The sequence below is a fragment of the Erpetoichthys calabaricus genome, chromosome 9 (assembly GCF_900747795.2).
Source record: "Erpetoichthys calabaricus chromosome 9, fErpCal1.3, whole genome shotgun sequence".
Classification (NCBI taxonomy): domain Eukaryota; kingdom Metazoa; phylum Chordata; class Cladistia; order Polypteriformes; family Polypteridae; genus Erpetoichthys; species Erpetoichthys calabaricus.
This window is the reverse complement of record NC_041402.2, coordinates 99028600-99172778: the sequence shown is the minus strand read 5'-3', so window position 1 is coordinate 99172778 and position 144179 is coordinate 99028600. Positions and strand designations below refer to the sequence as shown.

The 144179-nt window shown below is 38.6% G+C and overlaps 1 protein-coding gene across 2 annotated transcripts; it reads right to left on the bottom strand.

The window, feature by feature from the left end:
- Nucleotides 1-31271: 31271 nt before the first annotated feature.
- Nucleotides 31272-137805, bottom strand: cd4-1 (CD4-1 molecule). 2 transcript variants are annotated; one of them, XM_028810018.2, is made up of 10 exons: nt 137653-137805; nt 90505-90597; nt 81049-81222; nt 73109-73276; nt 72724-72990; nt 69379-69711; nt 58702-58956; nt 54964-55070; nt 51311-51360; nt 31272-32737 (listed from the first exon to the last, which is right to left on the bottom strand). In XM_028810018.2, exons 2-10 carry the CDS (start codon nt 90551-90553, stop codon nt 32707-32709), a joined length of 1434 nt encoding a protein of 477 aa, XP_028665851.1. In that variant the 5' UTR covers nt 90554-90597; nt 137653-137805; the 3' UTR covers nt 31272-32706. The 2 variants fall into 2 exon arrangements, with proteins under 2 accessions (XP_028665851.1, XP_028665852.1); XM_028810019.2 differs by having other exon boundaries at nt 31273-32737; nt 51311-51357.
- Between the last annotated feature and the right edge of the window lie 6374 nt (nt 137806-144179).

Below are 144179 nucleotides of genomic sequence, written 5' to 3'. Positions count from 1 at the left end.
CACTTTGAATGAGAAGCTACATCAGTGAACGCAGTATGATTATATGGTTAGATTGCATAGGTCAGAAACTTTAACCAGTGTCAGAAAAACGACCAAAAGACATCAAGAAGGTTTGGGGCAGCCACCCATATAATTGTTTACGGCTGCAAAACTGATCAAATAGAAGAAACATGCTCATTCAACAGAGTCCAAAACAGAACTGATTTCCATGAAGCAAGATGGCAGCTTTAAAGGCAAGTAGCGGAAGTGATGTCATTAATACCGGAACCAGAAGTGACGTCAGTGGCTGCCCAAGAGCCGGGCGGGATTTCCCTAGAATGGTCTACAAAACATCAAGAGGGAAAATTAGTGCACTTCGCCACCCCCTGGTCTGGCGTGGAATCACATGTATTTAAGCCCTTTAGCTGTCTCCTAAACACATGTGTGTGACAGGGCCCCCCCCCCCCCCCCTTAGCCCAGACCCGTCGGGTCGGGCGTTCTGCACCGAGAGGTCGTGAACGTGGGAGAGAGCATTGGCATTGGCGTGTAGAGAACCCTTCCGATGAATGAGCGAAAACTTATAATGTTGCAGATCGAGGAACCACCTCGTGACTCGTGGGTTAGACTCCTTGTGCAGGGCCATCCACTGTAAAGGTGCATGGTCCGTGACTAGTGTAAACTCCCAACCCAAGAGGTAGTACCTCAACTGTGTAATCGCCCACTTAATCGCAATTGCCTCCCTCTCCACTGTCGCATATCTGGCCTCCCGATCCAACAGTTTCCGGCTCAGGAACATGACGGGGTGTTCAACACCATCGACACTTTGGCTCAGCACTGCCCCTAGGCCCCGAAGCGTCCGTCTGGAGGATAAAAGGCCGTGAAAAGTCAGGCGCCTTTAAAACGGGTGCTGATGTCAGGGCCCTTTTTAAGTCACTGAAGGCTGCCTCAGTCATATCAGTCCATACCACAGTGTTAGGAGCCCTCTTCTTTGTTAAATTAGTCAAGGGCACGGCTCTCTCCGAAAAACGCAGTACAAACCGGCGATAGTACCCCGCCAATCCGAGGAATGCCTGGACCTGCCGCTTGGTTCGCGGACGGGGCCATGTCAAAATCGCTTCTATTTTAGAGCACTGCGGCTTCACCGTACCACGACCCACCAAGTAGCCCAAATACTTGGCTTCCTCCAATCCAAAGAAACAATTCTTTGGATTGATTCGAAGACCGGCTTCACCCAGCATCTGCAATACCGCTCAGACGTTCTGTAGGTGTTCCTTCCAGGTGCTGGAATAGATAACGACGTCATCCAGGTAGGCAGCACTATACATGTTATGGGGGCGGAGCACTTTGTCCACCAGACGCTGGAAAGTTGCAGGAGCCCCATGTAACCCGAATGGAAGGACACGATACTGCCAGTGCCCACTAAGGGTGCTAAACACGGTTTTACCCTTTGCGGAGTCCGTTAAAGGAACCTGCCAGTACCCTTTGGTCATGTCAAATGTGGTCAGGTATTGTGCCTGTCCAAGCCTTTCAAGGAGGTCGTCCACTCGAGGCATTGGATAAGCATCAAATTGTGAGACCTGATTAAGCCGATGGAAGTCATTGCAAAACCTCCAGCTCCCGTCAGGCTTAGGAACCAAGACAATGGGGCTGGACCAGGGACCATGACTCTCCTCTATGACTCCTAGGTCCAGCATGCGCTTGATTTCCAGTTCCACTTCTGCTTTCTTTGCCTCGGGAAGTCGATAGGGTCGTTCTCGGACTATGACCCCAGGTTCAGTCACAATATCATGGGCAACCAGAGAGATCCTTCCTGGGATTTCATCCACCACCTCCGGGACGGACGAGATAACTGCTTCTAGCTCTCACCTCTGTCTGTTATTCAAATTAGACCCGAAGTTAAGGGTGTTACTTTGAGCAAAGAAGGAGCGGGGCTGGCCGGAGGTGGGATCAGGGTCCCTTTCCTTCCACGGTTTCAGTAGATTCACGTGATATATCTGCTCACTCGGTCGATGATTGGGTTGTTTCACCAAATAGTCGACGAGTCCCTTTCTCTCTTTAACTTCATATGGCCCTTGCCAGTGGGCAAGTAGTTTAGAGTGGGAGGTGGGAACCAATACCATGACTCGATCCCCTGGCTGGAACTCCCGAAGTGTCGTGCCACGATCATAATAGTGGGCCTGTGCTGCTTGCGCCTCTTTCATGTGACTTTTTAATATGGGCTGAATTTTCTCAAATCTATCGTGTAACTGCGCGATATATTCCAAAATATTAGTCGAGGGAAGAGCCTCTCCTTCCCAACCTTCTTTTAAAATGTCCAATATGCCCCGGGGTTGTCGTCCATATAATAATTCAAAGGGTGAGAACCCCGTTGAGGCTTGAGGGACTTCCCGGTAGGCAAAGAGCACGAGGGGGAGGAGTTGATCCCAATTCCTCCCATCCCCGCTGACCACCTTGCGAAGCATCTGTTTGAGAGTCTGATTAAATCTCTCTACTATACCATCGGTTTCAGAATGATATACCGCGGTTCTCAAGTGCTTTATTTTCAGTAACTTGGCCATTTCCTTGAACGTCTCCGAGGTAAACGGCGTCCCTTGGTCCGTAAGGACTTCTTTAGGGACCCCAACTCACGCAAAGACTCCCATTAGTTCCCGTGCGATGGCTTTAGAATTAGCTGAGCACAACGGAACAGCTTCTGGATATCAGGTCGCATAATCTACGAGAACTAATATATATTTATGTCCTCGGGCCGAGGGTTCCAGGGGTCCTACTATGTCGACCCCTATCCTTTCAAAGGGAACATCAGTTAAGGGAAGGGGAACGAGAGGAGCACGGTCCCTCCTAGGAATTTGCCGCAGCTGACATTCCGGGCACGAAATCCAGAAGCGCCGAACCTCCTCATTAATTCCCGGCCAATAGAAGCGGAGCTTAATAAAAGTTTTTTCGGTGCCCAATTGGCCTCCTAGGAGATGGGCGTGTGCTAAGTCACAAACTTGCAGCCAGAAATTTTGTGGGATCAGCAACAACTTCCCGCACCCCCCCTCGTGCTCACTGACCCAATATAATAAGTCATTTTCTATCACAAAATGGGATCCTTGTGGCATGGGCTGAATGGTGCGTTGGCCGTTGACGAGGACTACTACATTTTTAGCAAACTTAAGGGAATCGTCATTCCATTGTTCCCTTTTAAATGATGCCGGTGTTTGTCTGAATTGAAAGCTCAGATCTGAGAGAGGGTCTGGTTTAACCTCAAGGGGCGGAGAATCCTCCTGCTCTGGCGAGGTGCGGACTGATGACGTATTAGTCCGCGACGGCCCAGGAAGTTCGCCATACTCCTCGTGGTTTTCCATACCTCTCTCCACTGGCTGCGTACAAGGTGTGGAGACAACCTGAGACGGTGGATTCCCGTCTGTTACTAGGCCCAATTTCGAATAAGGCGAGATCAGTACTTCACCGCTTTTAATGTTAGACCAGTCCCGCCCGAGAATCACAGCACACGGTGGATTTGGAAGGACCGCTACAGTGAGTTTTTTGAGTGATCCTCCGTGGCAGATGAAACATCAGGCGGAGTTATAGGAGCGGACATCTCCGTGTACAAAGGTAATTCTGGTCTTTGTTTTTAACCACTGTCGCGGTAGTATGTATCGGCAATCAACAATAGAAATGTTGCTGCCCGAATCAAATAAGGCTTCTACCTTGTAACCATTTAGAATGACCTCTCCCTTATGAGCCATTAACAAGGGGTTTGAAAGTGCACACAATCCATCCCTCTCTCTCCATTTACATTCCGCCTCGCCTCCGAGCGAGGACTGCGCCTGCGGAATCAAGGACTCTGGTGCAAACTCCAGTTTATGTCGAGAGGGCAGTTTAAGAGGGACGTAATCTCTATGGCTTCCACTTAAGGACCGTTCCGCTCTCCCAAATTGTGAGGCTGCCCTAGTCGTTTCAATGAGCTCGTTTACGTTTGAAAATTCTCCCCAGACCGGCTGGGTGAAATGCTCTGGCAGGCTATTTATGAATAAAAAACAGGCCACTTTTTTCACTAATTGGAAGGTGGTGCATTCAGCGGGCCTTAACCAGCCTGCCACCTCTTCCCAGAGAACGTCAAGTTGTTCTTGGGTAGACCGTTCAGGGTCAAACCTCCAGTTTTGTATTTTTCTCACCTGCTGGTCTGGGGAATGTCCACTTTCCTCTGGGACCTTAGCCCCGGTGGGAAGTGTAGTAATAGGACTACTATTCCCATGATGCTTTGCGGTAGGCCCAGGATGTTGAAGGGTTGGGAACTGCATGCTGGTTGTTGAATAAACGTTTTCTAAGGTTGCGACTCCGTGTCCCGCGTCCTCATTATACATGGTGTCAGAAGCTACGAACTGTAAGTCTCCAGTCTGTTTTAAAAGTTCGGAAGATGTTGTTATTACCGTCGCAGGACAGATGAGAGGGTGTGCGCACGGCTGTGTCAGGAAGAGTCAGCTGGTGTGAGTGAAAGTCGCTGCGAGGCACATGCAGGCGGAGGGAGACGAGCAGCAGGTGGACGCATCTGAAAGTTTGGATCCTGAACGCGAGGAGAACAGGGATTTACCAACCAGGATGGCGACAACTGTGCAAATAACTCCCCCAGAGCCGTTCAACTTTACCTGTCCCACAGACTGGCCGAAGTGGATCAGACGATTCGAAAGGTTCAGAATTGCAACAGCTCTCAATGAAAAAACGGAGGAATATCAGGTGAATTCGCTCTTATATGCCATGGGAGATGCAGCTGATGATGTTTTGGCGGTTTTACCTCTGTCTGATGCAGATAAAAAGAAATATGACTCTGTTAAATCAGCATTTGAACAGCATTATGTGGGAAAACACAATGTTATTTTTGAAAATGCACAGTTTAACTCAAGACGGCAACAAGAAGGGGAGAGTGCAGAGTCCTTCATCACAGCTGTACATAAGTTGTCAGAGAACTGTGGTTTTGGAGTGCTTAAGGAGGAACTTATAAGAGATAGAATTGTGGTTGGCATTAAAGACAAAAAGTTGTCAGAACAGCTACAACTGGACTCAGATTTAACACTTTCTAAAGCCATACTTAAGGTCAGACAGAGCGAAACTGTGAGGAAACAACAAACAATATTGCTCAGCAGTGTACAAGAGGAAAAAACTTCCAACATGGACGCCATACGGACAAACATGAAGAAAGCAAAGCCACAAACGTGGCAACAGACAAAGAAAAGACAAGGACCAGACAAGCTGTGTGTTAAAGAGTGTGGCCGCTGTGGGCGTAAAAATACACACTCATGGAAAGACTGTCCCGCTAGAGACGTTGAATGTTGTAAGTGTCATAAAAAGGGACATTTTGCCGTAGTTTGTCGCAATAGTGAAGCTGCAGGCTTACGTGAGGTTGTAGAATGTCAAGATAACAGCCGAAGATTTTGTGTTTTTGGGAGAAGTAGGGACTGAGAGATCCAAACCATGGGTAGAAAAAGTCCTAATGAATGGGGAAAATGTTGAGTTTAAGTTAGACACTGGGGCAGACGTAACGTCCATTCCTGAGAAGTGGTACATACCAGAATGAGATGGAACACTGCAGAAACCCCAAAAGACTCTTTTAGGGCCTGGTGGATACCCACTTAACGTGAAGTGCTGCTATAAAGCAAAAATAATAGCAAAAGGCCGCAGTACATCAGAGGATATTTACCTGGTTTCAGGGCTAGTTCAGCCACTATTAAGCAGACCAGCATGTGAAGCTTTGGGCTTGGTGTACAGAGTACACACAGTTATGAAGTCTGATGTAGATTTCAGAGCTGCTTATCCAGAGGTTTTTCAGGGTTTAGGCAAGCTACAAGAGTCTTACCACATTCAGCTAGAACAGGGAGCTACACCGGTGGCTCTGTCTGTCCCCAGAAGGGTCCCCCTGCCCCTCAGAGATGCAGTGCGTGCAGAGCTACACAGAATGGAAGGAATGGGAGTTATTTCTAAGGTTACTGAGCCAACAGCATGGTGTTCAGGCATGGTAGTCATCCCCAAAGTAGGTGGGAAGCCACCTAGGATATGTGTAGATCTCACACCTTTAAACGCAGTAGTAAAAAGAGAACGTCATATCCTTCCAGCAGTAGACCAAACACTAGCGATGTTGAAAGATGCTAGGGTGTTTACAAAACTGGACGCTCGATCTGGATTTTGGCAAATCCCTCTTACTCCACAGTCAAGGCCCCTCACAACTTTCATCACTCCTTTTGGGAGATATCACTTCAACCGCCTCCCATTTGGAATATCATCGGCGCCAGAACATTTTCAGAGGAGGATGTCTCAAATGCTCGAGGGCTTTGAGGGAGTCATCTGCCATGCCGATGATGTGCTTGTCTATGGCAGGGACAAACAAGAACATGACCAAAGACTTCACCGTGTGCTCCAAAAGTTTCAAAAAGAAGGACTCACTTTAAATGAAAAATGTGAGTTTGCCAAGACTGAAATCATGTTTGTGGGTCACAAGGTTTCCGCAAACGGCATTGAGCCCGACCCAAACAAAGTCAAGGCGATACAACAGCTGCCGCAACCCACATGTGTGGCAGATGTGCGACGTCTCATGGGCATGGCCAACTACCTTGCAAAGTTTGTGCCACAGCTCGCCACGATAACAATGCCATTAAAGGATCTGCAAAAGGAGAGAAATGAATGGAGTTGGGCAGAACCCCAAGAAACAGCTTTTCAAGGACTGAAAGGGATACTAAGCTCTCCAGAAGTACTTGCTCAGTACTCTAACATGGCAGACACAAGAGTGGCAGTGGATGCATCGTCATATGGGATTGGAGCTGTTCTTACACAAAAGCAGCAAGATGGTTCATGGCGACCCATTACATACATTTCAAGAGGACTAACAGACACCGAGAGGCGCTACGCCCAAATTGAAAAGGAGGCGTTAGCTGTCACATGGGCATGTGAAAGACTGTCATCATACTTAATGGGTCTACATTTCACTTTAATGACAGACCATAAACCTCTGGTCCCTCTGCTCAGCACTAGGGGCTTGGATGATCTTCCCCCGAGGGTCTTGAGGTTTCGTTTAAGACTGCTACGCTTTACCTTTAACATCATTCATGTGCCAGGAAAGAACCTCGTCACAGCTGATGCCCTGTCTAGAGCACCGCTACCTGGTCCGCCCTCTGCAGGTGAGCTGCAGTTTGAAAAAGAGGTGGAAGTTTTTGTTGACAGTCTGGTGATCTGTCTCCCAGCCTCAGACAGGAAGTTGGAGACTGTAAAGACGGCACAAAAAGAAGATTATGTGTGTAGAAAAGTGATTGAGCACTGTTCCACTGGATGGCCAGAGAAATGCCAGCTAGACCCAGACATTAAGCCCTTTTGGCAGCATAGAATGGACTTTCATCTTGCAAACGATCTTCTGATGAAAGGACAGAGATTGGTAATACCACATATCCTCAGAACAAACATTCTAGAGCGTCTGCATGAAGGCCATCAGGGGATTTCCAAGTGCAGAGCCAGAGCTCGAGAGTCTGTTTGGTGGCCAGGCATCTCCACAGAGATTGGTCGCATGGTGGATAGCTGCGAGATATGTCAAAAACACAGGGTACAGTCTCACGAACCACTGATACCAACTCAGGTCCCAGACCGCCCATGGCAAAAGGTCGGTATGGATCTTTTTGAATGGTCCAAGAGACAATACCTTCTCTTAATAGACTTTTTCTCAAGATATATTGAGGTAGTTGAGCTTAAGTGCACTTCGGCTGAAGTCACCGTTAAAGCTATCAAGGAGATCTTTGCAAGACATGGAACTGCAGAGACTGTTGTTTCTGATAACGGGCCACAGTGTTCCTCAGATCTATTCAAAATGTTTGCAGAGGAGTATCAGTTCATTCATGTCACCAGCAGCCCACGTTATCCCCAAGCCAACGGGGAGGCCGAACGTGCAGTGCGGACTATAAAGGACTTGTGGAAGAAGGATCCTGATCATAGCCGAGCACTACTGGCATACAAAGCCACTCCACTGGAACATGGGTTCTCACCAGCACAACTGCTAATGGGGAGAAACCTGCGTATGTCCCTACCCCAACCAACAGCTAAAATGGATCCTCAGTGGCCGGACCTGCTTGCTTTTCGAAAGAAGGATGAAGAAGGACGGCGTCAGCAGGCAAAATATTACAACAGGAGACACAGGTCCAGACCTCTGTCACAACTCACACCTGGACAGAAGGTTTGGATCACTACAGAAGGAACTAGTGGTGCAGTTGTCAGGTCTGCCAGTACTCCCAGATCATATGTGGTAGAAACAGATAGGGGTACTTTCAGGCGAAATAGAAGCCATCTTCGACCCACAGGAACTATTACTAGGTCTGGTCGAATGGTGAAAGCGCCTGACAGAATGGATTTGTGAACTATCAGAGAAAATAACATCGCACAAGTGTTCTAAATCTAAGTGGTTGCATATGTTTTGCTGTGTAAAAGAAAAAAAAAGTGTTCATTATGTGTTGTTGGGAAAGAAAGAGAGAGGGAAAAAGGAAAAGACGAATAAAGCTAAAAGGAGGAGGTGTAGTAATAGGACTACTATTCCCATGATGCTTTGCGGTAGGCCCAGGATGTTGAAGGGTTGGGAACTGCATGCTGGTTGTTGAATAAACGTTTTCTAAGGTTGCGACTCCGTGTCCCGCGTCCTCATTATACAGGAAGGACAGCTCTCTCCTCCGAGAGAGCATAATAAGTCCCCATCGTTTCCCCCATAGAGACCAGCCCACGTCTGTGTGTCCAATTGACACTCTCTCTATTCAATTTAGGTGACCCAGAGATAGACAAAGGGAGCGGAGTCTGCACCGGTTCTTTCCGAAATCCGAGACGCACTCCCCACCCGAAAGCTTGGCCCAGGTACTCTCCCACCTGGACATGATTCAGGTCCGGTCCTGTTCTCTTCAGGGTTTTCTCGATCCTGCCGACTACGCCACTGTCAGAAAAAGACATCGAGAAGGTTTGGGGCAGCCACCCATATAATTGTTTACGGCTGCAAAACTGATCAAATAGAAGAGACATGCTCATTCAACATAGTCCAAAACAGAACTGATTTCCATGAAGCAAGATGGCAGCTTTAAAGGCCAGTAGCAGAAGTGATTTCATTAATACCAGAACCAGAAGTGACGTCAGTGGCTGCCCCACTGACCCTAGAATGGTCTGCAAAAGATCGAGAGGAAAAATTAGTGCACTATGCCACCCCCTGGTCCGGCGTGGAATCACATGTATTTAAGCCCTTTAGCTGTCTCCTAAACACACGTGTGTGACACCAGGTACAATCATGAACTCAACAGTATATGAGTAACTATTGAGCAGCTTCATGACCTGAGGATAAAAACTCTCCCTGAATCTTGTAGTGCAAGTGCTAATGGTTGTGTGTCATTTTGGCAGAAGAGAGGATGGAGAAAAAAGCCTATGCATGATGGCTAAGTTCTTTAATACTATTTTGTATGCAGCATGTGATATGAACTGTATGTCCAAAACCCAATAAAGCTGTGCTCCAATAATATTATGTGCTGATCTCACTAAACTCTGTATTCCTGAGCTAAACACGTGCCCTTGCAGAGTGTTATCCAGCCAATCAGGATGAATTCCCTAGTGTACAATTTGTTAGGCATAAATGAAGACACCTGAGTTTTCTTTAAATCTTTGAAAAAGTTAATGCGTTGGTGAGCCTCCTGGATGATAGCTTAGATGTCTGTGATCTCTTTAGTCTTTCATACCATTTCAACATGAATATTGACAGGAGCATGGCTTGCCTTTTGTTTCCTGATGTTTACATTATAGCAGAACATAAGAGCAATATTAGGACTAAATCTTTGAAACATCCTGTGTCTAGGCACTTTGTTACTAATAATCACAAATTTTCAGACCTCAGATTCACCATCCATGAAGTAGTAAAACCTCACCCCCATTGGGGTAACTTTGATAACATTTTGTTATGTAGGGAAGCACAATGGATTTTGCATTTGAAAACTTTACATCCCATTGGTCTTAAGGAATCACTTGATTGGGTGTGTTTTCTGTGATATACCCCTTAATGTCTGCTATTTCCTGCTTTCATTTCTGTTTAGACAGTTGCTGACTGCTTTCCGCATTTTGATTGTGTGAGGTAAATTGTGTTTTCATTAATTTCATTCTACATGTAATTTTTGTTTGTGTATGTTATTAAGCGTGCATTATGTTTGGTTCTTATTCAGCTGGGTACATGCACTTCGGTTGAGATTTTTTCATTATTTACTTATACATCAGTGAGATAAGTTGTTACCTCTGGTTAAATAGTTTTCTTCCTATTGGCCTATACATTTAATTTTATTGATTTATAAATACTGTTTATTTTTTTCATACAACGTTCATTTTCTGGACAGCTAATTGACGGATTTACCTCTGTGAGCTACTGTCCTTATACATTAAATAGTACTCTATTTTTTGATGTGTGGTGTGAGATGTATATGTGAGTAATCAACTCACTGTTTTATTATTTTTTATTTTTATATATATATGAATATATTATATTTTATATATATTTCTGAAGTTAATATTTTGTTGCTGTGCCCTGAAGAAGAGGTTTTCTCCTCGAAACATGTCAGCCAGATATATGCTTCACCACATGTAAAAGGCACATGATTCCTGTGATACTGGTGGACAGGATTCCAGTGACACGTTGTTTGCCTCAATACAATGCCTGAATAGGCTTTCTGATTTATTTTTTACATTTGGCTTCTTTATAATTTAAACCAATTAGTTCATTCTATTTTGCTCACACTGTTTTTTCTGATTAATCTATTTGTTCTGTTTTTTCCCATTGTATTGATTGTCTGAAGATTATGTGGTTATTTTTTTTATCTATATATATATATGTCACACAGATTTTTTTTGGCAATTCTCATACTACTATGTTTTCTTGTTTTGGGGCTGTTTTGTTGGTTACTAGACACATTAGATAATCTAAGAAAAATAAGGGGGTAGTACATCATTTCTTGGTTTTACCTTAAATTCTGTATTTATATATTACATTCATGTATAAATATTGTTCATTATAATTATTTGAGGGTGCCTCTCTCCAGTAGACGAGCCGGACTTGGGAGGAAGAAGACAGAGCTTGGGTGGAGAGGAGTAAAGGCGGTAGAAGTATTGAGAGATTGAAGAGACTGGTTGATTTAGGCATTGTGGTGCTGTTTATTATATAAAATAATAAACCTGTGTGTTTGGGGACATTCAGTGTCTGTCTTTCTCTGCCCGGGGGCTGTCTTTCCACAACATACTCATTATTGTTGAGGATCCGGCCTATTATATGGTTATCATCAATTGGATTAATGTCTGGCTATACAGTAGAAAATGAAGAATGAATACCTTAGTGGGTTCAACACACAACCTGTGTTGAGGATCAGTATGGAGCAATGCTTCAGAATCTATGGATTTATTAATATAAAACATCTTAAGTTGGCAAAAGAAACAGAGGATCACTGGGTTTAATAATCAGGATATACTATCAAAATATCATTTGTGGCTTTTGTCATTTGAAAAATTTCAAGCTACTAATACAATCTGAATAAAGTTTTAATAAATGTGTGCTACACTGTAAATTAGAGCTCAGCATCTGTTTTGTTTTAAACTAAAGGTCATGGAACAGTAGATGCAAAATTGTCATGCAGCTCAATTTTTCTGTATTATTTAAAGTATTTGTTTTGTAACCCAGCCACAGGGGATGAACAAACCAGTGTGTTTCTTCGTGCTGGTACCAAGGCCAGATAAATGTGGAGGCTTAGGAAGGGCATCTGGTGTAAAATTTTTCCAGATCAACATATGGACAACAATACAGATCCGGATCGGTTGAGTCCCGGGTTAACAATGACCGCCACCAGTACTGTTAACCAACAGGTTGCTGGTAGAAATTGGGCTACTGTTGGCCAAAGAAGGAGAAGAAGAGGGGGAGTCGTGACCGTAGGAAAGAGGAGAGGAGGAAGGTAAAGAGAGCTTTGAATGTTGGCATATGAACGGTAAGGGGAGAGAGTTAGCTGATATGATGGAAAGAAGGAAGGCTGATATATTGTGCGTGAAAGTGACTAAATGGAACGGGAGTAAGGCCAGGTGGATCGGAAGTGGATTCAAATTGTTCTATCATGGTGGGGATGGGAATAGAAATTGGGTAGGGGTTATTCTGAAGAAACAGTATGTCAAGAGTGTTTTGTAAGTGAAAAGAGCGTTAGACAGAATAATGATTATGAAGCTGGAAATTGGAGGTGTGATGATGAATGTTGTTAGTGCATATGCCCCACAGGTTGGGTGTGCAATTAATGAGAAAGAAGATTTCTGGAGTGAGTTGGATGAAGTGATGAACATTGTACCCAAGGGACAGAAAGTGGTGATTTTAGCGGATTTTAATGGACATGTTGGTGAAGGGAACAGTGGAGATGAGGAGGTGATGGGTAGGTATGGTGTAAAGGAGAGAAATGAAGAAGGTTAGATGATAGTAGATTTTGCGAAAAGGGTGGACATGGCTGTGGTGAATATGTATTTTAAGAAGAGGGAGGAACATAGGGTGATGTACAAGAGTGGAGGAAGATGCACACAGGTAGTGTATATCCTATGCAGAAGACTCAATTTGAAGGAGATTAAAGAGTGCAAAGTGGTGGCAGGGGAAAGTGTATTTAGACAGCATAGGATGGTGGTCTGTAGGATGACGTTGGAGATCAAGAAGAGGAAGAGAGTGAGAGCAGAGCCAAAGATCAAATGGTTGAAGTTGAAAAAGGAAGACTGCAAGGTTGAGTTTAGGGAGGTGGTAAGACAGACACTGGATGGCAGTGAAGAGTTACCAGACAGCAAGGCAACTGCAGCAGAAGTAGTAAGAGTGACAGCTAGAAGGGTGCCTGGCGTGAGATCTGGACAGAGGAGGGAGGAAAAGGAAACCTGATGGTGGAATAGGGAAGTACAGGAGAGTATACAGAGGAAGAGGATGGCGAAGAAGTGGGATAGTCAGAGAGATGCAGAAAGTAGACAACAGTACAAGGAGATAAAGTGCAAGATGAAGAGAGAGTTGGCGAAGGCTAAATAAAAGGCATATGATGAGTTGTATGCGAGGTTGGACACTAAGGAGGGAGAAAAGGAACTGCACTCATTTTCTAGACAGAAGGATTGAGCTGGGAAAGATCTGCAGTAGGTTAGGGTTGTAAAGGATAAAGATGGAAACATGCTCACAAGCGAGGAGGGTGTGCTGAGAAGATGGAAAGAGTACAGTGATACCTTGAGATACGAGTGCCCCAATGTACGAGTTTTTTGAGGTACAAGCCGTCACTAGGTCGATTTTTTGTCTTGAGGTACAAGCCAAAATTCGAAATATGAGCCATCAAAGAGCTTGTCCCCGAACATTCCGAGGAACTGACGACAGAGGAGTTGACGGAACTACATACACAGCAACATATGGAGGTTCTGCAGGAGATCGGTATCGTGGAGGAGTTTATCTCTTAAAATGAGATAAAGGAAGTGTTTGCAATGTGGGAAAAAGTTTCGAACTTTAAAGAAAAGAAACTCCCTGAAAAATTTACAACTGATCATACAGTGGCGCTATTCAATGACACTTGCCTAACGCCTGACTTTATTGAAAAGAAACTGAACTTGCAGCTCCGCTATTCAATGACACTTGCCTAACGCCTGACTTTATTGAAAAGAAACTAAACTTGCAGCGCCGCTATTCAATGACACTTGCCTAACGCCTGACTTTATTGAAAAGAAACTAAACTTGCAGCGCCGCTATTCAATGACACTTGCCTAACGCCTGAAGCTGCTATTCAATGACACTTGCCTAACGCCTGACTTTATTGAAAAGAAACTAAACTTGCAGCGCCGCTATTCAATGACACTTGCCTAACGCCTGACTTTATTGAAGAGAAATTAAACTTGCAGCGCCGCTATTCAATGACACTTGCCTAACGCCTGACTTTATTGAAAAGAAACTAAACTTTCAGCGCCGCTATTCAATGACACTTGCCTAACGCCTCACTTTATTGAAAAGAAACTGAACTTTCAGCGCCGCTATTCAATGACACTTGCCTAACGCCTGACTTTATTGAAAAGAAACTGAACTTGCAGCGCCGCTATTAAATGACACTTGCCTAACTCATTTCAGAAACATTCTAAAGGGGAGGACTAAACAAAGCTCCTTGGACAGGTTTCTATTGAAACGCCATGCGAATGAAAGTGATAAAAGCGTGGCAAAAAAGAAAAAAACTAGTGAAAAAGAAAATTAAGTTAAGCAAAAGTGAAGTGAAAGAGAAAAAACATTACAATACGCTAATCGGCTTTGCCAACGTCTGTTTATTTCTTTAGATTCTCTTTTATGTATTAGGTTTTATTTTGTTTGTATACAATATTTGTTCATTATAAATACATTTTTCTTATGTTGCAAACATTTAACAAAAAATTGGGGTGGTTTTTTGGGGGCTTGCACGAATGAATCTCATTTCAATTAATTTCAATGGGGAAAATTAATTTGAGATACAAGTATTTTGACTTAAGAGCTCGGTCACGGAACGAATTAAACTTGTATCTCAAGGTATCACTGTACTTTGAAAGGTTGACGAATGAAGAGAATGAGAGAAAGAGAAGATTGGATGATGTGGAGATAGTGAATCAGGAAGTGCAACAGATTAGCATGGAGGAAGTTAGGACAGCTATGAAGAGGATGAAAAATAGAAATGATGTTGGTCCAGATGACATACCTGTGGAAGCATGGAAGTGTTTAGGGGAGATGGCAGTGGAGTTTTAAACCAGATTGTTTAATGGAGGATGCCTGAGGAGTGAAGAAGAAGTGTACTGGTGCTGATATTTAAGAATAAGGGGGATGTGCAGGACTGCAGTAACTACAGGGGAATAAAATTGATGAGCCACAGCATAAAGTTATGGGAAAGAGTAGTGGAAGCTAGATTAAGAAGTGAGGTGATGATTAGTGAGCAGCAGTGTGGTTTCATGCCAAGAAAGAGCACCACAGATGCAATGTTTGCTCTGAGGATGTTGATGGAGAAGTTTAGATAAGGCCAGAAGGAGTTGCATTGCGTCTTTGTGGACCTGGAGAAAGCATATGACAAGGTGCCTTGAGAGGAGCTTTGGTATTGTATGAGGAAGTCGGGAGTGGCAGAGAAGTATGAAAGAGTTGTACAGGATATGTATGAGGGAAGTGTGACAGTGGTGAGGTCTGCGGTAGGAGCAACGGATGCCTTCAATGTGGAGGTGGGATTACATCAGGGATCGGCTCTGAGCGCTTTCTTGTTTGCAATGGTGATGGACAGGTTGATAAACAAGATTAGACAGGAGTCCTCATGGACTATGATGTTTGCTGATGACATTGTGATCTGTAGCGATATTAGGGAGCAGGTTGAGGAGACACTGGAGAGGTGGAGATATGCTCTAGAGAGGAGAGGAATGAAGGTCAGTAGGAACAAGACAGAATACATGTGTGTAAATGAAAGGGAGGTCAGTGGAATATTGAGGATGCCGGGAGTAGAGTTGGTGAAGGTGGATGAGTTTGAATACTTGGGATCAACAGTACAGAGTAATGGGGATTGTGGAAAAGAGGTGAAAAAGAGAATGCAGGCAGGGTGGAATTGGTGGAGAAGTGTGTCAGGAGTAATTTGTGACAGATGGGTATCAGCACAAGTGAAAGGGAAGGTCTACAGGATGGTAGTGAGACCAGCTACTGTATGTTATATGGGTTGGAGACGGTGGAGCTGATCAGAAAGCAGGAGACAGAGCTGGAGGTAGCAGAGTTGCTAAGATTTGCACTGGGTGTGATGAGGATGGATAGGATTAGAAATGAGTACATTACAGGGTCAGCTCAAGTTGGACGGTGGAGAGACAAAGTCAGAGAGGGGAGATTGCATTGGTTTGGACATGTGCAGAGGAGAGATGCTGGGTATATTGGGAGAATGATGCTAAGGATAGAGCTGCCAGGGAAGAGGAAAAGAGGAAGGCCTAAGCGAAGGTTTATGGATGTGGTGAGAGAGGACGTGCAGGTGATGGGTGTAACAGAACAAGATGCAGAGGACAGAAAGATATGGAAGAAGATGATCCGCTGTGGGAACCCCTAACAGGAGCAGACGAAAAAAGAAGAAGTACGAGTAAACTCAATTTTGCTACCAAAGTTAGCAAAAATGTACATCACTTTTATACAAAGTTCGAGTATACAGCACAAAGAAAAGTAAAACTATAGATTTCTATTATGTTTATATTTTATTTCTTTGGTATTTGTTCATCAGTGTTACAGGATTTTATCAAATTTATTCTTTCTTCTGTTTTCGATTAGAGTGCATATGCATAAAGGGTAATAGAAATCATATAAATCAATCTCAACCCCTTGTTTTGCATCAGGGATCTAAAAGGTTTATTGGAGTACTGTAGTATTATATACAGTATGGTTAAATTTGAATCCAAAAGCAAAAAAATGCATCTATTACTCTTGCCTCTTGCATTAATAGGACTCTAAAATGAGTCAATAATATTCAATTGTATTATAAAAACAGACTGTCAAAGAAAACTTACTGAAACTGAGGCTGATAAGGACCAGACCTTTCATTGCATCCAAATGCATGATGTATATTGCTCTTAGAGGTTTGCTTCAGTTATAGGAGACACCTGGGAAAGACAAAAACACTGGAAAATCACTGATAATAAAACAAAATTGAACATTTAAAGTGAAGAGACTCATCACAAACCATGAGTTATGTCATAATAGTGTTGCTAGAACCACAGATAGAAAAATCTAGTGCCATACTGAAATTGTATTTTTAACAAACATGATGTATCCTACAGTCTGCCATGTTAAGATGTATGCTTTGTTTAAGAAGATGATAAACATCAGTTTTCTTTTAGTACAAGCCACAATGTTTACTTTTGTCATATTTGAGCCTTAGAAACATCTACCATTATGGTATGATTGTACTCTTAGCCAAGTTTTTCATTTACTTTTTGCTGGCAGTGGGGTTTTTAACCAGATAGTTTAATGGAATCTTGGAAAGTGAGAGGATGCCTAAGGAGTGGAGAAGAAGTGTACTGGTGCTGATTTTTAAGAATAAGTGGGAAGTGCAGAGCTATAGTAACTATTGGGCGATTAAATTGATGAGCCACATCATGAAGTTATGGGAAAGAGTAGTGGAAACTAGATTAGGAAGGGCGGTGATGATTAGTGAGCAGCAGTATGGTTTCATGCCAAGAAAGAGCACTATAGATGCAATGTTTGCTCTGAGGGTGTTGATAGAGAAGTACAGAGAAGGCCAGAAGGATTTGCATTGTGTCTTTGTGGACCTGGAGAAAGCATATGACAGGGTGCCTTGAGAGGAGTTGTGAGTATTGTATGAGGAAGTCATGATTAGCAGAGAAGTATGCAAGAGTTGTACAGGATATGTATGAAGGAAGTGTGACAGTCTGCGGTAGGGGTGATGGATGCATTCAACATGGAGGTGGGATTACATCAGGGATCGTCTCTGAGCCCTTTCTTATTTGCACTGGTGATGGACAGGTTGACAGATGAGATTAGACTATGATGTTTTCTGATGACATTGTGATCTGAAGCGAGAGTAGGGAGCAGGTTGAAGAGACCCTGGAGAGGTGAAGATATGCTCTAGAAAGGAGAGGAATGAAGGTCAGTAGGAACAAGAAACAATACATGTGAGTGAATGAGAGGAAAGTCAGTGGAATGGTGAGGATGCAGGGAGTAGAGTTGGCAAAGGTGGATGAGTTTTAATACTTGGGATCAACAGTACAGAGTAACAAGGATTTTGGAAGAGAAGTGAAAAAGAGAGTGCAGGCAGAGAGGAATGGGTGGAGAAGAGTGTCAGGAGTGATTTGTGACAGACGGTTTTCAGCATGAGTGAAAGGGAAGGTCTACAGGATGGTAGTGAGACCAGCTTTGTTATATGGGTTGGAGACGGTGGCACTGACCAGAAAGAAGGAGACAGAGCTGGAGGTGGCAGAATTAAAGATGCTAAGATTTGAATTGGGTATGTTAAGGATGGACAGGATTAGAAAAGAGTACATTAGAGGGTCAGTTCAGGTTGGGCGGTTGGGAGACAAAGTCAGAGATGTGAGATTGCGTTGGTTTTGAGATGTGCAGAGGAGAGATGCTGGGTATACTAGGAAAAGGATGCTAAGGATAGAGCTGCCAAGCAAGATGAAAACAGAAGGCCTAAGAGAAGGTTTATGAATGTAATGAGAGAAGACATGCAGGTGATGGGAGTGACAGAGCAAGGTGTAGAGGACAGGGCGATATGGAACAAGATGATCCGCTGTGGCAACCCCTAACAGGAGCAGCTGAAAAAGAAGAAGAGGATTTACAGTATTTGTTTTGTAAAAGAAAACCAAGATGGGAATGTAATTGCAATGACAGTGCCATAGTGCAAGATAGGAATCAGGCTACACGAACCCATCTGGCAAGTTCATTGACAATGTTAGTGAGAATAGGCCACCATCACTAGGGAGTACTGTACCCCAGTATTTTCTTTGACCTCATGTAGAATGCAAGTTTTTGGACACCACTATTTGTCCAGGACACTGGGAATGATGTGAATCATACCTGAAATCCTCCATGCCTGTAGGAGGTAGCAGGAATGCTCATTATCGAATTTATATTGCCCTATTTTCTACTATGATAGTCAGATTTTCAAGGTACTGCCTGGCCCTTTAACATAAAACTGGCATTTAGCATAGCAGAGACACACTGGGCTTTTAGGGTGAGTTCTGATAGGATGGCCCCAGGAATTCTCTAACACTTTACTGGCCTTGGAAATCTTAGCTGGGTCTTGCCCAAGCAGTTCCACTGAAGAACTTATGTTGTAAAAAACCCTCGAGAACAATGATTGGAGACTGAGACATATCGACATCATCCTAGCAATAGGAAGAGGAGAAGTGCTGAGTGTCTGTGTTTCTGTGGTCTGAAAAGTAATTAAAATGCAAATTATACTCCAGAAAACTTTGTTTTTTGGATGCCGCTAAGAAGCAGACATTTTTAAAGCTTTTTTGCTGTTTAAAAGGGTTTGTTTGATTTTTTTCTCTTCCTCACACGAGCAAAAGTAGCTGAATGTTTGTAAAGCATTTTTAAAAAGTTACTTGGATTCAAAACTAGCGTTGGCAAGGAGAATTGAAGTGAGGCAGTAGCTGAAACTGACAATTCTGTAAGTAAATAACTGGCATCGCAAGAACAAATAGTTAAAAGTATCAGGGATTCCTTAGTGGGAAGAAGTTAAGTCATATAAATAGTAATTGGATAGAGCACTATATAGCACTAACAAGCTTAAGTGTTAACACTAGTAGAAAGCACATGTGCTTATAAGTAATAAAGCATTTATCTTTAGTTCAAATAGGCCTGTGACCTGTAACCGGAAAAGAGAGGGTCTCTGCAGTATGTAGACAGGCATCTAGCGAGGTAGAGGTAAACATCATTAGAAACAAAGCGAATAAGTAAATAACTACCAGCCGATATTCAGTAAGTGAGTTTTCATAATGAAAAGGAGTACTGTGTAAAACATTTTACTGGATAAAACAGTTCTTATCAGTTAGGAAATTAGAGCAAACAAGAGGGCCACGGCAGCAGTGTAAGGATTTATTAATAAGGAGTTTAACCTTTGAAAACAGAGAGTCACCGAAGTAAAGTAGTAATAAGAGAAGCAGAAGTTATGAAATACAGACAGGGAAAAGTAAAGTTAAGTTCTAAGAAGGACAAACAGAAGATGGTCGAGGAAGAAAATATTACAGGAGCTTAAAGAGCTAGAAGGAGTAAATAACTTTTAGTTCTTTCATTTATTATTTTATTAGATTAATAATTTAAGTTAACTCATTTAAATTATATAAAAAAAGGGTTGAGCAGCTTTAGTAAACCAAAACCTAATTTTAATAATGAGGCCAGTGCAATGATAGTCCTGTTGTATGTTTGACATTTTAGGGATTGTCTTGGAGGAGCCTGTTTTTTATGAAGGCTACATCTGCAGGACATACTAGCTGATCCAGCAACTCAAGCTCAGGATTGCTGAACTAGAGGAGGAGTTGGCTGACCTGTATTGTTGGAGGACATGACCCACATTTCCTTTAGAGAGATAGTGTATTCCCCTAAGGTGGTGCAAGAGAAGACTCCAGGCCAGACAAGTAGAGTTGCTGTGTCATGGTCACAATGTGCTAGGCAAAGCATGCACACTGTCCGGGAACATCAACCCTAGAATTGCAAGTGTCAAACCATTTTAAGATCCTTGCAGAGCTGGACGGTGTCTCTAAAGATACTGAGGTGGTTGGCAAGCATGAGGCACCCAAACAGGCCACTTCAAATCCAGTACCAAGAAAGACAGAAGTTGTGATAGTGGGGAATTCAATCATTAGGGGGACTGATGTGCAGGTTTGTTGCCAAGACAAAGAGTCTCACACAGTGTGTTGCCTTCTGGGTGCCCAGGTTGGAGACCTCCCCTGAAGGGTTGATAATCTCTTGGCTAGAGCTAGGGTTGGTCCAGTTGTCAATGTCCATATAGGAACAAATTACATACATAAGGGTAGTTTAACAGTTTTGTGATCCAAATTTGAAGTTGCTGTGGAGCAAAACAGAAAAGACAGACTTCTCTGAAGTATTTCCTGTGTTATGCGCCAGTCCAGGTAATACTGTGGAGATTAGAAGGCTTAATATGTGTCTCAAATCATGGTGCAGAAAAGAAGGGTGTACAAGGTTTGTGGGGCATTGGAACTCATTTTGGAGCAAATGGGACCTGTTCCATCCTGAAGGGTTACATTTGTACTGGAGGGGCACCAATGTATTTGGGAAGTGTATGAGTAGGTCAGTTGAGGATTGTTTAAATTATGGATTGGGGGCACAGGGATTTTAGGATAGCCCAGGTTCAGAAGTGTACATGAATGAAAAATGTTGTAAAAATACAGTTAGGTGTTTGGACAGTGACATAATTTTAATAAACGTAGCTCTATAATCCACCATACTGGACTTAAAATGAAGAAATAATTACATAATTTAAGTGTAAGCCTGGGCGGTACGGTGGCGCAGTGGGTAGCGCTGCTGCCTCGCAGTTGGGAGACCTGGGGACCTGGGTTTGCTTCCCGGGTCCTCCCTGCGTGGAGTTTGCATGTTCTCCCCGTGTCTGCGTGGGTTTCCTCCGGGTGCTCCGGTTTCCTCCCACAGTCCAAAGACATGCAGGTTAGGTGGATTGGCGATTCTAAATTGGCCCTAGTGTGTGCTTGGTGTGTGGGTGTGTTTGTGTGTGTCCTGCGGTGGGTTGGCACCCTGCCCGGGATTGGTTCCTGCCTTGTGCCCTGTGTTGGCTGGGATTGGCTCCAGCAGACCCCCGTGTTCAGATTCAGCGGGTTGGAAAATGGATGGATGGATGGATGGAAGTGTAAGCCTATCATTGCCAAAGTCTACAAGGGGCAAACCAGTGGTAATCTTCAAGCATAGGAAGGACAGATTAGACTTTGTCAGAAAATATTTTTAAAAAACCAGCCCAATTTTGGACCAGTTTTCTTTGGACAAATGAAATTAAGATCAGTATGTACCAGAATGATGGACAGAGAAGAATATGGAGAAGAGTAGGAACGGGCTCATGATCTGTAGCATACCTGTGAAACATGGTGGAGGCAGTGTTATGGCATGGGCATGCGTGACTGTCAGTGGAAGTGAGTCACTGGTATTTATTGATGATATGACTGCTGACAAAAGTTGTAGGATGATTTCTGAAGTGTACAGGGCTATACTGTCTGCAAAACTGATAAGACGATCCTACACAATATAGATGAACAATGAGCCAAAGCATACTGTGACAGCAAACCAAGTGCTTTTCAGGGCAAAAAAGTGGAATATTCTTCAATGACCAAGTCAATCAACTGACCTCAACTCAATTGGATATGTATTTCTCATACTGAAGATAAAACTGAAGGCAAAAGTCCAAGAAACAAGCAGCACCTGAAGACAGCTGCAGTAAAGGCCTGGCAAAGCATCAGTACGGTGGTAGCCCAGCACTTGGAGATGGCCATGGGTTCCAGACTTCAAGGAGTCATTGACTGCAAAGGATTTTCAACCATGTATTGAAAATGATTGTCACATTCATGATTATGTTAGTTTCTCCAAATACATTTTGAGCCCCTGAAAATTGGGAGACCATTTGTTAAAATTGCTGTCTTTTCTAAAAGTCTCACAAAATGTTTTTATTAAACGCCTTAAATTAAAAACACAAGTCTACACTTCAATCACATCTTGATTGGTTCATTTCAAATCCAAGTGGTGGTGCACAGAGTCAAAACTCTGAAAATTATATAACTGTCCAAATACTTACAGTATAGACCAAACTGTACAAATGCACAGTAACACAAATTCTAACCTAAAGTTTAAGTGTGAAAGTAAAATAAGTAACACATTAAAAATAGATTGCCTTAATGCTAGAAGTATAAAAAATAAAGCAAGTGAGTTGGAGTTGTATGTAGCTGAGCATAATTATGATATTAAAGCAATAACAGAAACCTAGCTAAATAGCAAGTTATAACATAGTTGATTACACTTATTTTTAATGAAGGATAGGCAGAACAGAAAAGGAGGAGGGGTTGACATTTATGTCAACAGAGTTGAAAAGAATCTCTTCTTCAGTTAGATGATGAGCCACATCTTAGTGAGGACATCTGGATTTGTCTGGAAAGCATTAGACAAAGAGCACTTATTTTAAGTTTGTTTTAGGAATGTGCTATAGATATTCAAATAGTAATTTCAATACACGTCTTTTTAGTAATATTAAAAATGCAATTTTGCATGGGATATCATAGTCATGGGGTACTTTAACTACCAGGGCCCAGTTGTTCAAAAGTAATCCAATGGGATTTGGGATAACAGATTGGACTGAGTCTTGAAAATGGGTTGTTCAATGGGAAAAGAGGGATTCTGAAATCAGATCAGATCACCTAATCCAGTCTCAGTTTTAATCAGGATCAAACAGTCTTTTGTGTTGTTCAAAAGTTTGTGTATGAATTGGAACACATTTGATCCCAAAAATCAGGATAATCCTGATCCCAACACAGAGGTGGATTCAGTGTGGATTTCTGGCACACAATAAAATAAAACTTGAAAATTGATCAAAAAAGCTATGTTTGCAGGTGATGTATACATCTATTTATATTTTGTACAATTGTTGAACTAGGACAGTGACAATGTAAATAAAGTAGGTAATAAGACATGAAGCCTTTTGGTATAGTTAAAGGAAAAAAATCCCTGTGAAATATCAGTACTCAAACAAAAACTCAAAGCTCAAAAAGCTCTACTGTCCATTGTATTTTAATGAAAATGACAATTACTATTACTCAAGTCATCAGTCAGAAGTAATGTGTTACAATTGCATCCCTGATCACACGTCCAGTCTGGCCCACATTTGGAGCGAATATTGGAGGTTGCTCTGGTTGCACTTCATCAGGCTCAGGTCCATCATATATGTCATCAAGAGGAACATTATGCCTGGTGGCAATGTTATGCAAGACAATACAGACTAGTATTATATTGCATGCCACCTTGGGTTCCACCCGCAAGTAGTTAAGGCATGCAAAGCACCTCTTCAGGACTCCATTTAAGCGCTCAATTGCGCATCTTGTTTTGCAATGTGCAGAGTTGAAGCCTGCCTGCTCAGGTGTGTTTGCAACTGGAAAAGGGGTCATCAGCCATGGTAGGAGTGGATAAGCACTGTCTCCCAATATTATGCCATTTGGTCGGTTGGACTGGAGCTTTCTGTATATTGCGCTCTCCCTCAGGATTCGCGCATCATGGACAGACCCTGGCCACTTAGTTAGTGATGGCGAGGTCAGCGTTTGCCACAAGTTGGACATTGATGCTGTGCCTCCCTTTTCGGTTCACATACTGCCACTCCCTTTCATGAGGCGCTTGAATGTGCACATGAGTACAATCAATAACACCAATAGTATTAGGCATGTTCCCCAAAAGAAAGAAACTTCTCTTAGTTTGCGCCATCTGGTCATCCTTGGGAAATGAAACAAATTCATTGACCAGACTGGCCAATTCAACTGATACAGCTTTCACCACATTACTAACAGTTGATTTGTCCACTCCCATATTGTCACCAACAACCTGTTAGAAAGTCCCAGTGCAATTAGGCACTGTTCCTCCACAGGTACAGCATGACTCCTTTTGGTTTTGTGCTGTAACTTTGGCCTGACAAGGTCTGCAATGTACTTGATATCATCCCTCCCAAAGCGAAAACGGGCATACAGTTCCTCTTTAGTATATTGCGCAAGTGGTTTGGCACACTCAGCATACATTCTTTCACAGTATTTTCTCCTTCCCAACCTGTGGTAGAGATGAACAACACCTGCCATGCCAATGCCTCTGTAAACCTATGACCGAGGTGTGTAAGAAATTGGTGATTTTTATTTGGTCACTCACCAATTAAGCAACAACGAGCTGACTGGTTTGTCATGTGTTGAATTACCCCAATCAAGCACAGGGCCTATAAAATCAGTGTTAGCTACACAAAAGAGATGGAACCATGAACTCAAAAGGGCCTAATTTCACAGTGGCAGAAAACCATGCACTGTTGGAGGGTGTTTGGTGCCATTATTCCTCCATAGTAGGACACTTCAGTTCATTAAAGGGGAGAGAAGTGACCAAGAAATGCAAACAGAACATTTGGGAGGACATCACCAAGAATGTGAATGCTATAGGGGCTGGTCAGAAAAGGACCACAAAACAAATCATATTAAGATGGAAGAACCTTAAAGCCAAGGCAACAAAGGACCTTGCTGAGGCCAAAAACCCTACAACGGGTAACAAGCCTTTCAAGAGGGGTGAGTATATTGACATTGTCCTTGACATTATTGGTGGTGACAAATCAGAAGCTCTGCATGGAATTGATTGTGTTGAAGTCGATGGTGAGCCCACAGTTACAGAGGAGGGTGGGCCTGGTCCTCCTAATGAAGAGGAAATATTTGTCCTCAATCTCAGTCAAGTGGTTGAGGAAGAAGGTGGATCCTCACAGATAGAGCCAGCTGTTGTCACAGAACCTTTAAAAAGAAGGCGTAAGCATTCTCCAAACCTGGATGGTGACGCATATGAGGTGCTTCTTACAAAAGAAACTGAAAGAGCAGAAGTGCAGATTCTTCTGGCAAAGGAACGACTCCTCCTTACCCAACTACAACAAACTAAAGTCAGAATGGAAATCTAACTCCTAAAAGCAGAAATTGAAAGAGCTGGTCTCTGTACCAATGAGGAACTGTAAATGTTCCTTATTTTATTGACTATTGGACTTTTTTGTTTTACAATTATATAAAAATAACCATAGTGCATATGTGGGGAAATATTTTATCTTTCAGTCATTCATTCATTTATTCATGTGAGATTGAAATGGAATCTGGCTGTTCATAAATGAAATGGAAAAATATTTGTTTATTGTGGTGTTTTCTGTTTCTTCCAAGTAACACACATGATGGCTATTTGGCTACTGATATTTTTGGTCCACCTGTTGTTCTTTACATAGCCAGTAGGCTACACTGTGGGTTCCATTTAAAGCACTAATAAATCGGATTTGGTAATCCTGAATATTCTGTATCTGGATAACAGTGATCCAATCTAGTGTTGCTTTGAAAAACCAGCATGAAAGTAAAATGAATTACCAGATCCTGGATAGCAAAACAAGGGATTTCAAAATCCAGATCATTTTTATCCCGATTAAATAGTTTGAACAACTGGGCCCTGGATATTAAGTGGGCTAACTTTGCAAATAGTGAAGTACAAGCGTAGGAGTTTTTAGATGTAATTCAATGACTGTGTTTTAACACATTATGCTAAAACACATACGTGGGGAAAGCCTGGCTAGATTTAGTGTTTTGTGATAATCAGGATATAATTGAGGGTCTAAAGGTGATTGAACCACTATGGTCAAGTGACCAAAATATGATACAATTCTCAGTATTTAGGAAGAGCATGAATACAAAGACAAAACTGTTAAGTTTAACTTTTGGTAAGGTCAATTTTGAACAGATATGACTAACTATAGAAGGGATAATCTGAGATAACAATTTAAGTGTGGAGACAGTCAAGAAGCAGTGGAACAGGTCTACAAAAGTTTTGCACATAATGCAGAACAGGTAAATCCATCCATCCATCCATTTTCCAACCCGCTGAATCCGAACACAGGGTCACGGGGGTCTGCCGGAGCCAATCCCAGCCAACACAGGGCACAAGGCAGGGAACCAATCCTGAGCAGGGTGCCAACCCACCGCAGGACACACACAAACACACCCACACACCAAGCACACACTAGGGCCAATTTAGAATCACCAATCCACCTAACCTGCATGTCTTTGGACTGTGGGAGGAAACCCACGCAGACACGGGGAGAACATGCAAACTCCACGCAGGGAGGACCCGGGAAGCAAACCCGGGTCTCCTAACTGCGAGGCAGCAGCGCTACCACTGCGCCACCGTGCCACCCTGACAGGTAAATCCCAAATTTTTAAATTAGTGGAAAAAAAAAAAAAACCCTCTGTGCTTAAATAAGCAGTTGGAAACATATTTGCATAGGGAAAAAAAAAAGGGAGTCGAAGGCGTATAAATCTGATAATGCTAATCATGGGGCATAAGAGAACATGTGGGCAACCACCTACAAGGATATTAGGGAAGCTAAAAGGCATTTATAGAGGAAAATAGTAGATAAGGAAAAAGATGACCCCAAAAGAGTTTTAGAGTATTTTTTTTTGTTCTTTATTTCGCCTTATACAATTTCTTGTATTAGGAATTTGGTAGCTTTTGTATACCCCTTGGGGTCAGAGCATAGGGTCAGCCATTGTACAGCGCCACTGGAGCAATTACAGGTTAAGGGCCTTGCTCAAGGGCCCAGCAGAGCAGTGGCCTTTTTTGGCAGTGACGGGGATTTGAACCGGCAACTTTTGGGATACCAGCACAGATCCTTAGCCTCAGAACCACCACTCCACCCCAGTAGGAAAAGAACAGCCAAGGAGTGGGTGAAGTGTATCACGAATAGTAAAAGGGAACTAAAATATACACAATGAAACAGAAGATGTTCTAAACTTAACTTTTTCCGAAATCTTCACATGTAAGGAAGTGGATAATCTCCCAGTGGTAACGGAGACAACTAAGGAGGTACTGAGGGATTTGGAGATTGTAGAGGGAAAAGTGCTGCTCATATTAAATAGGCTGAAATCAAACAAATGTCCAGGACCATATATTTACCCTCAAATTCTTAAGGAGGTTAGCAAGTACATATATAAACCCTTCATGCATATTTTTAGGAGGTCACACTACACACTGCGGAAATTCTGAAGGACTTTAAAATGGCAGATATTTATTATCCTGTTATATAGAAAGAGTGATCAGGAATATCCAAGTAATTATAGACTAGTAAGCTTAACATATATCAAAATAAAATTAATGAGAGAATTGTTAAGGAAAAGATTGAGCAACACATAGCAAGAAGAGGAGTTTAACTGAACAGGCAGCATGGGTTCAGACAAGGGAGGTCATGTTTTAGTAATATGCTAGAATTCTATGAGGAAGCAACAAAAGGATACAATCAAAGTGTTGCATACCATATTTGACCCCCACAAGATGTAGGATTTCAGGGTGTAGTGTGTAGAGGTCAAAACACAGGAGGCAGAGGGTTATGGTGCGAGGAACCTTATCTGAATTTCGTGATTTGATTAGGAATATAAATACCATGCTAATTAATTTTAGAGATTATACCAAGATAGTTAGATTGGGCAGATTTGTGGCAGATATAATAGTTTACATTTACTGACATTAAATTTCATCTGCCACAAATCTGCCCAGGCCTGTATACTGCCCAAGTCTCTCTGTAATGATTCAGTGGATTCTAGATTATCTACCTATCCACCTAGCTGCAATCTAAAATCAAATATATGAATAATATTCATTACTTAATGAATACATAACATAAAAAAACTTTTACACGGGTGTTAGTCATGTTTAAAGTATATATAGAAAATGTTGTCAGACAACTCCATGAATAGTTTGTGAAGAGCGCAACACCTAAAAACTTCAAATTGCAACTGACTCTTAATACTGTACACATTAAACAGAATGTAATACAGATTAAAAACAAAGCACACATTAATATATGTTCACTACTAGGGGGCTTTGCCCCCTACTCACTTCGCTTGCCAACCTCCCAGCCTGCGCTACGCGCCAGCCACTTCACATCTCTGACGCTCGCGTATGTGGATTTCACTTTCACCAAACTTTCACCAAACTTCACTTTCACCCTATCCAGTCTTGCATTCAACACTTTAGAAATTTTAATCCTGTAGCAGAACAAGAAGTCTTTACTTTTTTCCTGTATCCACTGCCAACAAAACTAGTAAAAGGTGCAATGGATGTTGTTGCAGCAGCTATTCTTATCATTATTAATACAACACTATTTGTTGTACCTGATGCACTAAAAGTGTCAGTCATCAAACCATTACTGAAAAAGTCAGACCTAGACCTACATATACTTAAAATTATAAACACATTACAAATTTACCCTTTCTCTCTAAAATACTTGAAAAAGTAGTTGCAAATCAGCTTCAGTCTCACCTTACACACACAATTCATTTCAGAAATTCCAATCTGACTTCCACACTGGTCATAGTACAGAAACGGCACTAACACGTGGTATAAATGACATTCTGATATCCTCTGATAAAATAAGTTCCACTCTAATTATGTTATTAGATTTAAGTGTAGTGTTTGATACCATTGACCGTTCTGTTTTCCTACACAGCTGGAAAATGACTTTGGGATAACAGGCAATGTCCTTGCCTAGTTTGGTTTGACTTGTTTATCAAGTCAATTCCATTACGTTCAGAAATGTGCTGACAGTGATGGAGTCATCATTATACACAAAAGTGTACTGTTTTTACCTGCTTCCACTGGGATCTATCATTAGAAAACATAACATAAATTTTCACTCATATGCAGATGACACCCACTAATAAATTTCTTTTAGACCAAATGACAATTATACAATTGTTGTCCTTAATTAGATGTGTTAGTGAGTTAAGAGATTGGATGGATGAAAACTACTAGTCTTTGAACACAGAGAAAACAGAAATGTTAATTATTGGATGGAATAGTGCTAAACTAAAAAGCATGTTTTTTAAAGTGTAAATTACAAAACTGTTCAAAGCATGTTTTTTCTATCTTAAAAATATTGGAAAATTTTCTAAATATGCAGGATACTGAGAAATTAATTCATGCATTTATTTTAGTTAGGATTGACTACTGCAGTGTGGTGTTCACTGGCTGTTGAAATTGTTCTTTATATAGCCTTCAGTTAATTCATAATGCTGCTGCAAGAATTATTACAAGAACAAGAAAATACAAACATGTAAATCTAGTTCTTAAATCCTTACACTGGCTCCTGGTTAAGTTAAGGGTTTCAAAATCCTCCTTTTAACATATAAAGCCTTAAATGGCAAAGGTCTTGCTTGCTTATCTGAACTTATTGCTACTTGCAAACCAGAGCGCACATTAAGATCTCAAGATGCCGGTCTGCTTATGATTCCAAGGATTAATAAAATAATAAAGGAAGGCTGAGTTTTTAGTTACAGGGCCCCAAAGTCTGTGGAATGCTCTACCTGCTACTATAAGATGTGCCCCTTCAGTCACAGCTTTCAAATCCCAGCTGAAGACTCACTACTTCAGTTTAGCATACTCTGAGTAGCACTGCTAATTAGCTGTGCATACTGCATCTCAGTGCATTAGTGTTGAAATATAAGTAATATGATATTTATAAACTGTTGCTAATGCTCACTTACTCAATTTCTCTTTTTGGTTCTCACTTGTGGCAGCTGCTGCCACTGCTGTACTGCCAAGTTGTTTGCTTGCCTATGGAAAAATCATCCCTGATTAACTGGACTCATCAGGTAGAAGGGTCCTTTCATCAGATTGGCTGGCCTAGCACTGATTCAGACGTGGAATTGCCAGTAAGGGAGAGGCAGCTGGTTGGCTGAGGTCTCCAGGACTCTGAATGAATCTGTATCCTCATATGTGATATGTGATAGTTCTGTATTTAATGAGTGATATAATCTATTCTTGCATTATGCTTTGTAGGTTGTACTATTTCTATTATTGTATTGTATTCCTGAGGTGGCAATGATAGAATGGCCATCTAGCTCTGTGAAAGAGATTATTTGTGTTCTCTTTTGTGTATTGTATTTACCTCATTATTTGACACCATTTGTACACCCAACCTACCTGGAAAGGGGCCTCTCTCTGAATTGCCTTTCCCAAGTTTCTTCCATTTTCTCTGATGGTTAGGACTTACAAGAACTGTTAAAATATTTAAACACCTATATATTAATTTTTCAACTCAGCTTATAAATGTTCAGCGTTGTGATAGTCAGAGCTTTTCCTGCAAGCATCAGACACAAGGTAGAAACCAAGCAGCCCATAATAAGACACACTAACTAATACACAGCAAGAACCCTGAGAAAAACCTACCCTGGCACAAACAGATTATATAAGGTCAACACAGACATTACCCAGTCCAGGATTTGAACCCAAGACTCTGGAGCTGTGAAGCAGCAGCACAAAATGTTGCACCACCAATATTTCAAAAACTAAAATTACCACAATTATCCATTTGTTTTGGTTGAATTCATTAGGAGCATTTTCACACCAGAAGATTACATGTTTTACCTGGGGCAAACAAATCATAGAGGCACTAAACATTTAGTATTTTTCCCATCTTCCAAATATACTACCATCCCTTTAAACATTCAGCCAAATTATAGCTATCTTTCCATTTTTCAAACCTATATAATTCAATCCTGAGCTGAACATGTGCTAAAATGGCCACATCAGGCACAAGGCAGAAACCTACCCAGCATAAGGAGCCAGTTCATCATGAGGTACGATTCTGGACACAACTACTTATGTTGTGCAATTTGTTGTTGATCAATAAGCAAATCTTACACAACTTTTAAAGAAAAACTATATAAACAAGGAAAACCCTTACACTCACACAGTTCAAACTAGAAAACTAGTGACTTAGCTGATAACTGCATCTAATTACGTGTGACAGTAAGGCAGAAGTGCTAACCACAAAATCATTATATCATCCATTTCACATAACTATACTCTAGGGTAAAAAAAATTTTGTAGGTTGAACGCATGCTATCCTGGCATTGGTCCACATAAGGAGCAAGTTCAACACAGGGTAAACTCATGCACTCACCTCACATTGATATACAATATCAATTTACTGATTTTATTAAGCAAATTTTGTACAACCTTAAACAAAAAACAAGAAAAGCACATAAAGATGAGAGAGACACACACACCCAAATAGTTCAAACTAAACAGGATGACTTAGCTAAAATTTGAATGAAGTTACCAGAGGTGGTAAGGCAGAGGTTCATTGAATCATCAAACTTCATATTTCACTTAACTGCATTCTAGGAAAAATATTTTTGTAGGCTGATAAACAGGTAGTTTTTCATTCATATGAGTAGTAAAAAATGAAGGTATAGCACCCAGCAATTTTTATTATACAAGTCATCCTTTATTAAGAAATACTATACATAATATTCATAACATTTTCAAACCACCTTTATCCAATTCATGGATGCAGGAGGCTGGAGCCTATCCAATCACTATACAGATGATACACTGTCGGGGCAATCACAGCACCCTCTTCACCTTGTGCAATAATGCAGAAAATCACATTAGGAAAAAAAATGTTCCTGGCATTGTGGGTACTTTGCAGTCTTGAAGAATGCCAAGTGTTTCTTAATATTTACATAGACAATGTCAAGTTTATTAAATCTCTTTATTATTGTCTGTGTTCCCTACACAAAAAGGACTGCTAATATTGTTCCAAACCAACTTTAGTGCCATCTTGATTATTGTTTAAAGATAGCGTAATAAAGGACTCCAATGCACCTGATTAAAGTTGTAGCTTTAAAATTGCATTCCAATGAAATTGAAATTTTGAATGTAAGCTGGCAGCAGAGTCTTCCTGCAATTTGTTTACTCTTCGTAAATGTGAATAGTATAGTTTCACTATAAATGACAAAAATGATGCTTTTTGCTTGTCCTGTTAAGCATCTTTCAGATTTAAAAGTCTTAAATCTTGGAATGAATTTACTATCTTCATAGAGGCATTAACATTTTTGGTGCAATACATTTTGTTTATATGAATAAATGCACCTTTAACTGGTATGTTCTTGATGATGAAAACATTCTGTTCTGTTCTTTGGTCTTTTTGAGGGAAAATAATGCACTTGATCCCTATATTATTTTAATCTGTATTTCAATGAAGAGTTTAGAGAACAAGCAGCTCTGCCTCTACTGTGAACAACGAGAGCAAAGCAGGAGCCTAACTGGATGAAATGTGCCAGTGCATTACATGAATAAAACATAAAAAATAAAGATGGTAAAAATAACCACCATCTAACTGTACAACTGAAAAATGTTTGTTACATGTTTGCAGTTCATCTTTTCCTTTTTTATTCAACAAATCCTTAAGAATGTTCATTTAGAATTTTAATTCCAGAGAACTCTGCAGCTGAAATGGAGGACCTGATGAACTCTATAGGCTTATGTGATTTGCCATTCAAGAAGAATAACATGACATGGAAGAATAAAGATCTTCATTACAGTAGTTACGGCATCATAAAAGTTCATAAGCAGACTTTCAGAAGTCAATGCTTCACAAGAAGAATATAGCAGTATATATAGTTAGATCTTCAGACTCTCTGGAATCCTTTTGGTTTGGGGCTGTAAAAAAAAAGAGAAAAACAGTACCATCAGTCTTATAAATGAATTCTTCCAAACTTTACATTTTTTAGGTTAACATTATCAAAGGTGTGCAATATATTAATGTATGCTACTTTAACTTTTACAAAGTCATTCGGTATAAAATTGAACCTTTAGTACATATACACAAAATTTTCTACCACAGCACAGCAGACATTGCAGACAGTACTGCTGTAAACATATAAAACATATTTTTTATTTTATTGTCTAGTTTTTGGGCTTTTAGTTTTTGCACGAACATAAGAACATAAGAAGTAAGTATGAACATAAGTAATGGAGAGAAGCATCAGAATATTGCTACATCATACAATGATACACAACACTATTTGCTGCTTGGAATATGAATACCCAATGTGACATGTGGCCGGCCGTTCATCCCGGCCAATACCCCCAGGCCGCCAGGTGGAGCCCTTTCTGCAGCATGGACGTGCCCCGAATGCCTGCAGGGAAATCTGTACAATGCAGTTTTTATCCCCAACCCTGCTGGATGCCGTGAGGACCGGTAGGGGACGCTGCAGCGAGGAACAAGGATTATTTGCCCTACGCCCAGGAAGTACATTCAAGTCACATGGACAGGAGGAATGACGTGCTTCCGGGGTGAAGAAGAAAGGATTTTTATCTGACCCGGAAGTGTTCCAGGTCACGTGGACAGAGAGGGTGAAACACTTCTGGGTCAAGGACTATAAAAAGGACTGTGAAACACCAGAGCGTGGAGCTGATTTGGGTGGAAGGGTGGCAATGCATCTGGGAGTGTGGAGGATTGTATTGATTGTTTATTATTGATTATTGATTATTATATGAGTATTGTGGAGTGTAGGTGCTTTGTGCACTTTAATATTGTCCGAATAAATAATTATTGGACTTTTACCTGGTGTCTGAAGAGTGGTCAGATGGTTCAAGGAGTCGAGAGGACTGCAAACTGTCACACCAGTGCCAACTTAAGAACATAATAACTTTGACAAATAAGAGGAGATCACAGACTCAATCAAGTTTGTTTGGTTAGGTAATAGCTAAGTTGTCAAAATATCTCATTCAGATGTATTTTAAAACTTGTCAAGGTTTCTGTTTCAACTACACCACTCAGCAGTGTGCTCTGGATTCCTATGATTCACTGTATGAAGAGGTGTTTTCTTGCTTTCATTCTTAAATTCACTTCCCCTTAAATTCTACTGGTGTTCTTGAGTATGTAATTCATATTTCATCGATAGTATTCTGTTGGATTAACTTTACTGGTATCTTTGAGAATTTTGAAGACCTGGAGTTGGTCCCCATGTAATCTTCTCTGATCAAGACTAAAAACATTCAATTCCATCAGCCTCTTAGAGTTGGATATATCCTTTAGTCCTGGGAAACACTTGGCTGTTCTCTTCTGCACAGCTTCTAGTCCTGCTATATCATTTCTGTATTGAGGTGACAAGAATTGTGCTCAGTACTTTAGGAATGGTCTTACTAAATATTACACAGTCTGAACATAATGTCCCATGACAGTTTTTCCAATATAGCTTAACATTTAATTCACATTTTGAATTGCCGAATTGGATATTGTGTCAACATAAACTCCTAATCCTATTTAGGGGTAGCTTTCCTGGAATAAGGTGTTCCCTTTCATATATGCTTCAATGTAGCTGTTTTCTTTTTCTGCATTAAATTGTTTGCCCAATTTTGCTGTCATTTTCAAATCTAAATATTTACTAACTATGCAGGAATTAATGTCATTAATATACTGCAAATTAGAAAAAATAATGATTTAAGGAAAGACCCCTGAGGTAAATCAGGAGGCAGAGCTGAAGTTAAAGATGCTAAGATTTGCATTGGGTGTGACACGCATGGACAAGATTAGAAGGGTCATTAGAGGGTCAGCTCAGGTTGGACAGTTGAGAGACTAAGTCAGAGAGGTGAGATTGCATTGGTTTGGACATGTGCAGAGGAGAGATGCTCGGTATATTGGGAAAAGGATGTTAAAGATAGAGCTGCCAGGTAAGACGAAAAGAGGAAGGCATCAGAGAAGGTTTATGGATATGGTGAGAGAGGACATGCAGGTTAAGGGTGTGACAGAGCAACATGTAGAAGACAGGAAGATATAGAACAAGGTGATCCACTGTGGCATCCCTAACAGGAGCAGTCAAAAGAAGAAGAAGGAAAGACCCCTGAGTTACTCCACTGATGACCCCACCCAACATGAAGCATTCTTCTCTTATCTGGTCTCTTTGTCTCCTCCTGACTCACCAATTTGAAATCCAGGTTTCCAAAGGTTTCTAGTTTCAGAATCAATATTCTATGTGGGTCTGTATCAAAAACTTTTTAAACATCTAAGTAAATTAAACAGTAAGCATATGCTATTAACTGGCAACAAAAAGCTAGTAATTTCACTGTGAAAGGGCATATCAAACACCAAACAGTTTCCTAAGAAACATCCATCCATCCATTATCCAACCCTATAACACTATATCCTAACTACAGGGTCACGGGGGTCTGCTGGAGCCAATCCCAGCCAACACAGGGCGCAAGGCAGGAAACAAACCCTGGGCAGGGCACGCACACACACACACACACACACACACACCCACACACAAAGCACGCAGGCTAAATACTGTGTATGAAAATATGGCTCACCATGTGGTCCTAAAAAAGAAATACCAAGACAATACTTGAAAATCAAGTCTTATATAAGGTCAGTGCATTAAGAAGATAAGCTTTTATACATATCTTGGAATTTATATAGAGCAAAGCCTGACTTGGCATACTCAAATAGTGGGTATGATCCGTCTTTGATCCGTCTTTACTGGCTTAGGTTTTATGGAGAAGATTTTAAGATCATGATTTTCTTAAAGCCATTGTTGCATCAGATCTCTTTTATTTACTTTTTCTAAGTGCTAAAGAATGACTTTGCTTCTCAAAACTTACATAATCAGTTCAGAAAGTTCATGCTATCTATGTGAAGGATGATCTTCTGCAAACAGGCTCTTCTGCCTTTGTGTCAATCAAATAAAGTAGAACTTAGGGCAAGACATAAAAGTACAGTAGTCAACAAGGGCAAAACAAATTTACATTTCTAAAACAAATCTATAACCATTAAGACATGTAAATTTGTTTTGCCCTTCTCGGCCACCGTATAAAAGCCAGAAAGTTTGCATTTTTTTGTGAAATATTTTATTTTTTAACCTATACAATGTTTTCAAATACGTCTTCAAATGTTAAGTCAATGTTGAGCCTTATGTTTTTTCTTTTGCAACCCTATTCTGATACTCCTAGTCAGGTGCCATGGATATCAGATTTTTCACCCCAAACCTATTTCGTATTGATTGCATTGATTGCCCATCTTAATTTATAGTGCTGATTGTAAGTTTTAATACCAAAAAGCATTGTATGGTGCCTTTTATTGAGTGTACAAACAAACAAACCCTAAATGTGAAGTACAATCCACTAAAATATATGGGATAACTGACTCTAATGTTTAGCAACTGTACAATAATGTGCAGATTCTTCACACTTTTTTCTTCCATTAAAAAGATGGAACAGTCTTGCATTAACAAGGCTGTTATTAAAAACGCTGAATGGAATTTTGATTAAAGTGTTTACAGACAGGCAGTACTCTAAACCACATTGTCCTTGCTCTAAGGTTAAACTTACAGAAATGAGGTGAAACCCCCTGATTCAGGTTTTGTGACTTGAAACTTAAAATATTTCAGTATTTATATACTTAAAATATGTTAAAATATTTTAATATTTAAAATATAAGTATTCTTAAACATTGCAGGAGTAATTTAAAGGAGAATGGAACTGTACAAAATATGTATTAAAAACATCAAAATATTAATTTGATAAAAATATTATTAAAGATTATATAAACCTAGATGTTAAACAAGTGCATACACTATAGTACAGTGATTATCATTCTTTCTCATAGATTGGGGGACTAGGATCATTCACAGCACAGTCTCTTTGCTGTGTGTAGTTTACATTTTCTTAATGTTGGTATTTTGGTTTCATTCTGCATACTCTGCCTTTTTTCCAAATGACAAAAGATGTATGTATCAATTTAACTTGATATCACTTTAACTTATATGTCTGAAGTAGCCAGTGTTAAGTGTGTATGACTGTATGTTGTAGGAGGAAATCAGGCATCCCGGCTGGGAAAGAGGATCATTTCGTACTTGGATTGGGAGCCAGAGCGGAAAGTCAGAGGAATTGGCCAGCAGGACAGAAAAATAACTTTGTGCCCGGCCGGTATAATTTAATGGATGAACAAGTTGAAGTCAAGGATCAGGATTGGTTCCATCCCCCATACGCTATGTGGTAGTGGTCCTCGTACAGTAACCCAATAGGGACACCTGCAGGGGTGCTTGGGAGATGGAGTCCGGAGGTACAGCCTTGTTGGGGTCCCTGGTGATCGACAGAGGGCACTGTTGGGGGAGGACTCTGAAAGCTTTCCCAGGTCAGACATAAAAGAAGCCAGGAGGACAGAAAGTTGGAAGAACTGGTTTATTTTTGTGTTATTTTGACTAATCTTTGGAAAAATGAACGTGAAGAGTTCTTTTGTTTAAATAAATATTCTTTATTTGAACTTAAAAGTGTGCTGAGCATTACTGTGTCTAAGGTTTGGGGAGCTGAAGCACCTCCTGGTGGTTACAATATATAAGTGTGACCCATGATAAACTGGTTTCCTGTTCATAACTGGTGCCTGCCTTTTATACATTGGTGTTGGGAATGGCTAAAGCATCCTGTGATTTTGTAATTAGTTTTCTTAAAAAGGATGGCTGGATGGATCCACAAAATATGAATTCAAATTATGAAACCATATGTGCCTTCATTTTACTGTTTCAGTAAAATCTCCCAGCCTATCCCTCAGCTAATGATATGCTTACACAAACATACTTGGTGTTTGTCTCATTTAACCCAGTATAATGAGAAATCCCTTTGAATTAATGAGCTGGTGACACCATCTTACTAAGTAGGTAAAAACAGAGAAATTCCATCTCTGGGGCAGCCGAAAGAAGAAGAAGAAGATGAAGTTTCTGTTATTTCACAATGGCAATGCCTATTCTATTGTCCAGGCAGCATGTTTGTTTTTACTGTGCTAAGTTATCACACATTGTCTGAGATGTCAAAATAATGTTGTTTTTGTTCTCCATGGTTGTGTTGATTTCCTATACTGTACATACTTTGGTTTTCTATGTCCAATGACTACAAGTTAATCAATGCATTAAACCTACATAGAGCAGTGAATGACCTTGAACATGAAAAACTTTATACAAATTGAACCTTTTATTCCCTGTGACTTTACCGTGACTTTGTGTTGAATATGTGGATCAACACAGATAGATGAACAGAACATTTGGCAACATAGACACATTGTTCTAAGCACATATCAAAGATACTTAGCAATTTAAATATTCACCCTTTTACTTAATGAGCTTGCTTAACCCAAGTTAAAGGTTATCCAAGAGCTTTGGGCCGAATATTTAATTTTCCACTAATGGCCTGATCCATAAATGCTTTTCTAACCCTCTCATAATGCATTAGATGATACTTTTTATTTACTTCATGAACTTTCTATATGCTGGACCTTTCCTCTCTTTCTCCTCCTTGTTATGCAAGACTATCCAAAACAACATATATAACAAGGAAATACTGTAGGTCATCCTCTGTTTGGTGGAAACTGTTTCTGGGCAAAATGTTTCTGGAGACTATCTTAAAGGACTGTTATTGTCTCCGCTGTTCACCATGCACATGTAATAGAGGTCACCTCCTGTCTTACAAGTGTTATGTAAGTGCTACATTTCCAGTTACTATAGATAGATAGATAGATAGATAGATAGATAGATAGATAGATAGATAGATAGATAGATAGATAGATAGATAGATAGATAGATAGATAGATAGATAGATAGATAGATAGATAGATAGATAGATACTTTATTAATCCCAATGGGAAATTCACATAGTCACATGGAGTCATAATAATTCCTGTTGACACAGCAGAAAACACCCCAGTTGATACTGCAGGATTCTGAAAAAAAAATTTGGCACATTATACAATATGTTCATATTGTCTGTTAATTGTCTCATGTTATCTGATATGTTATTACTAATTTTTATTATTATTTTATTCACAATATCATTGTGAAATTTTGTGCTTATTTCTCTCATGGGCACTGCTATTTTCTAAGTTGATTTCCATAAATTGGCAATGTTGCTGTTAACAAAACTATCTCTGTTATGATGCAGGTGGTGACATGATGCATGATATCATCACATCAAGGCATTTAAGATGATGGTGTGATGAGGGGAGGGATTGTAGAAAGGCAGAAATAAGAAAAATGACTAGGAAATGTAAAGACTAAAAGAAATAGGCAAAGGTGTAGACAAAAACAGGAAATGGTTTGAATGCAAGAACTGGTCAGAGAATCGCTTGTCAAAGCAAAAACACTAAACCATAATCATAGTCAGAAAGATTAAATAACAGTTATTACTACTGATTCTTTGAGGAAGTGCATTTGGCATTCAAATTAGAGGAAGGGTATTCAATATGTTGAAAAACAAGTTTACACACCCATATCTTTTAAAATATTTGAGTGAAGACATCACATAATACCACTGATCACATGAACATTAATGTGCCACAGATGCTATCCCCAAAATAGAAACTTGCACAACAAAACAATCCAATTTAGTGCTGAAGTGACATTTTTTTCATAATGAAAATAAAAATGTTAACACCATGTAAAAACCAGTCCAAAACAGTAAAACTACACATAAATGAGATCATCATGGGTGAAACTTCAGAAATTCTTTAGTCTTACTGTAGTTGTGGTAAGAATAACTAGTGATTGCTAGGAAGTTGCTTGCCCTCTTTTAAATTTGATCTTCAGATTTAAATTTTGATGTTATTCACTAGGTTTATTGCTTTCTTTGGGTAACTGACCCCCACTAAGTCAACTGAATTAATGTCATGAATGTGTTTGAGAACATACATTTATGATAATTCTTGTCTAATCTCTAAAGTAATTATTTTGTCTTGGTATAGTTCTATATTACTCTACTTTCCCCTTTTGTGTTCTTTATTATATAGCTTTATCAGAATGCCTCAAATCCCATAGACTTACCACTATTTATAAGGTATTGTACTTTATAACATTTCCCCACTTAACCTTCTACATCTATAACATCAGGCAATTAGGTAAAGTAAAAGACAAGCAGGAGTTAAGTTACAACTTTAAACAATGTATTACTGATAATATTCATTCAACAATAACAATAAGCAAAATACAAGTGCATATTGGCAAACATAAAACCTGATAAATGCTAGATGTGTAGTTTCAGGCTGCATACAGACTTGTAGTTACTAAAATGTCTATATTTAAGCTATCATTTCCAGTCAGCTTTCTTCAGGACAGTCCACCTACCTGTCTCAATATGGATGCCAAGTTGTGCTTTTTGCTTAGTTCCTCTTTTCATGGCCGTGGTGTGTGTGTGAGAGAGAGGGAAGAGTAAAGCAACCAAATTTATTGATTTTCTGTCCAAGTCCATACACCAATAGGGTATCGTAGTACAGAATGGCCTCTGATTCAAAACCAATCCCAAACACCTAACTTTAGACCAGTAGAATTCTGTTACAACTCATCCTCCAGTTACTGACTTATAGGTTCTTGGAAGTCCAAACACAGTCACACTTGCCAAGTTGGTCTGATGCTCCTTTCCCCACACTGTAATTTTACACCTGCACCCGAGACCATTTGATAAGCTGAAGCTTGCCAGCTACCCAGTCTGGCTTGCTTCTGGGGGTTGAGAATGTGTCCTGCAGAGAATCATTTGGCAAACCAGTTTGAAGCACTTCAGTCCTAAAGACTCAGGACGACTGGTTAATTAGGAAAGCATTGCTGTTCACGTCAGTAAAATCATGAAACATTAACAATACACCTGCTTTGTCTGACTCACAAATAAAGACATATAAAATATTTACCAACTTATATACAAAATTTCATGCCATGAGAGTAATTATTATTTTTTAACATATATTTATCAAATTTAATGCACCACTGTTTTGATTGTCATTTAATTCATGCTATGTCTATATAAGATTTAGGTGCACAGAAGTTGGCATTCTAGCTTGTGTAGGTGAATGGGGTAATGTAAATGAATTATTATTATTATTATTAAAGGCTTATAGACAAGTAAGGATCTTCTTTGTCAGATCTGTGTTTTAACAAAAAGTTTAGTTTTTTTTTTAACCCTGACTGTTTATAGTGTTTCTTAGAGTTTTGAACTCAGCCTGACAGATTACCCTCCTATTTTCCCCTAAAGAAAACCCTTTCTTTCCTGGTCACATATTTTTACATGCTTCATTATCTTGTCATTTCTTTTTCAACATGTTTATAACACTTACGTTTGTATCTTCCCCAAAAGGCTCTCTGCATAACAATCTCATCTCATTTTCTGAAACTGCATTTCCTGGCGAGGGTCACAGGGGTTGCAAGCCAGGACAGGTCAATCCTGGCTTTTGTTCACAGCTACAAATTCCAGCTCCTCATGGAGAATTCCCAGGTGCTCCCAAAGCCAGCTGAGAGAAATAACGCTTCCAGCATGCCCTAGGTCTGCTGCTGGACATCTGCCCAGTGGGACGTGCCTGGGGCAGCTCTATGGGGCAACTGCCTGGGGGACATCCTTAACCATCTCCACTAGGTCCTCTTAATCTGGAGGAGCAGCAACTCTACTTTGAGGCTCTCCTGAATTACTGAGCTTCTTACCCTTATAGCTCAGCCACCCTACAAAGAAAACTAATTTCTGCAGGTTCTACTCTTGATCTCATTCTTTTAGTCAGTACCCACAGTTCACAATTATAGTTCAACCGGTAAATCGAGGTTTGTCTTTAGACTCAGCTCCCACTTATCCAACATCAACAGAACAGCTGCTGCTCCAATCCACTTGTCAATCAAAGATCCAGAAATCCTTGAACTCTTTTACTAAGAGCAGTTGTGCCCCCCCCCATCCCCCAACCCCACCCACAGAGATGGAGAGAGCAGTCCACTCTTTTCTGAGAAGTAACCATGACCTCAGACTAGGAAAGTGGGAAAGACACAGATGAACTAGCCCCTGGAAATGGAGACTGGCTTTGGGAACTCAGATCATTAAAGGTACCGATCAACTGAATATATTTTCTCATCAGACAGACTTAAAGACATATACTTCATCTGTGCTGTCATATATTAATTACTGTGTGAACAATGTCACTGTCAACAAAAGGATTAAGGTCTACCCAAATGAGAAACCATGGATGAATAGTGAAGTCAAACAGCTGCTCAGGGTAAGGGACAAAGCCTTTAAATTAGGAGACACCTCAGCCTATAGTAAGCTGCCAGAGCCAACCTCAAGAAGGACATCAAGTCTGCTAAACTAATGTACAAACAACGGATTGAGGAGGACTTTCACAGTAACTCAAACTCACAGCGGATGTGGCAAGGATTACAAAAAGAAAAATGACATACAAGACACACTGGCCAATAACAATGCCAACCTAGCAGAGGAACTTAACAGTTTCTTTGCACGGTTTGACAAGGACAATAACCGGCTTCCAGTCAGCTTTGGGCTAAACGGAGACTCACAGCCTTTGGTCGTACACATACATGATGTGCGGCGGGCACTCAAAAACATCAATACAAGGAAGGCAGCAAGTCCTGATAATATGCAAGGACATGTGCTCCAGGCCTGCGCTGACCAATTAGCGTAGGTATTTACACACATATTCAACCTCTCTCTCTCCTCAGGTGTAGTCCCCTTGTGCCTGAAATCCACAACCATTGTACCTGTTCCCAAAAAACCGAGGATAACCTGTCTTAATGACTATCGACCAGTTGCTCTCACCCCTGTCATTGCAAAGTGCTTTGAACGACTGGTAATCACCCACATCAAAGCCTCCATCCCAGCTGATTTAGACCAACACTAGTTTGCCTATCGGTCATTTTAATATTTAAAATATAAGTATACTTAAACATTGCAGGAGTAATTTAAAGGAGAATGGAACTGTACAAAATATGTATTAAAAACATCAAAATATTAATTTGATAAAAATATTATTAAAGATTATATAAACCTAGATGTTAAACAAGTGCATACACTATAGTACAGTGATTATCATTCTTTCTCATAGATTGGGGGACTAGGATCATTCACAGCACAGTCTCTTTGCTGTGTGTAGTTTACATTTTCTTAATGTTGGTATTTTGGTTTCATTCTGCATACTCTGCCTTTTTTCCAAATGACAAAAGATGTATGTATCAATTTAACTTGATATCACTTTAACTTATATGTCTGAAGTAGCCAGTGTTAAGTGTGTATGACTGTATGTTGTAGGAGGAAATCAGGCATCCCGGCTGGGAAAGAGGATCATTTCGTACTTGGATTGGGAGCCAGAGCGGAAAGTCAGAGGAATTGGCCAGCAGGACAGAAAAATAACTTTGTGCCCGGCCGGTATAATTTAATGGATGAACAAGTTGAAGTCAAGGATCAGGATTGGTTCCATCCCCCATACGCTATGTGGTAGTGGTCCTCGTACAGTAACCCAATAGGGACACCTGCAGGGGTGCTTGGGAGATGGAGTCCGGAGGTACAGCCTTGTTGGGGTCCCTGGTGATCGACAGAGGGCACTGTTGGGGGAGGACTCTGAAAGCTTTCCCAGGTCAGACATAAAAGAAGCCAGGAGGACAGAAAGTTGGAAGAACTGGTTTATTTTTGTGTTATTTTGACTAATCTTTGGAAAAATGAACGTGAAGAGTTCTTTTGTTTAAATAAATATTCTTTATTTGAACTTAAAAGTGTGCTGAGCATTACTGTGTCTAAGGTCTGGGGAGCTGAAGCACCTCCTGGTGGTTACAATATATAAGTGTGACCCATGATAAACTGGTTTCCTGTTCATAACTGGTGCCTGCCTTTTATACATTGGTGTTGGGAATGGCTAAAGCATCCTGTGATTTTGTAATTAGTTTTCTTAAAAAGGATGGCTGGATGGATCCACAAAATATGAATTCAAATTATGAAACCATATGTGCCTTCATTTTACTGTTTCAGTAAAATCTCCCAGCCTATCCCTCAGCTAATGATATGCTTACACAAACATACTTGGTGTTTGTCTCATTTAACCCAGTATAATGAGAAATCCCTTTGAATTAATGAGCTGGTGACACCATCTTACTAAGTAGGTAAAAACAGAGAAATTCCATCTCTGGGGCAGCCGAAAGAAGAAGAAGAAGATGAAGTTTCTGTTATTTCACAATGGCAATGCCTATTCTATTGTCCAGGCAGCATGTTTGTTTTTACTGTGCTAAGTTATCACACATTGTCTGAGATGTCAAAATAATGTTGTTTTTGTTCTCCATGGTTGTGTTGATTTCCTATACTGTACTTACTTTGGTTTTCTATGTCCAATCACTACAAGTTAATCAATGCATTAAACCTACATAGATCAGTGAATGACCTTGAACATGAAAAACTTTATACAAATTGAACCTTTTATTCCCTGTGACTTTACCGTGACTTTGTGTTGAATATGTGGATCAACACAGATAGATGAACAGAACATTTGGCAACATAGACACATTGTTCTAAGCACATATCAAAGATACTTAGCAATTTAAATATTCACCCTTTTACTTAATGAGCTTGCTTAACCCAAGTTAAAGGTTATCCAAGAGCTTTGGGCCGAATATTTAATTTTCCACTAATGGCCTGATCCATAAATGCTTTTCTAACCCTCTCATAATGCATTAGATGATACTTTTTATTTACTTCATGAACTTTCTATATGCTGGACCTTTCCTCTCTTTCTCCTCCTTGTTATGCAAGACTATCCAAAACAACATATATAACAAGGAAATACTGTAGGTCATCCTCTGTTTGGTGGAAACTGTTTCTGGGCAAAATGTTTCTGGAGACTATCTTAAAGGACTGTTATTGTCTCCGCTGTTCACCATGCACATGTAATAGAGGTCACCTCCTGTCTTACAAGTGTTATGTAAGTGCTACATTTCCAGTTACTATAGATAGATAGATAGATAGATAGATAGATAGATAGATAGATAGATAGATAGATAGATAGATAGATAGATAGATAGATAGATAGATAGATAGATAGATAGATAGATAGATAGATAGATAGATAGATAGATAGATAGATACTTTATTAATCCCAATGGGAAATTCACATAGTCACATGGAGTCATAATAATTCCTGTTGACACAGCAGAAAACACCCCAGTTGATACTGCAGGATTCTGAAAAAAAAATTTGGCACATTATACAATATGTTCATATTGTCTGTTATTTGTCTCATGTTATCTGATATGTTATTACTAATTTTTATTATTATTTTATTCACAATATCATTGTGAAATTTTGTGTTTATTTCTCTCATGGGCACTGCTATTTTCTAAGTTGATTTCCATAAATTGGCAATGTTGCTGTTAACAAAACTATCTCTGTTATGATGCAGGTGGTGACATGATGCATGATATCATCACATCAAGGCATTTAAGATGATGGTGTGATGAGGGGAGGGATTGTAGAAAGGCAGAAATAAGAAAAATGACTAGGAAATGTAAAGACTAAAAGAAATAGGCAAAGGTGTAGACAAAAACAGGAAATGGTTTGAATGCAAGAACTGGTCAGAGAATCGCTTGTCAAAGCAAAAACACTAAACCATAATCATAGTCAGAAAGATTAAATAACAGTTATTACTACTGATTCTTTGAGGAAGTGCATTTGGCATTCAAATTAGAGGAAGGGTATTCAATATGTTGAAAAACAAGTTTACACACCCATATCTTTTAAAATATTTGAGTGAAGACATCACATAATACCACTGATCACATGAACATTAATGTGCCACAGATGCTATCCCCAAAATAGAAACTTGCACAACAAAACAATCCAATTTAGTGCTGAAGTGACATTTTTTTCATAATGAAAATAAAAATGTTAACACCATGTAAAAACCAGTCCAAAACAGTAAAACTACACATAAATGAGATCATCATGGGTGAAACTTCAGAAATTCTTTAGTCTTACTGTAGTTGTGGTAAGAATAACTAGTGATTGCTAGGAAGTTGCTTGCCCTCTTTTAAATTTGATCTTCAGATTTAAATTTTGATGTTATTCACTAGGTTTATTGCTTTCTTTGGGTAACTGACCCCCACTAAGTCAACTGAATTAATGTCATGAATGTGTTTGAGAACATACATTTATGATAATTCTTGTCTAATCTCTAAAGTAATTATTTTGTCTTGGTATAGTTCTATATTACTCTACTTTCCCCTTTTGTGTTCTTTATTATATAGCTTTATCAGAATGCCTCAAATCCCATAGACTTACCACTATTTATAAGGTATTGTACTTTATAACATTTCCCCACTTAACCTTCTACATCTATAACATCAGGCAATTAGGTAAAGTAAAAGACAAGCAGGAGTTAAGTTACAACTTTAAACAATGTATTACTGATAATATTCATTCAACAATAACAATAAGCAAAATACAAGTGCATATTGGCAAACATAAAACCTGATAAATGCTAGATGTGTAGTTTCAGGCTGCATACAGACTTGTAGTTACTAAAATGTCTATATTTAAGCTATCATTTCCAGTCAGCTTTCTTCAGGACAGTCCACCTACCTGTCTCAATATGGATGCCAAGTTGTGCTTTTTGCTTAGTTCCTCTTTTCATGGCCGTGGTGTGTGTGTGAGAGAGAGGGAAGAGTAAAGCAACCAAATTTATTGATTTTCTGTCCAAGTCCATACACCAATAGGGTATCGTAGTACAGAATGGCCTCTGATTCAAAACCAATCCCAAACACCTAACTTTAGACCAATAGAATTCTGTTACAACTCATCCCCCAGTTACTGACTTATAGGTTCTTGGAAGTCCAAACACAGTCACACTTGCCAAGTTGGTCTGATGCTCCTTTCCCCACACTGTAATTTTACACCTGCACCCGAGACCATTTGATAAGCTGAAGCTTGCCAGCTACCCAGTCTGGCTTGCTTCTGGGGGTTGAGAATGTGTCCTGCAGAGAATCATTTGGCAAACCAGTTTGAAGCACTTCAGTCCTAAAGACTCAGGACGACTGGTTAATTAGGAAAGCATTGCTGTTCACGTCAGTAAAATCATGAAACATTAACAATACACCTGCTTTGTCTGACTCACAAATAAAGACATATAAAATATTTACCAACTTATATACAAAATTTCATGCCATGAGAGTAATTATTATTTTTTAACATATATTTATCAAATTTAATGCACCACTGTTTTGATTGTCATTTAATTCATGCTATGTCTATATAAGATTTAGGTGCACAGAAGTTGGCATTCTAGCTTGTGTAGGTGAATGGGGTAATGTAAATGAATTATTATTATTATTATTAAAGGCTTATAGACAAGTAAGGATCTTCTTTGTCAGATCTGTGTTTTAACAAAAAGTTTAGTTTTTTTTTTAACCCTGACTGTTTATAGTGTTTCTTAGAGTTTTGAACTCAGCCTGACAGATTACCCTCCTATTTTCCCCTAAAGAAAACCCTTTCTTTCCTGGTCACATATTTTTACATGCTTCATTATCTTGTCATTTCTTTTTCAACATGTTTATAACACTTACGTTTGTATCTTCCCCAAAAGGCTCTCTGCATAACAATCTCATCTCATTTTCTGAAACTGCATTTCCTGGCGAGGGTCACAGGGGTTGCAAGCCAGGACAGGTCAATCCTGGCTTTTGTTCACAGCTACAAATTCCAGCTCCTCATGGAGAATTCCCAGGTGCTCCCAAAGCCAGCTGAGAGAAATAACGCTTCCAGCATGCCCTAGGTCTGCTGCTGGACATCTGCCCAGTGGGACGTGCCTGGGGCAGCTCTATGGGGCAACTGCCTGGGGGACATCCTTAACCATCTCCACTAGGTCCTCTTAATCTGGAGGAGCAGCAACTCTACTTTGAGGCTCTCCTGAATTACTGAGCTTCTTACCCTTATAGCTCAGCCACCCTACAAAGAAAACTAATTTCTGCAGGTTCTACTCTTGATCTCATTCTTTTAGTCAGTACCCACAGTTCACAATTATAGTTCAACCGGTAAATCGAGGTTTGTCTTTAGACTCAGCTCCCACTTATCCAACATCAACAGAACAGCTGCTGCTCCAATCCACTTGTCAATCAAAGATCCAGAAATCCTTGAACTCTTTTACTAAGAGCAGTTGTTCCCCCCCCCATCCCCCAACCCCACCCACAGAGATGGAGAGAGCAGTCCACTCTTTTCTGAGAAGTAACCATGACCTCAGACTAGGAAAGTGGGAAAGACACAGATGAACTAGCCCCTGGAAATGGAGACTGGCTTTGGGAACTCAGATCATTAAAGGTACCGATCAACTGAATATATTTTCTCATCAGACAGACTTAAAGACATATACTTCATCTGTGCTGTCATATATTAATTACTGTGTGAACAATGTCACTGTCAACAAAAGGATTAAGGTCTACCCAAATGAGAAACCATGGATGAATAGTGAAGTCAAACAGCTGCTCAGGGTAAGGGACAAAGCCTTTAAATTAGGAGACACCTCAGCCTATAGTAAGCTGCCAGAGCCAACCTCAAGAAGGACATCAAGTCTGCTAAACTAATGTACAAACAACGGATTGAGGAGGACTTTCACAGTAACTCAAACTCACAGCGGATGTGGCAAGGATTACAAAAAGAAAAATGACATACAAGACACACTGGCCAATAACAATGCCAACCTAGCAGAGGAACTTAACAGTTTCTTTGCACGGTTTGACAAGGACAATAACCGGCTTCCAGTCAGCTTTGGGCTAAACGGAGACTCACAGCCTTTGGTCGTACACATACATGATGTGCGGCGGGCACTCAAAAACATCAATACAAGGAAGGCAGCAAGTCCTGATAATATGCAAGGACATGTGCTCCAGGCCTGCGCTGACCAATTAGCGTAGGTATTTACACACATATTCAACCTCTCTCTCTCCTCAGGTGTAGTCCCCTTGTGCCTGAAATCCACAACCATTGTACCTGTTCCCAAAAAACCGAGGATAACCTGTCTTAATGACTATCGACCAGTTGCTCTCACCCCTGTCATTGCAAAGTGCTTTGAACGACTGGTAATCACCCACATCAAAGCCTCCATCCCAGCTGATCTAGACCAACACTAGTTTGCCTATCGGTCAAACAGATCAGATGAAGACGCCATCTGTGTGACTCTACATGCTGCCCTCTCGCACCTGGAAAAGCCCAACGCCTATGTTATGATGCTCTTCATTGACTACAGCTCTGCATTTAATACCATGATACCTAACCAGCTGATCCAAAAACTCTATGCACTAGGACTTGCTCCGTCCATATGCAACTGGTTACTGGATTTTCTCACCAACCTCCCCCAGTCTGTCAGGATGGGCAAACACACATCCTCCACCCTAACCCTGAGCACTGGTGTGCCGCAAGGATGTGTACTAAGTCCCCTTCTCTATGCACTCTTCACCCATGACAGTCAACCCATCCACCAATCAAACACTATTGTTAAATTTTCAGATGATACAACTGTCATCGGGCTTGTAGCAGACAACAGTGAAGCTGCATATAGGTAAGAGGTTCAGAATCTGACAGAATGGTGCAACACCAACAACCTGGTCTTAAATACCAAAAAGACCAAAGAAGTTATTCTGGACTTTAGGACTACTAAAAAGACCAATCACAGTCCGATAACAATCAATGCAGATGCTGTAGAGAGAGTTTCCAGCTTTAAGTTTCTAGGAGTCACCATCTCAGAGGACCTGTCCTGGGCTGACAACAACTTGGCTATAATAGGCAAAGCACAACAACGCCTCTATTTTCTCAGGAAGCTAAGGAGAGCTGACCTCCCCCAGAAGCTGCTGGTTAATTTCTATAGATGCACTATAGAGAGCATTTTAACTAACTGCATGATGACCTGGTACAACAGCTGCACCAAGGCTGCTAAAGAAGCCCTGCAGCGGCTCGTAAAAACAGCAGAGGCCATTATAGGGACTGAACTGCCATCACTCAAACTCTCATATAAGACTCGCTGTGTGAGAAGGGCAAAAAACATTCTCAAGGACAAAACTCACCCTGGAAATTCTTTGTTTGAGCTCCTCCCGTCAGGCAAACGCTTTAGGTCAATCTGTGTACGCACAAACAGACTAAAAAATAGCTTTTTCCCATCTGACATAAACTTTCTGAACTCTGAATCTCTTCAGTCTGAGACCATTTTTAATTGAACATGTGCAATAAACTATATTGGTAATGTGCAATATACTAATGTAATACAAATAGAATATGTAATGTACTATTCATTAACAGGTGCAATAACAATTTATGCTGCTGTACTTTGAGCAATAATAATAATTTGCTCTGGTTACTTGATCACTTAACACTGTATATGACATATTTGGAATTATTTGACTTTTCTTTAAATGTACCTTGGGGCTGTCACAAAAAGTAATTTCGTTGTGTTACACAATGACAATAAAGTGCTTGAACTTGAACTTGAACTCAAAATCATTTCTTTGGCTGGATAACTAGGATACCTACATAAAATGTCACACAAACATTAGAGAATGTAAAGTCTCTACATTAATAGTTAACAAGCTAGGATTTAATTTTGACCTGTGAGACAGAAGCTTTAACTGCTGTGCAACTGTGCTCTATGTGGAATTTAAATGAAGCAAATGTCTAAAGGACTATATTCAAGATCTTGTTGATTATTATATGTATGTATGTATGTGTGTACATATGAATGTTTTTAATTTGGGTGCATGAAGACCACTAGAAGATGACCTGCTGTAAGCTAGCTTGAACATAAGTGACAACTTGGTCAAAAAAATGATGTCAGAATAACTTTCGGTCAGCATGTAATTTTGATAGGGTCCTTTTCAGAAAAGTGTGGTATGGTGGCACAGTGGATAGCCCTGCCACCTCACAGATCCTGTGTCCTGTTTTTTTCCAATGCCCAGTCAATATCTGTGCAAAAGTTACATATTCTTTCTGTGTAGATGTGCACTTTCCTGCTGGTTCCATAGCTTCCCTCTCACATCACCAAAGATATGCTGTATATATTGACTGGAGACTCCATATTGGCCCTGTGTGTGCATATGTGCCTGTGTGTGATTTGGCTCTCTGATAGACTGGTGCTCTGTTCAAGGCTCTTTCCTGCCTTGTGCCCAATACTACCTGGGTAGGAAACTAAATCCCGAGTTCAAATAAGCAGGTTTGTTATGTTATATCATGTTATGTTATGTTAGGTTTGTCATGTTATTTTGTCATGTTTTGTTACTTTTGTATAAGGACCTCTTCTTTATTTCCACTTCTTCTATGAACTTATGGTAACAGAACTGTACAACCATTTAAAGCACTCATATAATGGTCTATATTTTAGTACTAGGCCTCCAGATCTAAGGGACATGCTTTTGCATCAAATTTAAGGAAACATGATCAACAATGTTCTAAAAATTAAATTCATTATTTTTGACCTACTGTTTGCACCTGCAGTATTTCCTCTGCTTCAGTCTTCTCTGAGACATCTGCTTAAAAAATGTTACTCTGTTAGTATCATCAAATATATTGGTAAGGTATTTGCATAGTTTTTATATTAAAATAGATCTTACAGAACACATTACAGTATTACTAATATTCAAAGTAAGCTCTATAATTCATACTATGCAATCTTCAGCAATATATATATATATATTTTACAATTTACAATATTATAATATTTTTCTTTGATCTTTTTTATCACTCCATTATCAATGACATATGCTGGCACTATCAGGTGAAACACACAAATCAGCCCAGGATGGGATATTAATCCATTTTCACTGTTCAGTGACATTTACTTTTGTGTGATTGTACAAGGTTAACACCAGGATGGCATAAGGCAGAGTAATCTTCTTTACACAACCTCCAAGCAACAGAAAAAGTCAAACTGGCAGTATTAAAAGTTGTGCAGTTGCTGATGGGGAAGCACAGGTGCTACTAGGGAGTAGTAATATCTAAATTTGTGTTTAAAGTTCCTCCCAATAATCTCTTGCTAGATATATTTACAGTATATAGTACTCACAACATTTCCAATACTTCCACACATAGGCATATTTTGTCAGGGTGGGCATTGTTACCCAAAGATAAAATACAAGCCAAGCAAAATGACACCTTTTATTGGCTAACTAAAAAGATTACAATATGCAAGCTTTCGAGGCAACTCAGGCCCCTTCTTCAGGCAAGATGTAATACAGAAACTGGAGTTCCCTGTGTTTATATACACACTCTAGGACAAGAAACAACATTGGAAAATCTTTAAATGAGAAATTTTAAATGTAAAAACTTAATAGATTCATTCAGGCTAGGGTTAATTTAACAAGAGAGAGAAGAACAATGTATGGTCAAGATCTATGGATAAGATAACTGTCCAACAAAGTCTTTTGAAGTTTGTAATGAGTTTTTCAAAACAATGTGGATCTGCAGACAGGTTGTCTGTCATTCTGAGAGATGTAAACAATCCTCATATCTGGCCATAAAACTATTGTCTTTATTCAAGCCATGTTGTAATGTATTAAATTTTAGCATGAGTTTAACTTCCCATTCTCTTCTCTCTTGCTGTGTTTTGAAGTTGCCCATAAGCATTGTGACTTTAAAGTCCCTCTCACAGTGTCCATGGCTATTGAAGTGGGCTGCTACAGGAACATCTGTGTTGCCATGTTTAATGTGGAACCTGTGTAAATTCATTCTCTGGCGGAGTGTTTGTCCAGTTTCTCCCAGATAGAGTGCAGTGTCAGAACATTTCATGCAGAGAATTAGGTAGACTACATTAGATTATCTGAAGGAAAATGATCCCTTTATGTGATGTTCAAGTCGGCAGTGTGGTATAACTATATGGTCTGTATCATAAATGTGGGCACATGTTTTGCATCTTTTCTGTAGGCATGGAGATGTGCCATTTTCTGTTGGTTCACTTAGGGAGCTTCGGACAATTAGTTGCTAAAGGTTTGGTGGTTGCCTGTATGCCAGGAGGGGAGGTTCAGGAAATACATTTTTCAGTGTTTGGTCATTGTTTAGTATTGGCTGAAGTTCTTTTATAATTTTTCAAAGTGTTTCAAGATGTGGGTTGTAGGTGACAACAAGGGGGATGCAGTTCTTGTTGTCTTTGTTTTTATAATCTAGAAGGTTGTTTATTTGAGGTGTCTGTTGTTTTGGGGGTGTAACCTTGTCTGATGAAATCTTGTCTGAGCTCCTGCAGTTGTTTATCCCAGTCTGTCGGGTCTGAGCAAATACGATTGTACCGTATTGCTTGGTTGAAAATAATGGAGCGCCTTATATGCTTGGGGTGGAAGCTATCACTTTTCAGGTAGGTCCGTCTGTCTGTCGGTTTGTGAAAAACAGAAGTTACAAGGGTGTTGTCTTTCAGTTGAACGGTGGTGTCAAGGAAGCTGACTTCTGTTTCTGAGTAATTCAGCTTCAGCTTTATGTTGGGGTGAAAACAATTACATTCATTATGAAAATGGAGGAGGTCCTTCTCACTGGCAGTCCAGATTATGAAGATGTCATCTATGTAACGGAGATACAACATTGGTTTTACAATGCACATTGACATGAAATCTTCCACCAATTTTGCCATACATAGGTTTGCATAGTGAGGTGCAAACCGACAGCCCATTGCAGTCCCCATTTGTTGCAAGTAGCAATCTTGTCCAAAAGAGAATAGATTATGTGTCAGAGTGAATTTTAACATTTCTATTACTGACTTTGTGGATAAATCATGTTGTTTGAGGTACATTCCACATGCTAATATGCCATCATCATGGAGGATGGTTTGTGTAAAGTGCCTCAACATCCATTGTGGCCAATAAGGTTCCCTCAGCTAAGGGGCCTAAAGCAGACAGTTTTTTTAAGAAGTCAGTGGTATCCTGGATGTAGCTGGATGTATTACGGGTGAGGGGTTTAAGGATGTGCTCCACCCAACCTGAAATATTTTCTGTAAGGGAGCCAATTCCTGAGATTATAGGCCTTCCTGGGTTTCCTTCTTTGTGGATTTTAGGAAGCATGTAAAAGTAACCCATTTTGGGGTTCTCAGGAATTAAACTGTTTACATGATCCCTGATGTCAAGAGGAAAGCTACTTACTATCTTTTTTAGTTCCTTTTTGTAGAGATCTGTTGGGTCTTCTTGCAGTTTGTAATAATGCATAGTATTGGACAACTGTCTTTGTGCCTCCTGCATATAATCTGATGTGTTCATGATGACTAAAGCACCCCCTTTGTCTGCTGGTTTGATAATGATTTCTGTATTTTCCCTTAGTGAATGTATGGCTCTTTGCTCATCCCCAGTAATGTTGTTTATCCAATTTTTCTGCCTGTTTAAGATTCCTGTTTTCTCTCTCTGTCGGAAGCAGTCTATATAATTATCCAGGGTGGAGTTTCTGCCAGCTTCTGGTGTCCATGTGAATTTATTGGTGGGGTTGTTGAAACTGCTTGTTGTTGGTTCCTGTGTGTTACTGTTTTCTTTCTTGTGGAAAAATTCTTTTAATCTGAGTTTTCTGAAGAATTCTTCCATATCACTGCAGAGTCTGATGTTGTCAATGGGCTTTGCAGGACAATATGAGAGTCACTTTGTAAGTACTGAAATCTCTGCTTCATTTGGTGTGTATGAGGAGAGATTAACAAAGCAGGTCTGTTGCTCTTTGTTTTTTGCTATTGAGTGTCCAGCTTTCTCTCGTAGTCTATGCAGCTTTTTGTTTTTGTTGACAATAAGGAGTTTCTGGAGTCTTTTGTAATAACGATGGAGCTCCTTTACCATCTCCTGCCTTGCGTGTTCTTCTTGATGTTGTAGAAAATTTGGATTAAGTGGTTTCTTATCCTTGTAGATGTCCTAAAACAAAGTTGCTCTGCAAACCGAGTATTATAAGTGTGAATGGTTGGATTCCTTATCATGATGCCTTTCGGGATAAGATTAAGTAAGAGTAAGATGTCAAGGATAAGAGTAAGTAGCAAAAGATTATGCAGGATTGAAGTTTCAGTAATAGAATGATGGATGGATTTATGGACAGATGAGTAAGTAGTCTATGAAAGTATGCTTAGACACAGGATATATTCATTCTGATCTGGAAAAAAAACATACTAAGTAGCTCAAATTACTTACCATTTGACATCTTTTAATTATACAGCAAATGACTGTTATCAAAACAGCAAAAAGGATAATTGATCCACACACCAGGAGAATGAGCCAGACATCAACAGGAGGCTTCACTGTTGGAAAGGAAAATTTGAAAAAATAAATAACTAATAGTTTACTTTGCCTTGAGGTTTGCTATAAGTATCTTATATATAAACATGTATGCGTGGAAGTGTGTGTGTCTCTCTGTCCTGCCCGGAAGTGAGAGGTGAAGTAGGGGTAAGGGCTCCACCTCAGAGAAAACAGAAACTCGATTAGCCGATGATACACAAGTGAGGCGAGCACATCTGCAAAATGGTATCCCTTTTACTTTTCCTCCCACCACTAATACACAAGCGAGGCGAGCACGTCGGCAAAATGAAACCACCTGGGAGAGAGATGCCTAGAGTAGTTCCTTTCAATTACCTGACATCTCTACATTTCAATTTTTTTTCTGACGATTTCAATAGTTTCTAGGACCCTGGGCTTTTTACAGCACGGGCTTGCACAGCTAGCTCATCTACAATATGCATGACATTTATAATAAACATGCTTGCTTTGATCTCCAACATTACTTCTACATTAGTCTTTCTTGTTTTTGTAATGTTATAATCCATGAATTTGTGTATGTGATGCAATAAAGTGAAGAAAACTAGACTTTCTAGAAAGTTTCATAAAGTACTAGAAGTGAACATAGCAGAGGAGCTATCAATGCCTCAACAGAGTCAATAAGAAGAACAGCAGATGTATTTAAGGGGCCTCTTCTCCGACATACTTCTAAATTTAACATAAATTATGTTGATGCATTGATTATGATCTCAGAATACCAGTTTTCTCAATAGCCTAAGGATAAATGAAACTACAATGGAATGTGAAAGTCTTAAACTTGCAAAACTGGAGAACAGCCTTCCCGCTAGTAAAGGAAACCCCATTAGTCTCAGCATGTACCTGTAAATCCTGCCTAAAGACTCGCTAATTTGGTCCAGTGCACCCTTATAGGAGCTAGGATGTTCATTTTGTGTTTCTTAGCTTTCTAAAAAATAAGACTGGCAATCATTATTGACTCTTATTGGCCCTCCCTTATATTCTTTTGATCCTTAGTGCTATTGCAACTTTGTAAAACTGCTACTGATGTTCATGAAATGAAAACATCAGCGTGGCCGTTCAGACACCTTTTTTTCTGTTTGATTTATACAGCTGCAGACTTCAGCATATACTTGTGATATTGTTCAATGCCCAGGAAGAAAATGGGGCAGCGTTTGATTGGTGTCAGCAGAACTTTGACGTTGCTATTTTTAAATACCATGGGCCACCAGCAGAAGTATGTTATTTACAGAAAGGGTGTTAACTGGTGTTTTGTGCTCCTCACCTCCATTGTCATTTGGCCATATCTTATCTCTTATGTTAAGAGGAATTTTAATTAACATGACTTTGTTTATAGTTAGCCTCTAAGATTAATGTCTTTTTAACTGTTTGTATTCCATTTTACAGTATACACCAATGAGCCACAACATTAAAACCACCATTATTGTACAGGTCCCCCTCAAGCTGCCAAAACAGCTCTGATCTGTCGGGCCATTGACTCCTACAAGACCTGTAAAAGGTGTCCTGTGGTATCTTGAACCAGGATATTTGCCGCAGATCCTTTAAGTCCTGTAAGTTGCAAGATGGGGCCTCATTGGATTGGACTTGTTTTTCCAGTATATCTCACAGATACTCAGACTGGAGTTTGGAAGTCAAGTGAACACTGTGAACTCTTTGTCATATTCCTTAAAACATTCCTGAACAATTTTTGCAGTGTGGCAGGGTGCATTATTCTGCTGGAAGAGGCCACTGCCATGATGGGATGCATGTGGTCTGACACAGTCTTTATGTAGGTGGTATTTGTCAAAGTAACATCCACATGAATGCCAGGACCCAAGGTTTCCTAGCAGAACATTGCCCAGAGCATCAGACTGCCTCCATCGGCTTGCCTTCTTCCCATAGTGCATCCTGCCACCATCTCTTCCCCTGTTAAACAATGCACATGCACTTGGCCATCCACATGATCTAAAAGAAAACATGATTCTTCAAACCAGGCCACCTTCTTCCATTGCTCTATGGTCTAGTTCTGATACCCATGCTCATTGTACGTGGTTTCGGTGGTGGACAGGGGTCAGCAAGGGCACTCTGACCGGTCTTCGGCTCCGTAGCCCCATACACAGTAAGCTGTGACTCACTGTGTGTTCTGATGTCTTTCACTCATGGTCAGCATTACATTTTTCAGCAATTTATGCTACAGTAGCTCTTCTGAGGGATTGGACAAGGTGAGTTAACTTTCCTTCCCCATGTTCCTAAGGTAGGTACTACCCACTACATACTGGGAAAATATCACATGGCCTGCTGTTTTCGAGATGCTTTGACTTAGTCATCTAGCAATCACAATTTGTTCCTTGTCAAAGTCATTCAGATCCTTATGTTTGCCCATTTTTCCTGCTTCCAACATATCACCCATAGGAACTGACCACTTGCTCCCTAACATATCTAATCCTTTGACAGGTATTATTGTATTGAGATAATCAATGTTATTCACTTCACCTGTTAGTGATTTTAATGTTGTGGCTGGTTGTTGTATGTGTTGTATGTAATTGTTGTAAGGATATGCTATTTTATCTGTAAAATTCTACAAGTACTGTGAGAATGCACTAAGGAGTCAAATGTCTTGCATTTCAGTAAAGTGCTTTGCACAGACCAATACAGTTGTGTCTTTATTCCTTGCTAGTTGACAAACATTCAAGATATGGCAAGATACTGTACTTTCTAGGCTTTGAAAAACAGATCCTTTTAATCAGGGCACTTCCTGGTCCACATCTAGCAGCCAGAACAGAAAGACAGCTTATCCTTGTCAGCTATATTCCAGCAAAACTCACCACTTATAGCCTGGTCTAACTGTTTTTGAATTTATGATCTTTTAATTAATGGATAATGAAGTCTGAAATCATAAACTCTAACTTCTAATAATTTAAATTAAATAATCTTAATTATAGTAATTATACCTCTTTACCTTCTCCTTGTCAAGCATTTCCCAATTCTGTAAGGAGACATGTCTCTCAGCTTTAAATACTGAACATGCCATCAACTGTAACTCTTGGATGTTTTCTTACTTGGTTGTTTTTATTCTATTACATGAGTCAATTATTTTTATTCAACCACATTAGTGAAAAAAGATGAAGAAGAGCCAAATGCATTTAAAAGATGTCCAAGTTAATTCATTTCAGATATATAATGATTATAAATTTAAATTCATGTAAAGAAGTGCCATTTCAACTATGGAAGAAGAAGGTGCTTTGAATTCTCCTTAGAAAATCACATTAAGATTCCACTCTAAGTTAATGGTGTCTATTCTGAAAGACAATTGATAATTCCAGTTCTGATTACAGTTACAGTAATACTGTTTTGATAAAATTTCAAAATACTGTTTGAATACAAACTGCAACATGTGCAAGCTTCACCAAGGCAAACCCCATCTGTACAATATTTATACTCCAAAATAACTGTAATCTTTGGCCTATGACAGGGGAGCAAATAATTTTGATTAAAATGGAAAAGTAAGAATTTCTAATATTAAGTAAAATTTAGAGCTAACTGTAAATAAAATCATAAAAATGAAAATGGACTTAATAAAGATGAAAGTTAATAGGTTTTTTGCACAATTCATTTTGCAATCTTATATTCATATTGTCCTACCTATTTTTAGCTTGTGCTCAACACTGGTCATCAGTTTTTCTCCTACATACAGACTGCACCTCCACGGTCCAATGTGCTGATTTGTCACTTTGTCAATCTTCAGAATGGCTGTCCCAGAAAAACTGTGTGTTTGAAAATTCAAATATTTCTTTGTATGAGTCCATACAAGTTTAAGGTTTTCAACAACTTTGTCTACTTTACATGTCAAGTTCAACTCATTTCCTTCCATCACTGGGACTGTGGTATCAGGAACCACTAGAATAAAAAAATAGCATACATTAAAATGTAATAAATAACAGTTGCCAAACCAACAGCAATATTGAAAAACATTAATTTGCATTGACTTAACTGAGAGTTTTGCTTATTAATTTCAGTCTATCAAGCTCCAATACATATTTACCCTGAGATGATTTTCAATAGAATAAAAAAGCCAGGCAATGAAATATACAGCAAAAGAGATCTATATTAAATCAAGAAAATGAAAATGAAAAAATTTCAATAAGCATGATCTCTGTTTAGATCTCAGTTGTCTTTAGGAAGTGCTTATATATTCCCAATTGTAGGGAAATGGTTTTACAGCTCTGTACCTGTAATAGCAGAACTGTCAGACCAGCCTGGAGATGAAATTACCTTAGACAGAGACACATCTGTACGGTTTGCATCATTCTATTCTTGCTAGTTTTAACCTTTCACTTCTCATTAAGCCAGCCTTTGCAAGTATATTGCCTGATAATGTGCCCGTAATCCTTACTTCTGTTGGACTCATAATGAATGTCTTGACCTGGAACCAGTATTGCCAGATTAAAGGCTTGATTTTTCCAAAGTCACATAGTAAAATTACAAGCAAAGTTGAGGAGATTGAGGAAGTTTTAGGAGCAAAATAAGAGGATGGCTAAATGAAAGAGCAGACATCAAATGCCAAAACATTTCTTGTGACTAAACCAAAATGAAGACTGAAACACAAAACACAGAAACCCTTGCCAAAAATTCTTCTTCATAGCTTAATGTCTTTTCGCTAAATAAACACTAAATTTTAAGTAGCTTGTTTGTTCATTACTATGCTGATTACATACCAGAAACAGATTTTGTTGTCATAAACAGCACAGCTTTAGTGTGCTTTAGTGAAAACTAGTCCAAAAATATTGGTGCTCATCAGAGAAAATAAACACAAAATGTCACTGTGATTAGGTCACAAAATAACTCTGAAAATCTAATAACATTAAGAAATACCATAGCTATGAAAAAGCAGACAGTATAGAAAAAATGCAATTCCAAAAAAATATTCACAACGGTAAGTTTCTTTGTTAATGTGCTTTTTATATACATAGACACATGATATACATAGATACGTGTCATATGTTAATAAGTGATTAAATGTATATATGGTTAAAAAATAAACCTGACCTTAATTGTTTACACTATAAACTATTTTTTTGTATTTGCTACAGTTTTCTTAATTGTGCGGTCTGGAAAATGCCCTTTGTAGCCCAGATAATTTTTTCACATTTGAACTGTTTTTATGACTTTGTACATTTCTTTATATTGTCACATGTGTGTACATAGAGGACAGGTTAAAAGCTCTGGTGATGGTAATTCCCCACTGTTCCACGGGTTGGCACTTTATACTAACATCTTTTCTTTTCCTCCTTGTCAAAACCAGAAGATTGCCGGTTTAAACACCAATGATGTCACATTCACCTGGACCTGCCTCTTCCTGTTGTAAGTTCTTGTAGACAGAAGAGGCACCATCTTGGGCAGTTAACATTTAGGCTCACATCTGGAAAGATGTTTCTTATTTCAACAGCATTTGTACAATGCATTTTATTTTCATTCAGTTCTACAGGGTCTGCTTTATTTCTTACAAAATATTATAATACAGGTATATGTAGAATCTCTTGATGTGAAGTAAAAATGTTCTTTTTAACTTAAACTTAAAATTCTAAGGTATCACAAAGTATCCTTTAAAACATTGATATTTTACAGATGGCAGATATATGTGTATATATATATATATATATATATATATATATATATATATATATATATATATATATATATATAGTCCTGCGGTGGGTTGGCACCCTGCCCAGGATTGGTTCCTGCCTTGTGCCCTGTATTGGCTGGGATTGGCTCCAGCAGGCCCCCGTGACCCTGTAGTTAGGATTCAGCGGGTTGGAAAATGGATGGATGGATGGATGGAAATATATATATATATATATTAGCTGATTACCCAGTGGCTTCGCACACTGAGTGCAAGGGAAAAAAACTAAAATGTAGTATTTATAAAATAAGTTTCTTAATTACCAATGTTATTTTTGAACAAATAAAGAGCATTTACAATAAATAGAAATTATATTAATATTAATTATTAAGTAGTAATATAGATATAAGAAGCATATAAATTATTAAACAGCCAAACATTAACATTTAAGAAGTAAAGCTACATTGAGTAATACTGCAGTGATTTCGGGCAAACTACCTGCTTGACAACCTTGCACTATGTGCCTGTGATTTAAGCGGAAAAATGTGGACGCTGCCTTTCCGTGCTTAACAGGCAGAAGGTCCAAACAATTCCCAAGTCTAATACTTAACATGAAGAGGTCGGTACATCTTTTTAGATGTAAACCCTCCATTTTCTTAAAAGAATTCATCACAAAAGCAACCTTGAATGTTGGGGGTTTTAGTGACCCGAATTCATCTTAAGGGACAGTAAGTAGCCGTGCACCGCAATTTACCAAGAGAGTCCCGGTTTGATAGCGCTGATTACACTTATTCAGTCAGTTCAGTTCAGCTCATTACTCTCACTGCACCACTCGGAGCAGCAGATTGGAAAGAGAATTATCGGTATACAGCAATAAGCACACACTGCCTCAGCCATGCTTCCTATTTGAACTGCTTCTCACACGGCAAATGCTTCAAACCTTTCCTGTACGGACCTCGCGGTTCAGAAAGAGTTTCATCTCAAGAGCTCTAAACACACTCAATCAGTCCATCAACTGTTCTTTGTAGAACTGTTTGAACTTATGAGTACAATCACCTCACTGTAAACTTGCACTACAGTTATAATATTGCACAACCTGAGCCACTTTATAAAGCACGTATTTACATATGATGACGATATAATTTTTAAGATGAAATGCAGCAAAATATGTTTATTATATTATACAGATAAAAGCACTGTATGCTTCACTGGGACAGGCGTGAACGATAGAATAATTAAACATGCACTACGAAGATATTTCAATGTTCCTTAAAAGTTTTGAAGAATCGGCGTTATAAGCTTACAGATGGTTTAATGTCATTTACAGAACTGATTGTGTGGCGATCGGTTACTTGGAGAAAGAAAAGGAAGGACAGGAATTGGAGGTTAGTACATTTGAAAGAGACAGTACTGCAGGGGCGGTCTTAGGCATGTGCAAACTGTGCACCTGCACAGGGCTGCCAAATCCTAGGGGCCACCATGCCAATATATATTGAATATAAAACAGAAAGAGAAAATAATGACACAGCTGAAAACACTGGGGCAATTTCGGCAAAAGTTAAACACTTGTGTCATGTCATGGGCACGAGGTGGCTATGAAGTGTCCGCAACGGACATGGCCATCCACCGTGTATAAGATGTCATATTGACATTGGCGGGTGAAGGGGCCACCGATTCTTTCTCTGCCCAGGGCCGCCACGAGCCTAGAGCCGCCCCTGAGTACTGCTGCAATAAATTATTTCATCGAAGGTCGCGCACAATCACTGCGCCACTGTGTTCCCATGTATAATAATGTGCTTTAACTCCTATCATCATGAAAATGATATCACGTATACATCTCAGTATTTTAGTTATTCAGAAAGCTGTAATATCACGAATGTAATGGATTCTGTGTCCTGTTGGAGGAATAGAAAGCCAGTTTAAGAAGCACGTAGTGATTCACACACATAGAGCACATAGAAGAACACATACAAAACAAAGCATTTAACATGCTACTTTAGTTACGATGTGATTTGAGAAACTGGTTAATTAAACGATTTTAAGATGAAGTTTATGATGTTCTACTTTAATGACAAAATAAACTATATAATTAAAGTGGAAATTTTGAGATTGAAGTTGACATTTTGTGCTTTTTCCCCACTGTGTGCCTTTTTTTTCTCTGTACCCTAATAAGCTTTCATATGACACTCAGATGGTGGGCTACATCTCGCCTTTTCACGGCGACTTTGATATCTGACAACTTCTTTTTTATTTTGGGCACTGTGTGACTTTGTGAACTTGAGCTTTCGAGTTTCTCCGACACTCTATGTAAGTCGATTAGCTTCCTTTTGTTGTTTATATTACAGTACTATTTAAACCAACGAACAAGTGTCAGTGAGAAAGCCATTCCTTAAAGGACAAAATAGGGCCTTGGAATACCGGCTGTGGACTACTGCAGACTGGAGGAAAGTCTTATGGACCAATGAATCAAAATTTGAAATCTTCAGTTCATCACACAGGGTGTTTGTACACCATCGAGTTGATGAAAGGATGGCTCCTCAGTGTGTGACTATGAAACATGTAATGGTCTGGGGTTCTTTTATTAGAGGCAGACTTGCACAGAGTGACTGGCATCTGAATCAAAAGGGTTACCCCTGTTTGTGATATCAGCAAAAGGTGGCCACATTGATGAATCAAAAATTTGAATAAAATTTTGTAAACTTAATGATTAATTGACTTATTTTTTTAGGTTTCACCAAAACTTAAACACTAAACCCAACTCTAAGGTAATGTCAGAGATTAAGAAAATGTCCAAGAAAAATATATTCCAGCAGGAAACTAATAAACGATAAGAAAATTTACATGCATAAAGTTTACTCTTTTTTTGTAAAGCTGGAAAATGTGAAGCCTCAGAAATCTATCCTTATAGAATTATTATTAAAAATGGTATTCCATGGTAAGTTAATAGGGGTTGGAAAAGTTTGTTGCAAAAAAGCAGCATTTAGATTTTTATATGAGAAAAGGAAATGTGGATGAATTGGAAGGGGAAGGATAGTGTCAAATTTAGAAGAAAAAGAAGGGATGGAAAATTTGACTTCAGTTCTTGAAGTGTCTAGAGTCCTGAATTATCAACAACTCTCAATTCATTAATAAACAGAAGTAACCAAAGAGAGAAGGGGAAGGGGTGTCCACAGCTTTGTTGTGAATAATGTCTATAAATACTAAATGGGAGTGGAACCTAAGTGCCTCTCAACCACAGGGACCTATCTTTGAAACATAAGTAGAGGATAACTGCTGAATTAGAGACTTAAAGAGGTGAATTAGAGAAAGGGGGAAACTAGTCTGTATTCATTGGGAAGCCAAGATGTGGGTTTGACAGGAGACCCAAGCCAACTCTAGATTGGCAAGAGGGCATAGGTCCAATTATATATTTTCAGGTCTGAAATAAACATTACCTTATCAATCCTGTTACTAAGAAGGATAGAATTCTACTGCAAGGTCTCATGATGCTCCAAAGAAAGTGGGGGTGAAAGGATCCGACTTTGGATGAATATTAAGTAGAGGAAAAGAAGGAGCACTGAGCTGACAAAATGTATATGAGGAACAATATTCATGTTAATAATGATCAAATGAGGACCAAAAGATGGAAATATGGAGAATGAAGATCATTTGTGTAAGCACAAAATTATCACTATTTAGGGTAGGGTACTAAGAATTACTAGTTAAGTATTATTAATTAGTTGCATGTTTTTAATTTCAAATAGGGTTCTATTTTGTATAGCCCCAATATACTGTAATGACCCTTTTTGGGAGACACAGGAATGGAATTAATTTAGTTGGTGAGTGGCCTTTAAAATTACTTCTTAAACACCGGAGTCAGAGGCAACCCATATGCACAATATTGACTTTTTGTGAGCTGATTGAAGCTCAGGGTTCAAATCTGAGCCAATGGACTCAAGCAACTGGTAGATGTGTCCAAAGTGTTCTTTGAGTGCCATGTCTGCATCCCCATCAACCCCCGACCTCCATCTGCTACCCACAGTCCAAGATCACCTTATGAGTGTTTTCTTCCCACATTTGGACCCTGAGTTTGCTACAGTGCAAAGTAAAAATGTGCATGATCTTCTATGCTTCATCATAGAGACTGGTCAGAATTCCATCATTCTGTCTATGGACACTAATAAAAAGTGAACTATTAAGGGAATGAATAGTCAACAGATAATAATATTTAAATAATTTCAACACTAGTAATAGTTTTCAGAGCTGTGGAAATGTCCACTTGTGGAACTAAAAAATTACTTGAAATCCTAATGACTTGTGTGAGCAATCCAGTTCTGCTATGGAAAAAATGTGAAGAGACCTGAGTTACTATGGAGGCCATGTCTAGGACACAAGATTTGCTTTTGCTAATTTTAAAAGATTTGAATATTTGTGCATTTTCACCTAGCATTAACAGGTAGAAGTCCAGTATGGTGATACACTGGTTAGCTCTGCTATTTCATACCTCCAGAAGACTCCGAACTCTGGCTCAGTTCCTGTCTGGAGTTTACACATTCATTCATGGCATTTTAAGTTTTACTTTGCTAACCAAACTGATAAAGAAGCTGACAGACCTCGGCGTCCCAACTCCCACCTGCAACTGGATCCTGGACTTCTTGACAGATAGACCACAGGTGGTGAGAATAGGAGGACGGGTGTCTGCTGAGCTCACAGTTAGCACAGGATCCACACAGGGCTGTTGCCTTAACCCCAAACTTTTCTTTCTGTACACTTATGACTGTGTCTTCACCCAGGACAACACCATCGTCATTAAATACACTGATGATACCACCATCTTGGGGCTCATCAAGGGGGGGGGGGGGGGGGGGGGACGAGGTACAGGATCATGGTAAATAACATTCTTGTCTACGGAGAGGAGAATGACCTCATCCTCAACACAGATAAGACCAAAGAAATAATATTGGACTTCAGAAAGAATCCTCCCCCTCTACAGCCTCTTATCATCAAAGGGACTGAGGTGGAGAGGGCAGACAGCCACAGATTCCTGGGATTGCAGGTTACATCAGACCTGAGCTGGACTTTTAACACCACAGCTACAGTGAAAAAAGCCCAGCAAAGGCTATATTTTATTCGGCTGCTCAGGAAAGCCGGCCTGGACCATTGCCCTCTCACCCAGGCCTACAGAGGACTGATAGAGAGCATTCTCACCACAGGCATCACTGTCTGGTATGGGAACACCACACAGGCAGAGAGGAAGGCTTTGCAAAGAGTCATAAAAACTGAGGATCATAGGGACAAAACTTCCTTCCATGGACTTTATGTATGCACATCGTTGTCGGAAAAGAGCAGAGGGAATTATCAGGGACTCACTCCATCCAGCTCACTCTCTGCTCAGACACAAAAACTGTATGTACAATCTGAGACACAGCAGAGCGGATAGCATCATCTCTCACAAAACAAGGTTTTTCGATAGCTTTTTCCCCGCCACAATCAGACTGATGGCAAAACAAAATTTATTGAATATGTGTAATAACCTCATGTTACCTCACTTCACTTATCATGTAAATAACAAGTGAAAAATGTGCAATATTTTAACTGGGCAATACCTACAATATATTGTATTTTTTTGTGTAGATATTACCACCTTTCTGTATAGTGCTGGTATAATCTACATTATTTATTATTTTGTTTTACTGTTTTTTAAATTTTTTAAATGTTTTACTTTGATTCGCACAGAGCTCTGCACAAGAATTCCAATATGCTTTGACTGTTGGTTTTATGCACAAATGGCAAATAAAAGAACCTTGAACCTTGAACCTTGATCTAGTTTTCTTCTGTATTCTATTGTCACATAGTTAACACTTAATTAGGTATTAATGTTGGGTGTGTGTATGGGTTTGTTCTTTAATGGACTGAAATCCCATCCAGTGCTGATGCTTTCTAGTCCATCTCAACATAATTCTTGTTAGCAGGTTGGACATTATGAGTGCCTACTGTTATAAATAATAGTTATTTAGTTTTTGCTTTCTTTTATAAATGTATTTAACCATTATATTTGCAACTTTCATGTATGTAAATGTGCTTGTTGTTGTTGTTGCTTTTCATATAGCCGGAAACTACAGTTTATCATTTCAGTATAATGGAAAAAGTGATTTGGAACACTAACAGAATAATGAAAAATTGATATTGGAATCCGTTAGAGGACTTCTATCTCTAATCTTTCTTTTCAGGTCAGAACAAAACAGAGTATTAATCCTTTCAGCTTATTCAAGATTTCAGTCATCTTATCAGAACATTCCAGTCTGGATTGCAATAGTATTAAATACAGTTTCAAGTGACCTCAGTATGAGGTGCCCCATAAGATTCTAAGGCATTTGCACTGCTGTTCAGTTTGTGCATACAGTACTTCATCTGAGTAACCATATTTGCAAAAATCACCTAATGTTTTACTTTTGCTACTGTATATGTCGATGAAGCAAGATCAATATGAAGATACAGTAAATCTCAATACACATCAATCACTGAAAACCCCATCGCATTTCATAATTAAATCAGTACTAGAATTAAATGACCTTTGCTTGTTTGAATATTTTTAACAATTTTTATTGGGTGAACCTGCTAGGGTGCAATGATTGCTATGTATAATCAAATAACAGGAAAATTAACTATTTCTGAGAATGAGAGTTTTTTTCCAGGTAAGAAATAAGTTTAAATGGATGCGTAGAATGACCAAAACCAGACAAAAGTAACTTATTTTGGGATCTTTCGCTTTAACAAATCTGACTGTTTACTTAAAGTTTATTTCATGCCAGGATGGATGGACTTGATACTTCAGTTGCTGAAAACTTTCCAACAAGGGAGGGAGTACAGATTGGATGAGCATGAAGGTAGAGATTTTCAGAAGCAAATATAAATAGGACCCCAGAAAGCCATTTTTTTGCTTGATTTTGTCTCAGTCATGCTGAAGAGTATGAAGGTGGGCAGCAGAAAGTGACATGTTTTGTTGATATAAAATTGCAGGGGACACTGCTGTACCCCCTGTATTGGAAAGACAAAAAATTGCCACTATCTAGCATATATACTGATAAATATTTGGAATATTGTCTTTATTATTTAATTTGTCTATATACTTTTATTTTAATTTCAATAATTTTAAATTTTTAAGCCACATGCAAATTAAGCCACATGCAATTCCAAAGCAGAAATTGACTGGCTTGCTAGCCTGCGGAATACTGGTGGCCAAGATAAAAAGGACATGAATGGGTAAGCTGCAGGATTGGAAAGGGGCTGAGTCTGCCTGAGCTGAGCCATTGAGAACTACACTAGTATATGAAGTGTATCAAGGAACTTAAAAATTAATAAAGTTAAGGCCTACAAAACAAATTATCTCTAAGCTGTTCCATTTCATGCTGATGGTAAATTGTTTCATGGCATGCATAAAGAAATAAACACTTTAGTGTTCCACACGTGGTGCCTAATTGAAATGTGGCTGTTATCTGTGATGCTTGTCAAAAGTTTAAGGTGTTGTGGCTTTTCCTTGCAGATTTCACATCTACAGCATGTATGATATGATGCATATAGTTAAGATATGCATGTCTCAATTGATTGCATTCTGCATAGCTAATTTTTTATATATTCCATATTACCAGTGTAGAAGTGTTCATTCAGCACTGTAGCACTAACAGGGTGTTTTGCACATTGGGTGTTATTGCTCTAAGACATGTGCTATGTTGCTGCCTTGCCAACGTTTAGTTGGATTATTGCAGTATACTCATACTCAGACCTATAAATACCTGGGAGTGCAGCTGGACTGCCAATACTGATGCTCTGTGCAAGAAAGGACAGAGCCGACTATACTTTCTTAGAAGGCTGGCGTCTTTAAACATCTGCAATAAGATGCTGCAGATGTTCTATCAGATGGTTGTGGCAAGTGCCCTCTTCTACGCAGTGGTGTGCTGGGGAGGCAGCATAAAGAAGAAGGATGCCTCACGCCTGGACAAACTGGTAAGGAAGGTAGGCTCTATTGTAGGCATGGAGCTGGACAGTTTGACATCCGTGGCAGAGTGACGGCTGCTGAGTAGGCTCCTGTCAATCATGGAGAATGCACTGCATCCACTGAACAGTATCATCTCCAGACAGAAGAGCAGTTTCAGCGACAGACTGCTGTCACTGTTCTGCTCCACTGACAGACTGAGGAGATTGTTCCTACCCCACACTATACGACTCTTCAATTCCACCCGGGGGGGTAAACGTTAACATTATACAAAGTTACTGTCTGTTATACCTGCATTTTTATCACTCTTTAATTTAATATTGTTTTTTTTTAGTATGCTGCTGCTGGAGTATGTGAATTTCCCCATGGGGATTAAAAAAGTATCTATCTATCTATCTATCTATCTATCTATCTATCTATCTATCTATCTATCTATCTATCTATCTATCTATCTATCTATCTATCTATCTATCTATCTATCTATCTATCTATCTATCTATCTATCTATCTATCTATCTATCTATCTATCTATCTATCTATCTATCTATCTACTCTTCAATGGTCTTTCTTCCTTATACATAAACAGATAACAAACTTTGAAATGCGTCTGCAGGTCGCACCTTGCAGTTTGATCTATACATTTTAAGAACAGCAATAATGTACATTATGAGAGTATAATGAGATGCCTGAAAAAAACAGAATAGCTTCCAGGGTTTTACATTACCTTGAACAAGATCCAGATCTACAGAAGCAGTTAACGTTCTCCTTTGAAACTGCACTTCACATATATAAGTCCCACGGCTTTCCAGTGAGGTGGTGATGGCAAGTGATTTGTTCAAGCTGTCTGACTGTCCATGATTCCCAATGTTATTACTGACATTCAAATAATATGGTATTGTTTTGTCATTTGTAGAGAACTTCCATGAGGCACCTGTTGGTCCAGATTTATCCAACAAGTCCATTGCAAGAGTCTGCTGGCCAGCATCAATAAAACATGGAAGCAAGATGGGAGTGTGCAGGAGACTGTAAATGACTTTACTTGGAGAACTGTTTAATCCTGTAAGCGAAAAGGTTTACAATACATTAAAATACATATTAGAAGTGTGTTTTTCTGAAAATGTATTAGAATTGTTGCAATTTCCAGTGTAAATACCATATTACATAAAGAAAAATATCAGTAAATATGGGTAATTTAATCAGGCTTGTCATTGGCATCCTGAAACATCAGTCACTTTATTTACATTTTAGATTTAAGATTTCCTTGTTCTGTCACTCATCACATTAAGATAATGGTTTGAATATTAATGAAATGTTCGGTGAATCATTAACGACTGGAGAACTCCCAAAATTAAAAGTACAAACATTGTATAGATACATTTTAGAAGAGTTGTTTTGAGAATTTGAAATATTGTGAGTGCTTATCCAATAACAGGTCAGAATCTTTATACTTTGTATTGTGTCCGGTATTATATCTAATATGCAAGGTCTGTAATTTTGTTTTTGCTCGGTTATGTTTCGGAAACATGATTACAAAAATGATAGTGCTGATTTAGTACTTAATACTCAACAAGTAACAGTTATACTTATGATGATCAATATTAAACCCATGTTTCTGTTATATGTTTATATATCCTGAATCTATATATCCTAAAAAGGACCTTACAATTAAAATGGCAGACAATGAATTAAATTGACTTAGACAGAATATATCTTCACACAACATGATCTGGTTCAGCATAAATTAATTTTTATATATATATACATTTTTATTGGACAGGCTTATGATAATGAAAAGACCTTTTGGTTTAATAATCCTGTATCACATAAAACTGGACTGAGCACCATGGCTCTATAATCTGTCTTTTCTAATAACATACACTACTCTAATTGTTCTCTGTATCATTTTGTTTAATTGGAAGAATTCTGTCCTTCTGACAATAATCAAAAATTAAAAATTATAAAATAGTAAAATTAAATAAATTGTGTATTATTACGTAGAGAAACATACATTTATATTACTGGAAACAATATAATAAAGTATAAAGAACTCTCTCATTAATTCTCCCTCAACTAGTATTCATTTAAACAATCAATAAACATGATTATTAGCTACAAGATCATTGGCCCCTGTAGTTTGTCTAATGGAAGAGGTTTCACTAGACTATCCTATTCTTGCGGTCTTTTATTTTGAGGGAAATGATACAGTACATGAAACATAACTAATGGTTGAAGCATTAGCTGTATATTATTTATTACATATGTTAATTCTTACATGGTTTGCAGATTGATACTAAGAATAAAATGGAAAAATCTTCTTATATAATACGCTACCGTGGCTGTTCGTTTGTCTGTCCAGGATTTTAAATCACCTGTGGCTCGCAAACCGTTTCACCCATTGACTTGAAATTTGGTACACACATACTATGTGACGTCTACTATCCACTTTCGGAGTGATGATTTTTATTACCCTTGTTATTTTTATTTTATTTTATTGTAGAATCAACTCTCGGCAGCGCACAGCAGTGCGGCCGTGCGGCACATGCGTATGGGCACCGTTCTTATTCCCTACATCCTTCGACGTCACTTCCCCTACCTCTTCATATCTTAAAATATTCTTTAGGCACATTGAAGACTTAAGTGCCAGCATAAGTGAATCAGTTTTAATACCTAAAGATGCCGACGGAAGAAGAGAAGAAGCAAGCCGCTACGGTGTAGAAAAGAAGAGCTGCTCACAAAGCAGCAAGCGCATCAACCTCTGAGCAAATGAATGCTAAATGTACAGAGAAAAGATGATGGAAACTATAAGTCAAGTGTATTCACTGCACGTTATTGTGCAGTATGCCATTACTGGTAATAAACAAAATATGTATCATAATACATATTTATGTAGGAAACCCCATAAGTCAGTTAAAAAGAACATTATATATTTTCAATTCTGAAAATTATATTTTCAATTTAGTACTTTGGCAATTTCTACTGTGATTTCACTGCAATTTCCAAATGTTTCTTAGCAAATAAAATAATACATAATCAAAGTACATACTATCACTTGGTATATGCAGTATATTTTTAATACCTGCTTAAACAGCATTTATATTTCACAATCATTCTCAATGTTTCCCTATTAAGTGCTAAATGGTGTTTGAATAGATGATATACAATACACACGCAGTCATTAGTTTCTTTCTGAGCTTTATTTAATTTCTCCAGATTTTAAAATGTCTCCCTGCTCTTTCAGCACATGTCTTGATGTTGATGAGAAAGGATCATTCATAATGCTAAGCAAATGCTGCTACCAGTCTGAACAATATTTGATCCTATATTTTATCTTCTATCAACAAGCTCAGAATATTTTGGTGTGAGCCCTCACTTACAGAGTGACATTGTGGAATAAAGGTTAGAAATGCTCTAATTTTATTCTCAAGTCAACCACCATTTGAGTGGATTTCTCCGTTAATCTATGGAATTCAATTATCTGACATTTAGACTGCTCCATTAAGAGGAAATGTGAATACTGTATATGTGCAGCTGTGTCTTATAATGGACTACCATCATCTTCAGAGCGTGTTTCTGCCTTGTGAGCTACAGTAGGTACTGCCAGGATAGGTTCCAGATTCCCAAGACCAGTTATAATGAAAAGCAGGTTTGTAAAATGGGTGGATTTACGTTCTGTTTAATATGTTCTTCTGTACATCTACAGTTGTGAAGAGTGGCTGAATTAAAAATGTGAAATTCTGAAGAACAGGGGGCCCTAAGTGGGCGTAGTGTCTATTTAAATTGAAAGCAAATGTAAAATGTGTGAAAAAGACATTAACTGCATTTGCAGGATGACTTAAACATTTTTCAGATATTCACTTAAAATTTATTTGTGTAAGATATGTTCATTTTGAGACAAACATAACACAGACATAATAGAAGGGTAAAGGTTACTCTGAGGTGCTAATGATGCATAAGAAATAAAAGAAAAATATATTCAAACACATGCGCAATCATTCCCAAACTGTTAAACTATAAAAATAGGTACTGTCCATTGTCCAAACACTAGAACCAGTAACAGATCTGTGCTTACCAATTACAATCATCTTAAATGTAAACTGTTTGACCACGTCTTCATATTTCAAGTTACATATCCAGTCTCCTCTGTGTTTCTTCAAAACGCTAGAAATCATTAAAGATTTTCCTCCATTGCTAACATGCGGTCCATCCTGAGTTTTTAATTGGATTCCTTGTGGTGGTTTCCAGCTGATCTCAGGAAGCAGATCATCATTTCCTAAAGTGTTGCAATGGAGGGTGACTGTCTCAGACTCCAGAACTGGCATGTTTGGTACAGAATTAACTGAAATTAAAATTAAGTATGAAAAATTTTAACAAACCATGAATAGTATAGTAAACTTCCATACAGTGCATTCAGAACCAAAAAGAATGTTATAAGAGTAAAGCTGTCATTTTCTCACCTTGGAAAAGTCGTAGTCTGAATGTTTTTTCTATTGATTTTGATGGTTTTATTGATGAATCTGTTAATGTATATGTAAAATATCCTTCATCTTCTCTTTGTAGTTTTTTAATTTCAAGTGAACATCCAGATTGGTAGAGTGCTGTTCTTTTTGCTAACTCGGATTGTCCTGCAATACAAAAATTACATTACAATCAAATAATTTTTCTTTTTCTGTGCTCTGACATTGGTTTGACACATAAATTCACCATCAGATACACTTCTTATCTTTTAGCAAAGGGTCCTGTTTTGTCTTGGTGGAGCTCTATAATGCTCTACTTTCCCCTTTTTTATTATTAATGTGTAGCCTTTGACAGAATACCTCAAATCCCATAGACTTACCAGTATTTTTAAGGTATTGTACTTTATAGCTTCTTCCCACCTTCCCTTCTACATCTATAAACTCAGGCGATTACATAGAGTAAAAAACAAGCAGGAGTTAAATTATGACTTAAATAATGTATTATTGATAATATTCATAAAATAATAACAATAAGCAAAGTACATTTGAATAATGGGTGGCACGGTGGCGCAGTGGGTAGCGCTGCTGCCTCACAGTTGGGACACCTGGGGACCTGGGTTCACCTCCCGGGTCCTCCCTGCGTGGAGTTTGCATGTTCTCCCCGTGTCTGCGTGGGTTTCCTCCGGGCGCTCCGGTTTCCTCCCACAGTCCAAAGACATGCAGGTTAGGTGGATTGACGATTCTAAATTGGCCCTAGTGTGTGCTTGGTGTGTGGGTGTGTTTGTGTGTGTCCTGCGGTAGGTTGGCACCCTGCCCCGGATTGGTTCCTGCCTTGTGCCCTGTGGTGGCTGGGATTGGCTCCAGCAGACCCCCGTGACCCTGTGTTCGGATTCAGTGGGTTGGAAAATGGATGGATGGATGGACATTTGAATAATGGCAACCATAAAACCTGATAAATGCTTATGTGTAGTTTCAGGTGGCACACAGACTTGTTAGTTACTTAAAAATGTTTCTAGTTAACACTAGAATCCCTGAAACCTACGAAAAAAAAGTCATAATCCTGGGCCACCTTAAATTCCTTTACACCACCTCATCAGTATCTTTGTTTTGCAAATGTGTCAATCAGCACAAGCAGCAAGCAGTCTGCTATGCCATCTCCTCACCGACACAGCAGAAGTTCTCTGAGCACAAGTCTGTTTATTTGTGTGTGAGGTGCCTGGAGTTGTATAGGGTAAATAATATATCGTTATTTGGAATACATGCATTTCATGTGTGTTCTGTGTCTACAACAATCTGGGTAAATGTAGGATGACAGGAAATGTGAGGCAAATATATAACTAAAACAAACTTTTTTCATGTAATAGTAAAAATTAATAAAATTCAGATGTGAAATGTATACAGTAATCCCTCCTCCATCGCGGGGGTTGCGTTCCAGAGCCACCCGCGAAATAAGAAAATCTGCGAAGTAGAAACCATATGTTTATATGGTTATTTTTATATTGTCATGCTTGGGTCACAGATTTGTGCAGAAACACAGGAGGTTGTAGAGAGACAGGAACGTTATTCAAACACTGCAAACAAACATTTGTCTCTTTTTCAAAAGTTTAAACTGTGCTCCATGACAAGACAGAGATGACAGTTCAGTCTCACAATTAAAAGAATGCAAACATATCTTCCTCTTCAAAGGAGCAAACAAATCAATAGGGCTGTTTGGCTTTTAAGTATGCGAAGCACCACGGCACAAAGCTGTTGAAGGCGGGCAGCTCACACCCCCTCCATCAGGAGCAGAGAGAGAGAGAGACAGATAAAAAAATCAATACGTGCCCTTCGTGCTTTTAAGTATGCGAAGCACCGTGCAGCATGTCACTTCACGAAGCAGCTGCACAGAAGGTAGCCAACGTGAAGATAATCTTTCAGCATTTTTAGACGAGCGTCCGTATCATCTAGGTGTGCGAACAGCCCCCCTGCTCAATCCCCCTACGTCAGGATCAGAAAAAGTCAGCGCAAGAGAGAGAGAGAGAGAGAGAGAAAAGTAAGCTGGGTAGCTTCTCAGCCATCTGCCAATAGCGTCCCTTGTATGAAATCAACTGGGCAAACCAACTGAGGAAGCATGTACAAGAAATTAAAAGACCCATTGTCCGCAGAAATCCGCGAACCAGCAAAAAATCTGCGATATATATTTAAATATGCTTACATATAAAATCCGCAATAGAGTGAAGCCGCGAAAGGCGAAGCGCGATATAGCGAGGGATCACTGTAATGTGTGAAGACTGAAGTCCAAATATCAAATAAACACTTTCACAAAAGGTATGACAAAACAAGTATGCCTTTATTCAAAAATATAACCGAAGAAAAAGAAATTATTCAATTTACATGTTGCTGCCAATATATAAAAACTGAAACCCAAATACCAGGAAATCCACAAACCCAGTCGGCCGTTACAAGGTGCTGCCTATTGCTGAGGGAAAACAAGTTTTTGAGGTATGTGGTCATCTCAACATCAGGCCACTGCCACAAAATGCTGTGTAGTACAGAATTACATAAGAAATGTAAAGAGCTAACCACACTACACACCATTAGCATGCCTAAATTCTAGCCAGCACAAGAGAAACACACAGAGTTGCTTGTATTATGAGAATGGCTGGTAACACAGTGGTGGCTACTGTAGGAATAAATAGCACATACATATGTGCCCATACTGAAGGCATACTGGTTTCATAATGGACTGCAAGATTGACTTCTGTACAGGAAATAAGAAAGACTGATTTCAGGATGCCATATCTTGCAATTGATGGTGCTCCATATTTCTGTTGTCAGGTCCCACAGTAAACCTAGAGGTTAGAAAATGTTGGAACAACTGACATAGAATTTTTACTGAGTGGGCTGCAGGCAGAATGTAGAAGTGTTTGTCAATTTGTAATAATGAATGCACCACTTATGAGAGCCACATCCATCAATTACATGGTCTTCTTTAGTCCCTACATGTGCTGGAAATTGTTATGCATTGATGGACATGGATTACACTACACAACAAAGTTTTTGCTTCTTGAACACTGTTGTGTTTTTCTAATATATTTTTGGGTGCTGATCATGAATATCACATCAAAATTTACCCATCACGTACTGTTTCAGTTTTGTCATGATTTTTTCTTATATTTGTATCCAAACATTTTTGCTCCGATAAGTGACTTATCAACAACGGTTTGTGCAGCCTGGGCATGTCCAGGAATGGAATCAGGACAGACTGGAAGCTGTTCTGTGAAAGTTGACATCCTGGGCATGCCTGGGCAGGTCTGAATGAGCTTGACGCTGTCTCAGCATGCTATAAAGGTGGCTTGCATACACCGATCCTACTCATTTGGTTAATAGAGATAGTCAGTGTGTATGTATAGTATCAGCATAGTAAAGTATAGTATCTATAGCAATATAACAGTAAGTAAGCTTGATTCTATAGATGTTTTGGTTTTGGCCGATATGTCTCGTCAATGTCATAACAGCCACGATACATTCTGCTATATCTGTGGTGAATATACACTTGCACCTCAGAGACGTTAGATGACTGCTCTTGTGAAGAAAGCTTATCATCTGTATTTCGGCTAGAAAATTGGTGATCCAGACAAGGAATGGGCACCTCACATTTGCTGTGCGACATGTACTGTCAGTCTGAGAGCCTGGCTCAGAGGCACTTGAAAGACGATGCCGTTTGCTGTCCAATGATATGGCGAGAACAGAAAGACCATGTGACAGACTGTTACTTCTGCTTGACTAATGTGTCTGGTTTCTTTGCCAAAAACAAGAAGTCAATTGGATATCCTAATCTTCCTTCAGCAATGAGACCCATGTTACATGAGAACAGTCTTCCAATTCCAAAACCACCAGAGGATTGGACCTTAGACAAACCAGATAAAGAAACTGCAATGCAGGGTACTGACAGTAACATTGACCTGGATTTTGAACTGTGCTCATCAGGCGACCCACATCTGATAACACAGTCCGAAGTGAACGATTTGGTCAGAGATTTGGGTTTGTCAAAAGCAAAAGCCAAGCTGCTGGGTTCGAGACTGCAGGAATGGTGTTTGCTGTCACCAGGCACAAAAATTTCTGTGTTTCGAGGCCGACATCATGATATAACCAAATTTTTTGCACAAGTCGAAAGTCTCTGTTTCTGTTGTGACATTGAAGGATTGTTCTCGGCCTTGGGTTGTGAGCATCAACCTGGAAGAATGGCATCTCTTCATTGAATCGTCAATGTTAAGCTTGAAAGCTGTTCTGCTACACAATGGCAACGTTTATCCTTCAGTACCTGTTGGCTATGCAGCACACATGAAAAAAATGTATGAGAATATGGAACTGTTGCTGAAACACATCCAGACTAGCAGGTACAACCGGAATATCTGTAGAGATCTTAAAGTCGTTGCTCTGTTACTAGGACTGCAGCTCGGCTATACAAAGCACTGTTGTTTCATCTGTGAATGGGACAGCCATTTCAAAGAGTCGCACTATACTCGACAGAACTTGCCACTCTGTAAAAAAGTTAGTTCCAGAGCAGAAAAATGTGGCACATGAATCGCTTATTGACCCGGAAAAGATATTTTTGCCTCCTCTTCACATAAAACTGGGACCCATGAAGAATTTTGTGAAAGCACTGAACAAGGAAGGTGAAGGTTTTCGTTATTTAAGACAAATGTTCCCAAGAATAACTGACACCAAGATCAAAGAGGGCATTTTTGTTGGCCCCCATATCAGACGCGTTATGAGTGACAAGCGGTTTGAAGATCTGTTAGTTGGGCTGGAAAAAATTGCCTGGAAAGCCTTTAAAAACGTTGTTGACAATTTTCTGGGCAATTACAGAGCCCCAAACTACATTCAGCTGGTAGACAAACTTGTCAAAGCATACAAGACAATGAAGTGCAATATGTCACTCAAGATTCACTTCTTCCACTCACACTTGGACTTCTTCCCCACAAATCATGGTGCTGTCAGTGACAAACACGGTGAAAGGTTTCACCAGGACATTGCTACGATGGAGAAACAATACTAGGGCAACTGGAATCTGTCAATTCTTGCTGACTACTGTTGGACACTGCAACGTGATGCACCAGACATTGAATACAAAAGAAAATCAGGAGCAAAAGACTTTTAATTCTGTTAAATTTAATAGCTTATGTGAAACATAAACGTGACTAAATACATTATTGTTAGTCAACATATAAATGTCTATTTCTAAGTGATTCAGTAAAACCAAAACTATTTTTGTGTATACCTAGTAGGTACCTGTCACAATCAGCAAAAACTTTTCAGAAAGCAAGACTTTTCAAAAAAATTATTGTGCAGTCTTATTTAACAAATTGGACAGTGGCAAATGAAATCTTAGATCAGAGGGTGACCAGTTGTGCTAGGACACTCACGGAGATGTTCTGCTGTTTTTATATTGAGAGACTGCCAATTGATCACTTTAATAAAACTTCTGATGTAAGAGGTATGCTAGTTCCTTCAAATGCACAAGAGTCACAAACTCTTTGATGACCTTATGGATCCTGATCACCCAACTCTGCATCTTAATTGCAGAGCATCAGAAGGATGGGAACAATATCTCCCCATTGTGCTACAAGAATATTGCTCTGCTGTCCAACAGCACACTGACTTCACATCTGCAATGTTGATGTTTAGGGGTAGCTGCTCAGTTCTACAGGGTAGGATTCAAAAGTAATGAGCCTTTGTTCAAAAAGACAAATTTATTGAGCAAATCGGTACAACTAATTAATAGTCTTCAAAATAGGCACCTCCTGCATCAATACACTTTTGTAGGCGGCTTTTCCATGACTCGAAGGCGTCCACATAGGCCTGTTCCGGGATGGCTGCTAGGGCTGCCTTGACATTTACTTGGATGTCCTCGATCGACTCGAAGCGTTTTCCTTTCAGCGCTGATTTTAAGCGCAGAAACAAGAAGAAGTCAGAAGGCGACACGTCCGGACTGTAGGGAGGCTGGGGGACCACCGGAACGTTCACCCGGGCCAGGTAGGCGCTCACGATGAAGGCGGTGTGGCTGGGCGCGTTATCGTGGTGAAGCTTCCAGTTGTCCTTGATGTCCCTTCGCTTGCGCGCGATGCTTCTTTTCAGCCTTTTCAGGACTTCCAAGTAGTAAGCAGCATTCACGGTCTGTCCTTGCAGGACAAACTCGTAGTGGATGATCCCCTTCACTCCGAAGAAGGCAATGAGCATGGTCTTCGTCTTCAACGTGCTCTAACGAACTTTCCATTCCGCCGTGTAACGCACTACTGCACAGGGGTTCCCATCAAGGCCGATCCTACTTTCGAGCGGTAGGAGCTCCATTGCGTTGTGAAGTCAACACCCTCCGTCGCCGTCGCTGACAAGTGGGGCGCGCGGCGAGGTACGTTCGCGTCAGAACAAAATGAGGCTCATTACTTTTGAATCCTACCCTGTATAACTTCTGTAGTGAAGCTAACTCTGAGAAGGATTTAGAGATTTACATTTACACAATATTATCATCATCTAAGCAATGTGCACAATTGATTAAAAAGACAAATACAATGTTATATTATATTACTGCTTAATATAAATCAAGAGACATTATGCTTAGAATAAAAAAGGAACTAGTGAGACCACATCATTACACTCTAAAAATGACATAGCAGTACTTGAAACTGTGCAAGAATAGAGCAGTTGTATTCTGACAAACTCTGAAAATTAAATCTGTCTAGCCTACCCCAGAGTCTGAATAGGGACTTAATACTGGTCTTCAAAATGATCAAATGCCTCGATAAAATTGATCCAGCAAGATTCTTTTGAATAAAGGGTGAATCATGTACCTGAGGACACCAGTGGAAATTAAAGTTAAGTACATTTAATCCTGGAGCCAGGAAGCACTTCTTTACTCAAATAGTCAAGGGTATCAGGAACAAATTACTGAGTCATGTAGTGTGGAATTTTTAGTTAATATTTAAATAGTCTTTTACAATTTATTACAAATATATTTATAAAGCCATAACAGAATTAATTATTAGACACAATGAAAAGGATTGAATGTAACTCAAGGGTTAACTAAATGTAGCTTAAAACTTAAGCACATGCTCTGTTTTATCTTAGAGAAACCACCAACTTGATTTGCCAAGGTTTTAATGAGATAAATGAGTAATAAACACACTTCTAGAAAGTGAAGATACACTAATGGGAACGCCCAGACACCCCTCCTATAGTGTGGTGCTAAGATCAATAAAACGATCTGCAAACAGCCCTCCGAAGGAAGTGGCATTCAGAATAATGGGAGAATCAACATCAGAAGTCAGAAGTTACTTGTGGCTTTATTTGCTTGTATAAAGTTCATTAGGAGTCAGATGACACAATGTATTAGATGAGGTAATGGTAACAGAAAAATATAAAAGATGATGAATTGTTTAATTGATTCCTCACTCCATGGACTGAGACATTTGTGCAGATCCCTGTTCAAATAAAGAAATGATCTGTAATCTCATCTGGGCTCCATGACTGCTTTCTTTGAAGATGGGGAAAGTTTTTTCCATTACAGTAATTGAAGCAGAAACCTTGACAACCTTGATGAAGCTTAGCTATCAGCTGAACAAACAAGCTTGGTAGAGTGAATAGTCTCTTGTTTGTCAAATTTCTTATGTTCTTATGTTTTATGTTCCTGTACTTAAGGAAAATATTCATGAGAAAATGTAACTCCACATTTAATTGTAATACAGTAAGCCCAATACTATTATTTATAATGATAAATGATACATAGTAGTCAAAGCCAGAAAGTCCATGACCTAATTAAGGTAAAAATAATCTCTACTTCTGTTTTATTCTAGGCACTCTAGAAATCAGTCTTCAGTTTTAAAATAATTGATGACTTATTCTGTATTATTTACATTACTGCAAAAATATTTTTATAACTTCATCAATTAACATTAACTCACCTGATGTAATGGTACCACTTGACATCTGACGAACCATTTGCTCTTCCTTACCATCTGTTGTTTTCTTAAATATCCATTGGAGTGATGTCTTGTGACCACCATTCTTAGTGCAGCTCAACACCACAGACCCCCCTACAGGTCCGTAAACAGTTTGACAAAGACAACTCTGGAAACCTGTATTTGAGGGTAGAGGAAATAGTAAGTGTAAAGTTTAGAAAGCTAATAAATATGTACTTTTCAAGATCCTTAAGAGGATAATATAATTATTACTGCTAGATAACTATCTTTCCAACTGATTCTAGTTTCAACATTAATTAAATACTGTAATAAATTAAGTGGATTTGAGAATAATATGGTATTCTTCTCTATAGGGTTCTGAAAGAGCAGAGTGAGCTAATAGGTAGGAATTAGATACAGGCTATTTTCAAACTAATAATTTTTTAACCAACAGAACTGTTATATTATCCATAATTTATTTGCACTTCATGCAAGGAAAAAGCAAAGTGCTACAAGTAAATATAATGTGACTTTATTAAAAATAGCAATATTATAGAATAAAGTCTCATTTTGAAAAAGTATTACAAATACAAATAAAATAATTGTGATAGACTGCTTAAAGTAAAACCAGAAGCATCCTCCATTGAACTTGCCAGGATGAATTTAAGGGCATAATGCAGGTGTTAGTAAACAAGAAAATATCTACAGCTAACATGAAGTACAAAGAAAAAATAATGTAAGAAAGTCAGTAGTTGAAATTTGTAGAAATTAATGATGAAAGACTCTTCAATGCCACATAAAAAGAAAGGCAATAACTTGACAAAAACAAATCTACCCAGCCTGTAGAGTCTCTAGCAATAATCATAGCAGCACTCTGACTTGTGCATGGGAAATTGTGTGTTGTATTTAAGTAGCTGATATTTTTTATCTGGTGTCTGATCTTTGAATCTAATGTTTTTATGTGTTTTTTTCTGACATTCTTCCAATTTATGTATTCCCAGTATGGGCTTTTTCAAATTAATTTGTTTCTTGCTTGCTCCCATCTGATCCACTTTTTTGAGATGCAATTTTCATTAATAAACAGTTAACTTAAATAATATAATATGGTCATAAAATTTAAAAATTTGGAAATAAAAACAGAACAGAACTACAGTAAAAATGATAGTTAAATAATAATAATAATAAAGCCCATCCTCTCTGTGTTCTCTCTGTTTTATTGCAATGATTATCTGAAGGTGAAGTCTTGGAGTGGAAAAGAAAGATAAAGGCTTTGCCGAAAGCAACTGTCTAGATTGTGTGGATATGAAAGAATATTCAGACCCTTCTTAAAGTCAATATACTCTAGAGGCCTTGATGTTTAAAAGAATGTCAGTCATTATATTACGTAAATTGAGTCTTATGTGTAAGAAAATTGAACATGATTCAACATGACGCTTAAAACACGTTCACAAAAATACAACACTGATAAAGCATTGCAACAAGTAACATTAATTTAAGTAAACTAAATTTAATTGAGAAGAACTGGAAAGAATATGAGATGAAAAATATAAATTCATCCATTTGCTTAACCCATTTATCCAGGGCAGGGCCACTAGGGAGCTGGAGCTATTTTAGAAATCATCATGCACAAGGCAGGAACAACACATGCACAGTGAAAGTATTAATGTAAATGTAAATTAGAGAATTGCATTATTAGCATAACTTAATTTTAATAAGAGTATTTTCTATATTATATTTGTACCATTTTCATTAATTTTGCTTTAACTTCAAGTAATAAGCTATTAATTATTTTGTTTCATTCTAAATCTACCTTGTAATCTACTATTTATTATTAGTATTCATTTTTAGTCAGTCAGTCAGTCAGTCAGTGAGTTAGTCAGTCATTTTCTAACCTGCTTTGTCCTGAACAGGGTTGTGGGGTATGCCAGAGCCTATCCCAGCCAGCATAAGGTTCAAGGCAGGAACAAACCTTGGACGGGGCAAGGTGCTAGTCCATCGCAGGGAAAACATATATACACACACACACACCCAACCACACACTAAGGCCAATTTAGTATCACCAATCCATCTATCTCACATGTCTTTGGACTGTAGGAGAAAATAGGAGCACCTAGATTAAATCCATGCAAACACAGAGAGATCATGGAAACTCAATGCAGAGAGGACCTGGGATGCAAACTTTTGTCTCCTTACTGCTTGGCAGCATTGCTACCACTGAGCCATTTTTTTAGTTATTATATTCTTATTATTTGCTTTATCTCTTTGTCTTTTTTAGCGCTTTGCTTTTGTTAATATCCACCACAATGTTATTATTATTATTACCATTATTAGTATTTTAACATTTGTATTGTTTTTATTTAACATATTCAAATCTATCTTTTGACTATTTTACCAGAAGCATTAATAATAATTACTATGTACTATTAGTTATAGAAGCTAATTACTAATCATGAGAACTGTGTGCATTGCTTGTGTTGTGTCAGTGGAATGTGGGGGTTGGGGGGGGGAGCTGGGGGGGGGTTTGTCATTCCATGAAGATAATGTGCACAAACAAGATATGCATAATTTGACAATCTGGGTTTGTTCAAGTTGCTTTTGGTTACACCAAGAAAGATCATGGCAAGTCACACCCTATAATTGAGGCATCTAAGTGTCATCACTGTATTAGGCTAAGATGAAGTTTAACATAGAGTTGCGGCTTAAGAGTTCATGAAATTCATGTTGAATGAGTATCATAACCTTGGAGAAAGGTTCCAACATTTTTTAGTAATTAAGAAAATAATGTTCTTTGCATTATTAAAACTGATTAAGTCTCAATTGTAAGACAATTTTTATTTAAGCCAGACTTACTTAATGAAGACTTGATTTCATAAATGTGCTTCCTGAAATACTGTTTTTATTAAAGAGAACATCAGTTTTTTGGAATAACATGCAAATATTGTAAAATTTGAATTTCTGTAAAAATAGTATACACTATTATTGCAGATTGAGATTGCAAGCATATGCTTTACTTTGCAATGAACAAGAAGTGGAAAGAAGTGTTATGATGCAGAGAGTTCTCTTCCATGGTCTTCACAGCGGCCTCTACATTGGCTAGGGAGCATACCAGAATCCTCATTGGTGCACCCAACAGGGACACACTTGACCCGGGCAATTGACTGGGGGGACTTGCCAAATTCCAAGAGGATCAGGCCCTCCACAAGGGGAACTGGCCACAAAAATGTAAGTCCCAAAATACATTAGGAAATGCCCTGACAGGGATAGGGCAACTTTAACCCCCTGTCTTGGTAATAAAGGGCAGATGAAGAATCTTTATAAAAAGATTTACAAAAGTTATGTAACTGCAAAATGCAGAAATGAGTACAAAAATGCAAAAATGTATATGCCCAAATGCAATTTGATAGTAAAGTCCCAATACATAATTTAACAATCATGCTCAAAACACATAGTATAAGACAGAAATCCAGTAAATTATAGATCACAGAAAAACACAAGATAACTTACCACATTCAGCATATAAGACAAAATGTACTACCTTTGACCTGTGAGTCTCCTCAGACTTTATAGGGTTGGGTGAGGTTCCACACAGAGACAGAAAGGGGGTAACCACCCACAAAACACAAGGAACATACAGTGCATCCGGAAAGTATTCACAGCGCATCACTTTTTCCACATTTTGTTATGTTACAGCCTTCTTCCAAAATTTATTAAATTCATTTTTTCCTCAGAATTCTACACACAACACCCCATAATGACAACGTGAAAAAAGTTTACTTGAGGTTTTTGCAAATTTATTATTAATCTCAAGTAAACTTTTTTCACGTTTTCATTATGGGGTGTTGTGTGTATAATTCTGAGGAAAAAAATTAATTTAATCCATTTTGGAAGAAGGCTGAAACATAACAAAATGTGGAAAAACTGATGTGCTGTGAATACTTTCCGGATGCACTGTAGGTGAACACATGACAACACGTAGAAACTAAACTAATAATAATAAAATAATATAAATGTAACATAAATAAGCATAATATACATATGAAAAATACTTGAATTTAAACAAAAGTGGCACAAAAACAGAATGTACTGTATATAGCAAATACAGGACATAAATAAGTAGAGCAATGAAAAAATGTTAAGCTAGGCTAGAAAAAGAAATGGTAGGTTTAAGACAGAAATAGAATGTCTTCATATAACATTTTACTGACCAGTGGAATTTACTGAAGAGGCATGTGCAGTAGTATAAGCAAATATGAAGTTATCTTTTAGAAAAAAAAATATTTTGCATCATGTCCAAAATGCAGGAAGGTTGATCTATTGATTACAGATTTACAGAAAGAAATCTTTCCTTTGGTTTGCATGTGCTGCACTTGTGATAGCAGCACCACAATAAGCAGTGTGGAAGATAATTGAAATATATTGATTGTTTTGTTAATGTGTTCTACCTGTAGTTGTCTGGACATTTTCCTTAACCTTGGAATACTATATGATAAGAAGTGAAGAACCCTTTATGGAGATACTGTATTTTATATAATTTACTTCATTTTTAATGATGTTTTTTTGTTTATGTGTTACCTGTATTACCAAATATGAACTTGATTGAGTTAGTACAGACTCTTTATGTAAGGAAATTGTGATTGGATATAATTCTGACTCTTTAATTTTAATTTTCAATGTACACTCTGGTCATAAAAAGTTAAGGTTTTCCAGATTAGAAATGGGTTTCCACTCACTTTTTCTTGCCAGAATATTTGTTCTTGTTTTGTTCTTTTCCTTTTGTCTCTATTATGCTAAAGAAAGACAGAAGCTTGTTTGCAGGCTGGGATTTAACTTGGGTAATAATGAGTAAACTTTTAAGAGTTCCATTACCTCCTCTCATTATAACATGTCATTATAGTCTGCTTGAATTACATTGTGATTTCTTTGATTAAGTAGTTAAAATGACAGGATTGAGGTGAAGTAGACAAAAACACAGCTTTAAACCTATTTTCATTGTCATGTATGGTGTTTCATGTGTTTGCATGCTCATAGTGTGTCTGAGTGGATTTCCAACAATTGAAATTATTCCATCTGCATGTAATTCATACAGTGAAATGCATTGTAATTCAGATATCAATATTTACACAGTAATGTCTATGCATTTATGGGAATGTGATGTCACTCCACTACATTTTCCTATGTTCTACTTTTCCCAACAGGGTCTGATAAGTCTGGAATCACATGGAAAAACACTTAATTCATATATTTTTATTTTTCCTATTCCTAAATTTCTGTGATTAAGGAGGAGCAAGTCCAGTTAAATTTTATCATTAGAGTTAATTAAATTAAAGTTGTGGAGAGGTCACGTCACAGTTTAACAGATTGCTTTCAGACTGCAACACATTAACAGAGCTGTGTTATTGGCTCACAGTCTGAGTGCAAACTACACATGTGCCCCCAAATTAGGGGGGAGACATGTCCAGAGGCAGGAGGAGAGGAGGAAAGTAAAGAGAGTGGAACTGAGGGTAGGAACTTTGAATGTTGGCAGTATGACTGGTAAGGGGAGAGAGTTAGCAGATATGATGGAAAAAAGGACGGTTGATATATTGTGCGTGCAAGAGACTAAATGGAAGGGGAGTAAGGCCAGGTGGATTATAGGTGGATTCAAATTGTTCTATCATGGTGTGGATGGGAGGAGAAATGGCATAAGGGGTGTGGCACCCGGCTGGGGTTCATGCCCGGCCGGGATGCCCAGGAGGACCAGAGGAGGGCTTGTGCCTCCTCCAGAACACGAGGGGGCAACCACCCTGGTTGCTTTGGGGGCCACGGGTAGAGCATGGAAGCTCTACCCTGTAGGGGCCCGTGGTCACCGCCAGGGGGCACCCCTATGCTTTGGGAGCCCTGGACCTCAGCAATTCCGCCACACCCAGAAGTGCTGGGGGGAAGAGGATTGGGGACACCCGGAGGACTTCCGGGTACACAGCCAGAGCTTCCGCCACACAGGGGTGTGTCTACGGAGGCCCCTCAGGATGCACCTGGAGTCCATCTGGGGTGTATAAAAGTCATTGGCAAGAGTCGGGTGGAAGAAGGACGGAGCTCAGAGGAGAGGAGTGGAGGTGGACCAGAGACTGAAGGCATTGTGTTGTGTGGCCAAGGACTTAAAGGGTGATTGGTGCTGCGGCACTGGGTTTGTGCACTGTAAATATGAATAATAAACGTGTGTGTGGTGAAACCAACATGTCTACCTGTCTGTGTCCGGGCTGTTCCCCACAGGGGTTATTCTGAAGGAACAGTATGTGAAGAGTGTTTTGGAGGTGAAAAGAGTGTCAGGCAGAGTAATGATTATGAAGCTGGAAATTGGAGGTGTGATGATGAATGTTGTTAGTGCATATGCACCGCAAGTTGGGTGTGCAATTAGTGAGAAAGAAGATTTTTGGAGTGAGTTGGATGAAGTGATGAACAGAGTACCCAAGGGACGAGAAAGTGGTGATTGGAGCGGATTTCAATGTGCTTGTTGGTGAAGTGAACAGTGGAGACGAGGAGGTGATGGGTAGGTATGGTGTCAAGGAGAGGAATGAAGAAGGTCAGAGGATAGTGGATTTTGCCGAAAGGATGGACATGGCTGTGGTGAATATGTATTTTAAGAAGAGGGAGGAACAATAGGGCAGAGTGGTGGCTCTGAGGCTAAGGATCTGTGCTGGTATCCAGAAGGTTGCCGGTTCGAATCTCCATCACTGCCAAAAGAGATCCTACTCTACTGGGCCCTTGAGCAAGACCCTTAACCTGTAATTGCTCCAGATGCGCTGTACCTTGGCTGACCCTGCGCTCTACCCCAAGGGGTATGCGAAAACTAACAAATTCCTTATACAAGAAATTGTATAATGTGAAACAAAGAACAAAAAAAAAACCCCAAAAACATATTGTTACGTACAAGAGTGAAGGAAGATGCACACAGGTAGATTACATCCTATGCAGAAGAGTTGATCTGAAGGAGATTGAAGACTGCAAAGTGGTGGCAGGGGAAAGTGAAGTTAAGCAGCATAGGATGGTGATGTTGGAGGGCCAAGGATCAAATGGTGGAAGTTGAAAAAGGAAGACTGCAAGGTTGAGTTTAGGGAGGCGGTGAGACAGGCACTGGGTGGCAGTGAAGTGTTACCAGACAGCTGGGAAACTACAGCAGATAACATCAAGAAGAGTGCTTGGCGTGACATCTGGAAAGAGGAAGGAGGAAAAGGAAACCTGGTGGTGGAATGAGGAAATACAGGAGAGTATACAGAGGAAGAGGGTGGCAAAGAAGAAGTGGGATAGTCAGAGAGATGCAGAAAGTAGACAAGAGTACATGGAGATAAGGCGCAAGGTGAAGAGAGAGGTGGCGAAGGCTAAAGAAAAGGCGTATGATGAGTTGTATGAGAGGTTGGACAGGGACCGAGCTGGGAAAGATGTGCAGCAGGTTAGGGTGATAAAGATGGAAACATACTCACAAGCTGGGAGAGTGTGTTGAGCAGATGGAAAGAGTACTTTGAGAGGCTGATGAATGAAGAGAACGAGAGAGAGAAGAGGTTGGATGATGTGGAGATAGTGAATCAGGAAGTGCAACGGATTAGCAAGGAGGAAGTAAGGACAACTATGAAGAGGATGCAAAATGGAAAGGCCGTTGGTCCAGATGACATACCTATGGAAGCATGGAAGTGTTTAGGAGAGATGGCAGTGGAGTTTTTAACCAGATTGTTTAATGGAGGATGCCTGTGGAGTGAAGAAGAAGTATACTGGTGCTGATATTTAAGAATAAGGGCGATGTGCAGGACTGCAGTAACTACAGGGGAATAAAATTGATGATCCACAGCATGAAGTTATGGGAAAGAGTAGTGGAAGCTATGTTAAGAAGTGAGGTGATGATTAGTGAGCAGCAGTGTGGTTTCATGCCAAGAAAGAGCACCACAGATGCAATGTTTGCTCTGAGGATGTTGATGGAGAAGTTTAGATAAGGCCAGAAGGAGTTGCATTGCGTCTTTGTGGACCTGGAGAAAGCATATGACAGGGTTCCTTGAGAGGAGTTGTGGTATTGTATGAGGAAGTCGGGAGTGGCAGAGAAGTATGAAAGAGTTGTGCAGGATATGTATGAGGGAAGTGTGACAGTGGTGAGGTCTGCGATAGGAGCAACGGATGCCTTCAATGTGGAGGTGGGATTACATCAGGGATCGGCTCTGAGCGCTTTCTTGTTTGCAATGTTGATGGACAGGTTGATAAACAAGATTAGACAGGAGTCCTCATGGACTATGATGTTTGCTGATGATATTGTGATATGTAGCGATATTAGGGAGCAGGTTGAGGAGACACTGGAAAGATGGAGATATGCTCTAGGGAGGAGAGGAATGAAGGTCAGTAGGAACAAGACAGAATGCATGTGTGTAAATGAGAGGGAGGTCAGTGGAATGGTGAGGATCCCGGGAGCAGAGTTGGTGAAGGTGGATAAGTTTGAATACTTGGGATCAACAGTACAGAGTAATGGGGATTGTGGAAAAGAGGTGAAAAAGAGAATGCAGGCAGGGTGGAATTGGTGGAGAAGAGTGTCAGGAGTAATTTGTGACAGACGGGTATCAGCACAAGTGAAAGGGAAGGTCTACAGGATGGTAGTGAGACCAGCTATGTTATATGGGTTGGAGACGGTGGAGCTGATCAGAAAGCAGGAGACAGAGCTGGAGGTAGCAGAGTTGCTAAGATTTGCACTGGGTGTGATGAGGATGGATAGGATTAGAAATGAGTACATTACAGGGTCAGCTCAAGTTGGACAGTTGGGAGACAAAGTCAGAGAGGGGAGATTGCATTGGTTTGGACATGTGCAGAGGAGAGATGCTGGGTATATTGGGAGAATGATGCTAAGGATAGAGCTGCCAGGGAAGAGGAAAAGAGGAAGGCCTAAGCGAAGGTTTATGGATGTGGTGAGAGAGGACGTGCAGGTGATGGGTGTAACAGAACAAGATGCAGAGGACAGAAAGATATCCGATATCCGAAGATGATCCGCTGTGGGAACCCCTAACAGGAGCAGCCAAAAAAAAGAAGAAGTAGGAGTAAACTCAATTTTACTACCAAAGTTAGCAAAAATGTACATCACTTTTATACAAAGTTCGAGTATACAGCACAAAGAAAACTAAAACTATAGATTTCTATTATGTTTATATTTTATTTCTTTGGTATTTGTTCATCAGTGTTACAGGATTTTATCAAATTTATTCTTTCTTCTGTTTTGGATTAGAGTGCATATTCATAAAGGGTAATAGAAATCATATAAATCAATCTCAACCCCTTGTTTTGCATCAGGGATCTGAAAGGTTTATTGGAGTACTGTAGTATTATATACAGTATGGTTAAATTTGAATCCAAAAGCAAAAAAATGCATCTATTACCTCTTGCATTAATAGGACTCTAAAATGAGTCAATAATATTCAATTCTATTATAAAAACAGACTGTCAAAGAAAACTTACTGAAACTGAGGCTGATAAGGACCAGACCTTTCATTGCATCCAAATGCATGATGTATATTGCTCTTAGAGGTTTGCTTCAGTTATAGGAGACATCTGGGAAAGACAAAAACACTGGAAAATCACTGATAATAAAACAAAATTGAACATTTAAAGTGAAGAGATTTATCACAAACCATGAGTTATGTCATAATAGTGTTACTAGAACCACAGATAGAAAAATCTAGTGCCATACTGAAATTGTATTTTTAACAAACATGATGTATCCTACAGTCTGCCATGTTAAGATGTATGCTTTGTTTAAGAAGATGATAAACATCAGTTTTCTTTTAGTACAAGCCACAATGTTTACTTTTGTCATATTTGAGCCTTAGAAACATCTACCATTATGGTATGATTGTACTCTTAGCCAAGTTTTTCATTTACTTTTTGCTGAGTTTTTAATTTATTGTTAATCATTGTACTCTGGACCATGACTGTTGCCCCTGTGTGGCTTGTCTGTGTGTTCCATGAGCAGCAGTTGAGCTTAGAAGAGAAGGGTTGGCTCATATGAACTGTCAGTTTTATTAAGTGCCATGTAGGACATAGTCCATTCTTAACTGTACTTATGCTTTATACTGAAGTGCATACATTGTGCACTGAGATATTTTTCCTAATACATGGTATATACAAATGTTTCTTCATGAACTATTATTTCATTGTGTGATCTATAGACATGATCTCAAGTTGTCTCCTAAATGGAAAGATACAAGGAAAACCAACTTATCACAAGGGGAGGCCAATCCACTTCTCACAAACAACCCATACACCATTCCACTTCTCAATTTCCTTTAACACAAAAACAAGCACCTTCCTCACATCTTGCTCCCTGCCATTTTCCTATCAGCAGAGTCCTTACTAAACACTAAACTTCAGGTTCCAAGCTGAATGGTGCTATGGCGAAAAGGAGGCATGGCCGTTTGTTGCCTTTGGGTAAGCTTCAGCATTAACTTTTAGGCTCCAAGATGGCACAAACACCTGAACAGAGCTTCCCCTAGTAGCCAAAGGTGTTCCTGCACATTGGCAATTTCCATAAAGTTATGCTGGTGAGATCCAGAAGGGCTGGAGTTTCCAGTAGCCACAAGTAGCTTTACCATAACATGCCAGGGATGTATATTGCCCTCTGACAACTTGTGGAAATGCCACACAAAGTAATAGGAGGTTCCATACTTGAACAAGGATCCTAAATTCCTCAATAACAAGTTGGCAGCACCACTTATTTCTTCAAACAAGGAAGCACTGCTTGTGTTTCCTTTACAATTAACTGTATGAGATTTGTTTTATGCTTAAAATTATTTAATTTGTATTTAGTTAACAGCAGAGCAGCCAGGGAGGTTGTGAATTTTTTCAGAGCCATGTCTCATTACAAAATGTATGTATTGTTGAGAAGGGTTTATTTCCTAAATGCTACTTTATAGTCTTTTTCCTAATCTTTTTGTGAAACTGCTTGACACCATTTTTGCAATGCTCACTGCTTTATAGTTCTGAAGATATTTTTTGTTTTTGCTTTTTCCTAGCAGGCGGCACGGTGGCGCAGTGGTAGCACTGCTGCCTCGCAGTTAGGAGACCCGGGTTCGCTTCCTGGGTCCTCCCTGCGTGGAGTTTGCATGTTCTCCCCGTGTCTGCGTGGGTTTCCTCCCACAGTCCAAAGACATGCAGGTTAGGTGGATTGGTGATTCTAAATTGGCCCTAGTGTGTTTGTGTGTGTCCTGCGGTGGGTTGGCACCCTGCCCAGGATTGGTTCCCTGCCCTGGGATTGGCTCCCGCAGACCCCCGTGACCCTGTGTTTGGATTCAGCGGGTTGGAAAATGGATGGCTCATTCCTAGCTTTTCTTTTGCTTTCTGGTTATGCTATGGTTTTGCCAATCTTTCTTAGTCTTTTTATTATTGAATCCAATTAATTTAAATTTTTCCAAATTTAGCTTTCTTTTTACTTTATGTGCAAAACTAGCATTTTACCAGCAGTCCAGAGTACAGGAATGATGCAACACTGAAGTGGGTGCCCACATTTAGTAGGACACGGAGTTGACACATTAATGCACATTCCCACACTCTAATTGGGCCAGTTTAGAATCATCAATCTTTCTAAACAGTCCTCCTTTGGAATGTGCAAGTAAAACTGAAGTTCTCAGAGAAAAAACAATGCAGACACAAACAGAATGATCAAACTCCCTAACAACTCTGGTCAAGCTAGTATTCATGTCTAGCATCCTAGTGCTGTAAAACTGCATGCATTCGGGAGTGGATTCTGGGGTTTGGAATACAAAATAAAAGAATGGTGAGCAGTCAAGATATACAGTATTGTAGATCTGAGAGAAACATCTATATCATGAAATACATTTTTTAACTTTTATTTTGGGAGAGACAACTTTTACTCCATCTCTGCAATTTCCATTGCCTTTGTAGTTGATGTAGTTTTTTTGCAACTGTTATTTTTTATTTTTTGCGGGACTTGTGGATGGCTATTTAGTTCTACATTAATCTACCGCTTAAATAAATGAACAACATTTTCAGTGGAACTGAAATAAGAGAGAGAAATAAATAAAGGCTCTTCTTTCTGTTTCCATTACTGGCTTTTAAGATATGCTTGTATATCAGTGCAGAGTGGTATTATAGTGATGTCTGCTTGTTCTTCTGCACATTTAAAATAGTTATTAGCCATATTTTGCCAGGAAGGCTCAGAAAGCAGGTGAACAGCTACCAAATTATGGTCTGAAGGGTGACAGTGGCTGGCATTTATTGTTGTAACATTAACAGATTTCTCAGAGTGTTTTGCTAAACTAAATTTAACAAGCAAGGCTTGTGTTTCATTGTTGACACTTTAGTTAGAATTCCACAAGTAACTTTTCACCTTTAACCTCTGAAAGTTTATACACCTTTCACCTGAAAATCACAAAAAAACGTTTATGACAGTTTCTGATAAGGCTGCTGCTACAATGGCTTCATAGCCAGCACATGCACAGAGTAACTGAAACAGAAATGACTCCCACAAAGAAAATGTGTGGTATAAAATAGTCTGTCTGTAATATACTTTTATTCTTAATTAAAAAAATAACATGTTACTAACTAATAATTAAAATAATAGCAGAGCACTCCCGACAAACTTTACAAACTTCCGTTTCAGATAAAGTCATGTCTCATTCATGGGCCACCTGCCCTGTATTATGCACCATATACTTTATACATCACCCTCATCCTCACTCTTACAGGAGGTGATCTTACTAAAACCAGAATATTCAGAAACTGGGAAAGTATAATGTTTACATTTTCTCCAAATCATGGACTTGTCTGCTTTCATCATCTGAATGTCAATTGACTTTTTCAAGAATATCAACTAATACTAAGATATCAGATCTGAAACTGAAAACAAGTATGCACCTATGTACTGTCGTTTAAGGCAATAAAAGTAACAAAAAAAAAAAAATAGTGAATGCAATGGTTAACCAGATAAGTCTGTGTAAAATTGACAGCAACTCGACCGCAGATGATGCTGACAAGTAACCTAGACCACACAGAACTTCCTGCTGTACTCCCTTTGCACAAAACCACCATGTCTATCTAAAATGCACCTTCACATGCTTAAGACATTAAACAAAAATTCAAGATAAGCATGAGTGTTTTTATCTACTTTTTAAGCACTGACTTTTCAATAAACAACTGTTTTTGTTATCTGAGTATTTAATAGGAGGAAGATGTAAAAAAGTAAACAATTTCCATTAATAAAATTTGAGTTGTTAAATAGTATGCATCATTAAAAAATATAAGGATGTGAATGAACATTTTCACAAATGTACCTGTAATATGATCTTAGATTTTAAAATGTTCCCTGGAAACATGCAAATGCTAAAGAAAAAATAAAATTAGGAGTGACATAGTAAACTACTTGAAAGAAGAATGTGTGCTGTTCAACAATATCATCTTCAAATTACCTTGTAATACTTCTTCAATTACAGTAAATGTCACTGCAGGTTTTCAGAAAAGTTCTTTTAACTTGGCCATCTGCAGAGGTTAGCAGGTTAGCTTTTATATACTGAATATTTTACAAAAGCATATAGTAGACTAGTCATTTAGCCCATTACAATAACGGGCGCTAGAACAGTAGTGCATAAACATTAGTAGGAACAGTCTATATTAAATGGCAAAGGACTTTGACCTCATTCTTTTTGTTGGTCGTATTTTTCTTTCTTTCAGCCTTTCTTTTGTTGATGTTTACTTGCTGAGCTGACCGTTCTTCGTGGGCTGCCGCCGTGTATTGTGTGTCTTTAATTTTCTGTGACAGTAATACTGTCTTGTACGGCTCTATTCAATAAGGGCGCGTAGATAATTTAGTTCAAATGGCTCTGGAATATGTGAAGAGCAACAGGTGCAGATCTTTATTTACGCGCGCCTTTATTCGCTGCGCCCAATTGAGGTCGTCCTTTTGAGGCTCGCCTTTTTGTGCGCGCCCTTATTGAAGGATGCCTGTGCGCACCCTTATTGAAGGATACCGTCTTGTACGTCCGCTGGCTTGTATGTCCGTAATATACCTTTAATTTTCTCTGGCGGTAATACAGGCGTGCACGTCGGTAATATGCCTTTAATCTCCTCTGACAGTAATACTGGCTTGTATGTGGCTGTAATATGCGTCACTGTATTGTGTACCTTTAATTTCCTCTCGCAGTAATACTGGTTTGTATTTCCGTAAAACGCCTCTAACTTTCTCTGACAGTAATATCGCGCATAGCACCGTGCCCCGCGCATGCGCACTTCACCAGAAGACACCCACACACGGACACCTGGACGCACATAGGGATTTTATATATATAGATTATACAGGAGGCCTGAGTTCTAGACGGGTCCCATTGACAAAATGAGTCACATCTAAACTAATATTGCTATTTTATTATGTTATTGTTACAGTAATAGAGTGAATAATGTGAAAATAAATAATAGATTTTGCTGTATTTTCTGGATAAATTTCCTTTGTTCAAATGAATACAAGCATGCACACATATTTCACATAATTTATTGCATAATATGCATGAATCAATTTTATGAGGCCAACTTAATCTAATTCAGATTCCTGGATCAGGAGACCAAATTTAATGCAACTCCTGCACAAACCCACATGTCAGTTTACATTTGCCAAAGAATTTCCAATGCACATCTTTGTGATCTGGAAAAATACTTAACCTATGTCAGTTAATCTTCAATTTATACAGTATATCTTGCAAAAGTTTAAAACAGAATAGTTCATGATGAAAACAATTTGTACAAAATTATCTTACTTTTCCTGGCACAGGAGAGTTAAAAGAAGTGTTTAAGGTCACACAATTTATTTTTGTTGGAATTTCACTTAGAATCATGGTGCACTCAGATTCAGTTCTGAAAGAACTTTCTTTCCCTTCCCTTTATTTTTGAAATACAAAAAGGAAGTAGGGGTTTGGGGTCTTTTTATGTTTTTTTTTTTTTTGCTTGTTTATTTTTGGCTGAGGGGAGCTGTGATCTGATTTTGAAGCTTCTAAAGCAAGAAATCGCTGAAGTTTCTCTCATTTTCACAGTCATGTTTTTCGCTTCTGTGAAAAACGTCTTATAATAGTTTGATACATTTGTAACAGTAGGTTCTGATAAATGTACATACTTTGAACATATATATTTGAAGATAATAGCTTATGAATATGGTTTATCTTTATCTTGCTTACTAAATTGTTTATGAATAGTTTGTAGAGAAGGCACACTCTGAGATTTGCGACTAATGAACAGCAAAACAGTAAAGTTGTGTTTTAAATAATGCTTTTTGACATTGATGCTAAAATTTATTTTGCTTGTGATTTTTCTGTTGTGAAGGTGAATCTCATGAGAGCTTTTGGGGTTTTGAAGATTTTTTCATGAGGTAGAAAACATGGTATACTGCTGCCTATAGCCTTATTCACACCTCCATGTTTGACAATTGTTACACATGTGCGCCTGAGTGGCTTTGCTAAGGTAAGCAATACCAATGTGGGACGGGAGAGATAATGTTGTTAACTGTCTGTCTTTCACCTGCAGTTCCAGGAGACGTCCAAGGACATCTAACACCGCCCACTTGTTTGGGTTGACTAGTTAGTTTTTTACTTTGTGCACCATTTGTTTTTGTTTGATGATTAAAGAATGATTGCCCGGTTGGTGCCTCAACACACTTATTTGGATCCTTGTTGTCTATTCACCCAGTCACACCATTTTGTTCTTCAGGCACATAATGCAGGTATTCCTTAGCACAACTAGAAAATTAATTCTATTTATGTGTTATTAATATTTACACAGAGGTGCAGAGTGTTTTTTTTTAATGTAACATGCTACATTTTTTCCATACAAAGATGAACAAAAATGCATAATCCTACACATTACTCTGTTCACTTCACTGGAAAACTCCCCACATGGAAAGCTTCACCTCAGCCCTTTAACTAGTAACCTACCTTTCCTGTTTATTTATTACTTGAGATTAAGAATATGCCCACTTCACGCCCTGTTAAGCTTTTAGTTTAATTTCTTTTTGTAACACATTTTTACAATAGCCAAGTCTGTTATCATAATATTTACCACTAGTCATTTAGCCCGTTACAATAACGGGCGCTAGAACAGTAGTGCATAAACATTAGCAGGAACAGTCTATATTAAATGGCAAGGGACTTTGACCTCATTCTTTTTGTTGGTCGTATTTTTCTTTCTTTCAACCTTTCTTTTGTTGATGTTTACTTGCTGAGCTGACCGTTCTTTGTGGGCTGCCACCGTGTATTGTTTGTCTTTAATTTTTTGTGACAGTAATACTGTCTTATACGGCTCTAATCAATAAGGGCGCGCACAAAAAGGCGAGCTTCAAAAGGGAGACCTCAATTGAGCATGGCGAATAAAGGCGTTCATAGATAATTTAGTTCAAATGGCTCTGGAATATGTGAAGAGCAACAAAGATGCAGATCTTTATTTACCCGCGCCTTTATTCGCTGCGCCCAATTGAGGTCGCCCTTTTGAGGCTCGCCTTTTTGTGCGCGCCTTTATTGAAGGATGCCTGTGCGCGCCCTTATTGAAGGATACCGTCTTGTACGTCCGCTGGCTTGTACGTCCGTAATATACCTTTAATTTTCTCTGGCGGTAATACAGGCGTGCGCGTCGGTAATATGCCTTTAATCTCCTCTGACAGTAATACTGGCTTGTATGTGGCTGTAATATGCGTCACTGTATCGTGTACCTTTAATTTCCTCTCGCAGTAATACTGGTTTGTATTTCCATAAAATGCCTCTAACTTTCTCTGATAGTAATATCGCGCATCGCACCGTGCCCTGCGCATGCGCACTTCACCAGAAGACACCCACACACGGACACCTGGACGCACATAGGGATTTTATATATATAGATAATCGGCAAATTGGGCATCGCTGTACTAGAACAATCACGATACACATCTGACAGCATAACAAAATGTCTATCGATGACAGAAAAGTCCGGTTATTTTTATTTTAATACAGGTCATTATTTAAATACTAAAGTATAGGTTCATGCACATAGAATTAATCCTTGAATCATTTCCAGGCAGGAATTAAATTAACTAGTTTCTCTGAAAATTCAGTTCCATGTGAATCATTTCACTCGTCATTATTTGTGACCTTTGAATTCAAAATTTAATAAAATACTAAGTTTAAAAATATAGCAGTTTAACAGTAATAGAAAGTTAACATGCACAAGTAATCTTCTGGAGTTCACCTTTGTGAAAATGCTCCAATATCATTAAACCATGCAAAATAGACTTAAACTTCACCATCAGCCATCATGAATTTGAAAATAATCATAACATCTGTGATAATTTTATTTTGTTTCATAAATAGTTTTAGTCAAATCGACAACTTATTTTTAGGTTTCTGTTACCAAATTGCATGCAGCAAACTCATTCCTGCTTGGCTGTGCAATTAAGCTTTGCAAAGGACATGGTATGTGTGCTTTTTGCCATACACCCAATGCTGTTGAAATAATAACAAAGGTATTTTACTTCAGTATTATAAGTATTGCATTAGGTTACTCCTAACTTCAAAAAGTAATCGGACTACATAATGCATGTTGCTTTTAATGTGTTCTCCTATTGCTCTCGAGATTCTGTTGCTGAGCTTATCACTATTCATTCAGCTCATCAACATAACCTTCTGTAATACTGAGACAGATTATTTCAGCCAACAGAATTAATAATGCGATCGCTTGAGCATTTACCTCTGGAAATTTATTTTTGGACACTTTTAGTTATGACTACTGAAAGCATTTGCAAAGCAAATACATGTGGAGGATGCCAGAGCACAACAGACATGTGCAGACTACAGAATTCTTAGCAGTAACTCGGTTAGGGGGTTTACATGCCACATAACTTGATTTTCGTGGAGAAATCTATCACTGTTAGATAACAAATAACCCATTTCTCTAATCAGAATAGAGGTTTACATGGCATTTTAGAAATCAGGTTTCTGGGAATAACTGGGTTATTGAAATGTGCTAAATGTCCCAGTTCCCTTGGTTTAGAATCATTTCCTTCTCCAGCAGCCAGGAGGTATTTTTTTTTTGCCTTTTATTAAAGTTTTCTTCATTCTAGGAAAAGAGAGTCAGACATTGCGACTACATGTTGGAGATCCTGTTATACTGCCATAGATAACAAAAAGCAGATAATAATATTGAAAAAGAACCCGGAAATGAAGATAAAACAAGCATACCTGAATAATGACTTCCTAAAATGTCTATTGCTAACTGCACTTCAAAAGATTATTTATTAAATTTAAAATCTTGAACACCAGATGCAGCAACCTATGATGATATAATAATTGGGAATCTCCTCTGGTCACATGGTAACAAGGAGTTAAAATATGAGTAAGCCGAATTATAAAAAAAATTATCAAACCTAAATTGAACAAGACTTGTCCAGAAAATGCTAAATGAAATATACTGCACAGACCTTTCAAATCATAACACATCATCAAAAGTCCTTGAAGAAAATTACATGATTAAACTCATACATATATCTTTCATCCAAATCATTCAAAACAATGTATATACACATCAGAAATACTCATTTTAGTCTTAGTCTTATTTACATCAGCTCCAACTATTTGTCTTTTCCCTTTAAACTCACCAGTATATTTCAGCCATGTTGATATTATGAAATGATTCTTAAGTTAATGGCATAGGACTTAGAATTGCTGCCTTACATCTCCAAGTACCTTATTTTAAGATCTGGCCAGGGATATTTCACCTGCACCCCAGTTTAACTCCTACAGACATGAGTATCTGTTAACTAATTGGTAATGTGTACATTTTTCTACATTAAGAGTTAAAATAGGTGTGTGCATGAGAGTGTCCCATGATAAACTTTTGCTCTGTTTAGGATTCATTCCTACCTAGCTTTAAACCTCTGTAACAATTTGCCTTCCATGACCTTCTATGACTTGGTTGATAATATATCACTCTAAATGTGGATGTTGCATTTTAAGAATATGTATTGGGTATCTATAAAATGTTTTTTTTTCAAGCTATTTTGTTTTGTGTTGTTTATTATAACAGCATTAATAGCTATTGAATTTAGAGTGGAGTCTGATCAGTCTGGGATGTCCATTGAAAATTTTCCTAAGTCAATTGATCAAAATGATTCCATTGTGCAATTTGCCTTCCGCTGGTAAGTTACAAAAAATCACACTATCCCATATCAGGGACAGGACTATCATGAAGAAAGATAGACAAAGATTGATCAATACAAAAGAGGACAATCACCAAGTACATTTTTTCTGTGGTAGCATTATGGTCACAAGACAAACCATTATCTCCTGTTAACATTAATCTGTGCTTCTTAGATTCTCTGCCATATTTCTCAGTCTCTGAAAGTTAACTTATATTTTCCACACTGGCTGTTGCAAAATATGACTGAGCATATTCTGTGAAGACCAAACTCAAATCCATGCTTTTTACTCAAATCCATGCTTGTTTCACTGGTGTGACAGCAATGTCCTAAAGAACTATTTATAAAAATGTGTTTAAATTGAATAAAATAGAGGAACTGCTTTATTTCGCACAGAATAGCCACACAGAGCCAGCCCTAGACAATTTCAGGCCCGAAGCAAACTGATACCGAGGGCCCTGTAAGGGGCCTGACCCCTGCAGCTAGGGGGTCCGGGGCAGAGCTCCGGCCACCAAGGGATTTCCTGCATTCTGAGCTGCAGAAATGTGTTTTCCCGGCATCTATAACCATCACTTTTTGATGATTTCCTTTTGACACTGACAACCGTAACACACTGACAGGAGCCAAATTTGCAGGCTGTCAGCGCAGACTGTCGTACAAGGCCCTGAGTGAAGGGTATGAGTGATGGAGGTCGGAGTGGGCCCGCATAAATGTCTTTAGTGGTGATACATTAACAGATAAAGCTACATTTTAGCCAGCTTTTGCTGTTTCCACAAGGCAGCACGTGGAGGTAAATAGCTAGGCCAAGCACTTTTTTTTTGCTTTTTATATTTTTTATATATTTTTTTTTATTTTATGAAGATGAGATACACATTATTTTGTTTTTGCATTTTTATTCGGTTTTAAAGCTTGTTTTCATACTTTCGAGATATTCAGATTTCCGTATAAAATAACTTACCGCCGTGGAGGTGGCAACAGGCGCGCGGGCCTGAGTGAAGCGTAATGAAGATTGGAGTGCCGAGTGGAAATGTCCACGTGGAGTAATTAGGTGATGGAGTATGTTGCCCGTGAATTATATATATAAAAAAATTAGTAATAGAGGTTGGAGTGAAGGAGTCTGTTGCTCCATTGGGCCCTCCGCAGCAGCGTTGCGCATCACAGGAAAAAAAAAAAAACCTTGGGCGCAGTGGGCCCCCTTCAGCTGTGGGCCCGAAGCGGTCGCTTCATTCACTTCACCCTAAGGCCGGCTCTGAGCCACACCCAATGTACGTCTGCTCACCAAGGTTACTTTTAAAGCAAAATATTCAATGAAAATTTCAAAAAAGTCATCTAAAAATCTTTTTTCAAAAGTTAATTTCCCATCTATCTATCTATCTATCTATCTATCTATCTATCTATCTATCTATCTATCTATCTATCTATCTATCTATCTATCTATCTATCTATCTATCTATCTATCTATCTATCTATCTATCTATCTATCTATCTATCTATCTATCTATCCATCCAGACATAACGTGACAGAGTTTGTTGCAGCTTCTAAAGGAAAGAGGCAATTCAAAGAAAATACATTACAAAACACTTTATTGTAAACAGGGATAGCTGATTTAAACTAGATTATCATTTTGAAATTAACAGATGTAGAACCAGAAAGTAAACCTGTTAAGGTCTGATGGCAACCTGCCTTTAAAAAAGCCAGTTTCATCTGTTTATTTTTGTTAACTTTTATACACCCACAACTCAGGTTTTTAATTTTTTTTAGCTAATATACAAATTCCCCTGAAGCATTTTAACTAGTATTGAAGAAACTACACTGAATTCTCTTTGCCTTGAGTTCAGGCATAATTTGGGAATTGCAGCAAACTCAGGGAAATGCATTGAGGTCACTAGGGAAGGAGGAACTAAACCAACCTGGCTACAATTAATATAGAGCATTTTGAAACAAAACTCTTCAAATATATGTGTTTTTCCACATTAATAAAATGTCCAATAAAAATATGACTGAAGAATGAGTCCTGCAAATTTCACAATACAGAGTACTGTTTCTCCATTAGAAATGAATTGGTGGTCTATCAGTATTTTTTTAATTGATTAACATTGCTATTATATTTAATTTACAATATACACATCTTAAAATTGAAATTCATTTCTTTCTTTCTTTCTTTCTTTCTTTCTTTCTTTCTTTCTTTCTTTCTTTCTTTCTTTCTTTCTTTCTTTCTTTCTTTCTTCACTCAACATAATGTAAGGCAAACCACAGTTTTCTATGTCGCCTTTTCTTCTCAATCAATCCATCCATCCATCCATTATCCAACCCGCTATATCCTAACTACAGGTTCACGAGGGTCCGCCGGAGCCAATCCCAGCCAACACCGGGCACAAGGCAGGAAACAAACCCCGGGCAGGGCACACACACACACACACACACACTCACACACCCACCCACCAGGCACACACTAGGGTCAATTTAGGATTGCCAATCCACCTAACCTGCATGTCTTTGGACTGTGGGAGGAAACTGGAGCACCGGGAGGAAACCCACGCAGACACAGGGACAACATGCTAACTCCACGCAGGGACTACTTTATTTAAGAATAAAATCCCCTTAGAAACATTACTCTTTCATAATTCTTCAAAGTTAAACAAAGGTGGTTATACTTTCAATGGATTATGCTCTAAATAGTAAAAACAGCATTTTAGATGAAGCTTACAAAACTTTCTGAAATATCACAAAATAATGGCATCAAGACTTTATGCCTTCATGGAAAATATAAACAACACTGCCACTTGTTGGTGAAGTAGAAAATGCTGATTGACAATATTAATGTAAATGTAAAAAGGAAGTGGCATAAAGCAAAAAAATCTACTATATCCATTCAACGATCCTCTAAAAACAAGCGTATAAACGTTAAAGATTATACGTGAAATTAAAAGATTAACGTGAAATAATTATGTGGGTGTCATAATCACCAACACCTACCATGCACATAAACGTGGTTTGTTTTGTTTTTTTTTAACTTGCGCATCTAACCAACACTGCTGATTTTTACGTATTTCCCCCCAAAATTGGCCTCTTTCATAAATGACCACTACAGACCAACTACGTAAATTGCTAGCCAGGTTGCACTAAATCCTCAGTTGAATAAATATATATGTGTCGATGCCTCTGGGTTCCTTTCAAGTCTCCATCCATTTAAAACCCGCTGTATTCGGGCGAGAACCCGAAACCTCCCAGATAGCACCAGAAACACCCCTGAAAGAGGTGCCAGTGCATAGCACGCTCTCATAACTGACCCCTAGAACAAATGTCTTTTAAATTCGAGGAGGGAATGGTTAAAAAAAACCTGGCCGAGAACGTATATTTAATCTACATAGTTATTGATCGAGCTGGGACTGGTACAGATTTTGTTGAAGCTGCCAGTCTGAAACCACAAGCGTGCTCCTGATGCATGTGCTAAATTGTGTGTAAAATGAATATATCACTTCAGATCATTATTGTGTGTATGCAGTTTCCCTGACTTCATCGACAGCATAGATGTTTCTTGAATAAAAGTGAGGCAGCATAATCATTTATATTACGTTATAGTACACCGTGGTCGGGCGAATACAATACAAAATAAATTATAACCAAGCAAACCATTTAATATGCAAAACATGAAAGAAGAAAAACATGAGATTTTAATCTGTGTCACAAATTTGCCACCTGTATCTCGACTGTTACAAAGGCTCATAACCTAGAAACCTGTCTCTCTGCGGTAACACTTTTAAATGCTTATCCGCTTAGCATCTCACTAAACAAGCAGCCAAGTGGTCGGGAGACGAGTTAGCGCTCCGTCTCTAACCGAAATAAAAAAGCTTGGAAATTAAAAAGAGTCGTATAAAGAGCTCTAATAGACTATACATTGCTGCTACATTTCGTTGTGAAAGTCGTAATAAATGGCTGGCGTTAATTTTAGTGCTTTAGAACTTCAAATATTTTACTAAATATTGCTTTTGCCAACGTAAACACAATGCCTTGAAAACACCAGGTAACCATGGCCCTGAGCTGTCACTTATTGAATAATATAGGCTATGTTCCAAATGAAGTATTTTTTTTTTATTTTTTTTTTACAAATAAAGTTAACTGTTACATAGCTTTGCTAGCCGGAGCCTGTTTGACTACATCAAGGAGTAAAGAGCCGCGGGCCAGAGGCCAGTCCATCATAGCAGCCGCTCAGCCACGCACTCATATTGACTCTTAACCTAAACTGACGGTCTTTGCGACGAAATCATTAAAGAAAACACACGCAAGAACTAAAGCGCGAGTAAGCAAAGCTAACGAGTGTATCAGGCTGCTGCGCCTAAATCATCTAAAATTAATAAAACCGTAATATATAAATTATATATAAAATGTACACTTAATGGCCTAGACCTGTGACACAATGGGTTTTCTACAATTCTCGATATGTTTGTAATTATGATTGTTATTATTGTAAAAGAAAGAAAGAAAGAAAGAAAGAAAGAAAGAAAGAAAGAAAGAAAGAAAGAAAGAAAGAAAATAGCAGTTGTTTTAAATACACACGCCAATGTGGAACAGGGTCATGAAATCCTTTTTATGAAAAAGAAGCAACGTTTTGCTTTATGTTGAAACTAACCGTTTAAAACAATATCTTTATATCTGTGCGAAAATCAATATTATTTTTGAAACATTTATGACACTAACTTGGAAAATACGTGCATTTTTAAAATTTTAAATTGTTAACGATTTAGGTTTATTGATAGCATTTACTTCAAGCCCTGGCTCGTTTACTAAGAATTTCATAGTCATAAGCGCAGGTGCGAATAGTATTGATCTGACTTTTAGGAGAAGTTATTAAAATGCAAAACAAGCTGGTGTTCCAAGGATTTTCGAGTAATCCGAAAAATATCAAGTGTAGATTTACTATATGAAATTAAATAAATAGCGGTTGACCAACGGCAAATCTATTCAAAAATAACATCAAATATCAGCTAAGAAGAACTTCTTTAAAAATAAGTTACTGTCTTTACCCTCAGAGACAGAACACAATTTTAAAATAAAATTTTGGGATTCCCAGTAAATTTGAAAATTCTCAATTTAAAAATGCAAGCTCATATACTGTATGGACCTAATGGATCCGTTTAAATAGGTTAGAGTGAAACTACATAACAATGGCCACTTTACAGTGCAACTTTAAACTAATTTAACTTTATTTTATTTTTTTTAAGATATTTTATTGATAATTATATTCAAAATAGATCAAAAGGTTTTAACTCTTTGTTTTTTGATAATCTTTTTACTTGAACAAATCATACATTTAATGTTATCTTAAAGTGAAAACCTTATTTCAGCATGCAGATTAAATATTTAACATGTAGCTCGAAAACTACTTACATTATTTAAATAGTTTTTTTTTTATTTTAAACATTTTATTTATTTATTTAGTCAAGCAGTTAGTTACATTTATTTTATTTCATCCAGGGTTATTTTCTACTTTGCTTACAGATCTTCATGAGCAGGGCTGTTCGCAGCTCTGAATTGGATAAGCGAATAAGAAAAAAAATGATAAATGTAGATTAACAGTTTAAACTTCAGATGCAAACTATTTTGTAATAATATAACGAACAAACAAATTAGCCATTTTATAATATCTTACTGTTTATTTTTGGTATTTTTTTGCTTCTCTGGTAAAAACATTTACACCATTTATTTACAATTAAGCCTGTACAGCAGCTTTTTTTTAATATATGAAGAAAATGAATAAACTCGACAAAATCTAAGCAGACAAAGAAAAGTAGCTGAACTATATATTAATAGAATTAACTAAGAAATTAAACGAAATTTATGGAGCTCTGTGGCAACAGTGTTATCCACCCAAAACAGTTAAAGTCAAAACAACGTCGAGAAATCCACTGAAAATGTTTTTTAAAAGTTCTATCTATCTATCTATCTATCTATCTATCTATCTATCTATCTATCTATCTATCTATCTATCTATCTATCTATCTATCTATCTATCTATCTATCTATCTATCTATCTATCTGCACTTACATTTTTTCAACATTTCTTTTTAGTCTAGTCATACGCTTATTTAAAGAGGTTAAAGCGTTTATGTCGTGGCGGAAAAAAAGTAAATGTACCGATATTAATTGCCTGTAAAATGACGTTTCCATGCTTTGAACTCAAATATGATAATATTATTTATGAGATTATTGTCATTTCTGTTTTAGTTTAAATATCACCTATACAGGTGTTAATTATTAAGATTTTATTTTAAAATCATTATATAGAGAAATTTTAGAATCACAGCTGGTGTTTAAATAAACTGAAACAGAAATAAGCTGAAGAGCAACAATGAAGAGAGAATCTGATGTTTAAAACTTCAAAAAACGTTGAGCATCATCATCAGATGTAAAGCTTATTTAAGATTACTACAGAGCCTCTGAAATGTAAGATTAATTAAAACAAAAGGTTCCCAAAATTATGATAAAACTGAATGTATTTTAATTATCAGGTATAAGAATGCCCTATAGCAGCGTTTCTCAACCTTTAAGTATTTGCGACCCGAGTTTTTAGTTTTAATCGCGCCCTCCCTAATGTTTTTTTGAAAGGAGCCCACTAATACCAATTTGTTCTTTTTAAATTAATGATATATCATAGACGCATATTTTATTATAACTACTTGACTTTTATCGACATTTATCTAACTCTATATTTATTTTTCTAGTATCAGAATGTAGTTTAAGTTAATTTGTTTTGGTTTCAATAGATGTATTTTTCATATTTTTAATTCTTGTTTTCTTTTTTTCACATCTTCGCTCCCCCCTTTTTGTTACTTCGCGACCCCCTTGGGGGGCCCGTCTCACAGATTGAGAACCACTGCCCTACAGAAATGCTAAGACTTTAAAAAATCTTAAATTTTTACAGGATTACAAATATCAATTTTAGAAAATATTTTGATATAATTGTCAATTGCTGTGTGCTCTTTTTTTAGAAGTGATTTTTCCTCTTATCAGTTTTTCTCCAGATCTTCAGATTTTCTATGACAAAGTTTGCATAGCGTCATTTTCAAATCTTGCCCACAGATTCTTGATGATGCTAAGGTCAACTTGACAGGAAGATTAATAATAATAATAGTAATAATAATAATAATAATAATAATAATTATTATTATTATTAATAATAATAATAATATTATTATTATTTCCTAATGTTCTTCGGATCACTGACCTGCTGAAAAGAGTATCTTGTCCCAAGGTTCATTTTATTTATTTATTTATTGTACATTGAAGCAAGTTCACTTACAATATTTTTTCCCGTGACAAACAATTATTCTTCAATTGTGATAAGTTCACCAATCCCAGCATTCCCATCATAAAGATGCCATAATTCAATGCCATAGAGAGGGTATTTACTTGTTACACGGATAGTGTTTGGTTTTATCCACAAATAGTTTTTTGAGATTTGCCCAAAAGTGGTCAATTATGACCACTATTCTTCCAAAATGTGGCTGTTTCATTCTCTTTTTCTGGCACATTCAGGTCAGGTTTTAAAATGATTCTTTCTGAGTAATTATTTGTTTCTTATCACGTTCCCATAGGGGAGTGCTATAATTGTCAAAATCTGAAGGTCTTTAAGCTAATTGTTATCTCCTCAATGGCAGTCCTCAAAAATATCAGTTCCTGTTTGGGTGCTGACTTTTTATTGGAAATCCTTTTCTAGTTAGCATCTGGATGGTGAGATGTCATTTTTATGTTTTCTGTTATTACACTGACAAAAGCTCAGAGGGACAGCCTGACATTTTCAGATAGTTTGTATCATTTTTCTGACCTACGCTCAGTTGTTACTTTATCCTGACTTCCCTAAAATGTCTATTAGACTCCAGTTGCATAGTTTCCTGTGCATTTAATATACGATAATGATGCTGTTGTTGAGAAAATGTAATGCTGACTTTACTGAGTTATAGACGGACACCTGTGATAAAGTAATAAATGATAGTTCAAGTATTTTCACATAAATGTGAAATAAAAGAACCCCCTGCATGCCAAAGCACAGTGGTCTGCAATAATTGAGCAAGCCACAACAGATGTCAGTTTTTGATATTAAGACATGGGTATATACTGTGTATATATATATATATATATATATATATATATATATATATATATATATATATATATATATATATATATATATATATATACACACATTTTGACACAGAGGTCACTTTGTCTATATATTTTTATTCTTGAATATGTCATTTACCAGTTAAAATAACAATTGGTAAATATTATGTAAGTATCAGTCGTAATGAGGTAACATTGAAAAAACTTTTAAAAGACTCCAATATTTTTTGCAAGGCGCTCTATTGAAATAAAATTTAAAGGTGTTTTCAACTTAGCCTCATTCCAGTTACAAATTAATTATATTTTAATGGTCTGTCTGAGTAATCTTAAAGGTAAATACTAACCCTTGCATGTATGTAGGCTATCCCAGTATTTGTGTGATCAAAGCTTGTACAAAATAACAGGAAAGCTGAACTGAAATTTTCCAGGTTAAGATCCAGATTAATAGACATACATTTTCGCAGGATGGTGATTTTGTGTGATAAAAAAGGTCAAAATGTCGTGCCATTCTCATTTATTACGTACTGACTTTATGAAAGGATTAGGTGATGTGTGTCTAGTGTGAGGATGAATAAAAGTCTTTTTCTTTAAAAAAAAAAAAGTAGCAGCAAAAGAAGCTGTGTGCTTTGGTAGCTGTGAATCAACAATAAATGCGGGAGTATCAAGTTTCATGGAAAATCAACTTAGTGCAGAATTATGGAATAGTAAAATCAATTTAACGTAAATATTTGTATCCTTGCTGCTTCGATTTTAGTCTAAAGACGTTTCTTCTGAACAATAGTGTTGTTTACATCCCAGACGAATCATGATTCAGGTGCACTGTACAAAGTCTTATATAAATAAGTAAATATTAAAACAATAGGGCGATAGTACTAGGGTGTTGTACCGTGTTAGCCATTATGAATGTAGAGAAAAGCCAAGCAAAATGACACCTTTTATTGGCTAACTAAAAAGATTACAATATGCAAGCTTTCGAGGCAACTCAGGCCCCTTCTTCAGGCAATTACATCTTGCCTGAAGAAGGGGCCTGAGTTGCCTCAAAAGCTTGCATATTGTAATCTTTTTAGTTAGCCAATAAAAGGTGTCATTTTGCTTGGCTTTTCTCTACAACAATAGGGCTATATATCTGTCTGTTTAACAAACACACATACAATTAATAGACATGCATCTTTTATACAATTTTTAATGTTTCCATCCGCTTACATGGAATGAGGGGTTCACATCTAAACTCTATTATTCCTGGAAATTAATGTGCTTGTAAGCAACTACACTAGATCCTAGTAATTCCTAAAATTGCTGTCCTGGGAATTTTGTTGTGTGAGCCATTAATGACTGCAGTGAGTCACTAATTGCTGAAGTGACATAATCTGTGGTATAATATTCTATTTGGAATAAGAGTAGTTGCATGCATTGCCTCACTAAGACCATGGATTAAACCAAAATATGAAATTAAATTAAATCAAGAAAGGATGAATAAAGTTAAACATACAATTTGAAGAATGTCTTGACTCAGACCCCCTGTCTCACAATTCTGTTCCTAGTTTCCAGCCAGTTATGTCTGTACTTTTACAGCGCTGTAGTTGAAAGATACTATCTTTCCAGGTTTACCTTCCCAAGAGAGGTAATTTAATCATTATGTTATGTATCTAGTTAGAAAAATATTATGACAGTACTTAAGAATCATTTACAATCACTTAAACTAATTCTTTGAGCAGGCTTAATAATGTTTTTTTTCTGCCCTTGGCTTATGGCAAATGCAAGGGACACTTGAAAGGTGAAATACATGTTTCAAATTATCGCCAAAGAAAAACAAGTTAGTGTGTTAGCTAATCTCATGTACCTCTTTTATAGTCTAACAGAGGGATGAACTAATTTGATCCTGCTATCTAAAAGTGACCTGACTTGGAAGAATGAAAGTCATAGAATTAAAATAAGTTCTGTTATCAACAAGGATTGTCTTCTTAATTAAGAAATTAGATTGTGACATGAGCCACACTGTGGCCTTTCAGGACCAAAACTGAAGGTTCTTGGTCTAATTCACTGGTTGTGCCTTAGTGTCTTAGTTTTTGGTGGAAGGCACCAAAGGGAAATATTGTTAATTCTTTGGAAATTGATTGATTTCTTTTCTTTTTTTTTCTTGATTGACAGCTGTGGCCATGCATCTAGAATTAAACCTATTCAAGGTATATATAATTTGTTAAACAATTTCTGATAATTATAGACATGATATAAGAGTGAAGAATGGTATCGGAATGAACAGCAAGGTTTATAGATAACATCCCTATGTTTTGTAGATACAAATTAGGGCTATCAAATAATTAAAACTTTTAATTGTGATGAATCGCAAAATGTCACTCTGTTAAACTCAATTAATTGCGTGTTTAATCAAGGTAGTTTAGCAACGTCCAATAGTCAATTCTGAATGTGATTGCTGCACCACTTCTTAGCAGCTCAGAATATAAAGACTTGTGCCTTTCTTGTAAATCTTTGGCACATGACACAATTGTTTCATGTGAAGATAATGGGAAATGTCAGAGTTCACTGAATGATGTCTCTCAGCCCCATATCTTTAGTTATTCTCAGACATCTACAGTCTGATGCAACCCATTTTTCAATAAAAGTGGTGGTCAATGTTTTAGATGTTCTTTTTTTTCAAATTAGAACTTATAACAGTGGGGTCATACATTTTTAGCTCTTAAGTGATAATCAAGGATGTCCTACTTGTGTGATATTTAAATTTGCCAATACTAACTTTCCTAGTATCAACAATTTTGTCGTTTGAACCATCTCAATGAGTTTTAAATCAAAAGTAACCATCATAACCTCAGCTGTCATTAAGAGAATAGCTTAGATAAGAGGTTACCAGACTCTAAGTCAAGGCCTATGAAAATGTACACCATCTGGTCAGGGTCTCCACTAATATAAAGCCAATGGCATGAAGCACACAATGATCTTAGGACTTGGTTACTAATAGTTACTATTAGCATTATTGTTTTCTATAATAGTAGACCTATTCATCAAAGCAAATGCTTAACTACAACAGGCTTTTGAGAGATATATGATTAAATGTCATATGATATCTCTAGGCCAGCGGTCTTCAAACTTTTTTCTTGGTGTACACCTAAAGGAATTTAAATATTTTGAAGTACCACTATCTTCTTTCAGTCTTAAATTATTAAGTACTGAACTCTTACACCACTGCCACTACATTTGCACTTGAGGATTTGTGAAGTGATTACAGGTTTGATTTTTGTGTGGTTGTGATTATCTATTAGTACATTGAACACCTTTTAAATTATTATTTTTTATAATGTAGAGCAGTAGTATGGTTTGATAAGTAATAAAAATTATAAAGCATAAATTTTTCACATTTTTAATTTGCAACAAATAAAACAAATGAGTAAAAAAGATCGAAAGAAGCAGAAAAATAAGTTCTATATGACTTCAGGTGAAAATAGAAGAGAATAATTCAAAGTCAACTGTGACGGCTGAGTGTCTTTATATTTTATAAGATCATTACTGTCAGTTTTGGGTTCCAGTTTTTATAACCTTAAGGTCAGTTCTGCTTCTAACTTCAGCCTATTCCTGTATTTATTTTTAATGGGTGGATGAAGGTTACCCTACATTTACAACTCTATCTGAAAGAAAAGCTTTTTCACTGATACTTAATATAAATAATTCTAAAATGTGATGTTAGATTCGTTATTATTAAAAAATCAAGTTACCTGTCAAAAACAGTTAATGGAATAAATTTTTAAATATTTGATATTTGTCTTAGTGTACACTGTGCCTCAGATCCTCTTTCCCGGCAATTACTCTCTCAACTGCATTCCCATAAAGCTTGCTTCTCAGACTCTTACATTTTGTGGTGGCTTGCATGACTCCTGTCTGCTTTTAAATTACCAATAACTAAAGACAGACCCCCATTACCTACTGTAAAAACAACATTTGTATTCCTTGGAATATTTCTCACCTTTGATGGTGACTCTCAGAATTCCTCCTATGCCTTTCCTCAGTATCCTAATGTGCTTTAACATCTCTTGCCTGGTGCTTTATCTCAGAGTCACATCTGACTGAGCAACCAAAGCAAAACCTACCAAGCAGACCAAAGCAAAACTGACTCAGACTGCCTGGAGTGACTGAACACACACATATGCACACACACGCACACGCACACACACACATACACACACACACACACACACACATACACACACACAGTAGCATTTTATTATATAGTAGATAACTGTTAAAATTAGCCTTTGTACTTCATTGGATGTTCTTCTGCCTTATCTATCCATCCATCCTCTTCCGCTTATCCGAGGTCGAGTCGCGGGGGCAGCAGCTTGAGCAGAGATGCCCAGACTTCCCTCTCTCCGGCCACTTCTTCTAGCTCTTCCGGGAGAATCCCAAGGCGTTCCCAGGCCAGCCGGGAGACATAGTCCCTCCAGCGTGTCGTGGGTCTTCCCCGGGGCCTTCTCCCTGTTGGACGTGCCCGGAACACCTCACCAGGGAGGCGTCCAGGAGGCATCCTGATCAAATGCCCGAGCCACCTCATCTGACTCCTCTCGATGCGGAGGAGCAGCGGCTCTACTCTGAGCCCCCCCTGGATGACTGAGCTTCTCACCCTATCTTTAAGGGAGAGCCCAGACACCCTGCGGAGGAAACTCATTTCAGCCGCTTGTATTCACGATCTTGTTCTTTCGGTCACTACCCATAGCTCATGACCATAGCTGAGGGTAGGAACATACATGCCTTACGGCTCAGCTCCTTTTTCACCACGACAGACCGATGAAGAGCCCGCATCACTGCAGACGCTGCACCGATCCGCCTGTCGATCTCACGCTCCATTCTTCCCTCACTCGTGAACAAGACCCTGAGATACTTGAACTCCTCCACTTGAAGCAGGATCTCGCTCCCAACCCTGAGAGGGCACTCCACCCTTTTCCGGCTGAGGACCATGGTCTCAGATTTGGAGGTGCTGATTCCCATCCCAGCTGCTTCACACTCTGCTGCGAACCGATCCAGAGAGAGATGAAGATCACGGCCTGATGAAGCAAACAGGACAACATCATCTGCAAAAAGCAGTGACCCAATCCTGAGTCCACCAAACCAGACTCCCTCAACACCCTGGCTGCACCTAGAAATTCTGTCCATAAAAGTTATGAACAGAATCGGTGACAAAGGGCAGCCCTGGCGGAGTCCAACTCTCACTGAAAAATGTGTTCGACTTACTGCCAGCAATGCGGACCAAGCTCTGACACCTGTTGTACAGGGACTGAACAGCCCTTATCAGGAGGTCTGGTACCCCATACTCCCGGAGCACCCCCCACAGGATTCCCCGAGGGACACGGTCGAACGCCTTTTCCAAGTCCACAAAACACATGTAGACTGGTTGGGCGAACTCCCATGCACCTTGCCAGGACTCTCCTAAGGGTGTAGAGCTGGTCCACTGTTCCGCGACCAGGACGAAAACCACACTGTTCCTCCTGAATCCGAGGTTCGACTATCCGACGGATCCTCCTCTCCAGGACCCCTGAATAGACTTTTCCAGGGAGGCTGAGGAGTGTGATCCCTCTGTAGTTGGAACACACCCTTCGGTCCCCCTTCTTAAAGAGGGGGACCACCACCCCGGTCTGCCAATCCAGAGGCACTGTCCCTGATGTCCATGCAATGTTGCAGAGACGTGTCAACCAAGACAGCCCTACAACATCCAGAGCCTTGAGGAACTCCGGGAGTATCTCATCCACCCCCGGGGCCCTGCCACCATGGAGTTTTTTGACCACCTCGGCGACCTCAGTCCCAGAGATGGGGGAGCCCACCTCCGAGTCCCCAGGCTCTGCTTCCTCATTGGAAGGCATGTTAGTGGGATTGAGGAGGTCTTCGAAGTACTCCCCCCACCGACCCACAACATCCCGAGTCGAGGTCAGCAGTGCACCATCCCCACCATATACAGTGTTGACACTGCACTGCTTCCCCCTCCTGAGACGCTGGACGGTGGACCAGAATCTCCTCGAAGCCGTCCGAAAGTCATTCTCCATGGCCTCCCCAAACTCCTCCCATGCCCAAGTTTTTGCCTCAGCAACCACCGAAGCCGCATTCCGCTTGGCCTGCCAGTACCTATCAGCTGCCTCCAGAGTCCCACAGGACAAAAGGGTCCTGTAGGACTCCTTCTTCAGCTTGACAGCATCCCTCACCGCCAGTGTCCACCAACGGGTTCGGGGATTGCCGCCACGACAGGCACCGACCACCTTACGGCCACAGCTCCGGTCAGCTGCCTCAACAATAGAGGCATGGAACATGGCCCATTCGGACTCAATGTCCCCCACCTCCCTCGGGACGTGGTCGAAGTTCTGCCGGAGGTGGGAGTTGAAGCTACTTCTGACAGGGGGCTCTGCCAGACATTCCCAGCAGACCCTCACAACACGTTTGGGCCTACCAGGCCTGACCGGCATCCTCCCCCACCATCGAAGCCAACTCAACACCAGGTGGTGATCAGTTGACAGCTCCGCCCCTCTCTTCACCCGAGTGTCCAAGACCTGTGGCAGCAGGTCCGACAACACGACCACAAAGTCGATCATCGAACTGAGGCCTAGGGTGTTCTGGTGCCAAGTGCACATATGAACATGGTGTTCGTCCAATAACAAAACGCCGCTTGGGTTCAGATCGGGGGGGCCATTCCTCCCAATCACGCCCTTCCAGGTCTCACTGTCATTGCCCACGTGAGCATTGAAGTCTCCCAGCAGTACGAGGGAGTCCCAAGAAGGTATGCCCTCTAGCACCCCCTCCAGGGACTCCAAAAAGGGTGGGTACTCCGAACTGCTGTTCGGTGCATACGCACAAACAACAGTTAGTACCCGTACCCCACCCGAAGGCGGAGGGAGGCTACCGGGGTAAACCCCAATGTACAGGCTCCAAGTCGGGGGGCAATAAGTATGCCCACACCCGCTTGGAGCCTCTCACCGGGGGCAACTCCAGAGTGGTAGAGAGTCCAGCCTCTCTCAAGGAGATTGGTTCCAGAGTCCAAGCTGTACGTCGAGGTGGGCCCGACTATATCTATATCTTCTGCCTTAGTCTGTCAATTTCAAAAAGTGTTCTAAAAGTGATAGCACAGTATAAAAAACAAGTTAACCAAATCTACAAATCTTACAAAGTTGGACGATTGGACCTGAGAGAGACAGATGCACTGTGCAGACTGCTCATGCCAGTGGAGGGGTGACAAGGAGTGCACTTACCTAAGAAGCTCTCTTTTCAGTTTTGGTGTGTGGTTCCCGAACAGGCTGCATACTGGCATGGATCGGGAACAAAGATGTGTGGAAGCAAGAGAGAGAGAGAGCTGTTACCTCTGAGTCATTATGAGCATTGGTAGATTTCAGTTTTTCATGGATTGATGAATACAGAAGAGGAAAACAGAAATGAGAAAAACAAGAATGGAGTCTCATAGAAGGGGCACTGTAAGACTAAGCAGTAGAATTGAAATGCAGCTGAACATGCAAACTCAGGTTCAAACCTTGTGCATCAAAGGTCCTTTAAAGCGCCACTTTTTGCTCTTTTCTTCTCATGTACCACCTGACAGCTGTTTGTGCAATGCACATGTTGAGGACTGCTACTTTCATGTATAAGAACATTAATATACAACTACTTTCATGTAACAACTCAAGAACATTTTCAGTTACCTATATGTTTATTCAAAAGCTAGGCAGCTTAAAGACACTCTTTAAAACTGAAATTGATTTTATTTTAATAATATCAATCTTGCCAGAGCCACAACCCCATTTCATAAACATTGGAATAGATAGCATGGTTTGTCAAACAACACATGCACTAAATGCAATTAATTAAAAATAATGCATTATAACCTTCAAATTAACTGCATGTGTTAATATTAGAAATTAATTCTTAATTTTCTTTAAGTGGTAGAGAAAACAAATGGCATTGATTACGGTGAAATTTGAATATTTTAAAACTTTATTTTTTTCACCATTAAATCACATTAAAAGATAGCACAGGGGTTACCACTATTGTCTCACTGCTTCAGGAATCTGTTTGATTTCTTTCCTGATCAGTATATGTAGGAATTTGTAATTTCAAACTGAGTTTATATACAGTAGTGTGATCTCTGATCATGGTCTCTGAGTTAAAACAAATGTGTTAAAAAAAGAAGTCCGAAATGGATGGAAAATCACATGTAGTCAGAAGAATCTTAATGTTATAATTGAAGTGAAACCCCTGTATCCTAATGTAAGAGATGTATACTCCATGCTATTGCATATCTCCATCAATAACACCAGAAGTAGTATGATCTTTAGAGTAACTAGAGAGTCTCTTTCTGAGAAAATACCACATATAAAATTGTTGAATATCAATAATTTCTCATGAAAAACAAAACTTTTGGTTGAAGTGAAAACCAGTGAAAGTCCAAAGACACTATCACCAGCAAACAGAGGTGGTTTCTGGCATAAACAGCATAGACAAATGCCCAGGGAGGCAGAGCCCCTTATCCCCATCTCCCCCGATCTGTACAATTTTATTCAGCCTGATGCCTCTTTCACTGTTCTGCATTCCCCATCCTCCTCCTGCTACTGGTGTTGTCTGCTAACTAGAACAGAGCTCAAGAAGAGGGAAGGGTGGCCGTCAAGAAGTATCTTTGTTACAATCTGTAACTGGACTGGTTAGTTTAAAGTATTCTAAGAAATTGCACACATGCGCCCCTGTTTTCTTTAAACGTATACAAGCATATGGAATGATACAGTATATAAGGCAGAGCCTGGCATTTTGTCTACATTAATAGTGAAATAGAAAATCAATAAATTAAATAAAATTAATAATAAAAACTAAATCTGTGGCATATTGAGTTACTTTAGTTTTAGCTAGACATGAGGAATGGGCAATTACTCAGTAAGGCAGAATAGGTGATGTGGCCATACCCGAAAAAAGTTAATTGAACAATGAATGTCATCATAATTTTTTTTTAGGAAAAAAGAAATAGAGATGAGATAAATTAAAAGTTATATCTAGTAGTGAGTTAATATTATCTGATGTTTTAAAACTTACTAGCTGTTGTACCTGGCTTTGCCTGGAAGAGTGATAAAATATATGTTACATGTGTAAAATAAATAAAAAAGCAGATCTGGCTCTTATGACCTATTTATCGCATCAGGAAGAGATAGAGGTTAGGAGCATGCACTGATGCAGCACATTGTCGCACCCACCAATGACAAACCAACTCAGGATCCCAGATTAGGACCCGAGTGCAGCCATGCAATGGGTGACACCTCAGCACCATACTAGTTCAGATGGAGTGGAACAGTATGAAGTTTTTTTATGGTGGCTGGAGTGCCAATTCTGCCACCAACCCCCAGGTTTTTCCCTGCAGGTTGGAGGGCCTACTTGCAGGGTTGGATGCACATTAACATCATACGCAGGACGGAGCAATTGCACGTTAATGGCATTGCTGAAGGACCCAATGAACTAGAGTCACTTTTGGTGTTTACGGCATTTTTTTGTGTTAGCTTTTAATGCTTCTGAGATTATAAAGGCCTTGCAAAATTTTACTGTGAAATTACATATAATTTTTTAAAAAATATCAGTAATTTTGAAGAAAAAAAATAAATTTATGGAATAGTAATAATAATTATCTCAATAGTTTAGCAATTATTTTGAAATGTTATAGACATTTAGAATGCACCACAGTCTTGATCACTAAGATACTGTACAAATGAAGGTCAAGTGGCACACAAACCCTCCTCCTCCCAGAGCAGCACTCCTGACGAAGCCCCACAAAGTGTCTGCCTTCTGTCACTCCCTGCATCTCAAAACACTTTTGTAACTCCAGCTCAAGTAAGGCTCATACTCTGGACAAAAACTGAATGTGACATTTTTTGTTTATCACAAAAGAAGCATTCAGAAAAACCATAATTCATTTTTGATACAATCGACTGTTCAGGAGACTAGTGAGAGGCAAACATAAAAATCTTTTTCAATATGTTTAAATATTTAAAAGTTCTCAATAATTATTGTGGTCAACATAAACACCTGAAATTGTTTTGTTATACAATAGTCTCTAATCCTTTTGAAATAAGAATCACATCAATATCATGTTGTGTTTGGGAGATGTGTGATGCTAAAACACACACACAGACAGAAATTCAAAATTTATATATATGTAGTAAAAGGGAGGATCTACTATGATACTAATGAAGCTCAAACATCAGGGCCCCTGTTCCCAGAGGTACCCCAGAAGTGACTTTAGTCCACATTGAGAAGGGTTGTTTTAAATAATATTACTAATACAGTGTAATTTAGTACAGAATAATACTTAAAACAAAAATTAAAAGGTTATTAAAGTATAAGAAAAATTGTGGTAATCTGTTATGGAACAATTCAATCGAAGAAGGTAACAGAGTTTACCCAAACCTCATTGTTGGTTGCAAATTGGCCCCCATAACAGTTTAAGCTTCAGAACCCCAAAAATGCACCACTGGTAGTAACAGTAAGATATGATAAACACGAAAAAAAAATAAAGAGCTGTTCCTTGAGAACAATTTAATAAGGCACAGTATTGGCCTATTGCTGCCATCTGGCAGATATGTAGTACTATTCATTTAGTATAATTCCAGCTAATAATGGTAACTTTTAGTGAGGTTGTCTCAGTTTTTATTTTTTCTATATATTTATTCAAAGAAAAATCTAAAAATTTAATAACCTATACCAGAATTCACTGCAAAGTTTTATAGAAACAGATATGACGATTTTCATGTGATGTTCTATCCAGAGAGAAAGACAGGTTAAGAGCATGCGCTGATACAGCACATTGCTGCACCCACCACATGACGAACCAACGATAGATCCCAGATTGGGACCCAATAGATTGTTCTATCATACAGACAGAAATTCAATTTTATATCTGTATGGATTACATATAATACAGCTGCAATTTCTCCTAAAATATTGTCAGCAAGGTGCAATAAAAAGTCTGTGCTATAAAGTCTGTGGATCTGTTTTCTTCATCTTGATCATGTTAATTAAATTAATTAATTAATTAAACAAAAGGGATATATTTATTTTCATTAAGAAGTTTATAGGCATAGAGGTAATTTATCTTTAATTCAAATATAAATGTTTGGATTGTATAACAAATATTTTTAATAATCTAATTAAGGGCAGAAGCAACTATGTTATCAGAAAAAAAACAAACATTGTTTTCTTATAATAATGCACTTGCACTTTTTAAATGTTATTGGTTCTCACATTTATTTTAAATCAACCTTAATGTTTTGGTGTGCGTATGTGTAAGTGTGTTCACCCTGCGATGGACTGTTGCCCTGTGCTGTGCCCTATGCTTGCCAGGATAGTCTCCAGCCCTCCATGACACTGTTCAGGATTAAATGAACTTATAAAATGATATTGTATTGTATATACATATAAGATTACTTTAAAAGCCAACTATTAAACTAACACTGTATTACCCTAAGAAGAGACACATGGAAAATTTCCCCTGCAAGGGAGTGGCGCCCCATCCAAGGTAATGTGTAGTTCCTGCCTCTCCTCTGTTATTGCTAATACTAGGGGGCTCCGCCCCCTGCTCGCTTCGCTCGCCAACCCCTGGCGTTGGGACATGAGAAAGAGTCAGATGTATGAATTAGATATAGAATAGTGTGCAGCTTTGGATGATGCCCATAGAAATAACAAATAGAGTGTTTGTCATATATTAATGTTTTATTGGAATATTTCTTTGTATACAACATTAGCAGTAAAGATGGTGTCTTGTCCTTGAATGAGTCTTCCTTGGCATGGATTATTTATAATTTTAACTTTAACGTCAGATGAACGGCGAACACGTGAGAAGGCAACATAAAGTTGTCCATGTCCAAAAACGGGTTCAGAGAGGTAGATGCCAACCTTGTCCATGGTTTGTCCTTGTGATTTGTTGATGGTCATGGCAAATGCAGGTTTAATGGGGAACTGTCGGCGTTTCAATGTAAAAGGTAATTCTAGCTCAGAACTTGTAAGGTCAATTCTAGGAATGAGAACAGTATTGTTAGCATGTGATCCTGTAAGAACTGTCGCTTGAATAACATTGCGTGTCATGGTGTTGACGACTAACCGTGTGCCATTGCATAAACCCTGTTTTGTGTTAAGGTTTCTTAATAGCATGATTATTGTTCCGTTTTTAAGGGCAAGGTCGTGTTGTGGTAATCTGGCAGGGTTAATAGTGTTCAAATATTCTAAGGGGAAATTTATATGTTCATTGTCGTCATCAGAGTCAACTTTGTCTGAGCTTAGAAAGATCTGTGTCTCTCCAGGAAGTAATGAAATGACTTGGTTATTAATGTGATTAACATTAATATTTTTTGGACATAATATAGTGCGTTGTGTTAACAGGGGTATTTGGTCTAATGTGATTGCTGTTCCAAATATCTCTTTTACTAAGTCGTCTGAGATAAAGGATTGTGGAATGGAAATAATATCTGGGTGAAGTCCATCTGTATTTGTGAGTGTACCATTTCCCAGTTGTATTAGCCAACTGTTATATTCTGGATCTGGACATCGCATGTTTTGTACCAACTGTATTGTTTTAAAGCAATGCCAATTGTCTGCGTATTTTAAGGTGGACTGAACAATAGCTGAGCGCATGGCATGTGGAACAATAGCTAAGCATTGTCTAAAATCTCCTCCTAATAAAAGAACTTTTCCTCCAAAGGGAATATTATTATTCATCAACGTTTGTAGAAGTTTATCAATGGTGTTGAGTAAGTGACTGGATGCCATTGTACATTCATCAATAATTATCAGTTTTGCAAGACGGATGTCTCGGGCATTGCTACTGTGAATGTTCATAGTGGATACTGATGTCTCTGTGATTGGGACCGGTATTTTGAATATTGAGTGACATGTACGACCATTTATTAACAGATTTGCTGCCACTCCGGAGGATCGCAGTCACTGTTAATATGTTTCCTTTTCTGCAGTTGAATGGTTAATAGTGCTTTATTGTAAGGAGATCCACCTATGCTGACACCTATGCTGTCTAGTGTGAAGGTGTTGACGTTCACTTTAGAATATGTGGCTTTGGGTGTCACTTCTTATGGATGTGTGTGTGTGTGTGTGGGGGGGGGGGGGGGGGTGGGGGGTGGTGAGGATTGTTGTTGCGCGAGCGTCTTCTTTCTTTTTGTGTTCCTGTGTCTTGTTTGAATCCCCCTCTTTGTGTGTGTCCCGTCCGTTGCTTGTAGGGTCTGTGGGGTGGGCTTCGCTCGCCAACCCCTGGTGTTGGGAATGACAAAGAGCGTGATGTATGAATGAGATATAGAATAGTGTGACGGTGTAGATGATGCAAATAGAAATCAAACAATAAAGTGTGTGGCACAGTGTAAAGGTTTATTTGAAAATTTCTTTGTACACGCCGTTTAAGTGTAAAAGGTAATTCCAGCTCAGAACTTGTAAGGTCATTTAAGATGGTTATTGTTGTGATCAGAGTCAAGTTTGTCAGAGCTTAGAAAGAGTTGTGTCTCTCCAGGAAGTAATGGAATGACTTGGGTATTTATGTTTTCCACATTAATATTTTTTGGACAAAATATAGTGCGTTGTGTTAAAAGGGGCATTTGGTCTAATGAGATTGCTGTTCCAAATGTCTCTGTAACTAAGTCGTCGCAGATAAAGGCTTGAGGAATTGTAATAATTTGTGGCTGAAGTCCATCTGTATTGGTGAGTGTACCATCTCTCAGTTGTAATAAGCAATTGTTATGATCTGGTTCTGGACATCGTATCTTTTTTACTAACTGTATCTTTTGAAAGTAATGCCAATTGTCTGCGTATTTTAAGGTGCACTGAACAATAGCTGAGTGCATGGCATCTGGAAGAATAGCTAATCACTGTCTAAAATCTCCTCCTCATAAAAGTACCTTTCCTCCAAATCGAATATTATTATTCATAAACGTTTGTAGAAGTTTATGAATGGTGTTGAGTAAGTGACTTCATATCATTGAACATTCATCAATAAACAACATTTTTTCAAGACGGATGTCACGTGCAGTGCCACCGTTAATGTTCATAGTGGATACCGATTTGTAGGATCTAATGCAGTTGATAAAGATTTAACTTTCAGGTACATCGTCAGTTATAAGCTTCTGTAGATATTCAGTATATGAATGTAAAGAAGGCAGTCTAATTTGACCCTTTTGACAACAACGTGTAAATGTATAACTTGTATTGCCAGTTGTTTCTTCAGGGAAGTGAACTGAATGACAATGATTGCAAATGACATTCATTAATCCGAATGAATTTTCCTGGTGTATGTTTTCCTTGTGCCGTTTGAGAGGCGCGTTGTTGCATGTGTAGTATTTGGGACGTGTTGTTTTGGAGCTGTAATCGATTTGCCTGTGCTGTGTGAGAAGCCCGTTGTAGCCTTCGCTGCCATTAACGTATGTCTGAGACGGGAGGTGTTTCGTTTTGAATCCGTGCCTGTTGCGATGCAACACTTTGATTGATAGATTGCGTAATGTGGATCTAGGATGTAGATTTGTGCATATTTGCGTTGTTGATTTGTTTCAGGGTGCACTGTTCCAATGCGATGCAGTATTTGTGCACATATGCGAAAGCAGTATGGTCCATTGCCTTTTGGTGGCCTGATATTTACTCCGGTATATGCAAAAGCAAATGAACTATTGTAGGATCTAATGCAGTTCATAAAGTTTTTACTTTTAGGTACATCGTTAGTTAGAAGCTTTAGTTGAGCTTTGCGTTTTTGGAGTCGAGACATTTTTTCTTATGGATGTGTGGGGGGGATCGTTGTTGCGCGAGCGTTTTGTTTCTTTTTGTGTTCCTGTGTCTTGTTTGAATCCCCCTCTTTGTGTGTGTCCCGTCCCTCGCTTGTAGGGTCTGTGGGGTGGTTTTGTGTTCTTTTTTTTGGTCTTCCATGGGCTTGTTGAATCCCCCTCTTGGTGTGTGTCCCGTCCCGTCCCGTGCCTGTGGGGGGGGGGGGGGGGGGTATGGTCGTGCCTTACTATTGTGCGCTCGTCTGTTCTTTTTTTTTTGGTGTGTTTAGTTTCGTGTGCAATGTGTTTCATGCTTTCCCCTCGTTTGAGTACTCTTTCCCCTTGTTTGAGTACTCTTTTATGTGCCTTTTCCTTATTTTGGTGCTTGTTGAGCCTCATTTTTGTGACTCCTTTCTGTATGTGCTCACTCCTGTTTTCTGTGCTCTTGTCGGACTCTTTTTGCGCCTGCGTCTCTCGCGGCCCCTCATCCGCCTCTCTCCCCCTCTTTGTGTGTCCCGTCCCTTGCTTGTAGGGTCTGTAGGGTGGTTTTGTGTTCTTTTTTTTGGTCTTCCATGGGCTTGTTGAATCCCCCTCTTGGTGTGTGTCCCGTCCCGTGCCTGTAGGGTGGCGGGGGTATGGTCGTGCCTTGCTATTGTGCGCTCGTCTGTTCTTTTTTTTTTTGTTGTGTTTAGTTTCGTGTGCAATGTGTTTCGTGCTTTCCCCTCGTTTGAGTACTCTGTAATGTTTTTTTTCCTTATTTTGGTGCTTGTTGAGCCTCATTTTTGTGACTCCTTTCTGTATGTGCTCACTCCTGTTTTCTGTGCTCTTGTCGGACTGTTTTTGCGCCTGCGTCTCTCGCGGACCCTCATCCGCCTCTCTCGCCCTCTTTTGTCCGCCTTTCTCGGGTCCTCAGCCGACTCTCGCGGACTGTTTGTTGCGCCGGCGCAGTACGTCTTTTTGCAGCTACGGCCCATGGCCGGATGTGCCTGCGTCCATCATCCGGTTTAGCATTCTCGGTTAGTAATATGGATTACTGTAGCCCCTCCTGAATTTCTGTGTTTAAAATAGTTTTTTTTTATTTTTAGGAGACTTTACTTTTGTAAATAACTGGGGTTTTTCCTTTACTTTTGAGTGTACATGCTCCCAGTTCAGTTGAGATTTTCCATTACCCTTCTGATTTAACTAATTCCTAAATTCCATTTCTCAGGTAACAGTCCTGTTTAGGCAATAGTCTGCTTATTTATCTCTCAGGACAAAATGATTTTTGCTACTTCTCAATGTGGGCATCACTAAAATATTATCTTTGGAAATTAAATAGAAATGAAATACAGGATCAAGCAGTCAATAAGAACATGAAACAATGAAAAATATTTTTCAAGGTAAAGACTAATTTCAATCGATTTTCAAAACTGTTGAGTACTTGAAGTTATAATACCCAAACTACCTCTTATTTAGTTTTCATTTCCATGCTACTTTTATTTTCTCTCTCACACACATAAAAAATTTTAACACAATACTCTCAAAATGTATCTGATTTGGAAAACATTCCAAGTTCAACCACCCAAGGCTGGATTAATACACCCAAGAGTCCCATGGTGTCAAAATGCAAAAGACTGTCTTCCTCACTTCACTTACCCTCCACCAAAGACACCCCTACTAGGTATAAGCATATACTCAAATATTATGAACATCACATACAGTCAAATGAAAAAGTTTGGGAACCCCTCTCAGCCTGCATAATAATTTACTCTACTTTCAACAAAAAAGATAACAGTGGTATGTCTTTCATTTCCTAGGAACATCTGAGTACTGAGGTGTTTTCCGAACAAAGATTTTTAGTGAAGCAGTATTTAGTTGTATGAAATTAAATCAAATATGAAAAACTGGCTGTGCAAAAATGTGGGTCCCCTTGTAATTTTGCTGATTTGAATGCATGTAACTGCTCAATACTGATTAATTGCAACACCAAATTGATTGGATTAGCTCATTAAGCCTTGAGCTTCATAGACAGGTGTGTCCAATCATGAGAAAAGGTTTTTAAGGTGGTCAATTGTTGTGCTTCCCTTTGACTCTCCTCTGAAGAGTGACAGCATGGGATCCTCAAAGCAACTCTCAAAAGATCTGAAAACAAAGATTGTTTAGTATTATGGTTTAGAGGAAAGCTACAAAAAGCAATCTGAGGTTTAAACTGTCAGTTTCAACTGTAAGGATGTAATCAGGAAATGGAAGGCCATAGGCTGTTAAACCCAGGTCTGGCAGGCCAAGAAAAATACACAGAGTGGTATATGCGCAGAATTGTGAGAATGGTTACAGACAACCCACAGATCACCTCCAAAGACCTGCAAGAACATCTTGCTGCAGATGGTGTATCTGTACATCGTTCTACAATTCAGCGTAATTTGCACAAAAACTTCTGTACGGCAGGGTGATGAGAAAGAAACCCTTTCTGCACTCATGCCACAAATCAGAGTCGCTTGTTGTATGCAAATGCTCATTTAGACAAGCCAGATTCATTTTGGAACAAAGTGCTTTGGACTGATGAGACAAAAATTAAGTTATTTGGTCATAACAAAAAGTGCTTTGCATGGCGGAAGAAGAACACCGCATTCCAAGAAAAAAACCTGCTACCTACCTGTACTGTCAAATTTGGTGGAGGTTCCATCATGCTGTGGGATTGTGTGGGTAGTTCAGGGACTGGGGCCCTTGTTAAAGTCGAGGGTCAGATGAATTCAACCCAATATCAACAAATTCTTCAGGATAATGTTCAAGCATCAGTCACAAAGTTACACAGGGGTTGGATATTCCAAAAAGACAATGACCCAAAACAAAGTTTGAAATCTACAAAGGCATTCATGAAGAGGGAGAAGTACAATGTTCTAGAATGGCCGTCACAGTCCCCTGACTTGAATATCATCAAAAATCTATAGGATGATTTGAAGCAGGCTATCTCCATGCTCGGCAACCATCAATAATAACTGAACTGGAGAGATTTTGTATGGAAGAATGGTCAAAAATACCTCCATCCAGAATCCAGACACTCATCAAAGGCTATAGGAGGCGTCTAGAGGCTTTTATATTTGCAAAAGGAGGCTCAACTAAGTATTGATGTAATATCTCTGTTCGGGTGCCCAAATTTATGCACCTGTCTAATTATGTTATGATGCAAATTGCATATTTTCTGTTAATCCAATAAACTTAATGTCACTGCTGAAATACTACTGTTTCCATAAGGAATGTCATATATTAAAAGGAAGTTGCTACTTTGAAAGCTCAGCCAATGATAAGCAAAAATCCAAAGAATTAAGATAGGTCCCCAGACTTTTTCATATGACTGTATAACAACAATAAATCAGTTACAGAGACTAAGGTTAAAAAAGAAAATCCAAAACTTTATATTGACCTTCTTATTTGGTTATTAGTGTTTTACAATGAATTTGGCAAACTAATTTATGAGTGCAACATTACATCTGTAGGAAATTGACTTTCTTCTGATACTATAGTTAATGAACATCACTTAAGCAGTTTTTAAAGGGGTTATGACACTTTGTGCCTAATAAACCAAAAGACCGGGAAAAGAATTATTTGCTTGAGTTTGGCATTGTTTGGTGTATATTATCTCCTGCGGTGGCCTTCTTGTATACCATATTGTTATTAACATCAATGTCTATGTTATGGGACTCTACAAATTTTGACTGCATCTTGCTGCTAAAGCTACTAGAAGTGATGATATTAGTCCTTTTCTGACTTTATGTAAGGTCACTCTCATTGACCAGTCTCAGCTGTAGTATGTAATGCTTGTTCAAAGTGCTTGCTCAAATCATTATTTTGATTTATTTATTTTATAAATGCGTTCTCTTCTTTCTTTACACTGCACCCTTGGGTTCTCATTTTGAATGAACATCCTTGTGGCCTTTTTTGTGTTACATCAAATGTACAGTCTCATGGAAGTGGGCTATTAGTCAGCTCCTCAACGGCTCTGATAATGCCTCACCCATCTTAAACAATCATGATTCAAAATCATTTTTTCTTTGAAAATCTTTAGTTTTGATAGTATATTGAATGGCAGATTACTCTGAGTAACTGTACTGTCGAAGAAAACTTGCACTTATCCAGTTATTAGGCATTTTGTTTCACTCACATATGCAAAGGCACCTTTTGTAAGCAAGTCCCCAGGATATGCACCCAAGTCACTTTGATTGTAAAAAACTGAAGGAATCTCATCTTTCTCTAATGTTCAGTATTATTAGGCTTTTCAGATGTGGATTGAAAATGTTTAATCTGATAAACAACTCTTGGTGATTATTAGAAAATAAAGTGGCCTCCACATACCTCTTCCCTTTGTACTGTATAAGGTTAAGCAAAAAAGATGCTTCTTTTTGTATGGATGTTGACTAAAATAAATAAACACATACAACTTTAACTTAACTTTATCCTCTGTATGGAATATCATTTTAAACACTGTACCACAGTACTACTCCTGTTTTACACGTACTGTCAAAAATTAAAATAATATTGGCAATTGTTTGAGGGTAAAAAGGTACAACTAAGGAAAAAATTTAGTTTTCTAGGCTTATCAAAGACAATTTTCACAGAGTACAAATCAAAGTACACATTAAAAAAGCTGATGATTAGTCCAGTGTTGGATGTGGGTACGAACAGTTGGGAACACTATTATGCTACTTTTAAATCATTCATTTAAATATTTCCCCAGTTTGTCATACCATCCCTTCACTTTTCAACCCTTGGTGGTACGGAGAGTGATGCACCTTGCAGTTTTAGCACCGCTTTTGTTTTTGTGTGTTAAACTCATGAAGATACATAAGAAAAAAAATCAATCATTAAGGACGCACATTAATTCACAGGTTGTTGGATTGTGAAAACCTGGAAGCCTGCCAAGTTCATATTACTCATTTTAATATATGGAAGTGTTGTTCACTGTGTAAAAATGTTAAATTTGTTTTTAGTACAGTAGTGTTAGCTTCTGTATATGAAAAAAAATGCTTTCATGTTTGAAAGAGGCAGAGCCAGGCTGCAATATTTCCACATACACCAAATATCATTTGCCACACACTCTCTGTAGTTAATCTGGCATGGACACAGAATATTCTGAAAGCTACAACAAAGACAGAAGCATGCCTGAACACAGCGATCATCTGGAATGCTGGTTAATCATTAAAAAAAAGTCACAATTGACTACTAGTTGAAAATGGAAAACTAGGATGCAGCATTTGCAAGATGCTAAATTTGCTTGGCCTATCTAGGTGACAAAAGAATAGAGCTCACTATCTCTTGTAGCGGTGCAGACAGAGCTAATCAGTCATGCATTCACCAGTAGTCTCCATTAAATAAACAAATAAATAAATAAACAATAATAATACAATAATAACAAAAATGTTTGCATATATCCAGAAAACTTACTAGATTTCTTCCAGGACTCTAGCCTCTAAGGTATGAGAAAAGGTTGGATGAGTTTAACTGTTTCAGTCCATTCACAACCACAATGACAAGACATAATATTATTTCTTTTGGTTATAAAGGGAATATTTAAAGTTTATGATAACTGTTGCCATTCTTTAACAAGTAGAAGAGAAAATAGATGCAACTGAATAATGAGGAATTGCTGCATGGTTTATATAAAGAACTGTAAACACTCAGAACAAGCTGTTTAATAAGGCAGCTAAAATTAGGAAGTACTTTATATTAAGTGTTCCTTGTTACAGTGTACATTATTTACATTTTAACTACCTTTAATAACTACAGTGTAAGTAGAAATTATTACCATGCAATTCCTTTGTGACTATAAAAGTAGACAACATGTTATCAACATAAAGCTAAGGATGTTCGGGCATGGCTAGTAAGTGGATGGGAGATGTTAAGAAAAGCTTGGGTTAGGCTGGAAGATGTGCTAATGAGGTCAGCAGGGGGCGCTTACTCTATGGTCTGAATGTGGATCCTAGTGCCCGGTGCAGTGATGGAGACATTGTGCCGTAAAAATGGTGCTCTCCTTTGGATGAGATGTAAAATCAAATCCTAACTCTCTGTGGTCATAAAGATCCCATGGCATCCTTTGTAAAGAGTACGGTGTATCCCAGGGCCGTCTTAACATATGGACACAATGGGCACTGGCTGGGGGCCCTAGGAGCATAGGGGCCCACAATGTTTCTGATGCCTATGTATGTTTCCAAAACGGGCCCCAGCACACTAGTTTATCTGGAGCCTTATGATGCTGTTAAGATGACCCTCGGTATCCTCATGTCTGAGCTATATTGCCCACCTCGGCATAGAGATTCTGGTCTTCTAATCATCCTATCTGTAATTGACTATCTCTCACAACAGCTAATGTGTGGTGAGTGTATTGGTGCAAAAATAGCTGCCACTGCAACATCCAGGTAAATGCAACACATTACTGGTGGTTGGAGTGGTTCCCCATTCACTAAAGTGCTTTGAGTAGTAAGAAAAGTGCTATATAAATGTAAAGAATTATTATTATTATTATTAATATTATTATTATTTCATATCTCGACTTAAGTAATAATGTGGATATTTCACTTTTTTATTTTATATTTGATTATGTACCTTCCTATGCCATTAATGAGCTACACAGTAATTTCATGGTAATACTGCCTAGTTACAGGATAAGTACAGTAATGCAAACATTCTTTAGATCTTGACTGTTGGACTATAAAAATCAACTCCTGAAGTTATGTCAATGTGGAATTCACATGTTCTTCTCTGACCGCATGGGTCTTCCTAGTAACCACAAAGATTAGATTGCTTGGCAAATTCAGGACCTTGTGTCCAATGCTGTCTTAATAAGCTCTGCAGACTGGTATCCTTAAATTTGATGAAGTAAGATTACTATTTTAATATTACTTTATTTTTTTGTTCAGTGCCTCCTGAGTCACCAATGCGACAAAGCCATTACATATGATACACCTTTCGACTCGATGTCTAATTTGGCAAGATGTCCAGCTTTTTTGGCTTGCTTTCTATGTCCGAAAAATAAAACCCTAATTTTAAGGCCATTTTTGTAACATAGGATATTATACCTTTATGATAAAGACAAAACCAATAAGTGTCTTCAACAAAAATGACAAGGAGGACTTAAAGTTGTGCATGCCACATCAATCGAATCGGTTCAACCCCTAATGGAATTTGAGTGGTCAAAGTTACTCCTTTTCAGAAAACTTCAAAAAATGTGGATCAGTAATATAGGCATGTGAAGAGTTCTTTTATGTTATTTCAAAGTTGTTGATCATGCATATGATAATATTTTTTGTCTTATTCTTTACTGGTGGTTCTAACCCTCTAAGAGCTACTCCTAGAGAGTTAAAAACAACAGACTTTAAAAATAAGCATGCAGATTATTGTTTAAATCTATTTCAAGGTCAGTGATTATGAATATGATGTTATTTCTTGGTCCTTTACTAAGGATCAAGCCACTTAAGGACCTCTATCAGAGAGTGAAAAGTGACAACTATTTAGACTTTAAGTATTTAAATTGAAGCATACCCTTTAATATTTCAAATATTTGATGCAACTGCTGTATTCTTGTTTCGTGAATTAAATAATTACATTTCCTTTGAACATCCTGAACTAGGGTTGCCTACATTAATTCAGACTGCATTGAGTTAAAAGCTGACTAAAGTCTTGTCATGACAGTTAAACAAAAGTAAGCAATGCATTTTTGGATTGATATGACTAAAAGTGCTTATATAGTAGTCTGCAAAGAACAGAAAAGAATATTGCTGAATAAGAATATCGATAATTCCAAGAAAATTTCTTCCAGTTTTTACTTCACTTTTTTTTTTTTTTGCAGCTTATACATAAATCCACAATGTTCCCTATAAAATGAGTAAACACTCCATGGCATGTGCCAGAAATTAAAGCTGCTCCTGTGTAGCCATAATTAAAATACAAGGATGATGGTGTTATATGAAATAGTGATCTACTCACTTTCATATTAAATGATCAGGTACATTTATGTCAAATGTGTTTGTAGCTAGTTTATAGCTCCCAGGATCCTGATTTGAAGTTCAGCTATCTAATGTTTTATGTTGTTCCCAAATCTGCATGTTTTTGCTTCAGTTATTCTGTGTTCTTCTCACAATACAATGAAATTATTTACTTTTTAAAGTGAAAATGGGGTATAGACATTAATTCCATTGCTACTGTCTCACAGCTTCAGGAACTTTGCTTTAGTTGCACTTGATTGTGCTCAATGTTGGTCAAGTTCTTTGAAATCCTATGGTGTAAATAGCAGGTTCAGAAAGTACTGTAAATGGTAAAAACATTTTATATTTTTCATATCCACTTTTTGTAGGCTTTTTGTGAACAGGAAAGAACAATTCAGCACTAACAAATATAAATCTGAATTATCACCACAGTGCCTCACCTGAGATACTCATGAACAAACAGCTAAAACAGTCATGAGTCAATGTAGGCACTTGTCTTTTGAATGAGGATATTGGAGACCCCAGAGGAAACCCACCCCAGTCAGAAAAATATCCTTGTAGTAGTAGTATATTGTCATTTTCATCAAACAGTTGTGTATTCATCTTGAAATAAGAAAGATAAATCTGATTAGACTCATTTCACATGTAGATCAGTTTCTACTATACTATTAACTATATGAACCCATTTTGTGTATCCAATTATTTCACATGCTAAGATAATAAAAATATATATTTTTATTCAGAAGGCTGTTAATGTCCAGAGGTTACTGTACAGACAATACATAATTGCTCATCAAAAGACATGCAAATGAAGTCAAAGTGTAACTAAAGTCACTAATCAAGCTTAAAAGTGTATCATTGGATTATGGGAGAAAAAAAAAAAAACATGAACATGAACAAATCATGGAAACTTAGCAGAAATGAAATTAAATTTGGTGACTAAGCAATACATTTTCCATGTCAGCTGAATTATTTCCTACTTTAGAAATTTTATGGTCTCCATTGCAAAACAAAAAAGGAGAAGAGAGGGCTTTTGGTCTATTAGAAGAGATATCAGTCTAGTACCACATCCTAAATGTCTCACATATGTTACATGCATTCTAAGAGGAGAATGTACTACACTGACTCTGGATAAAATATTGCCAGTCAGTCAATACATCTAGGAAGGCAGCGATTAGCTTATCCATTATGAAAACGGCCATAAATTCAGTGCAGCAGAGAACTTTTCAGCCTCTTGTAAACCTACTTTTATACATATACTGTGCTTTCAAAGCTGGTCAGATTTTCTCATATTTTAAATATAAAAAAACACTAACTACTACACATTTGACACACACTTGGAGCCTACCACTACTTCTTTTAAAATGTTGCCACTTATCGCTCAATGCCTGTAATTCAATTGTTTCACTTGTTTTTACTTGAAGAAATAAAATGTGAAAATAAAAAGTGCTTATTTTGAAAATACTGGAAATCTTTATCTAAATTAATATACTATGTTAAAACTATCACTTAATCTGTTTCACAGGTTCTTTCATTTTAGCATGTAAGTGTACCAGAATGAAAAATATAAAAAGAAATTATGTTAAAAGTTCTAGAATCAAGGTTGGTGTAACAGCAACATGATAGTAACGCTGCATTACATTGATTGGATTCTGTCTGATTCCCAAACTTCTGAGTGAAGTTTGTCTGTTGCGTCAATGCAAGTGGATTTCTCAAGGCATTTCTCCAAGAATTCTGATTTCCTTCCATATTCCAAAAACATGTATAAGTGAGTGTGAGAATACCCTGTGAGAATCGTAGAATTCCAGATGGGGCTGGGTGGTCTTTTGGCCTTGGAAACCATGCAGATTTTGTTTTCTCCAGCCTAAGTGAAGTTTGTTGTATGGAAATGTACTATATAAATAAATTTTGTTGTGCTGAGTTGTTTTCTACATTACATCTCTTAATGCTAGGCCATTTCTTAACATACATTTTTTCTTCATTCTTCTGTCTTATGTTATATATACAGAGAATGCAGTTTGTTGTGTTTCTGCGAAACGTGGCTAACTAACACCATCCCAGATGCTAATGTGGAGCTACCTGGGTTTAGCACAGTTAGAGCGGACAGAGACGCAAGTACCTGTGGGAAGCACAAAGGAGGAGGACTCGCTCTCTATGTTAATACACGGTGGTGTAACTCTGGACATGTTAAAGTCAAAATCTCCACTTGCTGCAGGGACATCGAACTGTTGGCCGTAAGTCTGCGTCCCTATTACTTGCCCAGAGAGTTTGGACACGTCATTGTTGTCATCGTGTATATTCCTCCTCGGGCGGACGTGGAGATAGCGAGTGACATCATCCATTCTGCTGTTGCTAAGTTACAAACACAGCACCCCGTGGCACTTGTGCTAATCGCTGGAGACTTTAACCATGTGACGCTGGACAAAACATTACCTGCATTCTCCCAGTATGTGGACTGCAACACCCGGGGAAATAAGACTATTGATTTACTGTATGCAAACGTTAAAGACGCATACAGCGCCACCCCGCTGCCTGCGCTTGGGAAAGGAGATCATAACCTGGTTCTGCTTCAGCCTCACTACAAACCAAAAGTGAGAGTCCTACCTGTAACCAAACGATCATTCAGGAAGTGGACCCCGGAGGCTGAGAATGCTCTGAGACAATGTTTTGGAACTACAGACTGGGATATCCTGCAGGGATCACATAGTGAGAACATTGAGGAGGTTGTTGACTGCACTACTGACTACATCAACTTCTGTATGGACACTTTAGTTCCAGTAAGAACTGTACACTGCTATGCTAACAACAAGCCATGGATTACAAGTGACATCAAGGGCCTTTTGAACCAGAAGAAAAGGGCCTTTAAAGACGGTGATCAGCATGAGCTCAAGCGCATGCAGAAGGAACTCCGAGTCCAGCTCAGGGCGGCGAAGGAGCAGTACAGGAGAAAGGTGGAGCAGAAGTTGCAGAACAACAGCATGAAGGAAGTGTGGGATGGGATGAAGATCATCACTGGCTGCAGCTCGAAGCGGGGTGCCACCATCGAGAGAGACATGAAGAGAGCAAACCAAATGAACATCTTCTTTAACAGGTTTGACCACCCTAACCCACTCTCACCTCGGAGTACTGCACTCTCTACACATCCTTCTGCTGATACCAACATAGGAGAGACATCCCCACCCACAATTACAGCAGCGCAAGTGAGCAGAGAGCTGAGGAAACTTCGTGCCAGCAAAGCAGCAGGTCCAGATGGAGTATCGCCACGACTGCTGAAGGTCTGTGCATCAGAGCTGGGGGGTCCTCTACAGCGCATCTTCAACCTGAGCCTGGAACAGGGGAAAGTCCCGAGGCTTTGGAAAACATCTTGCATCACCCCAGTCCCAAAGGTATCACGTCCTGGTGAGCTGAATGACTTCCGGCCTGTCGCTCTAACATCACATGTGATGAAGACCATGGAGCGGCTGCTGCTTCACCACCTGAGGCCACAGGTCCAACACGCCCTCGACCCTCTGCAGTTCGCATACCAGGAGAAGGTGGGAGCGGAAGATGCCATCATCTATATGCTACATCGATCCCTCTCCCACTTGGACAGAGGCAGTGGCGCTGTAAGAATTATGTTTCTAGACTTCTCTAGCGCCTTCAACACCATCCAACCTCTGCTCCTTAGGGACAAGCTGACAGAGATGGGAGTAGATTCATACCTGGTGGCATGGATCATGGACTATCTTACAAACAGACCTCAGTATGTGCATCTCGGGAATTGCAGATCTGACATTGTGGTCAGCAACACAGGAGCGCCGCAGGGGACTGTACTTTCTCCGGTCCTATTCAGCCTATATACATCGGACTTCCAATATAACTCGGAGTCCTGCCACGTGCAAAAGTTTGCTGACAACACTGCTATCGTGGGCTGCATCAGGAGTGGGCAGGAGGAGGAGTATAGAAACCTCATCAAGGACTTTGTTAAATGGTGCGACTTAAACCACCTACAACTGAACACCAGCAAAACCAAGGAACTGGTGGTGGATTTTAGGAGACCCAGGCCCCTCATGGACCCCGTGATCATCAGAGGTGACTGTGTGCAGAGGGTGCAGACCTATAAATACCTAGGAGTGCAGCTGGATGATAAATTAGACTGGACTGCCAATACTGATTCTCTGTGCAAGAAAGGACAGAGCCGCCTGTACTTCCTTAGAAGACTGGCATCCTTCAACATCTGCAGTAAGATGCTGCAGATGTTCTATCAGATGGTTGTGGCGAGTGCCCTCTTCTACGCAGTGGTGTGCTGGGGAGGCAGCATTAAGAAGAAGGATGCCTCACGCCTGGACAAACTGGTGAGGAAGGCAGGCTCTATTGTTGGCATAGAGCTGGACGGTTTTGACATCCGTAGCAGAGCAACGGGCACTCAGCAGGCTCCTATCAATTATGGAGAATCCACTACATCCATTAAACAGTGTCATCTCCAGACAGAGGAGCAGTTTCAGCGACAGACTGCTGTCACTGTCCTGCTCCACTGACAGACTGAGAAGATCATTCCTCCCCCAAACTATGCGACTCTTCAATTCCACCAGAGGGGGTAAACGTTGAACATTATTCAAGTTATTGTCTGTTTTTTTACCTGCATTTTTTATTACTCTTTAATTTAATATTTTTTGCTGCTGGAATATGTGAATTTCCCCCTGGGATTAATAAAGTATCTATCTATCTATCTATCTATCTATCTATCTATCTATCTATCTATCTATCTATCTATCTATCTATCTATCTATCTATCTATCTATCTATCTATCTATCTATCTATCTATCTATCTATCTATCGGGGTCTTTTCGTACAAATGAATGCAGCAGATATTTATAATATATCTGAAATCAACAGCAGTATGTAAGAAGAACATGGTAATCATATTCACATTTAAAATAAATATTTAATACAGAGAAAATGTTTTTATTAACAGTAAGCCTTCCATTTTGGCTAATTTTAAAGGTAAATGTGATGTACACTGATGCAGTCATTCATCATAATTCACTCATGTGCTTTCAAAGCTGGTCAGATTTTCTCATATTTTAAATATAAAAAAACACTAACTACTACACATTTGACACACACTTGGAGCTTACTCATTAATTAATTACATTGTTCTCCCTGTGTCTGCGTGGGTTTCCTCCAGGTGCTCCGGTTTCCTCCCACAGTCTAAAGACATGCAGGTTAGGTGCATTGGTGATTCTAAATTGTCCCTAGTGTGTGCTTGGTGTGTGTGTGTGTGTTGCTTGTGGTGGGCTGGCACCCTGCTTGGGGTTTGTTTCCTGCCTTGCGCCCTGTGTTGGCTGGGATTGGCTCCAGCAGACCCCTGTGACACTGTAGTTAGGATATAGCAGGTTGGATAATGGATGGATGAATGAATTAATTACAGTAAAGAAGACCAACATTAATCCAATCAGGGTCATGGGGGTCAGAGCCTGCATTGGAAACATTGGGTATATGACTGGAACCAGCTCTTTAAAAAACACCAGTCCATTGCAGATTCCAATCACACAACACACCCACACCCAGAGTCACGAAAGAACCTAATATGCATATTTTGGGAATGACAATAAAAACATATTAGAACAGAAAAACCCTGCATGCACAATAATTAAAGTTTAAATTCAAACACAGGATGCTGGATCTGTGAGGAACCCATTCTAATCACCGCTTCACTGCTCCAATGAACTAACTGAAGTGCTTAGTCCAGGTCAAGGTAGTGGGGGCCAATGGCAGTGGGCACAAGGTAGTAAATACTCATAGAAAGTATGACAGTACATTGCAGGGCCCCTTTATGCACCCATTCATTAGGAATCAATGTGGCATCACCGGTTAGCATATATTTGGAGTGAGGGACCGTGAGAAGAGCCCTCATAGACACAAGAAAATGTATATAATCCATAGAGACAGTACTGAATCAAACTGAATCAAGGACTCTGGGAATGTGAGGAAGAAGCAGTAACCACTGGCCCATGCTGCAAACACATTTGTGGATTACTAAATTAATGCTATAGAGAACATTATTAAGGCTTAAATTAAGAGCTATAGATAGCAAATAACAAACTGACCTTCATACACTCCCAGATATTAGCATATAATTAATTTTGTTCTGCTCATACAGTCTATAGCAATGGCAAGCACACTGGATTTCAATACCATTAATTGTGTGTTAATGGAATTTATGTTTTAACCTTTGAATTGTTCATCTTTAACTTTTTATGAAAAAATACAATTAAATATGAGGTAATGTCAGTATCTTCTGACAGTTTATATAACAGTAATGTGTGCATCTAAATTAACAAAACAGAGTGAATGTGCATGTTCTGTGATTGATCACTTAATTCAAATCCAAATGCATGGCTATTCAATAAACGACTATTTTGCTAATTTCAACTGAAAAAATAAGTAGACATAAACACTGAATGAATAATAAGCCCTAATGTTTACACTTACAGTGAAGCACACATCCTTAAATCATTTGACTATATGATTTGTCAAAGTTATTATTTAATATATATATATATATGCCAGAAAAAATCTACATTTCCTGTATGTTTTTTTTTTCAAAATGTTAACATTACCTTGCTTAGTTTACTTACACATTCAGAAACGAAAGAAACTTCAGCTTCAGCATAGATGGTTGGAGAGAATGTTCTCAAATGATAATATCTGTTGATGTCAAACACCCTTCTAGCAGAAGGCTCCACCTTGCTTTTATCTATTGGCTGGGAACCAAGCGTCTTTGCATGCTACTGGCTATAAACAGAGACAGAAAAGAAGGCGGGGATCAACAACTGAATACGCAACAAATACCAGCATTCAATGTTATATTACTTATGTAAAATACGATTGCAAAATATTCTTTAATAGTTGATCATAACAACATTAATTTAGAAAATAGTGGGGTATATATAAGCCATTTGATTTTATTAAAAAAAAAAGAGTAATAGTGCAATTGAGATAGATCTACATTCAAAGATCAATAAAATAAAATGTAAGGTATGTATTCATAAACATACAAAACTCGATTAGTCACTCCTGAGCTAAGAGTACATTTGCAAAAGTATTATTATGAATATTATACTTCTAACACAAAATCAAGAAAAGGAGAAGAAAGCATGACATCTACGTGTTAAACCAATATAATGGCAGTAATAGGTAATAAACCTATATAAATAAAACAGTTTTTAAAGTATTAACTAAGTTAAGAACAGTTGCCGAAACTTTATTTTAACTATCAGCATGTGCACAGACCTTTTAAAGCTACTCCTGTTGTCCTTTCTGTCCACTATCTATTCCACTTTGAAATGACACTCGCACTCGCCTCTGAACCCAGTGTTGGATATACATTGAGATTATGCCCTTCAGTTATGTAGAATGTCCACTGTGTCTTGTACTGCATGCTTTAATATTGTTCAGACCGCAGCTGAACTTAAGTGGTCTGCTTAGTCCATAGGTTTACTGATACTTTGTTGTAAGAGCTGTGAACGCCAGAAGCCCGTTTTCTGCCATATGTACCTTTCCCTTAGGTTTTAGCTCGCTTTTTCGCCTTTACTGACTAGCCTTTCTTTTTCATATGTATGTCTATTGTAATATTTTAATTTGTAATCCACGCTCTTAAAAATAAATGTGCCTGAGTAGTTCTTCCAAAAGACACATACACACGAAGGTTCCAGAAAGAACCTTTATTTATTTAGTTCAGGCTCCATACGATAAATAACTGAATTGATATTAACAGATTTGTGAAATACCAAATGGGTCATGCTTTTAAAAGGACTCTTGATGCATACAATATCAGTCCAAATATTCTTAATCTGTTAGTGTTCTGCATAGCCTGACATACATTAATGATTTCATTTTTTTTTATTATTTTATTTTATGATGTTTTTCAAAGTAGAAAGAGCCAACTTCATATGAAATGAACCTTTCCCTGAGTGAAATTGTGCTTTGTCAATCAAGGGCTCTATGAGGAACCACATGAACCAATAAAGAACCATAAAGTGCCATTAAAGAATCATAACTTTTAAGAGCTCATGTTTTGTGTTAATCACATCACGAACTCTTTTAATATGCAGCCTCTTGCGAAAAGGCTAATATTACATTTTATTGAATGAAACGTTAAGAGAATACTGCGCAAAATTTAGAATGTAGTGTGGGCTACTCATTCACGCAATCTCTGTTTCTGTTGAACAAAATCACTGAAAGCATATTCTTCCCGAATCTTTACCTTGCCCCTATCGGTCTAGAGTTTGCACGTTCTCGCCATGAACGCCCAGGGTTGTCATACTTCAGTTTTCTTTTCAGAGATGCGCATGGTAGATGAATTATTAACAATATAGTTTGAATTTGTATGTGTGCCAATGGAAGTGCCTCTAATTAACTGGCGCCCCGTCCGGGTTCTGTTTCTACCTCGTGCTCAGTGATGTTTTTAAAGATTTCCGATTCTGCAGTCCTGAAAGGGACAAGCTGAAAATAAACGCATCAATGAAATAAGAATGGATCGATTCAGCAGTTCATGCTACTACCAAACCATTTGATGCCTTCTGACTTTACTATTTAAACCGGCTGAACCTGAACTCAAAGTCGAATCTTTATGATAATTCTGATGACCTGTGAATGCTAAACGTAATACATTCAGTTGAATTCCTGTCCGCTTCATTATCTGTGGTAGCAGGATTATGGAAATGCTAGTATTCTTATATTCATTAATAAACATTAGGGCATAATATTAACTATTACACCATGTTTGGTAACAAGACAAAAAAAGTGTAATTAAGATTACACTTTACATTAAACAAGAATATATATAACTATTTTTATACTATGATGATTTGAAAGCAGGACAATAAGAGACATTTACGTGTTAATAACGTGTATAGCGTAATTCATTTGAATTGTCTGTTAGTGGTCTAGCAACATTTTAAAAAGCTCCAACAGGTTACCAAACATGCAGGCAAAATTGTTTGAGCTGATGTAAATGATTTGTGTGTATCAGTGGGCAACGTTTAAGAAACTATAGACATCATTTCAGTTTAACATGCCCCATTATATTAAAAAATTACCTACTAAATCAGGGAATCATAGCTAGCAAAGTTTTTTTTTCTTGATGATGTAAAACATGACATTTTTTGTTTAACCTATTTATCTTTTCTTTTTAAATATTAGGATATAATTCCACGGCATTGGAAATGTAAGTGGAAATGATATAAAGAATTTTGATTTTGATGTTTGGGCATTTGCTATCCATTACAGTCTCTTATTACAAAAAGAACAGGAATAATAACAAGCTCAATATTTTAATTTTGGTAAATTAATAAAGCCCAGTTATTAAGGGAAAGTCCATAAATGTTAAGAAAAGCCTCCAAGCTATAAGGGTCAAGGTTTTCTTTCATCTGCTTTAACAATTGTTTTTAACAAAAACGACATCAGAACACATAAATACAGTAATCCCTCCTCCATCGCGGGGGTTGCGTTCCAGAGCCACCCGCGAAATAAGAAAATCCGCGAAGTAGAAACCATATGTTTATATGGTTATTTTTATATTGTCATGCTTGGGTCACAGATTTGCGCAGAAACACAGGAGGTTGTAGAGAGACAGGAACGTTATTCAAACACTGCAAACAAACATTTGTCTCTTTTTCAAAAGTTTAAACTGTGCTCCATAACAAGACAGAGATGACAGTTCAGTCTCACAATTAAAAGAATGCAAACATATCTTCCTCTTCAAAGGAGCAAATAAATCAATATGGCTGTTTGGCTTGTAAGTATGCGAAGCACCGCGGCACAAAGCTGTTGAAGGCGGCAGCTCACACCCCCTCCGTCAGGAGCAGAGAGAGAGAGAGAGAGAGAGAGAGAGAGTTAGAGAGAGATAGATAGAGAGAGACAGATTAAAAAATCTATACGTGCCCTTTGAGCTTTTAAGTATGCGAAGCACCGTGCAGCATACTTAAAAGCTGCACACAGAAGGTAGCAAAGTGAAGATAATCTTTCAGCATTTTTAGACGAGCGTCCGTATCGTCTAGGTGTGCAAACAGCCCCCCTGCTCACACCCCCTACGTCAGGATCACAGATAGTCAGCGCAAGAGACAGAGAAAAGTAAGTTGGGTAGCTTCTCAGCCATCTGCCAATAGCATCCCTTGTATGAAATCAACTGGGCAAACCAACTGAGGAAGCATGTACCAGAAATTAAAAGACCCATTGTCCTCAAAAACCCGCGAAGCAGCGAAAAATCCGCGATATATATTTAAATATGCTTACATATAAAATCCGCGATGGAGTGAAGCCGCGAAGGGCGAAGCGCGATATAGCGAGGGATTACTGTACTCTAATTCAGTGGATCTCAAACTCCTTGAGACCCCATCAGTGAGCCATTTTACCTACTGTATATAGTTAATCTTGTTAATTAGCTGGTTTTGTTTTCTCTTCTGTTATTTTTGCATTCAGAAACGCAACACAGTGTTATTTCTTACATTTATATGACATTTAGAAGCTTTTGTATTTCTACAAAAGACTTAAATCCTTAACTGTCTTTTGCTGATTTTCTACCAAATTTAGTTTTTCTGTGCAATTTGCTCCCTCAATTGTAACTTAATAATGGTTGTTAATAATAAGTACACTTTAAAAAACAACACTGAATGCTGAAAGGGCACAGCTACTTCAGTATCAGATACACTACCAAACCATCCAGCACTTGGAAAAGCAGAATGAAAGTCATAATGAGATTTTAAAATCTGAAAAAGCAATTTTAAAAATACTAAATAACCCCCATGTAAAATAACAATTAATAAAAATAAAAACTTACTTTTGAAATTTCTATAATTGACCTCAGAACATGGGGACTGGGATATAACAGCTTGTTAGTCTAGTCTAGTTAGTCTAGGAGTTCAGTTTAAAAAATATGTTGGTTTAAACAAAAACCTGCAGCCACATCAGGCCTTCAAAACCGAGTGTTTGAACCAATGTATTTGGACAAATAGAAATGTAGTTTAAGAGTATCTGCCTTTAAAGTGTAACCTGGGAGTATACGTACATTTAAAGTACTAACTCTCCAGAATATCTACAATAATCCACAATGAAAGGGTGTTTCTGTTTTATTGATTATGTCTGGAAGAATAAAGAATGTGTACATGGAGACATTCCTTCAGACTTGGTCTCTTCGTTGTTAATGGTGATGTCAATAGGATGCAGTTTTTGGAGAGCTTCAAAAAGACAGTTCAGAAAAAATGAATAGGTTTGTGTAAAAAAATAGAAGTAGAATGTTATTGAATTTTAAAGAAATTCCCGGTTAAAGGCTGCAGGGCTATTTTCTCTTTGATTTCGTCATTACAAAACCTACGTGTTTGTCAATGCAAAATACAGTACATGACAATCTGAACGTTATTTTTTTTAAAGTCTTTGCAGTAAGTTCTGTTCATAAAAGTGCTGTAATAGGCTGCTTGATATATAGTTAGACTACAACTGAATGTGTCGTTCCTATATGCAAAGCAGCAAAGTGCAGTCTTTGTGTATTATTTATGACATAATGAAAGGGTATTTTGGATTACAGAATGCATTGCCTTGAACTCTCTGGACTATTTTACTTTAATAATAAAGTTCATTTTACCTTATCGTCATGAAATATCCAATTATTCCAAGGGGTGTTCAACAGTAGTCATTTCCAATTCGACTCAAAGTCTGGCATCAGTCATTTAAAATACAGTCAGAAGATTAAAATGTCACAGGTCAGTTACCCTTGAAGTACGTTCTCTATTAAAGAAACTGAAAAATAAAATAGCTAATGAGTATTAGACGACTCTATCTATTATATAAAAATCGTTTTACCAGCAGTAACAATCTTATGTTAAGTGAAATTTAAAAAGTGGCTTAGACCTTTTTTTTATCATTATTATTTCAAGGTAGCACATTACATGGAAGCGGCGTAAAACCGATAATTATTCCACTATGTGGTATTAGCGCTTTTATTTAAAGCATTTATTATGTTTAAAATATGAAACTGTTTACATATAAATTATGCCAATGTCATGCAAATCTCTAGCTTAGGAACACCTTTTGTTTTAAAACATTAAAACAAATTCAAGATGCTTACAGATGCTCTCCCAGTAAATGCCATATAGGTGAAATGGTATTTGCAGGTATAGACTGTCGAGAATATTAGAATCACCAGACCATTCAAGCACAGTCGCACAAAATGTCAAGGTGCCAATTTAAAGCAACCAATTAACACCTAGATAGTATTTATGAAAAACCTATGCAGAGACAAGGAGAACGTGCAAATTCAAGTTGCAGTGATCGGCCCGTCACTCTTAAAAATGAAGGTGGTTATTCATAAGGGGAATCAAATTCGTTCTAAAATGGACCTTCCACGTGAGAAAGAGCCATTTATTCATTTAAAACAGTAGATTCCGTAAATCTTTGTGCATACAATAAGACAAGCGAGTTCGATTTTTCTTAATCAGTCAGTATTTATAGCATATATATTCACATTATGTTTTGCCCACAAATTAGGAACCTTTTCAGAGTCCTAACGGCCAAAATCAAATGGTGCTTTGCCAAGCAATGGTTCTACAAAGAGCCACTTAATCCAGTAATTCCCTTAAAAATAATTAAATAAGAGCATTGCTGAGCCACAGTAAAGCATGCCTTTGAAATGGTTAGACATAAAAAAAATTACCTAATTACACTTAAAGAAGCATTGGTTTACCTATAAATATTTAAACTTCTTAAGGATCCTTTATTTTGCAGAATGTAATGTTGCTGTAAGAGTCTTTGTATTGGATCACTTACTTGGACATTTGTTTTTCCTTTCCTGGCTTATTTCCATTTAAATAGTGTATAAATAAATCTGCACGAGCCATCATAAATTGCTATAAAAATCAAGCCTGATAACAATGGAGTTTTGAAATCGAAAGCTCTGAAATGAGTCAAATTTTAAAATGCCTCCAACAAAGGTTCAGTAGCAAGTTAATACTGTCCTAGCATTTTGTCTCACAGATCTGGAGTCTGTTGCTGTCTGCATGTTCCCCTCAGTTCTGTGTTGGTTCCCCTTGGGTATTCTGGTTTACCTCCAATATCCCCAAACACGTGACGGTTAGCTTAACTAGTGAGTTTGAATAAGCCATCTATGGAT

What these genes read in the sequence shown, in the direction of transcription:
- cd4-1 (XM_028810018.2), bottom strand. Translation starts at nt 90,553, where the DNA reads ATGCATTTGGATGCAATGAAAGGTCTGGTCCTTATCAGCCTCAGTTTC. An exon ending in CCTTATCAGCCTCAGTTTCA is followed by an intron (nt 81,223 to 90,504) that starts GTAAGTTTTCTT and finishes CCTCAAATACAG; the next exon opens with GTTTCCAGAGTTGTCTTTGT. An exon ending in ATTTAAGATGATTGTAATTG is followed by an intron (nt 69,712 to 72,723) that starts GTAAGCACAGAT and finishes TTTCGCTTACAG; the next exon opens with GATTAAACAGTTCTCCAAGT.